Source organism: Astatotilapia calliptera, chromosome 2 (genome assembly GCF_900246225.1).
Source record: "Astatotilapia calliptera chromosome 2, fAstCal1.2, whole genome shotgun sequence".
NCBI classification, from domain to species: domain Eukaryota; kingdom Metazoa; phylum Chordata; class Actinopteri; order Cichliformes; family Cichlidae; genus Astatotilapia; species Astatotilapia calliptera.
The window spans coordinates 350,417-493,138 of record NC_039303.1 but is presented as its reverse complement, the minus strand read 5'-3'; the positions used below and the strand labels follow the sequence as shown (position 1 = coordinate 493,138).

At 38.1% G+C, this 142,722-nt stretch overlaps 12 protein-coding genes, 1 long non-coding RNA gene and 1 gene segment (V, D, J or C); 4 read left to right on the top strand and 10 right to left on the bottom strand.

Moving 5' to 3' along the window:
- Positions 1–12,009: 12,009 nt before the first annotated feature.
- Positions 12,010–13,635, top strand: LOC113009377 (uncharacterized). Its single transcript, XM_026147642.1, has 4 exons — positions 12,010–12,043; positions 12,214–12,552; positions 12,640–12,978; positions 13,541–13,635. Exons 1-4 carry the CDS (start codon positions 12,010–12,012, stop codon positions 13,627–13,629), a joined length of 801 nt encoding a protein of 266 aa, XP_026003427.1. The 3' UTR covers positions 13,630–13,635.
- A 13,807-nt stretch (positions 13,636–27,442) lies between these two features.
- On the top strand, positions 27,443–31,347 carry LOC113029865 (uncharacterized). Its single transcript, XM_026180896.1, has 6 exons — positions 27,443–27,504; positions 27,666–28,004; positions 28,092–28,430; positions 29,278–29,388; positions 30,639–30,712; positions 31,114–31,347. Exons 1-6 carry the CDS (start codon positions 27,462–27,464, stop codon positions 31,237–31,239), a joined length of 1,032 nt encoding a protein of 343 aa, XP_026036681.1. The 5' UTR covers positions 27,443–27,461; the 3' UTR covers positions 31,240–31,347.
- Positions 31,348–34,607: 3,260 nt separating this feature from the next.
- On the bottom strand, positions 34,608–36,300 carry LOC113009368 (uncharacterized). Its single transcript, XM_026147633.1, has 6 exons — positions 36,258–36,300; positions 35,799–36,119; positions 35,354–35,710; positions 35,134–35,250; positions 34,803–34,852; positions 34,608–34,706 (listed from the first exon to the last, which is right to left on the bottom strand). The coding sequence occupies exons 1-6, from the start codon at positions 36,298–36,300 to the stop codon at positions 34,608–34,610; spliced, it is 987 nt and encodes a 328-aa protein (XP_026003418.1).
- A 4,866-nt stretch (positions 36,301–41,166) lies between these two features.
- Positions 41,167–42,140, bottom strand: LOC113009360 (uncharacterized). Its single transcript, XM_026147624.1, has 3 exons — positions 42,098–42,140; positions 41,615–41,938; positions 41,167–41,540 (listed from the first exon to the last, which is right to left on the bottom strand). The coding sequence occupies exons 1-3, from the start codon at positions 42,138–42,140 to the stop codon at positions 41,167–41,169; spliced, it is 741 nt and encodes a 246-aa protein (XP_026003409.1).
- A 4,746-nt stretch (positions 42,141–46,886) lies between these two features.
- LOC113029875 (uncharacterized) lies at positions 46,887–48,781 on the bottom strand. Its single transcript, XM_026180901.1, has 6 exons — positions 48,732–48,781; positions 48,315–48,638; positions 47,790–48,128; positions 47,576–47,689; positions 47,254–47,300; positions 46,887–47,145 (listed from the first exon to the last, which is right to left on the bottom strand). Exons 1-6 carry the CDS (start codon positions 48,772–48,774, stop codon positions 47,032–47,034), a joined length of 981 nt encoding a protein of 326 aa, XP_026036686.1. The 5' UTR covers positions 48,775–48,781; the 3' UTR covers positions 46,887–47,031.
- Positions 48,782–55,407: 6,626 nt separating this feature from the next.
- LOC113009352 (uncharacterized) lies at positions 55,408–61,709 on the bottom strand. The gene is made up of 4 exons (XM_026147611.1): positions 61,667–61,709; positions 61,195–61,524; positions 60,755–61,111; positions 55,408–55,475 (listed from the first exon to the last, which is right to left on the bottom strand). Exons 1-4 carry the CDS (start codon positions 61,707–61,709, stop codon positions 55,408–55,410), a joined length of 798 nt encoding a protein of 265 aa, XP_026003396.1.
- A 4,997-nt stretch (positions 61,710–66,706) lies between these two features.
- Positions 66,707–68,346, bottom strand: LOC113009346 (uncharacterized; the record flags this gene model as incomplete). The annotated part of the gene is made up of 5 exons (XM_026147598.1): positions 66,707–66,909; positions 67,001–67,050; positions 67,370–67,486; positions 67,576–67,932; positions 68,013–68,346. Coding segments are annotated over 5 exons (975 nt in total), but the record flags the coding sequence as incomplete, so codon positions are not given.
- A 4,105-nt stretch (positions 68,347–72,451) lies between these two features.
- On the bottom strand, positions 72,452–74,837 carry LOC113028592 (signal-regulatory protein beta-2-like). Its single transcript, XM_026179006.1, has 6 exons — positions 74,779–74,837; positions 74,276–74,593; positions 73,841–74,197; positions 73,632–73,745; positions 73,346–73,395; positions 72,452–72,970 (listed from the first exon to the last, which is right to left on the bottom strand). Exons 1-6 carry the CDS (start codon positions 74,819–74,821, stop codon positions 72,851–72,853), a joined length of 1,002 nt encoding a protein of 333 aa, XP_026034791.1. The 5' UTR covers positions 74,822–74,837; the 3' UTR covers positions 72,452–72,850.
- A 12,036-nt stretch (positions 74,838–86,873) lies between these two features.
- Positions 86,874–88,848, bottom strand: LOC113029834 (signal-regulatory protein beta-2-like). The gene is made up of 6 exons (XM_026180857.1): positions 88,806–88,848; positions 87,933–88,253; positions 87,494–87,853; positions 87,236–87,364; positions 87,103–87,145; positions 86,874–87,006 (listed from the first exon to the last, which is right to left on the bottom strand). Exons 1-6 carry the CDS (start codon positions 88,846–88,848, stop codon positions 86,874–86,876), a joined length of 1,029 nt encoding a protein of 342 aa, XP_026036642.1.
- Positions 88,849–95,153: 6,305 nt separating this feature from the next.
- LOC113029846 (uncharacterized) lies at positions 95,154–99,079 on the top strand. 2 transcript variants are annotated; one of them is given in 5 exon segments: positions 95,154–95,293; positions 95,410–95,754; positions 96,142–96,222; positions 98,486–98,556; positions 98,704–99,079. In that variant, coding segments are annotated over 5 exon segments (669 nt in total).
- Positions 99,080–104,478: 5,399 nt separating this feature from the next.
- LOC113029826 (signal-regulatory protein beta-2-like) lies at positions 104,479–105,997 on the bottom strand. The gene is made up of 6 exons (XM_026180846.1): positions 105,955–105,997; positions 105,501–105,821; positions 105,073–105,423; positions 104,848–104,976; positions 104,715–104,758; positions 104,479–104,610 (listed from the first exon to the last, which is right to left on the bottom strand). The coding sequence occupies exons 1-6, from the start codon at positions 105,995–105,997 to the stop codon at positions 104,479–104,481; spliced, it is 1,020 nt and encodes a 339-aa protein (XP_026036631.1).
- A 5,101-nt stretch (positions 105,998–111,098) lies between these two features.
- LOC113029857 (uncharacterized) lies at positions 111,099–111,603 on the bottom strand. Its single transcript, XR_003273511.1, has 3 exons — positions 111,470–111,603; positions 111,325–111,380; positions 111,099–111,246 (listed from the first exon to the last, which is right to left on the bottom strand). It is a non-coding gene; the product is annotated as an uncharacterized LOC113029857 (long non-coding RNA).
- Positions 111,604–122,830: 11,227 nt separating this feature from the next.
- Positions 122,831–125,560, top strand: LOC113009340 (uncharacterized). Its single transcript, XM_026147588.1, has 6 exons — positions 122,831–122,946; positions 123,107–123,439; positions 123,548–123,892; positions 124,679–124,795; positions 125,201–125,265; positions 125,543–125,560. The coding sequence occupies exons 1-6, from the start codon at positions 122,904–122,906 to the stop codon at positions 125,558–125,560; spliced, it is 921 nt and encodes a 306-aa protein (XP_026003373.1). The 5' UTR covers positions 122,831–122,903.
- Positions 125,561–129,061: 3,501 nt separating this feature from the next.
- LOC113029817 (uncharacterized) lies at positions 129,062–130,883 on the bottom strand. The gene is made up of 6 exons (XM_026180836.1): positions 130,841–130,883; positions 130,417–130,740; positions 129,968–130,324; positions 129,754–129,870; positions 129,374–129,414; positions 129,062–129,275 (listed from the first exon to the last, which is right to left on the bottom strand). Exons 1-6 carry the CDS (start codon positions 130,881–130,883, stop codon positions 129,159–129,161), a joined length of 999 nt encoding a protein of 332 aa, XP_026036621.1. The 3' UTR covers positions 129,062–129,158.
- Positions 130,884–142,722: the final 11,839 nt, after the last annotated feature.

The window sequence follows — 142,722 nt, the reverse complement described above, 5'->3', positions numbered from 1 at the left end:
TGTACATATATTTATTAGTTTCAGATGTAGCCATTCTTGTATTTTGCTTGTTTACATTATTGTATTTGCACAACTCTGTTGCTTGTGAAGCTCGCACACAAGAATTTCACTCACATGTGCTGTACCAATGTACCTGCACATGTGATGTGACAATAAAAGTGATTTGATTTGATTTGACAAATAAGAGTATTCATCATTACTTTTATTACATTTTAATTGTAGAACCAGCTTTTGTGGTAGAAGCAGGACTAATGTTAATGAGGTAAAATCATAAACAAGTAACTAATACAAAAGTCATTTGTGGCTGATTCCTTGCTTTTTGTTTCACAAGCTGTGCGAAACAAATGATGCATGGAAAATTCAGCAGTGATGAGGCTGCCTGGTTTGAATCCACACAGGATTTTTTTCTCCTTTGATTTTTAGTGTCTGTGCATGGGGGTTATTGTTTGCAAACCTTATCAGGATTTCCAAAAACTCTAAATTTATATAAAGCATCGCTTCCTGTTTTGTACTCAGAACTGAATTGTGCCTGCCCTAATTAATGGGTTTGAGAATCTATGAGAGAGGAAGGCTAGGGTGCCATTTAATATCATATTCTGAAAGCTACTGGTGCAGACAGTTGCATACAAAGTGTCCTTGTGTGCTATGTGTGGCATGTTGCATGTGTGCTGTGACACACATTTGTTAAGGCATATGTGAGAGAGGACTGTCCACTTCTTTTGCGCTAAACTATTGTATTTGATCTTTTTGTAACCGCAACCTAGCTGTGGGTAGTGCCTGCACCCAATCAGCAAGTCGACATGAAAGACAAAGTCGTAACACTGTGAACAGGCTACACATCCTGTAGATAACAAAATACTTGTGTGTTCGGAGTAAACAGGTTTGCAGAGAAGTAGCTAGCCGCGGCCTGTATCTCACAGTTCAGCTGCCACATGTGGCTTTGCTTGTTCTTTCACAGGCACTAACGTACAAATACCGCTGCACTTTGAAATGAAAAAGGATAAGTCAATTCGGTTAAACTATCTTTGCACAGTTGTGTGTGCACTGGCCATTGTTAGCTTTTTGATGTGCTCCTAAGTGCAACATTTTTGTTTTCATATGTAAACAGTTCCTGTACATGCAGCAGTCATGTCAAAGTTTCTCTGTTTCTGCAGAAAACGTGTTACTGCCTCTTTCTAAAAAGTACTTACTGGTTTAGCTTGTAAATAAGGCTGTTATATATCAGAATTATCTGGTTGCCTCAGTGTATCCATTCATCCTTTCCTTTTCTGCCACTTATAAAGGTTTAGATCACAGGAGAAGCAGTGTAAGTACAGCTGGAAAAACAGTTCATGCATTTATTATTGGGCTACTGTAATGCCTTATTATCAGGATGTCCTAAAAAATCCCGAAAAATCTCAGTTGATTCAAAATGATGCAGCAAGATTACAAAGAGGGATTACAAAGGGCGACCGTGGCTCAGGGGGTTGGGAATCGCATCTGTAACCGGAAGGTCGCCGGTTCGATCCCTAGGCTCTCTGTCCTGGTCGTTGTGTCCTTGGGCAAGACACTTTACCCTACTTGCCTACTGGTGTTGGCCAGAGGGGCCGATGGCGCGATATGGCAGCCTCGCTTCTGTCAGTCTGCCCCAGGGCAGCTGTGGCTACAACTGTAGCTGCCTCCACCAGTGTATGAATGTGAGAGTGAATGAATAGTGGCATTGTAAAGTGCTTTGGGTGCCTTGAAAAGCGCTATATAAATCCAATCCATTATTATTATTATTAGAAAGCGAGAGCACATTTCTCCTATATTGGCTTCTCTTTATTGGCTGTTTGTTAAATCCAGAATTTTAAAATTTAAAATCCTGCTCCTCACATACAAGGTCATGAATAATCAGGCCCCTTCTTGCCTCAATGACCTTATAGTACCATATCACCCCTATCACAGTATTTAAACGTAGAATGGGAGGCAGAGCCTTCAGTTTTCAAACCCTTCTTCAAACCAGCTGCCAGTTTTGATTCGGGTGACAGACACTATCTGTACTTTCAAGATTAGGCTTAAAACGAGATAAGAAATAAATTAAGGATAGCGTTAGGGATGAATCAGGTGACCCTGAACTCTCCCTTAGTTAAGCTGCAGTGCGTCTAGGCTGCTTGAGGATTTTTTAGTCACCCTTTTCATTCACTATTTATTTTTTAAAATTATAATTTATAATAATTAATTATAATTTGTTATAGATATATTTTTTTTATTATTAATCTCTGACTCTCATCCACATCATCGGTTTGTCTTGTTTTTATATCTGGTTCTGCTGGAGGTTTCCTGCTGTTAAAAGGAAGTTTTTCCTTCCCACTGTCACCAAAGCACTTGCTCATAGGGGGTCATGTGACGTATGGTGCGCTCTGTTTTCTTTGTATTATTGTAGGGTCTTTACCTTAAAATATAAAGAGCACTGAGGCAACTGTGGTTGTGTTGTGACATTATATTAACAAATCTGAATTGAATTGAATTGAATTGAATTGAGGCTACCAGATGTCCCTCTCCTCAGCCACTGGGTTATTGAATAGTTTATTTGTGGCTTGTTATAGTGCATCCTGTGAATGCTTGAGTCTGAAGGTTGGGCAAAATGTTGCATTCCTTGAGTTGTTCAGGAGAAGTTTTGTGGCATGAGAGGGCTGTTGTTCTTCTAGGTGAGGGTGATGAAATTGGTGACTGACTTTGCCACGAGAGGTTTGCTTGGGCTACAAAAGCGTTTAGTTGGCTGATATGTATCGCTGTAATATTTACACAAATGCCAGGGCCTGGTTTCAGCGTTAGTGGTTTTAATGTTACAGTTGATGAGCGTAAAAGAAGACACCACTTGTGTGGCAGGATCTTATACCATTTCCTTTCATCATTTCTCACCTGTCAGGAAATTGCACAATAAGCTAAAGCTTCTTCTAATGCATGTACCGAACTACAATGTCACATCAGATGAAAACAAGCCAAAACTGTCAATTGTTTGTCATTCATGTTTTGAGGGTGTCAGACTAATTTCAGCCTTTTAAATCTCATATCACAGGATTGCTAACACTTCTTGCTCAACTGTAAGTTTGTTAAGAGTACTGAATTTGCTGTTAGTCTAGATGAGCCCTCTCACAACAAAAGAAGATGATCTGTGAAAACAGAGAAGTGTCTCAGAATACGTCACGGGGCGATCGTGGCTCAAGAGTTGGGAGTTCGTCTTGTAATCGGAAGGTTGCCGGTTTGAGCCCCGGTTCCGACAGTCTCGGCCATTGTGTCCTTGGGCAAGACACTTCACCCGTTGCCTACTGGTGGTGGTCAGAGGGCCCGTTGGAACCAGTGTCCGGTAGCCTCGCCTCTGTCAGTGCGCCCCAGGGCAGCTGTGGCTACAATGCTGCACACATTCACATTGTGTGTGAATGTGTGAGTAACTGAATGTAGTGTAAAGCGCTTTGGGGTCCTTAGGGACTAAGTAAAGCGCTATACAAATGCAGGCCATTTACGTTTGTCTTTGTCTGACCAAAATCAATTTAGAAAATATTCAGATCAGTTTTAAAAGTTTGAATACCACACTGTAACAAAAAGAGGGGATCTCTGATTCCGAGGACCCAAATATACATATTTGGTTTTAAATTTTTTTGATGCATTTAATTTATGAAACAGTTAAACAAAATGAGTGAGGACAAAAGAGAGATAAAAACCAAGAGGCCAAGTGGAGTAAACAGTATCCTGACATCATATATTGAATTACAATTTTCAGTATAATTACAATCTTAACTGAAATGAAACACTTTACTGCAGTTCAGCTCTGCTAAAGTGGACATGTAATATCCCTGGGGATGATGTTGGCTTATTTTACTGGTATAAAGTGAATTTTGGATATATTACTGAAACAATTACTTCAGGAAGTTTTTGCAAAATTTTATGACTGACTTAAAATATTACTAATCAGTGAAACGTATTCAGTAAATGTATTCAGAGTTTTACTTTATTATTATTATTATTATTATTATTATTATTATTATTATTATTATTATTATTATCCATCAATCCATCCATTCGCTTCCACTTACCCTTTTCAGGTTCGCTGGGGGTCATAGTGGGAGAGGCAGGGTACACCCTGGACAGGTCGCCAGTCTGTCGCAGGGCTAACACACAGGGACAGACGACCATTCACACTCACAATCACACCTATGAGCAATTTAGAATAATCAGTTAACCTATCCCCACAAACTGCATGTCTTTGGACGGTGGGAGGAAGCTGGAGTACCCGGGGAGAACATGCAAACTCCACACAGAAAGACTTTGCTGCCCTATTATTATTATTATTATTATTATTATTATTATTATTATTATTATTATTATTATTATTATTATTATCCATCAATCCATCCATTCGCTTCCACTTACCCTTTTCAGGTTCGCTGGGGGTCATAGTGGGAGAGGCAGGGTACACCCTGGACAGGTCGCCAGTCTGTCGCAGGGCTAACACACAGGGACAGACGACCATTCACACTCACAATCACACCTATGAGCAATTTAGAATAATCAGTTAACCTATCCCCACAAACTGCATGTCTTTGGACGGTGGGAGGAAGCTGGAGTACCCGGGGAGAACATGCAAACTCCACACAGAAAGACTTTGCTGCCCTATTATTATTATTATTATTATTATTATTATTATTATTATTATTATTATTATTATTGTTATTATTATTATTATCTTATTTATTATTGTCTTATTTATTATTGTCTTATTTCATGTAGACACCAAAGGTTTTTCTTTGCTTTAGAGCACCAAAGCACCAAAGTTCAATCAAGGCCTGTTATACTGAAGTTATAATAGTCATTGTCAGAATATCCTTTTATTCTAATATTGGCATGTTTCATTAATCAATAATCCACATGTCTGAGCATAACACATGCTCTGGATGACACATTTTTTGCAGAGCTCACAAGCTCTAACTCTGAGACTGACAGAAAGATATATGACTCTCTGTGTGATACATATATTTTTTTCATATACTCATTGCGTCATATTGTTAATGCATTAAGTTGTTGTATGTCATATTCTGAGCCACAAAAATAGGTATATACCTGTAAAGTCTACACAAAGTATAAAAGTCTGCCTGTTCATGTAAAACACTGTATATCTACACCCCACATATTATCAGACATTACTGTTACCTTTATATTTGTATTGATTGTTATTGTGCTTTTGCACCAGTGTCTATTATTATTGTATATAATATATTAGACAGACTATGTAGCACCACAAAACCTTTAACTTCTACACTGAATGTTATATTTTAGTTTAATTGCTTTAATAAATTTGTAAAAATTTCAAGCAGCCTTTCTTCATTTTGTCATAGCATATGAGGTAAAAAATGTATTTAATCCATTGAAATAAGGCTATAACATGACACATGTGGAACAAGTGATAACCTGTGAAAACTTCTTGAATGTTATATATACAATTATTACAACATGTAATAAAATACAGGAGCAGACAGTTATGTTATTATTTATAATAGATTAGACAAACTATGCAGTGCTACGAATCCTTGCCCTGCTGGGTGATCACTACAGGGAGACTGTGTTGCATCCCCCTCCTTCCCCCTGCCGCCCCAATTTTAACAACAACAGGTAACTAACTGAACATCCATCTGAAGCACAACTGGCCAAAAGACACCAAAAGACAATGAGCAACAATTTTTAACAATAAAACCTTCCAGAACACTGACGGGATGAAGGACCAATATGTTAAGCCAAGCAGGGCTTTGTAACCTTTTAATAAAAAAAAAGAAAAAAAGAAAAGCTGTTAAAAATGATAGCAGTGTTGGATGACGTTAAAAAGGGAATAGTCAAGTTTGGTTAACAAGTTTTAGCATACAAAGAGAAAGGAAAATCTTATGTCTCATTGATCAAGGATATGCAGTGGAACACAGATTTTCTTGCAGTAATTTTTTATTTCAACATAAACACTGATTACAGTACAAAAAGACGGTCTTTCACACAAACACCATGATAAAAACTTTACCATTCCATTAATATTTTATTATTACAGTCTCTATGCAGGTATTTTAATGTTTTTTTCAGTGGAAACAGTGGAAGACTAAATGTGTTTCAATCTCAAAATACTTTTTCTACATATTCAAATTCTGACATGTTTAACATATTTAATCAGGTTGCTCTTGATTCTTTTAACTATGTTTACACAGTTGTTTGATTTCAGAAATTTCACAGCAATTGTTATGTGCCGAAAGATGAACATTTTTTATGCAAATCAGAGATGGTCGAGCAGAAAAGGTTCCAAGAAATGTGCTGCTCTGGAATTAAGTGACCCTTGAATCAAATTTGAATCAGAATACTTTATTAATCCCTAAGGAAATTGTGTAGGCTACTGGCTACCTTTTCCTGGTACATGAATATCACCCTGAAAATATTATTTACATTAATACTTTACAACAACCTTGCAGTAATTTACAGAAATGTTAATTAAAAAGGAATGGGTTGTTAGCATGACAGGAAAGAAAGTAGGGGAATTATGTGGGCACCCATGTAATCACACCCCTGGTGCAGTAATGTCCATTTTTAACATAATTACTTTGATAACTTGGGCTTTATTAAAGACAGCACATAAGATTGTAAATAAAACAGAAAAAAAGCAACCGACAGTCATGACCAGACTACAGTAGGAATCTTGCAGCTTGGATGTGTATGCAAGTGTATATGTAAAGAACTAGAGCATAATTTCAACACATAAAAGCGCATTATCTATAAGATGAAAAAAATCCTCTACTGTAGATTGTTTCATACCAAGCAAGAGTAAGTAGATCTAATCCAGCCCAAAAGCTTTGATGGCGGTGTAGATCTGCTGCTTCTCTGCTGCCTTTGCATCCTTTTTGTTGCAAATATCAGCTTCCATCACGGCAAAGACAACAGCAGAAAACATCTGTGTGTCCTTAATCTATTCAAAAATGTAAAAATTCTTATTAACCTTTAATATTTATTTTTAATTTTCATATTTGTGAGAGTAATCGTAGCATTTAATACTTTACCTGTTGTCTTTTCTGATCACTAAGGTTTTTCTGCAGGACAGGAGCTTGATCATAGTACAGAAAGACAACAAGTTAATATCAATTTAAGAATCTTTTATTTTGTTTATAGTGAACTGTGAGTAACTTCAATTACCTTTGTGATCACTGTTGTTGGTTTTTTTTTGGTTAAGTAAATGAGATAAGCAGTAACAATGAGATTTATATCCATGACAGCACAGAGCAGAAAAACAACTGTACTGGCTGTCTGTGACAATGCTCTGCTTTCTGGAACAATATTAAAGGTGAGAAAACAGTTAGAGTTGACTAAAAGTACTATTATCGTAGCTCTGAAATAAATGTTTTATGAATTACTGGTACTTAAATATAAGTATCTGATTTTTATATATTTATTGTATGCAGTAATTTAAAAATCAGTGGCACAGATACCTTGAATATCTAGTTTAGCTCCATTTCCAAATATTATCTCTCCACATGTGTCCACAGCACAGTAGTAAGTCGCAGCATCAGAGGAGCTGACGTTCTTAGAAAACTGATAAACGCATATTTTCTGTTTGTCCAATCTTTTCTTACATTGATGAGTTCTATTGCCATCAGTGTAGATGATGTTTGGAATAGATTTTTTTTAGATCCAGCTCTGAACCAGAAAACATTATGTCTTGAACATGTGTTTTTGTCAGAATTTGTCAAAACTGAACACTGTAGAGTTGCTGTGTCTCCTGGACGGAGTGGATCTGATTCTATCGACTGCTTACAACAATATAGTTTGATGTCCTTTCAGTGTTCCCTGTGTAATAAAAAGAAATTATTCAAAACATTCTCAGAGGCATTTAATAATTTTGTAAAAGTTGGTCAGTTTATTACCTTTTACTAACAAATATGTCCCACTCCATTCAAGTTTAATCCAGGTGTCTATTCCACAGTGATACATTCCCTCATCCTCTTGGGCTACATTCCAAATGGTCAGGTTGCTAAAATATTTACTATTTTGTGCAGAAATTCTTCACTCAAGAAATTCTGAAGAAGGTTTTGTAGTTCCATAAAGTGACACTAATAATTTAAGAGTATTCCCGACTCTCTGCTTCATTACCTTCACTATCATTCCCTTCCGTACTACCCTCACTCCTCTTTTTCCTCTTCCTTTCACTAGCTCTGCGCCTCTTCCCCCCCTTTCCAACTTTTCCCCACTCATTCTCTTCCTCTTCACTTCCATCCATACTCTTCCACTCACTCCACCCGCCCTCCATCGGTGCCAACCCTGGTCTATGAGAAGAAGTCTGCAGGAGACCGTCACCGGACCTGTACAGGCCTTCGTCGGACTCTCCTACTTACCTCACTCACACACCAAACCACCAACCAAACACACCTTATACCCAAATCCACACTAATAGTGATGTGACGTTCTGTATCGAGGCTTCAAAGCGTGTGTCGAGTAATGGAGGGGGCGTTTCTGCGATGCGCGTATCGAGGCTTGCTTCATTTATGGGAGGAGCTGAAAATGATGACGTCCGAAGCCTCGCTGCCCGGCTGTACCACGTGACTGGTTCATGAAGTGGTTCGAACTTTGCCGCGAGATATGACAGCGATATAAACCCCTCAGACTTCATTCAAAATGTGGGTGTTTGATGGAGAGTTGCGGTTAGTGAGAGTTTGGAGACCGTATGGAGGTTTATGAGAGTGAGGAGAGAAAGTCAGGAGAGAATGGGGCCAGCTAAGAAGAGGAGGATGTCCTCCCATGTGAGGGAACAACAATATTATACAACTGTAATAAGTTACGTGTGTGATATTTATATTTGTGCTTTGTTTTTATTTTCTTTCCTCAGGAGAACAATCTCAAATAGATGAAGACCTGGTCAGCATGGTGATTGAGGACTCACAGCCATTTAGCATTGTGGAGGACAAAGGATTCAAAAGATTTGTTAAATCGTTAAATCTTAGCTATGTTCTCTCCACTAAAAAGGTCATAAAAGCAGTGAAAATTTAGTTTTTACAGAATAAAATGTGAACAGGCAGGACTGAGGCCTCAGTGTGTAGCTGTCCATACCTCAACGTTACAAAAGCACAACCACTGTCCACACCACAACCACACCTCACTTCACAGTAAATGATCATTTCCATTTCAAGCATTTCCAAATAATAATTTTCCACACTGCCAGTATAAATATACACAGTATACTGCATCACTACAATATACATGTTTTACACACTCCTTTTGTTGTTGACATTTACAGGCTGTGTGCAAAATGCCACACTCTTCAAATGCCAACTAATATTTTTACGTCCAGTAGGTGTCCTACTAGAGCAAATGAAGCTTCAAGACACTTTGCGCTGGAGTGAACCAATTGGATGAAAAGCTTCAGTGCTTCATGAAGCTTCATCTGCCCATCACTACACACTAACTACAACAGCCACGCTGCACACTTCCACTCTCAAACTGAGACACAGAACAACCTCTCCCTCACGCTCTCTCCACCTATTGGTCCTGACCGTCCGAACGAGCAGCTCACCTCGAGTCCATGTTTTCCCCCTCCCTTTACTGTTTATATTTTTTCCAGCACAGTTGATGTGAAGTGCCCACAATTTTTTTGTGCATGTACATTTACTAACAATGGCTATTCTATTCTATTCTATTCTATTCTATTCTATTCTATTCTATGTTTTGTTGTGAGAACTAGAGTAAAGTAAACTCTGAAAAGTTGCTATATCTCCTGAACAGACAGGATTTCATTCTGTCAGCTGTTGGATAGTGTAGTTTGATGTCCTCTGATTCTTCCCTATGTAATAGAAAACACAAAGTCATTCTTTAAAACAGGTATGCATTCCTTAGTGTCTTGGATTGCCAGACTAAAAGTCATGTAATGTAAATGTAAAGATGTAATGTAATTATCTACATTAAATCTTAAATTTGAAAATTCAGGACCATACTCAGTGCCACTATTAATTTAAGAATATCCCGGTTGCTCTGCTGGTACCACTGCTTGTACTACTACTGCTTGTAGTGTAAAAATGCATTTACATTCTGCAGAGATAGAAACACAAAAAAACCCCAGCTTTTCTCTCTTGTTTATTTATCGCCCACTTTGTGCCAGAAAGAAGAAACTAGCCGATGTCGCGGTAAACAACAGCAGCACGTTTAAGCTTGATCAGCTGTTGTTAGAATTTATTTAATATTAATTTCTAGTATCAGCTGATGTTTGCTGGAGCCACAGCTGTAAAGCTGCTGGTCATGATGTCGGTTTGGATATGTGGTGAGAGGGAAACATGAAGATGAAACCAGGAGATGTCCTTACTGAATCATCAGAGCTGAACAGGTGATGGAGAAACAGGTTTACCTTTTAGGTGACATGGATGAGTTGAAGTTATGAACTGTTTCTGAGAGACAAATAACACCAGGATCCTTTTCTAAGTAGCTGACAGCTGGCAACTGTGCAGGGGCGGGTCTAGCAAAGTTATGCCAGGGGGGCATGTAGGGCATTAACAGGGAGAGGGGGGCACAAAGACATACTTTCTTATTCTCATTTATAATGTCTCGCTGTTATTAAATAATTATCTGAAGCTTACAACCAAAGTTTTTATCTGATGTAAAATGTATAGAAATCATACATATACCAACAAGACTGTGCATCACTGTCAACAGCGTTTGTTTTCATTCAAAGGCTTTATGGCTTTAATACCTGGTGGGCCGGTCTCTATTCACAATGCCCGGGCTGATTTCTTTTCCCAGTCCAGCCCGGGCACGACACGCAGTGAATTAATCTGAGAAGGTGCATCAAAAAATAAACGGCAGTGCCAGCGGTGCACATCGCAGATTAGCTCGCATACACACATTAGTTGTGCCGCTTCTTAATGACGGTATCTTAACTAACAACCCTAACAATCAGATTCAACTTGTAATTGGCTAAAAATAACTTGGCCTACCGATGAGAGGGACGTTGCTAGCTTTCCACATTCTGAAATTTCAAAAGCTTCAGCAGCTGTCCGCTCAGCACAGCATCAGCACCACGGAAATACACGGATACATCCGTAGACTCGAGACAGAATTCACAATGCGTTTTTGGGACTTTCAGGTGTTTGGACCAATGTTTATGATCAAACCAGAAAGCTTTAATGAGCAGCTGGATTTGTCTCTCATTAACTGCCTGAGTTAATGCCAGTTAATGCGACATCGAAGCAGCTGGAATCCACAGCTGTGCGTGTTCATGGAGCTGCATTTTCACCTGCTGGACATCACTACCTGACAAGTTTAACTTTCTTCAGAACATTGCAGAGGCCTTATTGACAGTATTTGGCTCTACATGTCTGTGTGAGCAGATTCTCTCTCACATGAGTCCTCAGGCAGTCGTCTGAATGGACACTCGGAGACCTGAGTCTCTGAGTGGGAGACCAGAGATCACATTAACATGTGTATCTCTGTATTAACAAACATGCCATATTGGCCCAGTTTATTTTTCTTATCATTGTTGTGAGGAGACCATAAATAGAATGTGCATTTTCTGTTGTACAGTTCATTTGCTGTTATGGATAAAAAGTCTTTTTTTGTTTCAGAATAGCTGATAACGATTCGCTGACAGCTGCCAACATCTGCGAACAAATATAATTCTATAAAGTGGTTCTATATAGTGTGTAACTGTTAATATAACTGTTAATATAGAGCGTTAAATTTATTGCTAATCATATGGCACACTGACTTCTGAGGAAATTTTAGCTGGCACTCGTCATCAGGAAGGTTGCCTACCCCTGATATACAGTGTAGGTTTTAAAATACAGATTATGTTGGAGAATCATCATTCAAAACAAACTGTACAGCCAAGTTTCATTAAAATGGTTTGTAAAACTTTACAGGAAGTGCATTTTCTGTGTCTCAGCCAATCACTGTGATTTACACTTTGTAACCCTTGCTTATCTTGTGACCAAGTCTTCCTTTGAGTGGGAAGACATCAGTTGTGCAAGAGAAGGTTGAGGTACCACAATGATCAGAAGGCTGCTTTCTTTGATTCTTCTAAGTACATTGTGTGAGTTTACTTTTTCTGTACTGTGGGATGTAGCATTGTAAATCATATAAGACAAATTGTATAAGGCTCTGTAATATTTTAAACTGCATGATGATTATACATATTTTTAAGTATTTTGTCCTGTCATGTTCTAACTGCTACTGTTGGTTTCTTTTCTTCAGCTTTGATTGAAATGAGAGAGATTCCTCAGCAGATGTCTTTACATGAGGCTAAACTTGGAGATGATGTGAATCTGACATGTGTGAAAAATAATGCAGAGTTTTCTTACTGGTATAAGTTGAATTTTGGATACTTGCTTGAAACAGTTGCTAAAGGAACTTATGGAAGAATATCCCTCAGTGGACAATTTAACAACTCAAGATTCAGTGCCACAAAAGTAGGTCATGTGTATTCTCTTATCATAAGAAATGTAAGCAAAGAAGATGAAGCAACTTACCTCTGTCATGCAGGATCGGTATATGAACCAGAATTTATAAATGGCACAATTTTGGCAGTGAAAGGTAAAGTATATTCATTTTATTGTTTTCTTTCTATATCTGTGTCAAAATCAAACCAAATACAGACATGTATTTTTGTGAATCACACAGATCCTAAAACTCAACTTAAATCTGTAACTGTGAAACAAACTCCAGACATGGAGTCAGTCAAGCTGGGAGATACAATGACTCTGCAGTGTTCGCTCCTCTCCAAGAACGAGAATGACACAGATCAGTGTCCAGATGAAGACAAAGTGCACTGGTTCAAAGGTGGATCAGAATCCCATCCAGGCGTCATTTACCACGGCAGTCTCAGAAATAAAGAGGACGGGAGATGTGACTACAGTCTGTCCAAAACTGTAACAAACTCATCTGATGCTGGGACGTACTACTGTGCTGTTGTCACATGCAGTGAGATCCTGTTTGGTGAAGGAACAAAAGTGGAGATAGGTATGTATTTAAAGTTTTATTAAAATATTAAATATAAAATAGATATTTTTTTAATTCCTTTGCTCAATTATGTAGAGGTCTGAAATGGTCACACTTTTAAATCAAACATTTTAAATCTTTGTGCTAAAATGTTTTTGTACAAGTTATTCTCAGTAGTGGTATTGTTTTTGTGCTTCAGAGAATCATTTGACAGGACAATAAAAATAAATTACAATATCTCATTCTTATTTTATGCATTAATGTAAGTGTAATATTTAATTTGCTACTGTTACGTGTGGACTTGGAAATGGCACACAATTCTTAAACTTCAAAGCCTGAAAAAAAGGTTTAATACATTTAAAACTAAAGATTTGACCGTCCCAGAATTAATTTCTTAATTCTTTCCACATTCTTCAGTAAGTATTTCATGACTCACAGAGACGGACTTAAAATGTTATTAACAAGTGAAATGCACTTTTGGTAAAATTATTCAGTGTTTCTTTCATGACATTTGAAAATATTTGTTGTTTGCAAACTATAAATGAGAATCAAAGAATTGAGTACACTTTTTTTCTGATTTTAGGACAAAAGTGGGACCCAGTTGTCATTGTGCTCGGGATACTGTTGGCTCTCTGTGTGATTGTGATTGTAGTTCTTAGTTTCTCTCGATAAACTGAAGATTTTTCTTTCTTTGCTTTCTTAAATTTAGAACATGCAGGATTTTTGGTCCCAGAATATCAAAGAAAACATTGCAGACAACAAAGTTTAATCCAAGGGCTGTTGCATTGAATTAATAAAATTGACTGTGAAATTATTCCCACTTATTCCTCATACTAATATTGACACGCTTCATTAATGAAAGCATAAAAAAAAATTCCATGTTATAGCATAATACGTCTGGTGGACTGGTTTTTGTATACTCACAAACTATATGTAGCATAACATCTGTAACATACAACTCTAGAAAGCGCCTTGAATTAACTGTTGTTTTGATTTGGCACTATACAATTTTCAATTAGAATTGAATTGATTTCAATTAATTTGTTCATAAAAAAGTTATTCTATGCTATATTCTGTGTCATAACAATTGATACATCTCGCTTGATGAATAAAGTCTATCCAAATTCTAAAAGTCTACCTGTCTGTTCTTGTCAAACAACACTGTATTTGCACCCCGCAAAGTGAATAGCACTATTACCTTTATTTTTGTGTATTGTTATTGTACTTTTGCACCAATGTCTGTCTTTATTGTTATTATTGTATATGAAAGATCATGCAACGCTACAAATCAGTTTTCTTCTGCCATTTTGAACACCAATCCGTACTATCACTCCTTACTCACTGCTTACTCGTCTAACACGTTAAATTTTTGTATTTTATTTATAACAAGTCAGCAAAAATTTCAAGCAAACCTTTTTTTAATTTGTCATTATGGGGGTGCTGTGTGTAGAATTTTGATGTGAAAAATTGATTTAATTCATTTTGGAATGAGACGAAAATAACAAGTAAAGCACTGTGAATTCTTTCTGAATGCATTGTATACAATTATAAACAGTCAAGTCGAGTTTTATTGTCAACCCAGCTATATACACTCAAGTATACAGTGGGACAAAATATCATCCTTCTGGATCAAAGGTGCAAACTGTAAAAATAAAATAAAAAAAATCAAATATAGATATATATACAGCTACACAGAAAAAAGATCAACTAAGAATAAGCACAACAGTATTGTACTTGAATAGAAACAGAGAAAGAACAGAAAGGAATGAGAATGAAAATAAATAAATACAGCATACACAGCACATACAGGGAGCACAGTGGCGTAGTCATAAGCACTAATGTCTGTGAAGGTTCTCAGTCATCCAGGTCATCGTAGTCAAAGGAGCTTGCAAAGAAAAGCGTCTGGACTTCTTTAAGTTACTTGAAGACGTTTCACCTCTCATTCGAGAAGCTTCTTCAGTTCTAAGGTCAAATGGTGGAGAGTCCCAGATATAAACCTAGTGGGAGTTTCCCCCCACAGAGGGACAAAAGGACCCCCTGATGATCCTCTAATCGCCTGAGCCAAGGTGTAAACTGGGTGCCAGGTTTCACCATGAGCTCACCCGAAACCCTGGCTGATTGGGACTCACACCCAGTTTCAAAATCCTGTTTGATGAAAAAACTGAAATTGGAATTAATATATTTTTAAATTCTTATTTTTATCTTTGTTTATCTGTACTGATTACTGCTGTATTGATTTCTGTGAATAGAAGTCTTCACATGGTAGGTTCAGGCTTTTAAAGGTTATTTGAGTTAGGTTAAGCTTAAGCATTTCAGGCTCACAGCCTTACAAAGTAGTTCTTCAATTTACAGACTACAGTTTTTTGGTTGTTTCATATGCGCCTTTTTGCTTCCTCTGTCAGCTTTGGTCTGTTTTTTCTCTGTACTTTTCTTTGTTTGCGTTTTCTCCTCATTTCCTGTGGTGGCACATAGAGGCACCTGCTTTTTAGCTGCTTACATTGTCACAGTTTAGATGGTGATTGTTGTTGCTGTTGTTGTCACAGATAATGTGTGGTTGATTACAGTTATCAACTTTCTCTGCTAACTCAGACTTTCTATTTCAGGCTCTGTCCACATAAATAGGGGCATCTGCCACATCATTTAATTCTTGTCATTTTTAAAAGAAATTTAGTAGTATTAGAACCAAAAACGTTTATACATTTCTGCATCACCAACTGAATACAAATACATTTCAGGCTTAATGTGACACATACATAAACTTAAACTGGCTGGACACTGAAAACCATGATTTTGAATCAAAGTTGAAAAAAGCTGCTCAGTCTATAATTGAACATGTCTTCTTCTATTTTGCATGAAAAATAAAAGACTGAAAAATAAATTTTGAAGAGAATTTTATTTAACAGACAAGTAAACATGATCAGCAGGTAGTCCAGCTGAAACTCCAGGCATCTAAGTGAACATCACAGGAAGCACAATCGGCCAACAGGCGGTGTTGTCAGCACAATTAATGAGCAACAATTTTTCACAATAAAAGCCTTCAGAAAGCCTCCAATATGTTAAGACAAACACAAACAGGGGTTTGTACACCTTTCTAATCAAAAGACAAGAAGAACTGTCAATGGACAATGACGTCGTATGACGTTAAAGAGGGAAGAGTCAAATTAGCAAAAATTTTTTAGCATAACGTTTTAGCATAAAAAAAAAACCAAGATTTTCTCTCATCTTGCAAGGATATAAGTATAACACAATCAGATTTGCTTCCAACAATTTTTATTTTTTTATCCATTCATCTTCTTCTGCTTATCCGGGTCCGGGTCATGGGGGCAGCAGGCTAAGCAGAGAAGCCCAGACCTCCTTCTTCCCAGCCATAACCTCTAGCCTCTAACATCAAGGTGTTCCCAGGCCAGCCGAGAGATATAATCTCTCCAGCGTGAACATAAACACTGATTATAGTACATAAAGAATTTATGTTTGAAATCACAGAATTCATGATAAAATTCTGTGATTTCAAGCATAGTTTTATATTATTATTGTCACGGTTCTGGGTCCGTCGGACCCAGTAGTTTGAGTTTTATTATGTTTTGGTTTTAGTTTGCATCAGGGATTGTTTTCTTGTTCTCTTGTAGTGTTGATTATGATGATGTTTATTATTTGAGTTTCATGTTTCTGTGGTGTTTAGGATTTGTTCTTCAGTTGTGTCTGCTTAGTATTTGTCTAGCTCCATGTGCCATTTTCTGTCTGTCTCTCTATGTCGAGTTTGTGTCTTAGTGTGATGGTTGCTTGTTCCTGTTTTATTGTGATGGTCTGCGTCTCATGTGAGTGTGTTCAGTTTTACCTTTGTCTCGTCTTGTTGATTATTCCCAGCTGTGTCCACCACCTGTGTGTAATTCCCCTGTGATTCTCTGTGTATTTAAGTCATGTCTGCCGTCATTGTAGTTGCTGGTCCGTCTGTGTTTCCACCCTGCTTCATCTGTGTGTTTCCCTGCAGTCTACCATCATCTGTTTCCGCCCGCTCTCATTCATGTCCAGGTTCGTGTTCTATAGTTAGTTTGTTCCCAGTTTAGTTTAGTCATTGCTCCGTTCGCCGTTTGTCCATTTCCTTTTTGTGTTTAATAAACCACCCTCACACCCATACAAGTGCCTGCGTTTGGATCCTCCTTTATTTTCCACACGGCTCATCTCACTCGCCGTGACAATTATAGTCTCTATGCAGGTATTTTAATTTTTTTCAACCTTGAAAGAATAAGTATGTTTAAATACTTTTTCTACATAATATTCACATTCAGAGTCAATACAAGTTTTTAACAGATTTTTTTTCTTTAGGCTGCGCTTGGCTCTAACCAGAGATGGACAGAAAAAAACACATTTTATTTTTTGTGCTGGAATGTGCAGAAAATAGGTTTAAATGTTAAACAAATTTCTTCCAGTCAGAGAACGTTGCATATAATTTAATGTTTGCTTGATGTATAAAGTCAAAAGATGAAAACCAATAAAACAAGTTTAAAAAAAAAAAGACTTTTCCATTCGATTACATTTTGTATGATGGATTATAGAAAAAGTAGAATTGGGCTGAAAGATCTATCGCTTTATTACGTATTCAGGTTGTAAATCGTGTTTTTAAAAAGTAACTAAGTAATTAATTACTTTTGAAAATAAGTAATCAGCAAAGTAACGGGATTACTTTTTGAGGGAAGTAATCAGTAATTAGTTACTGATTACTTTTTTCAAGTAACTTGACCAACACTGGTCCTGGACACGTCTTGTTCTCAGAATCGGCGAGAACTGAACACTGTAGAGTTGCTGTGTCTCCTGGACGCAGTGGATTTGATTCTATCAGCTGCTGTACAAAAATATAGTTTGATGTCCTTTCAGTTTTTCCTGGATAATATAAAATGTATTACAAAGACATTCTTCAAAAAATTCTCAGAGATATTTCAAAAGTTTATAAACTCTGATTTGTTTATTACCTTTAACTAACAAATATGTCCCACTCCATTCAAGATCACGCCATGCTGTGGTTCCACAATAATAAATTCCCTCAACCTCTTGGATTGTCTCCAGAACAAAACTGCTTACATTCTGTGCAGAAAATCTTGATTTCAAAAATGCAGAAGACACAGGTTCTGTATCTCAATATAGTGTCATAATTAATTTAAGAGTATCCCCAAGACTCTGCCTGTACCAGTATACTTTACTGCTGATGTCTTTATGTATATCACATTTTAACCATTTTCACTGGAACCAGAGAAAACAACAGTTAAACAACAATTTTAACCTAATATATTTTATATACTACCCTTTAGGGCTAAGCCCCGGGTGTATCAGATGTCTGCCTCCGCCTCTGCTTGCAGGTTCTTTCTATCGACCTTCTGCTGCAGGTGGAAGGCAACAGAAAATCCAAACTGGCCGCACTGATGACCATTTCTCTGCAGTACATTCTCAGTGTCCAGGCTGAAAAAAGCAACATTAGAGGTCTGGAAATGCATAGACATGGGTTATGACAAAATATTTACTTTGCTTTTTTTTAATGCAGTTTTCAAATGACAGTTTTTTTTAAAGTGGAAAATAAGAATGTCTAAATTTGTGTCAGATTTATTTATTTTTTGGTTGTTTCAAAGGTCTCAGGAAGCCCCTGCAGCATCTCATATATTGAGAGATGCTGTTACATTTTATTTGAGGAGGATGGGATGGCATGGTAGAGAGGAGATGGTTGTAACCTCAAGGAAGAAACTGGGAAGTGTTTTTAAAATGTGGAGTTAAATTTGTTAGAAAATGCATTAAAAACGAGTGCAATAAAAATGGCCCACATGGAGAGAAATGGCTGGTGGTTTATTGATTTCACACTGATGTCAAGTAGGCTTCTACAACGTTTCTTTGCCATTGCCATGAAAGATGACATGAGGTAACTGCTCCATTAAAAAACAGGCAGCAACAAACATCTAGACAAAAACCTTTAATGGAATCAATTTTAGTAGCTGACCTTAGAGCAAATAAACAGTAAAAAGTTAAAAAACACTTGCTTCAAAACCTCTGTATTTCCTTTTTATTCAGTCAAAATCTCTTCTTTTATTAGTTACATTTAACTTATATTTCAGTATAGTATATTTAATAGTTTAAAATAATAGTTGTATTGATTTTTTAAATAATACTTGTACAACGTAGAAATATTTAAGTAAAATTACCAATAAGTCACCAGCAGATGGCAACAGAGCATTTGTCACAACTTAGTCAACATGTTGGGCCTGCAGTGACCTCAGCTCAGTCGTCCTTTAAGACAGCAGCAAATAAGAGCAGTCATCATTACTGTTATACACTCATTTTACTCAATAATGAGAGCTAATGTAACAACAGTTTTTATTGTAGTAACATGACTAATTATGGCCTTTTATCCCTATCAAGAAGATAGAAATAAAATATATTTCAAATTTATTTCTAAAATAATTTATACAATTGACCTTAATAACTTAAAAAATTTATAATGAAAAAAAGGCCAAACAAATTTGTGTTCAGTTGAAAAATCAACATTGCAGAGAGCTGGCCGGCTGTCTTATACATATTATGTTGTTGCTTTGAGTGAATTCTGTTGCATCATATCCATATAATACCAGCTTCCTTTTATTAACAAAAAAAAAAAAGAATACAGAGTTTTATTTTCAATCTGTTTGCATTGAGTTCATTTTATGTAAAAAACATAAACAAGTAACTTAGAATAGGTAATTTATCCACAATACTTTAGCTGATGTTTCACAGGCAGTGAGTGGAAAAATCAGCAGTAATGTGGTTGCGTGTTGTGAATCCACAGGGGGTATTTTTTTCTCTCTTGCTTTCTATTTTTAGTTCCTGTGCAGGGGCTAACTTTAAACCTGTTTCCGCAAGGCAACTAAAGTTAAAGCAAATATTTTGTGCACTAGCAACTCGTAGCATATCACGTTAGCACTTGACATGTGATATGACGACTGTTCTGTAAGAATTTCCATTGCAGCAATGTGGTTTCCTTCATAATTTGTTTAGAAAAAGCAATGCACTGCTTAGTCACGCAACATAGTTATGTTGTAAGCCATGTTATGCACAGCATCCACAAACATTAGTATATTAAATAACTGATTAGTGCCTATCTTGAAGTTTTGAGATGCCAACAGACAGGAAGCCATCAGTTCTGCAAATCGCTATCTGATATTATAGTCCCTTAATACTAGCTATATCTTATTCTTATCTCTGGGGTGCCAATTAGTATTTGTCAAAGCTACTAAAATGGCTAATTTGCATGCAAAGCGTCATGTGGCATGTGTACTGCAAGGCCCATTTGCTATGGCATATGTGAGGGAGGGCAGTTGCACGTGTTTTAACTCAAACTATAACATTTCACTAACTTTAATCTAGCTGCATATAGTGTCTATAATTTATCTGGAAGTTGAAGTGAAACACAAATTCTTAACAGAAATAACCCTAACCACCTCCCCTCCAGTTTCCTAATGAGGACGTTGCAGGTTTGGTAAATGTGGCTGTTATCAGTGGCCACGACTGGAGGGTCAGAGCACCAGTGCTAAAGAACACATTGCACACAACAGGAAAACACAGCTGGTACCTGACAACATCATACAGAGTTCAAAGGTTAAGCTATCATTTCTGAGCCATTCAGTTGGTTCCAAATTCATACTGATTATATGAGTTTCCTTTACTCAGTATGAATTGGGTTAAAGGCTTTTGCTTTTCAAAACCAAGACTCTCAAAGCATAGAGTATGTTGTACATATTATGAAGCCTGTTGTGGTAAATGAACTAAACTTGAACAGTGTTTAAAAATCAAAGGTTGTTCACTTTTAACCAAACTGTGGTTGGTGGGTCTGCAAATATTTTGATCCCCTGACCCACCTCATAAGAAACCAGACAGCAATCATTGTGGTTTCTAATATCTGTCTTCACTTTCTCCCCAATCACACCCAAGTTAACCTGGTGGTCTGCAAACCTCTTCTGACCTTTGATCGATTAAACTTTATATGTCATCACATTTTAACTCTCAAAACCTGACTGAAATTATTTTTATTTCGATCTTTAGCACAGCTGTACTTCTGTGGAGTTTGTGATTGAAAGCAGTTCTTTTTGTACTCCTCTGCATTAATGCATTAATTAAACAATGTCCAGTACAGCAGATCTGAAAACTATCAGGTTAACAGTTACAGCTAAAAATAGCTTGCCGAGGCTTGTTTTCAGTGAGCTACATATCCTGTTGATACCAAAATTCATATGCGTTCTGAGTAAACAGGTTTTGGCGGGGTGTCGGAAGCAGAGAAGTAGCCAGCCACAGCCTGCATCGCACAGTTCAGCCGCCACATGTGGCTTTGCTTGTTCTCTCACAGACGCCGACGTACCTATACCACAGTGCTTTGAAATGAAAGTACAAGAGCCTTGTTGATTTTGTCAAACTGTATCTGCACAGTTGCATGTGCATTGGTCATTGTTAACTAGTTTACATGCATCAAGCGAGAGCAATATTCTCCACACATAAAAGATTCCTGTCTATGCACCTGTCATGCAAAAATTTGTGAATTCTGCAGAGTCCTGATTAAGCAACGATAAAACATTTGCAACATCTGAATGATTCCTTTATCTGTGCAACAGGGTTCACACTCTTCAGAATTGCACCTGTACATGTCATACTGTGGGTTTTTGTTGGGTTACTTAGAGTTTTATGGTAAATGGCCTGTATAGCGCTTTGCTTAGTCCCTATTGACCCCAAAGCACTTTACACTATATTCAGTCATTCACACACACATTCACACACTGGATGTTTCTCATTGTTATCTAAAGATGATTTTTTTATTGTTTCTATGTTTTTGCATTCTGAGTTCTGTTCATATGTCTGTATTCTGCTTTCTACTAACTCATTTTCCAGTATTTATTAGATCGGCCTGCTTTGTGTTGTCTTTTTGTCAAGTCTCTCTGAGATGTTTCCAATTTGAATTACTTCTTAATTCATTTTGTAGTTAAAAGTCTCCTCTGTTTTGCATTTAATTTCACTATGTGTCTTTGTCCTTAATTAGTGTCACGTATATTTATCTGTGCATCAGAATGATTGGAGGCAAATTGTGACCTTACAGGTGACTCACCAGCCTGGTTGCTTAATTGAGTGACTGGGTTCTGTGGTTAATCTACCCACTGTACCTTTCACTTCAGTTGTCCTTCAATGCACATATTAAACAAATATATAGGACTGCTTTCTTCCATTTGCACAATATCTCTAAAATAAGAACATTTCATGTCTCAGAGTCACACTGAAAAACTAGTTCATGCAAATATTACTTCCAGGCTGGACGACTGTAATTCATTATTATCAGGAAGTCCTAAAAACTCCCTGAAAAGCCTTCAGTTAATCCAAAGTGTTGCAGCAAGAGTCCTGACAGGGACTGGAAAGAGAGCAGATTTCTCCTATATTGGCTTCCCTTCATTGGCTCCCCATTAAATCAAGAATTGAATTCAAAATCCTGCTCCTCACATACAAGGTCTTAAATAATCAGGCCCCATCTTATCTTAATGACCTTGTAGTACCATATCACCCTATTAGAGCACTTCGCACTAGAGCACTTTGTAAGTAGACCTCTATGCATTGAATCATACTTGTTATTAATCTCATGCTCTCTTCCACAGCGTGTCTTTTATCCTGTCTTCCTTCTCTTGCCCCAACCAGTCAGAGCAGACAGCCTCCCCTCCCTGAGCCCCGTTCTGCAGGAGGTTTCTTCCTACTGTCCCCAAAGTGCTTGCTCATAGGGGGTCATATTCCCAACGACAACGCATCCGTGGAGAGCTTCCCCACTGTTTGCGCGGACACCTCAATGCACGGCTTGGGCTCTGGAACCTGTCTCCTGGAGAGGGGGTGGACTCTGTCTCAGAGTCTCGGGTGGGTATCCTGGTATTCCCCCTGCTTGCTGCCTGTATGTTGGGGTTTCTCCCAGTCAACAAGTGGGTTTGTTACCTGCGCCTCCAGGTCGGGGAATGGGTCCTGACCGCCGTCTGTGCTTATGTGCCTAGTGGCGGTTCAGAGTACCCAGCCTTCTTGGAGTCCCTCAGTGGGGTACTGGAGTGTGCTCCACCTGAGGACTCTGTTGTCCTACTGTGAGAAAGCTGAAGGCCCTGCCTCCCATACTACTTTTAAATATCTTAGGAACGACAAGTACAACAGCAGTCTAAAAGCGAAGTGCTCTATTGGGGTGATATGGTACTATAAGGTTATATGATAAGATGGGGCCTGATTATTCTAGACCTTGTGTGTGAGGAGACGGATTTTTAAATTTAATTCTGGATTTAACAGGAAGCCAAGAAGAGAAGAGAAGAGAAGAGAAGAGAAGAGAAGAGAAGAGAAGAGAAGAGAAGAGAAGAGAAGAGAAGCCAGCATAGGAGAAATATGCTTCCTCTTTCTAGTCCCTGTTAGTTCTTGCTTTTCACAGAGTTTTTAGGGCATCCTGATAAAAATGAATTGCAATAGTCCAGCCTTGAAGTAATAAATGCATGAACTACTATTTCAGCATCACTCTAAGACAGGATGTGTGCTGGATGTGTCCTATATATTTGTTTATTATACACATTGAAGGACACATCCCGGTCAAAAACTACCAATAACTTCAGCTTTATCTGAATATAAAAGCAGAAAATTAGGCGTCATCAAGATCTTTATATCTTGAAGACGTTCCTGCAGTACACTGCAGTTCAACCAATTGGTGTGTGTTATCTGGCTTCATGGGTAGATTCATTTGGGTGCTATCCACGTAGCAGTGAATATATATGCTGTCACGATATGATTGGCTGGAAATTCCCGCCAGGTTCTTGAGTTTCCTTGGCAGGGCTGTCATCTCTTCAGCAGTTCCACTCACCTGAAGCTGATCTGAGGCGATCAGGCTGGAGAGATTTAAGCTCTACGCTGACGTTCCTTCACTGGCAGTTGGTAATCGGCTCTCCATGCTCCATGTTCTTGTTGCGACATGCTTTACTTACCTTGTTTTCTTGTACCATAGCTCTCCCACTGTTTCCAGCTACTGTCAAGTTCAACCAGTGCTAGATCAATAAACATTGTTAAACACTGTGCCACCTCCGCTTTGGGTTTCTGCGTTTGGGTTCAGTTCAGTTCTGCCTTTTCGGCCATTTTTCGGCCGTATGTTATGTCTTCAACTGATCCTGAGTCTATTAGATAGATGTGATTCAAACCACTGCAGTGCAGAACCTTCAATATCTACAGCATGCTATGATTGCTGAAGTAAAATATTATCGTCAACAGGATGAGCACAGAGATGAATCGACTGTCACAGGCCATAAGAAGATCATTTGTAACGTTCACAAATTCTGTTTTGTTACGGTGATGAGCTCTGAAACTTGATTGGAAATCTTCAAATAAACCATCCCTCAGCAGATGATCAGTTAGCTACCCTTTCAAGAATTTTTGAGATAAGAGGTAAGGTTTGAGATTGGCCTATAACTGACACAGTGTCAAGTAATGACATGTAAGTGAAATTTTAACTACTGCCATATTGAAGGCCTGTGGTACACAGCTGATAAATAGAGATTAACGCGTTGATCAGTGGTATGACTTCCTTTTCAGTCTTGTGGGGATGTGGTCTAAAAGACTGATGGTTTTCAGGAAGTTCACTCAGAAATTCAGAAACTCAATTGGAGAAAAAGCAAATATCCTAAAGCCTACTCTTTCAGTCCACTCTCTCTCTCTCACTCACTTCCACATTTTAATCATCATGTTTTATTTTTACATACATTCAAAATCCATGTATTACTTAAACCTGACATTTTCTCAGTACATGTTTATTTAAATAAAATAGGAATTTGTGGTCACGGTCTGCGGGAGGCAGACCGAGTAAAGAATGAGTGGAGGACCCAAGTGCGGACACTGACGAGGAGACGGAATTAACTTTAACGAAAAATGAGCCTTTTTTGGGGGCTGATACTTAAGCATACAAAAATAAAGCAAACAGGCTGAGACCAAACTGAGACAACTATGAATAAACTGTGACAAGACTAGAGAGACAATGAAAGCTATGAAGACTGATAATACTATGAAACATGAAGGGACACTATGAAGTCTAAAATGAGACATGGGGGAGGGAACACAGACGACACCACACTGAACGCAGGAAGATTGTGAGCTTAAATACACACATGAGGTGACCGGGGGAAGTGGAGACACATGAGGAAACAGCTGACTAGGATGAACATAATGATGCCACAGTGGAAGTGAAAACTAAGTACATAGAACATGGAAACAAGACTTCCAAAATAAACAGGAAACATTATGAGACATGACAGGAATTTGACCACAGAGACATGAAACATGACAGGTAGACATGAAGCAGGGAGACTTAGAACAGGGGAGAAGACACAAAAAGATCTACAAAGCAAAGGACTAACACAGCAACCTAGGCATCGTAGCACTTAATAAGGTCAATTAAACTGAAACTAGAACACAAGTGGAAAGCAAAATACAATAAAACTCAAACACTGGGGTTTCATTATTTATTTATGTAACCTGTAGTGTTTCATGTCTCATTTCCTGAGATTAGAGGATTACCATTCTGCTCTGAAGTGGTAAGGCCCACCAACCAGCATGTGTACAGTGAACTTTAACCATCAAAACATGAGTTTAGTTAATTGATCTCCTTTTGCTCCAAAGAAGAACTTTAATATCATAAGCCGCATTTATTTCTCACGCTCTATTTCAGTTTCATTCAAAGTTTCATCTTTCATTTCAGCAATAAAGCAATTGATTTGCACTATGGAAATATTTTAGTCAATATGTGGTGCAGGTTTTGAAAAATCACAAAAGTTTATAAATTAAAATCAAACTAACATCCACACATAGCTTGAAAGGGTAAAAAGGAACAAACTTTATTCATTTCACATACAAAAGCTAAGTTACAAGAATTAACAGGATTCTTGAAAATACTGAAATTATACCCTAAACCACCCGAAACCTAACAAACCCAAAGACAAACACCAGTATTTTACTTCATTACATATTTGTTTTTGAGTGGGAGTCCAGTAGCGTCAGTAACCTCAGTAGACAACTGCACTGAAAACAAAGTCGCAAAGCACTTAGTATTATACAAAATTTAATCCAATGATTCATGTTCTTGGACAAGAGTTGGCAGTTAAACTCAGTCATGTAAATAATGAATTACACCTCCATTTATACTGCTTTAATATTAAGCTTTGCTTTATTTGAGTGGGTTTAGAAAACAATGAATAAAACAAAAGCTGCTTAGAGAAAGATCAGAACATGCTGTGTATGAGAAGTTATTTCTTGAGACCGAAGTTAACGGTTAGCTTACTGAATGTATGAAACAATTACTGTCACATGGATTGCCATGAGACAACGCCAGCATAGAGGGAAATAAAATGTAGGTTTGCTATAATATTATACTTTCTTTGCACAATTGATAGCAAGATTATTAATTCACGCATATAAGGGACAAAAAACGTTGGGCTGGGCTGTGTGACTGAGACGGAGAGTTGCAGGAAGCAAACAGCTGCACTGCAGATAAAAGTTGAGATAAGTTTTGCTTACACTCATTCTGATCCCCGCAAAAACAAATGTAAGGCATTATAGATCTCTTGTACTGCTTTGGTCAATGAGGGGAGTGCTGATCTTTTTGATTACAGATAGACAACTCAGGCTTTGCTGTTGTTTCAGATGCTCAAACAAAACATAAAAAATGACTAAAACAAAGTTAATCTTTTTAGTGAACAAACCTTCTAATAGGGTATTTACATCTTACATGTGTGCAGTATTGTAGCTACATCTGAAAGCAACTATCCAGTTGAGTTTGTCAGTCACAGCAAATGCAAAGAGGATCTGCTGTTGGGCACAACCAACCTAACTTTGTTTGATTGATCATTATTTATTTAGTTGTGGCTCTCTGCATTTTTTAAGTCTGGATACTAAATTTAAAGCCAAAATCTGTAATTTGGGTATAAGGATGGTTTTGCTTGCATGGTTGGTATGTAAATTATGGAAAGTGTAAGGTCAACTTCAGGGTGTGAGATGAGATATAATAAAATAATAAAAAGTATATTATTTTAATAAAAAAAAAACTGTCAGTTGTTGTTCATTGGTGTTTGAGGGTATGAGGATAATCATAGTCTCCTAAATCTTTGTTCAAATGATTGGTAAAACTATCTGCTCAAGATTTCTGTGGTTATCTTGTGTGGATTGTTCATCATAAACAAACTAAAACACAATTTTGTTTTGAATACAACTGTATTTCCATGTATATATAATTCAGGTTTTCAAATGCAGATTATGTTACTCTTCCTGGAGAATTATCTTTGAAAACAAACAGAACAGCCTATATTCACCGTAAAGGGCTTGTAAAATATTACAGGAAGTGCATTTTCTGTGTTTCAGCCAATCACTGTGATTTCGACTTTCTAAACCTTGATCCTCTTGTGACTAAATCTTCCTTTGAGTGGGAAGACATCAGTTGTGCAAGAGAAGGTTGAGGTACCACAATGATCGGAAGACTGGTTCCTTTGATTCTTCTAAGTACATTGTGTGAGTTTACTTTTTCTGTACTGTGGGATGTAGCATTGTAAATCATATAAGACAAATTGTATAAGGCTCTGTAATATTTTAAACTGCATGATGATTATACATATTTTTAAGTATTTTGTCCTGTCATGTTCTAACTGCTACTGTTGGTTTCTTTTCTTCAGCTTTGATTGAAATGAGAGAGATTCCTCAGCAGATGTCTTTACATGAGGCTAAACTTGGAGATGATGTGAATCTGACATATGTGAAAAATAATGCAGAGTTTTCTTACTGGTATAAGTTGAATTTTGGATACTTGCTTGAAACAGTTGCTAAAGGAACTTATGGAAGAATATCCCTCAGTGGACAATTTAACAACTCAAGATTCAGTGCCACAAAAGTAGGTCATGTGTATTCTCTTATCATAAGAAATGTAAGCAAAGAAGATGAAGCAACTTACCTCTGTCATGCAGGATCGGTATATGAACCAGAATTTATAAATGGCACAATTTTGGCAGTGAAAGGTAAAGTATATTCATTTTATTGTTTTCTTTCTATATCTGTGTCAAAATCAAACCAAATACAGACATGTATTTTTGTGAATCACACAGATCCTAAAACTCAACTTAAATCTGTAACTGTGAAACAAACTCCAGACATGGAGTCAGTCAAGCTGGGTGATACAATGACTCTGCAGTGTTCGCTCCTCTCCAAGAACGAGAATGACACAGATCAGTGTCCAGATGAAGACAAAGTGCACTGGTTCAAAGGTGCATCAGAATCCCATCCAGGCAGCATTTACCACGGCAGTCTCAGAAATAAAGAGGACGGGAGATGTGACTACAGTCTGTCCAAAACTGTAACAAACTCATCTGATGCTGGGACGTACTACTGTGCTGTTGTCACATGCAGTGAGATCCTGTTTGGTGAAGGAACAAAAGTGGTGACAAGTATGTTTTTAAAGTCTTATTTAAAATATTATTATTTATAGTGATCATTGTTGCCTGTATTTCTGTGAATATATACTGGAAGTCTTCAGATGCTAGTTTCAGGCCTCTAATAAAGCAACTCTACCTAGATCAGCTTGAGGTTCTGACAATTCTAAATACATTATATAAACATATAATGTTCTCAAGGCTTACAGCCCGCAGCCTGTTTGTGTTTGTCATATTGCAGGTGCCATTTTGCTGCCTTTGTTGCCTTTGCTGTCTTTGTTCTTTTTCTGTTCTTTTATGTGAATGTTTTCTACTCATTTCCTGCAGCGTTCTGTGTCACCTAAAGGCCTCTGCATCTTAGCTGTCCATATTGTTATATGCATTTAGTTTAGATGGTTTTATTTTAAGTATGTCAAGCTAGAGGCCACAAACACTTAGGATGCAATACAATCTCAAAATACAACGCTTCATAATAAAATAAAGAATACAGACAAGTTAGTATTAGTTTTGGTTTTTTGAAAACCCCATTAAAGATCTGTGAAGCCATACTTGGAACAGCTAAATAATAACGTGTTGATGGATTGCAATACACTCTGTTGTGTAGTTAAAAAAAGTGCAGCTGAGGTTGATGAGAAAAAACATTGTCTGTAGGCAATTTTCCATAAACTACGAGGAGAGAATGATTTTATTTTTTATTGTTATTAACTTGGTAATGAGTAAAATATTAGTAATTAATATAAATCAATAAAAGCCATCTGCGTGAAATTTAATTGGGTCTAACAGTGAGTCATGTAGATGTGCGCTAGTACACAATTACATAAATGGGATGTAAAGTGTCTGCTGGGATGTTTTCTCGTTCCAGATGAGTTCCCGCTCAGTGCTGTGCTTGTGACGCTGCTGATCTTCTCTGTGCTTGTAAATTTTGGTCTGATTGTCTCCAGAAAAAAGAAGCCAACTTGTGAACAGTCCAAAGGTACAGTGGTGCATCACATTTCCATTACACCACATTTGTGTGTATACACATTAATAGTATAACATTAGTATACAGTAATAGTTACCTTGCTAGTACCGGTTGCCTTTAGAACTGCCTTAATGTTTCACATCAGAAATTCAACACAGCTTTGGACTCAACAAGGCTTTGCTACTGAACTGTAAGTTTCCTTATCTTAGCTGATAGGAGAAAATTACTAACGAATCACATGATAAAGCATTAAGAAATGCTACTAAAACCAGGACATAGCTATGTATTAAACAAAATATCTTAAAATAGAGTTGGTTCTTTGTAGGAAACTGTAACTTGGAACAAAATCTAACAGACACCATGTTGAACTGCAGTCCTGTGCTCTGCACCCAGTAATGCACGGCGTGATACATTTTGGTCAGAATTAGAATTATTATCAACTGCATGGATCGATCAGACCTGCCGTGTGAGTCCTTACATATCTATGTCACCAAACTTTAAGTGGCGACTTTCTGGATGAGTCAAAAACATAGATTACTCAAACGTTAAGCACAAGTGCTTTCAAACTGCTTTCATTAGCATGACAATGACTCCACTTGACCTAAGCAGTCATTTCAGCAGACAGATTTTAATCTAATAGTCTATTTCAGAAGTGGTAAAGCAAGAGTTTAGCAGTATGAATCTTCAGGTACAAGCTCAATAAGGAATTAAAAATGATTTATTGATATGCAGAATTCACTTAAACTATTTGGAGATTGGACTCTGATGCCCCATTGCAGCAGAATGAAACGCTGGTGGTGGAGATGAAGATGGAAAGTTGGCTGGACATGAGAGAGGCAGGGATAGGGAGGAGGTGGGTTTCACAAAGGTGTTTGCAAGGCAGGATGACAGATTAACAGTGAGATTTAATGTATGCGGAGTGGAGGCTGAATGGCCTGAAGAAGGTGGACAGAAAGATGATTGGACCAGACCAGTGATGTCAGCATTGGAACAATGGTAGTGTGGGAAAGTGGAAGTGATGTAAAGCATAAACTAACCAGCAAATACCCAGGAAGCAAACATAAGTGTGACTACAGAGCTTCCTTATAAGCTTCATTTAGGAAAGACTAAACTCTCAAATGAATGTTTCCATGAATGAAGCTGTTTTTAGAGCAAATGGATGCCCTATGCAGTATTACTATAATCTTGATAATTAGCTTCTTGTATCTGACCTAAAAGGCTTTAAAAATAAATCACTCTTAATGTTTTCTTTTTCTGAACAGGAGGAGAAACCGTCTCCACTCAGCCTCCAACCAATGACCAGGGTAGATCAACTGCAGATCAACTGAGTAATGTGGTACATATTGTAAATACTGCAAAAAACATGATCATAATGTTAGCATCCTACACTGGACAGATGCCATGGGTGGCAAAGTCAATGCAGATTCTTAGGGCTGAAACACACAGCTAGCATTTTCTATGAGAAAACCGAGACATACTGAGATACAGGCAAAACTACAGGGTAGTAATCGACTTTACCTCACATCCTTTCAAAAAGTTGCTAAAAGTAAACTGTGGGAGATTTAGTAAAGTTTAGGCATGAAAAGAGTTTGACTGGGCCTCAGTATCACACTTCACATTCAACTTCAAACTATGACTATGTTCTGTGTGTTTAATATAAATTGTAAAACTGTTTTAAAATGGTTATTAAATTCCAATTCTGTTTTCTGTCTTCTAATTTCTGTTAATAATCTGCAGGACGGTGAAGAAGTAGGAGTCAACTATGCGGCGCTGGACTTCCCCTCGAGAAAAGCTAAAAAATGGAAGAATAAGTGGGAGCTACCAGATGACAGCATATATTCTGGCATGATAGACTACCAGTAAAATGCTCTCCTCATCAAGAATGAATATTTAACAATTTTCGTGCTGATATATTATTGTTAGTAGCACTGCAAAATAGATTAGGCTAGAGATGGGACATATGTTTTGTAATGCTGGCTATTTAAATCAAAAATATATATGTTAAGATTATGTGGATCTTTATATTATGTACTATCAGATTTGAGTTGAGTAAATCAAACTGAAATAAATATCAATCATAATTTAGTGTTAGTGAATTTTATATTCTCCTTTATGTTTCATGAGACACTTTAAATATACATAAAATTGACATGAACATGACATTCCACAAGAGGATATGCTTTAGATTAAAACCAAGACTTAGCTAGATGGTGTGACAACTTGTAGGGTGTTACTTACAGGATTCTGCAGAATGATGGTGGCAAATGCTGAAGGTTCTCTTTTCAAATTTATTATTGAACCTAAACTGTACCTTGACACTGATTATGAAGTGATACTATATTTAAGTTTGACGTATCCTTAATAGGGATTGCAGCTTCGATGTAAGATGAAAACCATCCATTCGCTTCCGCTTATCCTTTTTCAGGGGCGCTGGAGCCTATCCCAGCTGTCATAGGGCGAGAGGCAGGGTACACCCTGGACAGGTCGCCAGTCTGTCGCGGGGTTAACACACAGGGACAGACAACCATTCACACTCACACCTATTGGCAATTTGGATTATCCAATTAACCTATCCCTACAAGCTGCATGTCTTTGGACGGTGGGAGGAAGCCGAAGTACCCAGAGGGAACCCACGCAAACACGGGGAGAACATGCAAACTCCACACAGAAAGACCCCGGCCTGATGGTGGAATCGAACTCAGAACCTTCTTGCTGTGCGGCAACAGTGCTAACCACCGTGCCACCGTGCTGCCTCATAAGATGAAAACATGACAGCTTATTAAGATAATGTAAAGTTTGTTGTTTCAAAACATAAACAACAATCAGATTCTGCAGACTGATGATTGCTTGGTCCTTATTTAATATTCTGGCAGACTCTGTACCTATTAACCCTTTAGAGCCGGTCGGAGCGGGCACGCTCCGTTTTGCGTAACTATTTTTAAATCCCGGTAGCTCTGCAACCATGTGAGCTAGCGCAATAATCTTTTTGCATATGAAACCAGAGGAGTTGTACTTACATCTTATGCCTTCAGCTTGTCCTAGGTCACAGTTTCCTTCCCCATATAGCTTTGCAAAAACTGCATAAAAAGCACTTGCAGCAACAAAAACATAATATTCCAGAAACACGCTTTGCCGATCCGATCAGCTGTTCATAACACTTCCTACGTTGGAATAGACGTCAGTGCGAACTTTTGCATGTCCGCCATTACCTGCCCGAAACCGGAAGTGACGTCATTTTTGCGGAAATGTAGTTTTTTTTTTTTACCATCAGGGCCTCATGAGCCTATACTGGTGTTTTTAAAAGTTATCTTTGACTTTATGACTTTCTGTGTCGTTTCTGGGATGCTTAGGACTCATATTGCACTGCTGGAAATAGTTTATTTTGATGCATATGCTGCTTTTTTGCAAATTTGCATTATAATATTTATTTTCGTTTTTCCTGCAGTATATAAAAATTGTTGTATTTCAAAAATAAAACTATGAAGTCACTCAAAATAAATTTCCTGTGGTAGGAAACTTTTTTGTATTTACAGTTTTGAGGGATAAGCCTCTTAAATTTCTCTAACTAGAAATATATGTTAAAAAAGCAAAAACGATTTTCAATTTTTTTGTAGTTTTTTTGCACTTTTTTGCAATTTATGTAATTACTATGCACTTAATGAATACATATTATTAAAATCTGGGCTATAATTGTTGTATTGATGTATAGCAACTTGAAATGCTCCCAAAAATGGCACTACAGCATGTAAAAATAGAATATAAGCTCTGACTTGGTTCTATGGTAGGTCTTAAAGGGTTAACAGATAGCTTTGTTAGCACCTAGTGCATGTTGGTTGCAAGGCAAGCAAGCAGATAGCAGTGTGCAAAATGTGCATTTTATCAAACTGTTGATGAAATAACTTACAACACATTTATAAAATGATAATATAAAGAAACACTGAAATGAAGTAACATGTGAATCCCATACACTCGGACTGGCTGAACATTGGAAACCATCATAATATCATGAGTTTAGGCTCAATGCTAAGAGAACGAGGCTACTCATCTTGTAATTGCAACTGAATATTTCTTGTGTGTTGTTGCTTTCTTCACGGAAATAAATTAATGAGACTGAATTTTAGTCTGACTGCATCAGTTGGCTGAGGTTTTCTAATAGTGGTTTTCTTTGTTTTTTCTCAGTCTGTTTCCCCAGGCATGTCTCCATCTGTTTGGTACCTCTGTGCCTTGCCTCTGTAGTCGGTTATGTCTCTGTTTATTCTCTTTTTGCCTTTGTCAAGTCTGTATGTCTCACGCTGTGTTAGTTTCCTATTTTAGTTTGAAAGTCTCTTGTCCTGCATGTGTTACATTCAGTTTTGCTTCCCCTGTCATTAGTCTGACTTTGTTTATCCGTGCTTTGCTTTTCCCAGCTATGTTCCATATTTGTAATTGCCTCATGTGTGTATTTAAGTACTCCGTTTCCCCCTGTTCTTTGTTACGTCATTCAATCAAGGGATGCTGTGTGGCAGGTAGAGAGTGGACCCAAATGCAGAACTTTGCAAACAAACATGAACTCAAAAGGTAGCACTGGCAAACATGACAAAACATAAAGTTAACTGGAGTAGGCTTACTGAAATGCTAACGCTGACTGATAGAGCATGTGCAACATGGTATGGTAAATGGTAAATGGCCTGTATTTGTATAGCGCTTTACTTAGTCCCTATGGACCCCAAAGCGCTTTACACTCCATTCAGTCATCCACCCATTCACACACACATTCACACGCACATTCACACACTGGACATGACAAAGATCTGAGGAAACTCAGGATACGTTTAACTAAGAACAAGAAAGTGCAACTCAAAACAGTTGAGTGAAGATCCAGGACAGTGACAGAAGGTGAAATAAGCACATAGATGTGTATTTATTCTGAAAGAACTCTTGTGCAAAGTAATTAAACATCCCAACACCAGCCCCAGCCCTTAAAATAAAACTGACCCCCACCCTACCCCCATAGGGACTAAATGTAATCTTCTTCTAAATGTGAAAACCAAGGCAACCATTTTTCACAGATAAAAAACTACTCATGTCACAAGTACAACAAATACTGACAGCACAAATTGCATTAGTGATGAAGCAAATTTATGACAAAGACTGAAACTAACAATACCAAAAAGTCACAAACATAGACTCTGTAAAAGGATGTCAGGCTTATTTTCAAGGACATACTCAATATGTTGATACTTCATCAACATTTAGGAGTAGACACTAGTCTCAGTAAACTCCCTCTTCCTTCTTCCTCTGGTTTTTCGTTCAGAGAAATTCAGTGCAGCGTAGTTTATATCAGCTTCAGTCTGTGTGATAATAAGAACACACAAACATAGTTTAGATTGTGATGAGGAACTCTTTAGACATATGTGAACTGAACAGCTGTAATTTCTCGTACTTACTGATTGGAACAAATTGTCGGTTTGGACTTCTGTCACAGCGCTTTCGTATCCTTAAAATATACATTGTAACAATAAATTATAATAGTGAAATGCACTAAATGTGATATTACCTTGTGAATTTATTGTCACAAAAATCTCACTCATAGACATAGATACATGCATTAAACAAATTCAGGTACACAAAGTAAAGGCAGTCATTGTGGGGAAGGAGGTGTCGTACAGATTCATTAACAATTAATTAACAAAAGTTTACCTTATGGTGTTATAGGAAAACTCATTTAAAGATTTTGTTTGTAAAAGGCATGACTCTTTACCTTCAGATAACACTTACCTTTACTTTTCTTACATACGCTTCGTCTGCAGATGAGGAAAACGTTTCCAATGACTGAAATGGCCAAACAGCTTATTAATATTGCCATTTGATTAAACACGAGTTGTGTTGTTTGCTCTACAAAAAAGAACACAAAAATTACATTCTTAAAAAGTCTTATAACTTATCTTGATATTAACATAGTTTAGTATAAATGGCAGCAAATAAAACAAAATCATACCAAGTTCAACTGTAGTTCCGTTTCCCAATAATATCTCCCCACATGTGGCCACAGCGCAGTAGTAAGTCCCAGCATCAGAGGAGCTGACGTTCTTAGAAAGCTGATAAACACATCTTTTCTGATGGTCAGATCTTTTCTCACATTGATCAGTCCTATTTCCATCAGTGTAAATGATGTTTGGATGAGATTTATTAGATCCAGCTCTGAACCAGAAAACATTATTAACTCCTGGACACGTCTTGTTCTGAGAATCAGAGAGAACTGAACACTGTAGAGTTGCTGTGTCTCCTGGATGCAGTGGATTTGATTCTATCGGCTGCTGTACAACAATATAGTTTGATGTCCTTTCAGTGTTTCCTGCATAATATAAAATGTATTACAATGACATTCTTCAAAAAATACTCTGAAAGATTAAAAAGTTTGTAAAAGTTGGTCTGTTTATTACCTTTAACTAACAAATATGTCCCACTCCATTCAAGATTATGCCATGTTGTGGTTCCACAATGATAAATTCCCTCATCCTCTTGGATTGTCTCCAGAATAGTCAGTTTGCTAAAATTGTTTGCATTCTTTGCAGAAAATCTTGATTTCAAAAACGGAGAAGCATACACAGGTTCTGTATCTCGATATAGTGTCACAATTAATTTAAGTGTATCCCCAACACTCTGCCTGTACCAGTATACTTTACTCCTGATCTCCATGGGTATATCACACTTTAAGGTTGCTGGTTCACCAAGCTGAACCATTTTCACTGGAACCAGAGAATCTGAGTTAAAACAAAATGAAGAAAAACAAAATTTTGTTTTAGACGAATATCTTAAAATTATTATTAACATAATTATTGATAAATCCTGACAAATCTATTCAACGTAAATGACAAATGACAGAAGAAATTAGCACTTACTCCCATGATGAAGAAGAAGTAATATCATCCATAACACCACCATCTTGACACTGCTCCTTCTCGGGGTTTTTCAGTAAGTTAAGTTGGTGAAAGGAGCATGTTGGGTTGGGCCATGAAAGAAATCTGATTGGTTAACACGGAAGAGACTCAAAAGTAAACTTCCTGTCACACTGGTCTCATTTTGAGCTTTTTAAAAACACATCTTCTCTTTTCATCTTCTGTTGCAAGGTTTCACATTGTTCACTTTTTATGTTTGACTGTCTCTGTTTGATTTTAATTTTAAATCTTAAGCACAGAAACAGCAAATGGCAATTCTGCTCTTGGTTGTCTTGGTTGCGATATGCACTGCAAGAAATACCTCAAATACATCAAACTCTGCACTTCAGAGGAAATTTGAAAGCAGAATGTTTCATTGCTAAGAGGTCATAATATCTTGTTTTTCAGACGACGTGAACAGCAACATGAAACGATGCTGCATGGTTTTACTTCTTCAGAAAACAGAACAAATGAGTATTTTATTTATTCATATAGGAAACTACCTAGAAGCAGATATTCCACCAAAAGTCACCCACATTAACCACATGTCCAGAATAAGAGCAACATTTTAGTTGTGACTGTCAGTGGACTGAAAGTAGTCAAAGTGCAATCAAAGTGCTTTTTTACTGCAAGCCAATTCAATCCATGCAGTCATGCAAACATTCATACAAGCTCTTTTCCCAACACCTAAGCAGCATGATGAACATTTGTGGACACATCCACATTGGGAGAAACCAGAGGGGCAGCATCTTCATGAAAAATACTTAAAATACTTCAACATTCAAAATAGATTAGCTGGGGAATGAATTTTTTCCTGAGCCGCTGCCACCCCAATCTGATGATTGTCTCATTCAAAATAAGCAGACTTTATTATTTCAAGACAGGGTAGTAATAAGGAAATGATGCACAAAAATACTAAGCATACGTCCCAGCATATATCAAGGCTGAGCACTGGGGGTCGGTGTGCATCTGTGAGCAGACTCACAAGAGACTGAGATGCTTATAAAGCTGACTCTCCTCTCACCACTGTGAAATTACTTATGCGGATCATTATTATATGCATGTGTATATTATGTGGAAACACAGGCAGCAGAAGCCAGTATAGGAGCAAATTATCCTGCAGTTGATCATCTGAGCACATAGGTTTTCTTCACTAATCACCTTAGGCAGTGTAGAAGATCCAGACTTTATTGTGAATAAAACTTTGATTAAAACATTTATGAAAAGGATTCAGATCATCAAAAGGGGACAGTCGACTCCTACGCTGTCGAGTTTGAAAATAAAACAAAATCAATGTCATCAGTGTCTTGGGACAACATTTTCACATTAGTAGATATGAGAAATCACTTGGTTGACCAGATTTTTTAAGTTGAACCAGTTATTTTATAAAATACACCCACTTGATATGAAACTGTATATTTTAATCTGGTCCAATCGTTTTTTTAAAATGTATTAAAAAGTGATTGAGCAACTTTCTCTTTGCCTCTTTGCACTTGGCTACAAACAGCCCCAGTGTGAGCTGGAGGTCACTGCTTGATGAAGGCATAAGAAGCCACATCATCTGCAAAAACAAAAACCTTCTTCCTCTTGTCTGCCTTTAGAAATTATGTCCTTAAAATTATGAAAACACTCATTGACAGAAGGGGAGCTGTGAATGATCTGGCCTGAAAACTGTCTTGATATCACACATTCTCAATGCACCCAACCCAGGCCAAGTACTATGAAGTCATGTTTAATGAAAGAGTACAGATGATAGTCAGAACCCGCACCCACACCCAAAGGTTATAGCATTTGACACAGCCGATCACATGGCAGGTAATCTCAGCTGTATTGAAATTCAGACAAAGTATCATAAAAATGATTTAAATTGCTTTGAATATGGGATGGTTATTGATGCCACATGGGCTGCACAACCATGCCTAATATCTAGTGAGAAGCAGTTCTGTGGGAAACAATGCCTTCCTGATGCCACATTGAAATAAATGGGGTACATCAACAGAATACCACGGTAGGTGCCCTTCCTGTCAGGTACGAACAAGAAAGAGTTTCACAGAATCATCAAAATCTGATGATAACAGATTCCAGAACATTGCCCAGTCAGAGTAATCTCAATTTCCACTTCAACATTCAGCTGGCAGTCTTAATTTGCTGTAAATAACACAAGAGTATTGCTCTATTCTGCCTTGTTTTAACAATCCAACCTGTTGGTAGCATGTTGATGTGGGGATATTTCCCTGGCAAACTCTAGGGCTTAGTACCAATTAAATATAGTTTAAAATGCCACAGTCCCTTTATGACAACAGTGTTTCCATTTTCTGATGACTACTTTGATTAGGAAGCACACACAATGTCACAATGTCCCTGCAGTGAAGTCAACCTGCAATTAAACCAGATCTCATTCTAATACAGCACCTTGGGATGTGGTGGAATGGGAGAGTTGCATTTAAGCGTTGCAGCTGATTTTCAGCAACTTCATGATGTTATCATGTTAATATGGACCATTAATATGCACCAAGATCACAGAGGAAAGTTTCCAGCACCTTGTTAAAGCTATGTCCAGTGTTGGGAAGGTCACTTTTAAAATGTAGATTACAGATTACAGAGTACATGGCCCAAAATGTATTTTGTATCGTATTACGTTGCGTTACTCAATGAGAGTAATGTATTATGAATACTTTGGACTACTTATATTATATATTATCATGCATTTTAAAACTACATGATGTACTATTGCTGTGTGATTTATTACTATTACTGAAAGTTACTCACCATACCAATACATATTAGATTTTTAAATCTTAATATAAAATGAGTAACAGTAGGTGGACATTAGGTAAGGCTGCACTTTTTGCAGCGACCTCGTGTAGAAAACTATATAAAACAAGTCCGCGGCTCCGAACTGTAGTAAAGGGACCTCTGGCTAATACGTCGGGTTCGTGTTGGGCTCATAGCTGAAAACTATAGTTTTTTACTTTGCTGTCAGGATCAACAGAGACAGAGAGAGGCGTCAAAAGGCTGCTCCAAATTAGTAATAGCTTAATAGCTTACTTACAACTGGGCTCGTCAGGTACTCTTTTTGGCTGCAGTGGTTATTATTATATTTACATGCTTCTCCCATTTCTGGTCAGTGACAACTCTTACTTTATGACTCTTCTTTGTCTCCCTCCCTCACGCTCACAGACACATAACATGTATGGCAGTCCATTCTCCCTGCAGCACGGACTACACTGCCCATGAGGCTACATTCTTTAGGGCTATGCCTGTAACACTCTGTCTATTGCCTTCATATTAAATCATTTTTTCAATAATAATTAAAAAAAATATTTCTTCACGTCATTATGTGGGCCGCAAGTAGAGGTGACATCGTCCGCGAGATTGAGACCCAGGCATTAGAGCAGGGGTGGGCAATTCCAGGCCCCGAGGGCTGGTGTCCCTGCAGGTTTTAGATCTCACCCTGGGTCACCACACCTGAATCACATGATTAGTTCGTTACCAGGCCTCTGGAGAACTTCAAGACATGTTGAGGAGCTAATTTAGCCATTTAAATCAGCTGTGTTGGTTCAAGGACACATCTAAAACCTGCAGGGACACCGGCCCTCGGGGCCTGGAATTACCCACCCCTGCATTAGAGCCTCTTATTGCCTGTTTTGTTTGGGTTTCCAGAGGGCATAGCCTAACATATAAAACAGGAAAAGACCACCATGTAATCCATTTACTTCAGCAAAGTAACTGTATCCTGAGTACCGCTTTTTTAAATGCTAACTGTAACGGAATACAGTCCCCAACACTGGCTATGTCATAATGAACTATTGCATTTGACCCACTATTGGTTAGGTGTATGTAATAAAGTATTTGTTGAGTGTATGCCGATATTTTCTTATGTTTTTATATTCTGTCAAATGTTTCTCAAACACAGTCTCAATTTCCACATCAGAATTTTAAATTTGCACAAAAAAGAGCTTTAACCTGTTTTGCGTTCTGTTGTTTGAAGTCACAAAATAGCAGAAACAAATAGATACCATTGACCAAACATACAAAGCATTGGAGGAATTAAAGAAACATTTATTAATTCAAAATTTAAAAAAAAAAAAGGACTACGTACAGTTTCAAATTTTGCCCTCAGATATGCAATAAATCTAAGTTACAGGCTTTGAGAGCCCAAATGGTGGAACAAACAAATTGCCAAGTCTCAAATATAAGGTCAATAACAGAATATGAGGTTCCTTTTAAAATTCAGGAAATGCTCAACATTGTCATGAAGTTCAACATTTAACTTGAGAGTAGACGCTGTCCTCAGCAAACTCTCTCTTCCGTCTTCCTTTTGTTTTTCTTTCAGAGAAATTAATTGAGGCGTAGTTTAGCTCTTCATCAGCTTCACCCTGCTTTATAATTAAAACCATGAGCAAAAACTGTAATAAATAACTGGTAAAACAATATTTTAACTAACAATATTTGTTATTACTTACAGCTTGGTGCAATTTGTCATTTTGTGCTCCTGATATAGCACTTTCTGTTCCTGTAAATATGACAGTAGGTCAAAAATGCACTTAATGTGGCATTCGTTCCTGAATTTGTCTGACATGTACATATAGAATATATGTTTATTTTCCATTTTCCAAGTGCAATGAGGTCAGTTTTGCCTTTAAGAAAGACTATAACTTCTATAACACTTACCTTTATATGGTTTCCATAATCTTTGGTAGAAGATGAGGAAAACATTTCCAATGACAGAAATGGACAAGAACACTAATAAGGTCATTTGGATAGATATTGATTGTGTTGTTTGTTCTGGAAAATAAAAACAAATAAATCTTCTTAAAAAGTCTTATGCCTCATTTTAGAATAACATGTTATTGTGTATTAATTCCAGTACTTAATTCATAATCGTACCAAGTTCCACTGAAGATCCATTTCCAAATATAATCTCTCCACATGTGGCCACAGCGCAGTAGTAAGTCCCAGCATCAAAAGCGCTGATATTTTTAGAGAAGTGATAAACACAGTTTTTCTGAGTCTCTGATCTTTTCTCACATTCGTTTTTTCTATTTCCATCAGAGTAGATGATGTTTGGGTGAGATTTTTGTGATCCTGCTCTGAACCAAAAGACATTATAATCTCCTGGACATGCCTCATTCTGAGACTCAGAGAGGACTGAACACTCAAGAGTCACTGTGTCTCCTGTACGGTCCGGTTTTGATTCTGTCGGCTGCTGGACAACAGAGTAGTTTGATGTCCTCTGAATGTTTCCTTTATAATACAAAACACAAACATTCTTCAAAGCATGCTCAGAAGATATTTGATAAATTAGGGTGCAAAATTACCTTTCACTAACAGGTATGTCCCACTCCATTCAGCATTAATCCACTCTGTGATTCCACAGTGATAGATTCCCTCATCCTCTTGGATTGTCTTCAGAATCATCAAGTTGCTAAAATTTTTATCATTATTTACATTAAATCTTGAATTTGAAAATTCAGGACCATATTCCGGTGGTGTATTTTTATACAGTGCCAATATCAATTTAAGAGTTTCTCCAATGTTCTGCTTGTACCAGTAGATTGCTTTACTGCTCAGCTCTTTCGGTAAAGCACATGTTAAGGTTGCCGCTTCACCAAGTTGAACTATGTTCACTGGCACCAGAGAGTCTGAGTTGAAACAAAACACAGAAAAACAAAATTTTGCTTGAAAATTTTTAAATTGTTATCATTTCAAAAACATTATTGTTATTATCTATAACTCTACACATATATATTTTACAATAACAACGTATATCAGATTTATGAACAGAGAAAAGTAGCCCTTACGTCCTTGATGAAGAAATAGCCATGTCATCCATAACCCCACCATCTTGATACTACTCCTTTTTAGGAACCTCATTGCTATTTCTGTGAGAGAAGGAAGTGAGATGAGTGACTGGGTAAGACCATCTATGCATATGATAGCTCTGATTGGTTAAAACATAATAGATTCAAAAGTACACTTCCTGTCACATTGATCTCAACCAGAGGTTTTTCTGTTTCATCTTCTGTTGCAGTTGTTCAGATTGTTCAGTTTTCATATTTATATTCGAGTTTGTGATTGTAATTCATCTTCTCAAGCAAAAAGCATGGATCCATGGATAATAATTATTGGTACATACAACAAGATATACCCCAGATATGTAACACTTTGTAACACTTTCGAGTAAATTTGCAATGTTTCTTTGGTGGGAAGGTCATGAAATTTCTTCCTTGGAAGAGTTGAAGAGCAGACTGAACTGATAGAATAATAAGTGCAAGATTTTATTTGTGATTTTTTTTTGATAATCACAATATGCAAGCTCTTTTTCTATTAGTTAGCTCCAGGTACACCCTTATTCAGAGATCATGGGTATTATGATTGTCGTTATGAAATCAATTTTTTTGTCAAAAGGTTTTCTTTTTCATCCCTGGCTCAAACTACCATCAGGTTCCTTACCTCCAATTTTTTTCTGGGAGAGTACTGTGGTGTATCTTTAAGACTGACTAAGACTCACCCCAGTCCATTTGTTTGTCTTCTCCACTTCCAAACAAGAGTTGCTCCACCTGAGACAGCAAGGAGGAAGTCTGTGCTACAGCCCATCAGCATCAATGGGGAGTGCGTGGAAAGGTTGTCCAGTTTCAAGTCCCTGGCTGTGCACATAGACATAGACCTCCAATGGAGCTCAAATACCTTGGCGGTTGTAAAGAACACCCAACAGCTTCTCCACTTACTGAGAATCCTCAGAAAAGTGGACCTGAAGTGGGGGCTGCTGATTGTCTTCTACTGTTGCTTCATTGAAAGTGTGCTGACATACTGCATCTGTCTATGGTTCTCCAGCTGCACCATGGCACACAAAAAGGCACTTCAGAGGGTCATTAATATGGCCCAAAATATCATCGGACATCCTCTTCCCTCCCTCAATGACCTGTACAGCACTCACAGGGCACGCAGCATCCTGCAGGATTGCACACACCCAGGACACCGGGTGTTAAGCTGCTGCCGTCTGGCACGAGATTCAGTTTGCTGAGGTGGCGGACAAACAGACTCAAGGATAGCTTTTACAGGGCAATAGCTCAAATCAATGCTAACAGACACCAAAGCGCTCCTCAAAGACAAGAGGAGGGCCTTCCGAGCAGGCAATAGAGAGGAGGTGAGAATGGGTCTATGGCGTTATTAAAGGGAAAGATCAGAGAGGCTAAAGAAAATTACAGGAGATAACTGGAGTGAAAACTCCAGCAGAAGCGCATGAGAGTGGTGTGGAGTGCCGTGACACCCCTCTCCCACTGATTACTTTTACTCACGACCAGATGCAAAGACAAATGAGAAGACTCCACTCAGGCAAGTCTGCTGGCCAGGCAGGATGAGTCCCCGTGTCCTCAAGGCCTGTGCAGCCCAGCCTTATGGATTCTTTAATAAACTGTTCATGTTGAGTCTGAGTCTGCAGAGGGTCCCATTGCGGAGGACGACATCATGCCTCGTTCCTGTACCAAAGATGCCACGTCCCAGTGGCTCCAGGGTTTCGAGCCTGTGGCACTGACTTTCCACGTCATGAAGACCCTGGAAAGAGTCATTCTTGACAAGCTTCCAACCTATTGTCAGGCCACATCAGCATCCCCTTTAGTTCTCTTACCAGCTTACCAGAGCTGAGGACGCCATTGTCTGCCTGCTCTATGCCCATCTGGACCAGCCAGCGAGCACAGTGAGGGTCATGTTTTCAATAACATCAGGCCGACCCTTCTGGGTGATAAGCCCACAGCAATGCAGGTGGATGCCTCTCTGGTGTCCTGGGTTGTTGATTACCTCACAGGAAGATCACAACATGTGTGTCTTCAACATTATGTGTCTGACAAGGTTAGCAGCAACACAGGCACACCACAAGGGACTGTCCTCTCCCCTTTCCTCTTCAACCTCTACACCACAGACTTCAGCCACTGCACAGAGACCTGCCATCCTCAGAAGTTTTCTGATGACTCTGTGGTGGTTTTATGCATCAGTGAGGGCGATGAGATGGAGTACCTGGCTGCGGTTCAAGCCTTTGTAAATGGTGTGAGCAAAATCATCTGCAACTCAACGTGACAAAGACCAAAGACTTGAAATTAGACTTTAAGAGGACCAAACCTGTGACGCCTGTTTCAATCCAGGGAGTCGATGTGGACACTGTGGTGGACTACAAATACCTCGGAGTACACATGACAATGCCCAATATTTTTTATGAGTCTGTTGTGGCGAGTTGTGGGTGGCAGATACCAACAGAGTCAATAAACTGATCTACAAGGCCAGTAATGTTGTGAGTATGGAGCTGGACTCCCCTAAGGTGGTGTAGGAGAGGCGGATGTAGTCCAAAAAAATGCTGGACAATACCTCCCACCCACTCCATTATGTGCTGGCAGGTCACAGGAACACGTTCAGTGAGAGGCTGAGATTAACCAAATGCACCACTAATCTCCCTGTACAACTCCTCCATCTAATGCACAGTTCACAGTGCAATAGTTACACATTTTTGCACATGCTCTGTAGTAAAATTAACAAAGTTTTACAGTTGTCAACCATATATATTTCACCTCTATAATATACTGGATATTTATGATTGAGCTATTCGTATATATTAGAGTTATTTCTTATATTTCTTAACTTTGTAATATATTGTGTTATTTAATTTAATCCAGTCTGTTACAGCTATTGTCTTGGAGCAACTGTAACCACATAATTTCCTTTTAGTATTCTGATTCTGATGATGATATACATTGTGAATAAACATGCTCCCTGTGGGGACACTGAAGAGAGATTAGGCTGGTAGTCAAGCTGCCTCTGGCTCTGTTTTCACTCCTCTTATATCAATTATGATATTGTTAAATTGTTATAGACATTTCCAGATGTCTGCATAAACAGAGGCAGGGAAATAGAGCAGGTAAGTTTTCCCTCACTAATCAGCTTTGCTAACATGTAGAGGAGTGCAGTGTAAATCGATCGTGGCTCAAGAGTTGGGAGTTTGTCTTGTAATCGGAAGGTTGCCGGTTCGAGCCCCGGCTCAGACAGTCTTGGTCGTTGTGTCCTTGGGCAAGACATTTCACCCGTTGCCTACTGGTGGTGGTCAGAGGGCCCGGTGGCGCCAGTGTTCGGCAGCCTCGCCTCTGTCAGTGCGCCCCAGGGTGGCTGTGGCTACAATGTAGCTGCCATCACCAGTGTGTGAATGGGTGGATGACTGGATATGTAAAGCGCTTTGGGGTCCTTAGGGACTAGTAAAGCGCTATATAAATACAGGCCATTTACCATTTAAATAAACTTTTAATAACTTTTCTAGAACATTTCTAGTATATTAACAATGAAAGCCTTAATAAAGACAGGGGCACATTTTGAAACTGGACAAAGACAACCAGAGTAAACACAAAATTTGTAATCATGATTTTATTTATTAAAGAAAAAAATCTGTCCAAACCTACCAGGCCCAAAGTAACTGCCCTCTAAACCTATAAAATGGTATGTTTAGGTCTAAACTAAAATCAAACATTTGCAATAACTGGAAATTACTTTTACGTTCTGTGTCGTGGTCCTCCAGTCCTCCTGTGCTGGCTTTGGGGGAATGAGCTGACTTGGGGACTTGGGTTTAGTGCATAATTTTTACATTTATGATTTTCTAGTTTCTCTGTTGCTATATTGTGTGCTTGCATTAATCACACAATCTGCTGCAGTGGCAGGTCCTCCTCTGGTTGCCACCCTGCAGTCCAGCACGCAATGTGTTGATTAACTCACATGTTGACAGTCATGTGATCAGCCTGTCTGTTATTTAAACATTTTTTTAAGTAACGCAATAATTACTTTTCCTAGTAATTAATTAATTTACAATTAGTGTTTTGAAGAAGTAACTAGTAACTATAACCGATTACTTTTTTAAAGTAACTTGCCCAATCATTATGTTAAATGTCCAAATAACCATGGAGAATTGGCACCTCCAAGTTTGAGGCCATGGTTCCTAGCTGGTCTGTTGTGGTGATCAGGAGTCTGAGCGCAAAGATGTCAACTTGTTCAAACTACATCCCTGCCATCACCAGTGATCATGAAAGAGTACGTGAAAGTACATGAAACTATATAAATAATGCATGTAGTCATCCATAATTGGTTTGTGGTGCTTTAAAACCTCAATCTTAGCATTTTGGCCTCTGCCATAGTCTTCTCGAGCTAAAAGCAATCATATTTGGAACACAGAGCACAAAATTACAAGCCAAAGCTTGCAAGTGACTTAGTAAGGATTTTATGAGTTCATAGCACACAATGCTTGTGTCAGTGTTGGGATTGTCATGCAAAAAAAAGTGAATGTATTACACGTGACTTACTTAGTCACTGAAGAAAGCAATTCATTACATCGAAATAGTCTCAATTTTTGCATAGCATCACAACCTTTGATCTGTACACAGATTTTCCTTTGATTTTTCGTTCTCCCTGCTGGATTAAATTCACAAATGACCTGAAACCAGATTATACGGCATTATACCTTTGATAACTAGATGTCATTAAATAAACATAAAAAGCATCAGGAGAATTAATTTTGATTTATTGCAGAAAGGATGACAAGTTCATACAGTTCAATCAGGGATGACAAAAAATGCAACAAAACTATGTTGGCTTTGAGAGTCCAGATATAAGTAAAACACAGACATTTAAGTTAAAAAGAGTAAAATCAAAGAGTTTCAAACACCGGGTCTGTAACAGGATGTCAGGCTCACTTGAAATTTCAGTTCTATCATTTAACTTGAGAGTAGACGCTCTCCTCAGGCGGCTCTCGCTTCTTTCTTCCTCGTGTTTTTCTTTCAGAGAAATTTAGTGCAGCATAGTTTAGTTCTTCATCAGCTTCGGTCTGCATTGTAAGTACAACAGACAAAACAAATGTTTCTTAATCTGGTTTAGATGGTTATACTAACTTTTCAGACATTTTAACTAAACACCAATATTTTTTATTACTTACCAGTTGGCATAAGGCGTCATTTTGTGCTTCAGTTATTACACTTTCTGCTATAAACATGAGATCATAGTAACAAATACATATTACTAAAATGCACTTAATATGCAGTTCACTTCTGAATTTTTTATAACCATAAAATTCAGTGATATAAATAAATTCTTCCAATAATTAACATAGGAATAATAACCACCATGGAGTGTATTTGCAGTGTATACAATGACTATCTCCCCCATGAATTTATTTTATATAAATGATTAGTCTTTAAATTATTTAAGTGTAATGGAATAATTTTGTTCTCATAATTTTAGATACCTGTAGCTCCTACCTTTAATTGGCGTACATATTCTTCGTTTGCAAACAAGGAAAATATTCCCAGAGACAGAAATGGCCAAACAGACTATTAAGGCTATTTGAAGAAACTCAATTTTTTTGGCTTGCTCTATAAAAAACAAACAAAATAATATGTTCTCAGAATGTCTCATCACTCATATTTTAACATATTTGAAGTATAAACACCAGTACTGAACACAAAATCATACCAAGTTCGAGTGTCGTCCCATTTCCAAATAATATCTCTCCACATGTGGCCACAGCGCAGTAGTAAGTCCCTCCATCAGAGGAGCTGACGTTCTTAGAGAAGTGATAAACACATGTCCTCTGAGTATCAGATCTTTTCTCACATTCATTATGTGTATTAGCGTAAATGACTGGATGAGATTCATGAGATCTGTCTCTGAACCAAAGAACTCTGAGACCTCCTGGACACGTCTTGTTGACAGAGTGAGAGACTGAACACTGGAAAGTCACTGTGTCTCCTGGATGGATTGGATTTGATCCTGTCAGCTGTTGAACAACTACTGATGCTTTCTGATTGTTTCCTGTGTAATAAAAATGCAAAGACATTACGCTGTCATAGTAGCTGAAAAATATTGTAAATGAGTGTTACGTTCCCCTAAAAAGGTTCAGGGGATGAGGAGGATGTAACAAAATGTGTCCAGGTCGAAAAAAGGAGACAGAGAGGCAAAATAACTTTTTTAAAGCTTATATTAAGGATGTACACTTACCTTTTACAAACAAATATGTGCCACTCCAGTTAGTCCTAATCCACTCTGTGAGCCCACAGTGATAGATTCCCTCGTCCTCTTGGACGGTCTTCAAAATAGTCACATTGCTGAAATTGTTATCATTATGTTCCTCAAATCTTGATCTAGAAAATGCAGGACCATATTGCGCTGGTGTAGATTTAAACAATGTCATAATTAACTTTAGGGTATCCCCGTGATTCTGCTTGTACCAGTGGACTTCTCCACTCTGGAGCCCTTTGGGCAAAGCACATGTTAGGGTCACTGGTTCACCAAGTTGAACTGTTTTCACTGGAACCAGAGAATCTGAAAGAAGAAAAAATATATAAAAATGGAAAAAGCTTTTTCTTGCAACAATCAATGCACGCAAATTTTTCCACATAACAAAAAAACCCTTACATCCTTGCCGAAGAACAAACAATGTCATCCATAAGACGATCATCTTGACACTGCACCTCGTTCAGGACTTCACTGGTGTTTTAGTGAGTGAAAGAGGTGGCATGATTGTATTAGGTCAGACGCTAAAATGTATCTGATTGGTTAACACTGAAAAGACTGAAAAATACACTTCCTGTCACATTGGTCTCATCCTGGGCTTTGTGAAGCATATCACCTCGCTTTCAACTGTTCAGATGTACAGAAATGCATTGCAAAAGGGGACAAAAGAACAAGCAGAGCCAATGTCCTTTTTCCAATTAATGTGGCAAAGTTTGTGGCAAACGATTCAGCAGTCGCATTAAATATCACCCAGGTTTACCCCATGGTGGAGCTAGAGGTAAAGACAGGATAATGGCAACTGCAAGATTTTAGCTGTCATTATCCTTCCTCAATTAAATTAGAAAGACTTCTTTCATATCAGCTGGATCCAGAAAAACTAAAAGCCAATGGCACTGTTGTATCATGTGTCATGATAGTAGCCATGAAATCAAATCATTATTTGTCAAGACAGTTTTTCTTAATATGGCACTGACCAAACCCTCTTTCAAATTCAAATGTGCACCATATAAACTTCCTCTGAACTGAAATACACGGATAGAGGTCAGAGGTCACAGAGAGAAATGGGAAATAGGAAAAAAAACAAAAACAGAAAGGATTTCTGAATCTTTTAATCTTTAGTTTTTAAATGTATTTAATACACTCTAAATGCCCATAATTTATTTTTAACTTGCAAACTGCTTTGAGATCTCAAATTAAAGTTAAAGTTAAAAAAAAATTAAATTAAATTCATACATCTATTTTCTACTGCTTATAAATCGTGTCAGGAATCTATCTTATATATAATGTTCCCAAAACACCTCACCGAAAAGGTGTCAAAGGTGCATCAGTGTCAGATACCCACATCTTCAGCTGTTTCCTTTGATTCTGAACTTTTTAAAAAAAATGATCAAAGTGTGTTTGAGGTTTGACAAAGTTGCTATCAGCAAAGGCTTACCAGCAAACCTCCCACAGAGCCTTTCCTCCTTGTTATCTATGCAAAGCGTAAACAACAAGAAGCACAGAAGTTAAGCTGGCTCATAACTCAAGCATAAAAGAGTCTTAAAGGGAGAATGACCACTAGTGGTGTGCGGATCGATATTGAAATATCGATTCTTCCGATACCAGTAATTTATGTTCTAGAATCGATTCTCATATTAAAATATCGATATTTTAGTACTTTGGGGTAAATTTGTAGTTTTTCATTAACAGGAACACAGTGGAAAGAAACTATCATTCAGATCGTCTAAATTGGAAGGAACTACTTCCGCTTCTGCCTTTCACAGTCATGTGCGAAATACGGCTGTATAAATGTGTCGCAGCCCCTGGCGTGCGCATTCACAACAATGGCTGAGCGTATAAACGGAGGGATGTGCGGACGTATTTTACCTCCACAAACAGCCAAGACGCGGTTTGCGATACATGTGGCAAGACAGTGAGGTGTTGTGGTAACACCACTAACTTCGTCAAACACCTCACAGTGAATCATATCGCAGAATATGACGAGGTTATGTTGAGGTGAACTGAAGAGGAGGAGAGGGGCAGGTGCTGCTAGGGCGAGACAGACGTCTCTGAGTCCTTTAGTGCTGCAGGCAGGCAACGTGTTCAAATAGCGCACAGCTTCAGGTTTTTTATTTCTAAATAATAATTCTGCATTATGAAGCGATAAGAACAAGTAGTCTGATGTCCTGTAATCATTATGAAGCTTTATTATTATATTATTATTACAATTTCATAATACAATTACATATTGTATTATAAACATTACGTTTTTGTACAAAGTATCGGTATCGGATCAGTATTGTCGATTTACCCTGAATTTTACTTGGTATCGGATCGGAAAGGAAATCAGTGGTATCACACATCACTAATGACCACAGTTTAAAGGATGCAAAGTGGCTGATTGGCTCAAAGAAGGCCAACAAGGAGATGATTGGACTAGTGTAATGATGCCACTATTGATTTTGACACTGTGGGGAAGTAGAGATGTAAAGAAGAGACTACCAACTGAATACTGAGGAAACAGGCAGATGAGTGATTACAGACTGTCCTTATTAAACTAAGAGCAAACGTAATCAATAGACTAACAAATTTTCTAATTCCATTATCTGATCTGTTGGATATTGCCTGCCTCTGCTAAATTCTTTCTATACCTGGTGGAGATAAAAATGTAGGGGAGACCGGGGATAGTTGTAACATTTTTGACATTTCTGTCTGTAAATTGAAGCTCGTTTAAGGTAGTGGATTCAAAATGTAATGCAAAGTATTTACATGTCTCTGCTATTAAATAGTGCAGCTATTTTCTCTGCAGCACAATTACCCATTGCATGGTATGGCCTCAAACACAAAGAGTGAAATGTTACAATTAACCCCATAGTCTGGGTTAGTTGTAACATATCCTGGGGTAAAATGTAACACAATGAAATAAGGGTACTAACAAAACATTAACATGTAATCTTTGTTTATTCAACACATGAATGCACTTACAGCCATTTATGTAGCTGTGTGTGTGTGTGACAGAATGCAGAAATCTAGCTTTTGAACATATTCCAACCCCCCAAAAAAGACAAATTATGGAATTTTCTGCAACTGAATATTTCATTAATTTTGGTTGGTCTCCCTTGAGTTTGGCCTCATTGGCTCAGTGGGCATTATAACCTACAACTCTTGCACCAATTTTGAACATAACAATGAAGCTGAAAAAATGTATTTGTTCACCAGCATCGCAATTCCATTACTTTTTATCATGGCTTACCTTGGTGTGGTTTGCAAAGTGCTTCAGAAAGATGAGGAAATCTGTTTCTTGCACCCATCCTGATTTATTTCCACTACCAGTACTTCCTACTGGTCCATCTCTGACACAGAGGTCTGCATAATGTATGTGTTGGAACACAAACAGTGGAGGAATTGTGTTGCCAATGGCATTAACCGCATATACAAAAGCGACCAGTGAACCTCTCTCTGCTGATGTCGTTGCCCCAACTTGTTTAATATAAGTTAAAGTAATAGTGTGGTAAGTTGTAACATCTGCATTATTGTTACAACTAACCCAGACTGTTGCTGTTACAACTGACCCAGACTCCTATAGCCATGAACTAGCTAACATTACAGCCAACGGCTAAACATTAGCACTAAAGACTTACACAGAATATATCCCCATAGACATACAAATAACATAATTTAAGTTTGATGAGTTTAACTGCAAAGCAAATAATGCTATTAAACATTGAAATAAAGTAGAAAAACTTACTTTTTGGCATACAAATTACTTTTTTTCATGTTAAATTGTCTGTGTTTGACAAAATGTGCTGATTTTTCACATGTGATAGCAGAACTGAATTGGGCATGCACAGGATGAGTCACATCATTTGAAACGTAGCCCTGATTGGAGAAATTGGAAGTGTTACAACTAACCCACGTTACAACTATCCCCGGTCTCCCCTACTTCGCCCTCTGATTTTAAGTGCTTAATCATGAGTTTACAGCACAATCAACAATGAAATCAGAAATGGACTTTCTCTTTCAACAATCACGATTCTGTTAAAGATGATATTTTATAGCGGGATGATCTGGATGCATCCTATTTCCAACATTTCATTAAGCACAACTATTTCAGTGTGAAAACAGTCAGCTAGAAATGTACGTTTTCCACCTGCCTGGTTGTTGACATTAGAATTCCCTACAAAGGTGAGAGGTCCGGCCTCTCTTTTCAGCTTGATAAAATGCAGCTGCAGACCAAGGCTGCTTTGACATTCTGCAGTTATGAAGGGCATCTCTGGAGAAATTACATGTATGCTTTTTGGCTTTGCTAGTAATAATGCACCTATGACTGGCTTACAGAGAGGAGCAACCACACCTGTGCAAAAAGATTAACCACAACTGTTATTCACAAGCTATGATTTGTTGCCCATGACGCTGTAAAACAGATTACAGACCTAGGTATTGATCAACTTTGACTCCAAAAATGTCCTGATGATCTCGGTAAATTTAACAGCGTGGCCTTATTCTCTGTTCAGAGAAATGCGTATGTGGGTAAAATAAAGCTGCAGATGACCCTTTGCAGAAAAACTCCATGACTAAAGCAGATTGCTGTCTGCTTTAATGATTCTGACGTGGAAAACTCTATTGTTACAAAATATTAATCAATTTTTAGCATTTTGCGCTGTTAAAGTTTGACATTTGTCATGGAAACTCAAAAGACACTGCAAACACCCGATGAGCTTGTTCGAAATGGTTTATTCACATGTCGCAACATGGAGAGAGCGCGCTGGTCAAATGCCAAAGTCATCTCTGAAGATGGGCCGCCACCCTATAAGACATGTATAACATATATATATAAGACATATATATAAGACACTATAGTGTCTTATGTATGAACAAAAAAAGCACAGAGACAAAGAAACTCCACAGCACATCACGCAGGTCTATACCTCCCAGTTCAGCTCATCCTTGAAACCTTCCTATATTCTTGGGAATGCTGGGATTATTACTGTTATTATTATTATTGTTATTATGTTTAAATTTGGAAATTCTTTATTTAAAGTTCATAATAAATATGTAGTTGTGGTTGTATATATATTTGAGCCTCTATGTAGATGTTTAACTTGTGTGTATTAGAAAAAAAAATCAAAAATCAATGGAAGTTTGTGCACCCAACTCTAGATTTTTTATTGTGATGTAGAATGCAAGATATACATTCATGTTTTCTATGGCTAAGTTCTTTCTAGTTGATATTTAAACATATTAACACTCCAATAAATGCATCAGAGAACAACTTAGGGCTCACCGTTTTGCCCCAAAATACACTGGCAGCAGGGGATTGAACTAAGAATCGTTCCGTTATGATGACCTCTACCTTGTGAGCTACTTTTTAAGGTGTGTTAATTTACAGTAAGATAGTTTGGGTTAATGTTAGAAATCCATTTTCCTGTGTAAATGTTTTCTGTTTTCTAAAAATTGGTGCTCACCTGATTTTGTGGGAGAGCTGGGGCTCTATCAAAACTTCAGTGGGACATGCTGATACACAATAAGACAACAAAATATTTATTAAGACAATTTATTACAAGACTGCAGCAAAATGGTGAAATGTCCTACATGGTTACATATGATGTAATAAAAGTATTATTTACAGTTCACTGTTGCAGAGTTACAAATATTAACACACTCCACTGGTATATATGAACATATTTAAATTCCCATTTGGTAGACATCCTGACTTCTTATGTGATTTTAGTAATGTCCATTTTCAATCCCGTACATAGTTTTTGATGTGCTTGTGCAATAATGTAAATGAGATAAAAGACAGAGTAAAACAACAGCCATTCATGACCAAACTGCTGCTTTATTAAACACTGACAAAAGCATGAACAGAACAACATACCAAGGAGTGATACGTAGACCTAATTCAGCCCAAAAGCCTTGGCAGCCATGTAGATTTGCTGCTTCTTTGCTGGCTTTGTGTTGTTTTTTGTACATCTGTCAGCTTTCATCATGGTAAAGACAACACCAGAAAACATCCACGTATCCATATTCTAGGATAATAGAGTAAATAAAAATATTATAAATATCAAAACACATAAAATCGCTAAAAGAAAATTCAAAATTACAATCAAATTTATAGCATTAAGAACTTTACCTGTTGTATTTTTTGATAGCTGAAGTTGTTCTGCAGGACAGCAGCTTGAATGGTAAATGGTCTGTATTTGTAAAGCGCTTTACACTACAGTCAGTCATCCACCCAGTCACACACACATTCACACACTGGTAACCAGTGTGTGAATGTGTGTGTGACCACAATTCAGAGATGGTCCTGGTGTTTCACCGGGATGTTCTCTCCACATTGCAATGTGTTTATTAAACTCACTTCAAATCAAGCTCACTGGGTGTGTTGCAGGTTATTGTTAAACTTTCCATAACAAGCTTCTGTGAAGCACTTTGGGATTTTTATCTTTATAGGTGCTATATAAATAAAATTTTACTTACTTTTTTACTTACTTATCCCAATTGAGCTCCTGATGAAGGCTCTCAGGGTCCTGTTGAACTTGTATAGTTCTAGGCATTCAGGTGTGGGGTATTGAGTCATAGGCTTCTTGTAGTCAATCCAGGCAGTCCACAGGTTGGTCAGTCTGGTCTTGCAGTCTCGGGCGACAGCTCTGTCTACCAGTAGCTGGTGTTTCACTCCTCTGGTATTCCTGCCAATTCCTTTCTGTGCCCCACTCATGTACTGATCCATGTGCCTGTTCCTCTAAGGCCCTACCCATATGGAAAAGATATATATATATAAATCTTATAAAGTTTGTATCTGTCTTGTGTGAAACTTGTATGAAAAGCATACAAGAGTGAAAACAGATATAAGATCCCTTGAAAAATTATATAATGAAACTTGTATGTTTTGGATACTTACTAAAACAATGTATGAAAGTAATGAGAAAGTGGCCACTTTCATGAGTAATCACATATAAGTTTTTACTATTTCTTTTCCATATGGGTATGATGCCTGACAGGAGCTTCCATGTGGTACTGAGGCAGGTTACTGACCAGTAGTTGGATGGGACCAGTCCCTTCTGTGGGTCCTTGGGGATCAGGAGTGTCCTGCCTTCAGCTAGCCCAGGGGTCTGCAACCCTCGGCTCCAGAGCCACACGTGGCTCTTTCATCCTTATACTGCAGCTCTGTGTGAATGGAAAAAATACATTATAAGTATTTAACTGAAGTGTTAGTTCTTTTTAGAAAGTGTAATTCTAACTTGGAAGATTATTGTGATCTTGAAATATTAAAATAAAATTATATTTTATTATTTTCATCGCTCAAAATAAGGGTCACACTCACAGAAGCCTGTATATCCACCAAAAGTCCATGCATTTATCGAGACTTTCAACCCCGGGTAGGCCAAGTATGAGGAAATGTAAGAAAAGAAAAATATCTTAAGAAAATACAACATTTAATGATGCCTGGGCAGATGGAGAAGGCTGATCTGAGTAAAAATCAATTCAAGACGTGGATGAAGTCTGCAAATTCAACTATATATGCAAATTTTGTGGCAGCTCAGGAAATAGTCAGGCATGGGAAGCTGTCCATGGACGGAGAATATATGAAGGATTCATTCATTAAGATTTCAGAACACCTAATCGCAGACTTTAAAAACAAGAGAGATGCCTCTCTCTGCGAAGACTGTCAAAGACAGAACCACAGAAATGGCGTTGCTGTTTAAGGTGGAGCACATGTACTCTGATCTCCTGCTTTGTAACAGATTCTGGTGGCTGTCCAGAGGAGAGGTGCTGAAACGCTTCGCTGCATGTCAGCGAGAGGTGAAAACTTTCACGAGCAGCTCACCTTTTCTGAGCTGGAACAGCCAGAGTGGCTGGAAAAGCTGCACTTCATGGTGGACATGACAGTGTTAGTATTTGAGTCCAAACGGAAAGTTTTAGCCAGAGATTTACAGAGAGGCACACTTTCTCACTTCCCTCTGTAAGGGAGTGCAAACAAGCTCATGAGTTGATCAATTCTGAGTATTAGCAGTCTGCAATCACCACAATGCAAGCATTGTTTGGGAAACGATTCAGTGAGTTCAGAGAGAAAAACCCACATTATGCTTCCCTGTCCCTCCTCTGACCATCGATCCATCCCTATTAAATGTGGCTGCAGGTGTAAGTCAACCTGATCTGGAGATCGAGCTGGCTGACATAGCTGACAAAGATATGTGGGTGTCCCAATTCAAACACTTGACAGGGGATGTTGCCCATAGCAGGCCAATAAGTTCAGAATCACAAACTCGTGTTTGAAACATGGAATGCCATCCCCAGCACCTACATAAACATGAAGAAATATACATTTGGAGTCCTATTGATCCGCATACGTATGTGACTAGCTATTCCACCATGAACTATGTTAAAAACAAAAACTGCTCATGCCTCACAGGTGACAGTTTACAGTTCTGCGTAAAGATGAAAGTTGCTTTGTACAGCCCAAATTTGCAGACGCTGTGCGCAGAGGTTCAGGAACAGAAGTCCCATTAACCAGTTAAAATAAATATTTATGCAAATATTTGTTTTCCATTGTTTAGTGACATATTGTTTTTTTCCAATTTATTTTTTAAATTCAGGTCAAGGCTCCAAAAGCCCAAAGGCGATATACGGATGACCCCTCACAATATTGTTTTGCCTGTTACATGGATAATTTAAGTTCAGCTTTTTAATTCATTTGAAAGACGCCTTGGACTCAGCGTGTTTCTCTTTTGTTATTATTTTTTTAAGTGTTCAAGATGATCAAAATGTGTTCATTACATAAATAAAATCTAATTTTCTCTGTAGCACTTCATGGGTTTCATAACCAACACATTATAATTGATTATACAAAGCATAAAGGTAAAAAAACAACAAAACAATATATACAGTGTTATCTGCATTTCAGATGTCACAAAGTATTTGCGGCTCCCAGTGTTTGTCTTTTTTTACATGGAAATGGCTCTTTGGGTGTGAAGGTTGCCGACCCCTGAGCTAGCCATTCTGGGTGTGTCTCATTGACCAGCAGCTGGTTCATTTGTGCTGCCAGACGCTCATGGAGTGCAGTCAGCTTCTTCAGCCAGTAGGTGTGAATCATGTCAGGGCCTGGTACAGTCCAGCTCTTTATACTGGAAAAGCTTCCTTCTTAAAAGTCTGGCACTGTGGTTACTGGTTCAGGTTCGTTGTTGTGGTCTGCTCTTAGATCCACTAGCCTTTGTGGGTTGTGTTCTTCTCGTATTGCTCTGGAAGGACACGGCCTTGGTGGTGCTGTTCATATATTGTTCCCCGGCCACTGAGAGTACACCTTTGATGATTCCATGAAGTAAAGCTGCTATATTGCTTCGAGCTGCTGGTCAATGCTCTGAGTCTTTGCTTGGATGTAGATTGACAGTAAACTGACAAACTTTACTTTTATGGTTTGCTTGATCTCTGACTGCTGGCTCACTTACCTAAAAGTCGAATGGGAATCAGCCTTTAGCTTTCATGCCCTGTTTTTGTTAAACAAGCCTCCTGATTCAAGAGACAGACTTCACTTATCCTATTTACTCACTATGTAAGTATTTAAACGACATTTTGCATTTAATCATTAGTTATTATTAAACTATCGCTCTCTTCCACAATATCTGCTTTATTCTGTCTTTAGATGAAAGTATATCTAGTTCTGCTGAAGGTTTCTTCTGTTAAAGGGAGTTTTCCCTTCCTACTGTCACCAAGTGCTTGCTCAAAAAGGGAAGATTGATTTTTGGGGTTATCTCTCTATTATTGTAGGGTCTTCATGTTACAAAACAAAGTGCCTCAGGTTGAATGTTATTGTAATTTGGTGCTAAATAAATACAAATGAATTGAATTGATTGGTCACCTATCTCTTAAACACACTCTCAGACTTGGAGGTACTAGAGCCCAGTTAACAACAAACCTTCCCAGCAGGAATCAGTGAGCACTTGTTGAAGCCAGAAAGCCCACATAAAATATAAATTAAAAAGAAAAATATTCCCATGATCTCTGAACTGGAAACCTCTGACAATTTGACTATGGCTAAAAATTATATCCTTAAAAGTTATGGATATAATTATAAACAGAACAATTAACAAAAAGCACCATTTGTGTAGCCCAAGACCTACCAGCAACTAGCATGTTCATAGTGCCATTTAGAAAGTCTATGTGATTAACAAGATATTTAGTACATTTGTACATGTAAGATATGAGTTCATTGTTTGAGAGTGTGGTAGTCGAGATTTTATCGTTTTTATATTAATTCCATATTTTATGTTTATTTAGACATTTTGCGTGACTTCATCGAAAGTAAAGACTATTTTTGTTTTATAAAACATTTAAAAAAGAAACTGAAATGTAATGAAATGACACAGACAGGGCACAAAGACACATAAAACACACAGATATTCATCCCCAGATGCAAACATAAACTGGACCCAAACGCAGACAATGGAGATGAATGTGGATCTTTAACAAAAACGAGCCTTTATTCTTGACTGCACAAAAAGCTACAAAACAAAAGGTGGCGGAGGAACTGAGAAAAAACAAACAAAAAGCTAAACTGGGAAAAGCTCAATTAAAGAACATGAGGAACATAGAAAACATTACCAAAAACCTGAAACTGGAAACGCGGAACCTAAGACATGGAAACCTTGAGGAGGAAATGCAGGATGAAACACGGGGGATGACAAACAGGAGAAAACGCAGACAATCTGACAGAGGCAAGCGCACACTATATATTACACACAGAGAAGTGAGGAAATGGCAGGCAGGCAGGGAACACAGCTCACAATAATCAGACGAGATGAGACCAGGTGGAAGCAAAACAGAATACACTGATGCACAAGACTCTCCGAAGTAAAACAGGAAAGGGGAACATAGAACCAAGAACACTAGACACAACACAAGTAACACAAGGGAGGCACAGAGAACACCTAAACACTGGAAATAATTACAAATAACGAATAAACTAACAAAATCAATGAATATTAATAAACATAAACTGGGAGTCACTAGACTCCGGACCCTCAAAGCAAGTCATATTCATCATAATACATGTCATTATTATTGTTGTTATTATTGCTGTTGTTGTGATTATTAGCAGAGATGATGCATTGCAAGGCGGTCCGTGCAGCTGTGCATGATATAACACTAACATGCAAACTAAAATGGGACTAGGTGACCTAGCATAAAAACAACGAAAGCTATAATTCACATTCAAATTTCCATTCAACTATTTAAGGCAGAAACAAACTACATTATCTAATCTTAAAAAAAAAACAAAAAGCAGCAAATATAAAGTCAAGCTCACCTAACAGGAAAGACAAACAGGCAATACAATGCTACTGCAGTAACAAACAACATGGCTGCAAGGCTCAGTTCAGATAAACTCACCAACACAGTTGATCCTGACTCTCACATTCCTGAATTTATACTGTCAGTCTGCACAAGTGTTTTCTCACACTACAGTATCTCCAACAAAAACAATTTGTTTTTACAAGAAAAGCTTCTAATTCAGCAGCACTCAACTTAATTTCTCTTACAAAGGCAGAAAGCTACCTATGGAATGAGCGGGACTCACGTCTCCTCTCCAACAGGAGTGTGAATCCACTGATTAAATCACATAGTAGTTTGAGGATTTTTTTTTGTTTTTGTTTTTCTTTTGCAAAATTTTAAGTTGATGTGTTGATTTTTCTTTTCTTTGATATTTTTTCCTAATTTTCTTTTATTTTCTGTGTTTTTGTTTTTTCAAGAAAACACACAACACTTGAAATCAGGATTTAACTTGAGAGTAGACACTGTCCTCAGCAAAGTCTCTCTTCCTTGTGCTTCTCGATTTTCTTTCACTGAAGTTCAGTGCAACATAGTTTACATGGCCATCAGTTTCAGCCTGTGTAATAAAGATATGCAATAATAACAACCAGGTGAAATAATAATAATGAGCTTTTCAGTTTTAATTGAATAACAAGCATTTTCATTACTTACTGGTTGGTGTGAGGTGTCAATTTGGTCTTCCGATATAGCATTTTCTATTCATAAAGATGAATTCAATTATTATGACAAATACAAAATAGTAACATGCATTTGATGTGGCAACTATTTCAAAATGTATTTCCTAACATATAAATATATAACACAAAACATTTAATATGTATTCATATTCATATTTAAACAATGGAAATGCTACTTGAATAACGGGGCAATCTTAGCTTTGGAAATCATCATACAACACTTACCTTTATTTTGTATTCTTTGGTTGCAGATGAGGAAAACATTTCCAGTGACAGAAATGACCAAACACACTATTATTAAGGCCAGTTGAATAAATGCCGACTGTGTTTTTTCCACTACAAAACAAACAACCAGAAAGATATATCAAAGTTTCCAAAAAAAATCACTCATATGCTGCCAACATACCTTGACTATAACTTCCAGTAGTAAACAAAAAATCATACCAGCTTTCAGATCGGTTCCATTTCCAAATAATATCTCCCCACATGTGGCCACAGCACAATAGTAAGTCCCTTCATCAGAGGAGCTGATGTTCTTAGAGAAGCGATAAACACAGCTATTCTGAAGGTCAGATGGTTTTTCACATTCATTGCTTCTCTTTCTGCCAGTGTAGATGATGCTAGGATGAGATTTGTCTGAACCAGCTCTGAACCAGAACATATCACGATCCCGTGCATATGTGTTGTTGTCAGAGTCAGAGAAAACTGAACACTGGAGAGCTGTTGTGTCTGCTGGATTGACTGGATCTGATACAGCTGGCCACTGAACGACAGTATAGTTTGATGCCCTCTGAGTGTTTCCTGTTTATTAAAAATATAAAGACAATCGTCAAAACATGCTCCAACACACTAATACATTTTTTGAAAGTATGCCAGTTTATTACCTTTTACTAACAAATATGTCCCACTCCATTCAGGATTAAGCCATTCAATGATTCCACAGTGATAGATTCCTTCATCCTCTTGGACTGTCTTCAAAATGGTCAGATTGCTAAATGTTTTTTTATTACATGCGTCATATCTTGATCTAAATATTTCTTGACCATACTGAGGTGGTGTAGTTCCATACAGTGTTGAAATCAGTTTGAGCTCATCCCCGATACTCTGCTTGTACCAGTGGACTTCCAAAGTGCTGAGCTCTTTATTGCTGGGTAAAGCACATGTTAACGTTGCTGGTTCACCAAGCTGAACGATTTTCATTGGAACCAAAGAATCTGAATTAAGAGAATACAGAAAAAAAAATGATGTGAAAATGTTCAAATGCAAAATAATTCATTTTATTTTCAACACATTTTTTTCTATTTGACATAATTTATCTTCATAGAATAGTTGTGGAGAAAATTAAAGAGCACTTACATCCTTGATGAAGAAAGAGCAAAGTAATCCACAGCACCATCATCATGACACTGCTCGTTGTTGAGAACACGGTCTTTCAGTGAGTGAAGGAGGCAAGATGATCATGTTAGGTAAGGCTGTAAAATGATTCTGATTGGTTAACACATATAGATTCAAAAGGACCCTTCACGTCACACTGGTTCCCTCCTGGGCTCTGTAAAACATTTCACCTCTCTTTGATATTCTGTTGTAATTATCCATTTGGTTAATTTTTACTTCTCTCTTGGTGGTTATTCGTTCTCTATTCCTTCCTTTTCTTTTCATCTGAAGGACATAAACAGTGGAACAGTCACCACTTCTGTTTGTGGTGTGTAGTGCAAGAAATAACACAAAAACATTACATATTGAATTTCTGATGAAATTTGACATCTTGACTTGGAGAAAAGCTGGCGCACAGGATGAAGCGAAGGCTTTTGCCCAACTAATGTGCACCTTTATTTATTTATATGTTTTTGCATTTTTCATAACAAACCAATCAGCACTTGCATTGAATGTCACCCATGTTAACCCCATGGTGGAGCTAGAGGTAAAGACAGAATAATGTTACCTCCAAGACCTTAGCTGGTATACACTGTTTTACTTTCTCAATCAAAATGGCATGTCTTCTTTGCATCAGCTGGCTGTATAAAGAATATCAAAATACCTATACAAAGATATGGTATAGACCTAAGTTATGAAATCAAATCATTATGTTCTAAGACAGTTTTCCTTTATTAGTCTGAGCAAACTCTGCACAGCATGGACTGATTTCATGTCCTTTGAGATTGCAGATTTCAAGATCAACAATTGTACACTGCTCAAAAACTTCAGAGAGGCACTTTGAAAACATATCAGACCTCAAAAGTCCTGAGGCATCTCCTCCCAGATCAGGATCAGGGCATCAGTGAGCTCCTGAGCAGTCTGAGGTGCAACCTGCTGGTGTCAGATGGACTGAAACATAATGTCCCAGAGTTGTTCTAATGAATATAGATGACTTGAACACTGGGCCCATTCAATTCCTTTATCCTCCAGGACTTGCCTGCATACTCTTGCAACATGAGGCCATGTATTCTCATAGTCTGTCAGTGGATCCAAGGACATCTAATGGCAGTAAGGGTACTGGTGCCTATCACTTTGAGGTCTGTGAATTTTTCCACGGATTTCCTTCCTCAGACCACCAGTGACCCAACAACAAACTGGTCATGCTAAATGATATTACAGGAATGTTTTACATGGATTCTACAGACGCTTTCCATCTCTTGCATGTGCTCAGGGTGAACCTGCTCTCACATGTAAGAAGCACAGGTCACCAGTGGTAGATCCTGTTCGTCCTTGCACAAAAGAGTATATACCAGTCCTGCTGATGGATAAGGACCTTCTATAACCCAGCTCTCCTAGATTAACTGCCTGTCTCCTAGAATCAATTTAATTCAATTCAGTTCAATTCAGTTTTATTTATACAACGCCAAATCACAACAGTCGTCCCAAGGCACTTTATGTTGTAAGGTAAAGACCCTACAATAATAGATACAGAGAAAAACCCAACAATCATATGGCCCCCTATGAGCAAGCACTTTGGCAACAGTGGGAAGGAAAAACTCCATTTTAAAAGGAAGAAACCCCCTGCAGAACCAGGCTCAGGGAGGGGCGGGGCCATCTGCTGCAACCGGTTAGGTTGAGAGAGGAAGACAGGATAAAGACATGCTGTGGAAGAGAGCCAGAGTTTAATAACGAGCCAGCATCAATATTCTTGAGACTGTGCTGGGAGATACAGCAATCATATGTGATGTGCTATTCTTGAGGAGTTGGACTACCTGTGTAATACCTGTAGTGTCCAGTAGTAATTGAAAAATTGTGCTATCAGTTATAATTGATTTGATGACATACGCTGATTGAAAGGTGTTTCTTTGTTGTTGTTGTTTTGTTTAATTTAAGCCCATTCTTAAATCTATTGAAAATTTGTAGACAGTGAAAAGTCATGAGGAGGAGTCACAAGGAAACCAGTCAATTTTAGTCTGCGCTACCAATTCTGCCAAGAGGAGTGATCCAGTATCCATTCAGAGTACCCAAAAGCATCTGGGGGCATAAAACCAAATATCATTGGAGGTGTATGCATATATCAAAGCCTATTTATAAACGTTTGACTTTGTGTAGATAGAAGAGAATGCAAAAAATACATTAAAACTTATAAACCCTATCATTCTAGGTATTTTTGTATTTATGCTATTTAATCATTCTACCTTGAAAGAAATCATTAAAAGCTCCAAATTGCCATGACATTCGTGCCTATGATGAGTGTAAATGCATCCAGAACAGTATATCACCTAAATAAACTGTTTCTGTCACGGTGTGGCATGGCACACCGTGGAAGGAGTGGGGAAGGAGGACCCAGGCGCGGTGCTCTACGTATAGACAGTGTTTATTTACAGAGGGTGATATCAAACAACAATAAATCCCCGTGTTTCTCCCCAGACTCCCGTGTCGTGTCCTCCAAGTGCTCTCTGCTCCCGTGTCTGCACTCCCGGTGCTCGCTGCTCCTTAAGCCCTCCACGCTCCTTCTGCGGGAAACAATAGCGGCAGCAGTCAGGACACTGAACAATGGCAGGCATACACTACACGACCAAAACCTAAACTGGGTAACTAACGTGGAGTCCCAAGCAATGATCCCGCGTCGGTGGGAGCTCCAAGACTCTCCTAAGTAGCTCCCCCGACGAGCCCTGATCAGCGGCAGGTGTGTGGCTTCGGGTGTGGCCAATCCTTCCACAGGGCCACACCCCTCAGGCCTGCAGGTGGCTGAGCTCCATCCTCCAAGCATACCCGCAGACGTACACACACACGCACACACACACACACATCTACAAGCATGGAGAAGAGCAGCAGCAACACCAAAATACATATAATAATGATAATAATAATATAATACATAACTGCTCAGGGATCCTGGGTCGCCCAGTCCCAGGACCCTGACAGTTTCTATGCAGTTCTCATTATACATCCCTATCAAAAGTTTAAGACCACTTGAAAAATAGCAAAAAATTGCATTTTGCAAGGTTAAATCTTAACAAAGTTCCAAGTAGAGCTTCAACATGCGACAAGAAGAAATGGGAGTGAGACAAAATATTTGTTTAGAGCATGCAATATATTGAGAACAATGCTTAAAATGAAACAGGCTCTTCTACAGCTGACCTAAAGTTTAGGACCAAATCTGTGCAGAAATGTGGATTCATTGTCATTTTCTGTCAGGTAGTCACATTGTCATGATGTTCTGATGGCAAAGGCAAAAAAAATGTTTCATTTTTGAACATGTTCAGGTTATTAAACTGCATAAGCAGGGTCTCTTGCAGCACACAATCAATGCTGAGGTGGGATGTAGTAAGACAGTGCTGGTCAGATTTTTTGGGGTCGGAGGATCCCATTGGCTGTCATCAAGACACTGGACGATCCTGAACCCAAATTAAGGATGTTACCGGTACTAACTGCAGCCCCATAACCATCAGATGGCATCTGAGACTGAAGGGCCTCAAAAACAAAAAACGTATTCAAAGGCCTCGTCTCTTTGAACAGCACAAAGCTCACCTTTTGGAAGTTGCAAGAGAGCACCAAACATGGGACATTGAAAGGTGAAAGAAGGTTTTATTCTCTAATGAGAAAAAAAACTTGATGTTTCTAATAGTTTCCAATGTTACTGGTATGACAAGCAGATCCCACCTGAGATGTTTTCTACAACCCACGGTGGAGGGGGTGTAATAATGGTCTCAGGTGCTTTTTCCTTCTGTGGAACAATGGAGCTTCAGGAGGTGCAGGGGCATCAAACGGCCGATGGCTATGTCCAGATGTTGCTGAGAGCATCCCTCATGACTGAGGGCCCTCGTCTGTGTGGTAACGACTGGGTTTTTCAACAGGACAACGCTACATTACACAATGCCTGCAGGATAAGGATCTTCTTCCAGAAGAATAACATCACTATTTTGGCCGGTCCTGCATGTTGCCCTGATCCAGTTGAAAACCTTTGGGGATGGATGGCAAGGAAAGTTTAAAAAAAAGATGAACAACAGTTCCAGACAGTAGATGCCCTTTGTGCGGCCATCTTCACCACTTGGAGAAATGTTCCCACTCACCTCATGGAAACGCTTGCATCAAGCTTGCTGCAACAAATTTTTGAAGTGATTTTCAGAGGAGCCTTAATGTAAGGTTAAATCAAAGGTAAATAAAGAAAAAATCAACTGAAGTTCAAAATACAAATTTATGTGTGTGTTTTTTTTAAAAAAAAAATGCCTGTCCACATTAACATTACTCTGGATTTTAATGTTCCATCAACTGTCAAATTTACCTATTCTAGTCTATTAATATGTTCTCTGAGATGAAAACCAACAGACTAATCATTCTTCTAATCTGTGTTTTTTTTTAGCTACAGTTCCATTTGTATAAAGTAAATGAAGCACAAACACACTAACATTAATAAGGTATAACTCATAAAGGTTTGCATATATATAGTATAAATTATTTACCACAGTTTACAATCAACCACTGAAAAAAATGGCTGTGCCCAGATTGCTTACATATCAAACAGATACGGGATAATAAAATAATTTCTCTACTTTAACATAAAAGAAGACACTATTAAATATTTACACTTGGGTTTTAAGGGGTATTTATTATTTTCTTCATTATTTTATTTACGGGTTGTACGGAAGCCCCAAATGCAATTTCATTGTTCTCTGACAATGACAATAAATAAATAAATACTAAATACTAAAATACTATTAGCAAAACCACCCAAATTCTAAAAAACTGACCAGTTCTTTTACCTGTAGTATCTTGCCCTAAACATAAAAAAGAATCCAAAATACTAAATGAAATAGTTTTTAATCAACGAAAGCAAGGAAACAGGTTTATACAGATAAAAAATTCAGGGATTTCAAAAATGTGACAAGACTTTGTTTTAGTTTGAGAGCCCAAACTTGTCAGCGATGAGGCAAATAAACTGCTCACAGTTAGTATTTAATCAAGGCAGCAAAATAAGAAGACCTGTCACAAATAATAGGATCTGCAATCATGTTTCAGGTTCAATTTAATTTTTAACGGGCTCTTCACCACTGATATCAGCTTCAGCTTTTAACTTGAGAGTAGACGCTGTCCTCGGTAATGTCTCTCTTCCTTCTTCCTCTTGTTTTCCTTTCAGAGAAATTCAGTGCAGCGTAGTTTAGCTGGTCATCGGCTTCAATCTGTTAATTAAATATTAGAAGAAAAATATTGATGCTGAGCTTTCCAGGTAGACAATATTTTAATTAAATAACATTTATTTTCATCACTTACTGGTTGGTTCAACTTGTCAGTTTGTGATTCTGATACAGCACTTTCTTTTCCTAAAGATAAATAAAATGTTTAAAACAAATATATAATAGTGAAGTGCACTTTTTTATTTTAGATTGCATGATCCTTAATAAAAATCCTGCTGATAGGAATGTGTTATTCAAAAAAATAAGTTGGTACACTAAGCAGTGGGGGGGACCTCATTGTAAGCAGGTTTATTAACAATGGTGTGATTGACTCCTGATGATTTTACAGAATAACTTATTATATGAATTTTTACGTTAAATCCATGAATGATTGGTCTTTCCATTATTAAAGTCTAATGAGATCATTTATGACTTTTAAACAATTGTAATGTTTTATAACACTTACCTTTAAATGGTTTACATACTCTTGAGTTGAATATGAGGAACACATTTCCAATGACCGAAATAGCCAAACAAACTATTAATATTAGCATTTGAGTGAATACTGATTGTGCCGGTTGCACTACAAAAACACAAAGAAAATGTTTTAGTACTCAAATCAGTATAAAAATATCTTGTTTGTTGTTTAGAACAGTTAATGAAAAATCATACCGAGTTTCAATGCAGTTCCATTTCCAAATAATATCTCCCCACATGTGTCCACAGCACAGTAGTAAGTCCCAGCATCAGAGGAGCTGACGTTCTTAGAGAAGCGATAAACACATCTCTTCTGAGTCTCAGATCGATTCTCACATTCATCATGTGTATTTCCATGAGTATAAATGATGTTTGGATGAGATTTATTTGATCCGGCTCTGAACCAAAAGACACTAAGATCTTCTGAACATGTTGCTTTGTCAAAGACAGAGATGATCGAACATTGCAGAGTCACTGATTCTCCTGGATGGAGTGGGTCTAATACTGGAGGCCACTGAACAACAGTATAGTTTGATGTCATCTGAGTATTTCCTGTGTATTACAAAAGATACAGAGATGCTTTAAAGCTTATAGTAGAAACTTTAAAGTTTGTAAAAGTAGCTCAGTCTTACCTTTTACTGACAAATACGTCTCACTCCACTGAATGGGATACATCCACTCAGCTATTCCACAGTGATAGATTCCCTCATCCTCTTGGACTGTCTTCAGAACGGTCAGGTTGCAAACATTATTAGCATTTTCCACATTAAATCTCTTTCTAGAAAACTCAGGACTATATTCAGGTGGTGCTGATTTTGACAATGTCACAATTAATTTAAGACCATCTCCAGCACTCTGCTTGTACCAGTGGACTGTTATACTGCCGAATTCTTTAATGGGTAAAGCACATGTTAATGTTGCTGCTTCACCGAGCTGAACGGTTTTTACTGGGACCAGAGAATCTGAAGAAAAAGAAAACACAGAAAAATAAAATGTTGTAAGATGTGGAAAATTTTTAATGCAAAATTATATTTATTTGGTTTCTGTTCCTGCAGGTCACAATATAAATCATCATGACAAGTTTTTCACTAAGAATAATTTTGGACAAAAGAAGAAAAAAGTACTTACATCCTTGATGAAGAAAGAACATTGTAATCCACATCACAATCATCTTTACACTGATCTATGTTAAGGACTTTTTTGGTATTTCAGTGAAAAGGAGGTGAGATGATTACAATAAGTCAGACTGTAATGTGCACCTGATTGGTTAACTCTGAAAAGACTCAAATCCTCACTTCCTGTCACATTTACCTCCTCCTGGGCATAGTAAAAAACGGCCACCTCTCTTTTATCTAGTGTTGAAGTAATCCTTTTTTAGCTATTGTTTTGTACAATTTCGTCTATCCCTGGATATTTATTATTTTTGTTAGTGAATCTTAAACATGTGTGCCATATAGTCTTAGAAATATATTAGTTCATCATGGTTTGCATTTCAGAGGAAATTTCCTGGTTGGCTGTTTTGCTGGCAATGACAGTTTACTCCTGAGGAGCACTGAAGAACTGACTAAACCAATATCCCCTCCTAAAGAAGATAACCTCACCTCTTCAAAATCAGAACTGCCATATTTGCAGCAAAATTCATTGTGAATCAACCAACATTACTGAAGTAGTTTAATAACGATCACACGTGTTAACCCCATGGTGGAGCTAGAGGTAAATCCAGAATGATGCTAAACTTATACTGCAGCATTTTACTGACTAAATCAAAATAGAAAGCTTTTCTTTGCATCAGCTGGATTGAGAAAACCTACAACCTCAGATAATAATTATGAAATCAAGCCTTTATTTGTAAATGTAGGCATCTTTATCTGCCTCGTTGAAAACTCATTGTTTTATGCATCATTAACCCTTTAAGACCCACCATAGAACCAAGTCCGCCAGAGCTTATATTATATTTTTACATGCTGTGGAGCCATTTTTGGGAGCATTTCAAGTTTATATACATCAATACAACCATTATAGCCCAAATCTTAATAATATGTCTGCATTAAGTGCATAGTAATTACATAAATTGCAAAAAAGTGCAATAAACTACAAAGTTAGAGAAAGTCAGAGACTCATCCCTCAAAACTGTAAATACAAAAAAGTTGCACAAAATAGTTTCCCACCACAGGAAATTTATTTTGAGTGTCTTCATAGTTTTATTTTTGAAATACACCAATTTTTTTATACTGCGGGAAAAATGAAAATAAATATTATAATGCAAATTTGCAAAATAACAGCATGTGCATCAAAATAAACTATTTCCAGCTGTGCAATATGAGTCCTAAGCATCCCAGAAACGACACAGAAAGTCATAAAGTCAAAGATAACTTTTAAAAACACCAATATAGGCTCATAAGGCCCTGATGGTAAAAAAAAACTACATTTCCGCAAAATGACGTCACTTCCGGTTTCGGGCAGGTCATGGCGCTGATGGACGTAGGAAGTGTTTTTTTGAAACGGAGTGTCCCCGCTCCAACCGGCTTTAAAGGGTTAAAAGTTTCTTCTGGGCAATATGAATCAACTAAATGCCCCCTATTCCAGTCAAGAACAGGTAATACAGATCAATGAAACACATTTCAAAAGTATTTCAACTCAAAGTAGCAAGAGAAAAATTATGAACATATTTGATGATCATGTCAATAAAATCAATTTTTAACTTGATGCCTTCTCAATACCCACTTTAAATTTTGCAATACATTTATTTTTACGATGTTTTTTATTTAAAGGGCTTTAGAAGATGTCATTTTAATCATACATTATATAGTATTTTATTCCATACACTTAAAGTACTTTGTTTGCCTCATATTCACAGTCAATTTAGAATTACCAATTCAACTAACTTGGATGTCTTTTGATTGCGGGAGGAAGTTGGAGTACTTGGAGGAAACCCATGCACACACAGAGAGATCATGGATACACCACACAGAAAGGCCTCAGCAAGGACTTGAACTATAAGCCATCTTGCTGAGAGGAAACAGTGCTAACCAATCCGTCAGTGGACCAACTATTTGCAACTTGTGTGCTCCAAAGAGCTCTTAAAGTATAAACCCTCAATGGTCATGAGAATTTGCATGATTATGATTAAGGAATTGACCTCCCAGCCCAAAGCAGTTGTTTTTTAGCCAAAACAAAGCTAAGTCAGTTATATTAATCACATATTCTCTGGAATAAATATCAATAAATGAAAATTTTTTCCAAGTTTGTGTTGTGTTATCCTTGACATGATTCTGGATCTTTGACCAATTAGCAGGTATCACCTGGTTCATGTTCCTATATTATATTCTCCGGCCTTCTTAGATTTAGTTTTGCTTCTAAAATCTGTTTATTACGGAGCCCCATAGGGGACATGGGAAAAAAAATTAAGATGGACTTTTGCGAGATCTCGCAAAACTAACTCGGGATCTCACAAAACTTTTGAGAGATCTCGCAAAACAAACTTGGGATCTCGCAAAACTTTTGCGAGATCTCGCAAAAGTTGAATTCCAACAATGGCGGCAGCTACTTAGTTGTAATATTAGGCTTCCTGGGTCACAAAATACACTTTTAAGATATTTTGAGGCGTGAATGTAGTTGTGTAAACGTCAGATATCTGCTCGGTTTACAAGACATCACATATTTGCAAAAGTGCTCCGACGTTTTTGGAGATCTGACACCCACCATCTCGAAGCTAACGGGAGGTCGAGACCTACTACAGCCGAGAGGAACACCGCTTTCCCGGCACATCGTGCCTCGACCTCCCGACCTCCGTAGAATGCGGCTAAAACTTTTGCGAGATCCCGAGTTTGTTTTGCGAGATCTCGCAAAAGTCCGTCTTAATGTTTTTTCCCTCCCATGTCCCCTGCGGTGCTCCGTAGTTTATAGTTGTAATTTGCTTGTAATCCTAATTTTACTTTACACTGTCTCTCCTGTGTTCCCTGTGACTCGTTAAGTCTCTGTCACCCTGCTAGTATTGATTCTGGTACCCATTTGTCCTTTGCCTTGTTCTTAGTTTACTCCATGCGTTGTTATTTAGATTTATTTCACCTGTGTATAGTTACCATTGTGTCTCCACTCTGCCCTCACCTCTTGTGTTTTTGTTACCTCAGTTTGTTTCAGTTCCTTATCGTGTCATTCTGAATAACAAGGCATGGAGTAACCATTTCATGTTTACTGTTTGTTTGCCCATGAGCTTCCCCCCCCTCTTTGGATCTATGGCAGGGGTGTCAAACTCCAGGTATCCTGACTCTTTTACACGTGACTCTGCTGCAACACAGTAAGTAATTAGCAAGATCCTATAGAACGTGACTGCATAACCCTACTCAAGAAAATTTAAATAAATGTAAGTGTTGGGAAAAATGTGTATTCTTCTAGTAAATAAACTCTTCAAACTTGTTTAGTGAAATCCGCCTTTTGAGTCCACTCATCTGGCATCTGATGTGACAAAACTGCATTGTAACATTGTTTCTCAAATCAATACCAACCATAGTTCTATAAGCAAAGTTATTGCTGACATAATGACTTTTTTTTGCATTAAAGGCTTTCTAAATTGTTATTTTAAAGATGTAGATGAGATTTAACAATAAATATTGTATAGAATCTGTCCAAATACAGAAAAAATAGGAAAATAAGCACTAAAATGTGTGTTTTGGATTGTTCCTTTTAGAAATAAAATATCTTGGAAGCAAAAATATAACAAAAAAAATTCTTGTACTGTATTGCATTAATTACAAAGAAAAAAACAACAACTGACACCTCAAAAATATATTTTTAATTACAAAAAGTAGGACAATCATTGAATACAGTTTAAAATCAGGGATTTGAGAAATGCGACAAAACTAAATTTCTAGCTTTGAGAGCCAGTCAGTAATGAAGCAAATAAACTGTTAACAGTTAATATTTAATGAAGAGGGAAAAAAAACATGACTAAAGGGTCACAAATATAGAATTTCAGGAGATTGTCGTGGACATTTTAAATAAACCCGCAAACACCTTGGTGAGCATGATTTAAAGTGAGTTTAATAACATATTGCAATATGGAGAGACTCTGGTCAAATACCTAAGCAGTCTCTGACGATGGCTGCCGCCCTTACATCTTATATACAAACAGACAAAGACATTCCACAACTCCTACATGTTGCCCAATCTCACAGGCCTATACCTTCCCTTCAAAGAGAGAGGGAGAGAGAGAGGTAAAGAATTACACATGTTTTTGCCGAGCCGTCACCTAGAGATTAGCAGGAGTCTCACCATCTGTTTAACGTCTCCCATGAACTAACAATGGCTCCTTTCTGTGTGTGTGTATATATGTGTGATAGAGCATAAGGCCCACTTGTGGTGCACATGCATACAACTGGTGAAAATGTAATTCTACAATTACTAAAGTTATATGGTTAAAACATGTGATCAATACAAAAAAAAGCAATCTTCCACGACATTGTTACTGGCATCAGCGTTTAACTTGAGAGTAGACACTGTGTTCAGCACCCTCTCTCTTCCTTTTTCCTCTTGTTTTTCTTTCAGAGAAATTCAGTGCAGCGTAGTTTAGTTCATCATCAGCTTCTTCAGTCTGTGCCGTAGTTAAAAACAGTTATATAAAAATAAAATTATATAATTGAGATAGAGTTAGGTAGATAGTCTAAGGAGCTTGGAAAGAAAAGCGTCTGGACTTCTTTGAGTTGCTTGAAGCCGTTTCACCTCTCATCCGAGAAGCTTCTTCAGTTCTATGAGTCACATGGTGGAGAGTCCCAGATTTAAACCCAGTGGGACTTTCCCCCACTGGGGATGAGAGATGAAATGTCTTCAAGCAACTCAAAGAAGTCCAGACGCTTTTCTTTCCAAGCTCCTTAGACTACGATGACCTGGATGACTGAGAACCTTCACAGACAGTTAGATAGAAAAACAATTGTCACATCTTTTAACACCAATAATTATTATTACTTACAAGTTGGTGCGAGGTTTCAGTTTGTATATCTGATAAAGCACCTTCATTTCCTAAGAATAAAAATAATAAATAAATAAATAGTGAAATGAACTTAACTGTGTCATTTGACTTAGAACCTAAAAATCTCATGCATAGAAATACATTGTTCTAATAAAATATATTAGATTGATTAATTACTAACCACTATAAACACCTCAATTATTGCAGATTCTATTCATCGTTCTTCTGTAGAACTTATGATATTGTATATAAAATGTATAAATGTTTTACTTTTTATAACGCTTACCTCTATGTGATTTACATACTTGTTGGTTGAAGATGAGGAACGCGTTTCCAATCACAGAAACAGCCAAACAAACTATTAATATCGTGCTCTGAATGAATACTGTCTCAGTTGATTCTACAAAAACAAACAAACAAAAAGTTCTCAAACATTTTTATCACTCGTGCTGATTTTGTAAACAGAACTTCCAGTTTTTAAATAGAAAATCATACCAAGTTCCAGTGTAATTCCCTTTCCAAATAATATCTCCCCACATGTGGCCACAGCACAGTAGTAGGTCCCAGCATCAGAGGAGCTGACGTTCTTAGAGAACTGAAAAACACATCTATCCTGAGGGTCAGAACTTTTCTCACAGTCATTACTTCTATTTGTGTCAGTGTAGATGATGTTTGGATGAGCATTATTTGATCCAGTTCTGAACCAGAGAATATTGAGACCTCCTGGACATGTCTGGTTGTCAGAGTCAGAGAAGACTGAACACTGAAGAGTCATCGTGTCTCCTGAACGAACTGGGTTTGATTCTATCTGCAGCTGACTAACTGTATAGTTTGATGTCCTCTGAGTGTTTCCTGTAATAAAAAAAGATTTTTTTTCAAAACACGTTTTAAAACAATTTCAAACTTTGTAAAAGCATGTCAGTTTATTACCTTTTACCAACAAATACGTCCCACTCCATTTAACTCCAATCCTTTCTGTGTTTGCACAGTGATAGATTCCCTCATCGTCTTGATCTGCTTTCAAAATGGTCAGGCTGGCAAAATCATCACCTATGTCAAATTTCAAACTAGTAAATTCAGGACCAAAAGTAGGTTCTGTAGATTTGAATACTGTCATTATTAACTTCAGAGTTCCCCCAAAACTCTGCTTGTACCAGTGGACTCCTCTACTGCTGAGCTCTTTGGGTATAGCACATGTTATAGTCGCTGGTTCACCAAGCTGAACAGTTTTCACTGGAACTACAGTATCTGAATTAAGAGAAAGCAGAAAAATAAAATCTTGTTTGATATATATTTAACTTGCACTACATGCAAGGTACATGTAGTGCAAGGTAACTTACAAGTGCAAAACTATTTTTACAGCAATTTATATGCATCTGTTTGACAAGTAAATTCTTAAGAACATTTTTAGACAAATTTAAAAAAGCACTTACATCCTTGGTGAATTAAAAACAATGTAATCCATAAGATGATCATCTTGACAGTGCTTCTGTTGGAGACCACACTGGTATTTCAGTGAGTGGAGGAGGCAAGATGGTTGTTTTAGGTCAGACGGTATCTGATTGGTTAACACACAATAGATTCAAAAGTACATTTCCTGTCGCAATTGCCTCATCCTGGGCTTTGCAAAACCTATCACCTCTCTTTCATCTTCTGTTGCAACTGTCCATTTTCCAAACAATAACACCGTATAGTAATGTATAATGTATAATGTGTATGTGTTAGTCCCCATAGGGAAATTACTCCTCTGCATTTAACCCATTCACCCAGTGAAGCAGTGGGCAGCCACCAATGCAGCGCCCGGGGAGCAGCGTGTGGGGACGGTGCCTTGCTCAGGGGTACCTCAGGGTAGCTGTTCAGTCGAACCCCCGACCTTCCGATCATGGGGCAACCACTCTACCTACTGAGCTATCCTGCCCCCCCCCCTTTTTTTATTTATTTATTTTTTAATGTTGCCTCTATTTGATTTTTATTCTTGTCCTTAAACCTTGAACACTCAAATAGGACTCAGTTCAGTCAGCACTGCAATTTGTGGCATGTAGTGCAAGGTACAGATATATATCATGTTTTGCATTTGAAAACAAAGTTTTAAGACTCATCATTCGCTGGGGAGAAAGAATGCTACCTCAAAATTCAAGAAGAGCTGAAGAGCAAAGCTGAACCAATGCCTCTTGCACGCATGAGATGATTTAGCCTCTTGACAAAAAGAGATAATGAGTAAGTCGTGGGTCAAATTATATAGCAACAACACTGCAGTTGTTGAGATACCCGTGTTGCAGAAAACACATAATAAAAAATGAAAAAAAAAAACTTCGCAAAGCAGCAATTCTGCAGGAATTTGTTAGAAGTCAACTATCTATCCTGTCACGTTCCTGGGTCTGACCCAGCGTTTTGAGTTTTAGTTTATTTGGATGATATGTTTGAGTTCTTTAGGGTAGCTAAGTTGTTTACTAGTTTCCCTTTGTGTTTTCTACCGCTGTATTTCAGTTTCCCTTTCCCTTTGCCCTTCATGTGTTTCATGCTGCGTGTCTTATGTTGTCAAGTTTATATTGTCTTGTCTGCGTCACATGTTTCCTGTTATATTTTGAAGGTCTGTGTCCTATGTCAGTGTAGTCAGCTTTGCTTCCTTTGTCTCGTTATGTCAGACTAGTGTCAGCTGTTTCCCCATGTGTTTCCACTTCCCCTAATCACCCTTGTGTGTATTTAGTCTGTGTGTTTCTGTTCATTCCTTGTCAGGTCGTCTGTTGTTCACGCCATGTTCTTTCCTCCAGGTTTCATGTCCAGGTTTTTTCATATTGTTGTTTAGATTTCCCAGTTTAGGTTTGTGTTAATTTTGCTTCAGTTTGCCTTGCCTTTTGTTTGTACCTTTTACCAGCCGCATTAAACGGCTCGCTTTTTGTTAACATTCAAGTTTTGTTCCCTGTTCCTTGGGGTCTGCGTTTTGGGTCCTTCTCATCAATTCATACAGTCTGCCCTCGCCAGACTGTGACATATCTTCTCTGTCCAAAATGTGAACAATGGCATCGTCGAAAGAGTGACCTTTGTCCTTTAGATGCAGAGCATTGTCCTGTTGAGGTGGCTCTTGTCTCCCATCTCTAATCCAGTGTTTGAGATCCCTTGCAGGAAGGAGGAAAAATAAAGCAAATTTTGTGGTCATTGAGTGAAATCCAATTCAGTTGTGCAGTTAGAAGACAGAAGGTGGCATTGCAGATAAAATAGCTATTATTACCTTGGAATTCCACAGTTAAACAGAAATGACTAAGAGACCACTATGAATGACTCAACTGTCAAATTCCTGCAGAGAGTAAGGTGAGTTCTGAAGATTCAGCTGAATGGGATGAACAAAATCCAGCCAATCAATACCTAAGTCCTGCCAGTCATCAAAAACCTTGTTGAGACAATAAGCTGACGGAAAAAGAAATATAAGCAACTGATCTCAAGACAAGGAAGCTCCTTAACATGCATGGAGGGTTTCACCCCTAATCCAGCACCCTAACACTCAGGATTAATGACTGTCAGAAAGAAACACTATCTGAGATGATACAAGAAAGATCCATGAGTACATAAGAAAGTTGGTCACAACTGATCGTGTGCTAAGTGATGCCTCAGGCTTCAGAAACCAACAAAAGAAGAGGCACATGAAAAAGGAACCGTTGTGGAAAGACAGAATCCTGCAAGACAGCCAGCAAGTGGAAAAAAATGGATGACAAAGAAGATCGTACCAATGGCTGGACAAAGAAACTAATCTCTTCATACAAATCACGGCAGCACAGGAACAAGTTCTAGGCAAAAGATCTAAGTACTTTAAGCACAAGATCAAGATCATTAGAGACCCGGGTTTACCAGATGCAGGCTGTTCCCATGAGATAATCCAGCACATAACAACAGGGTGCAAGATGCTTGCAGACAGGCTATAGATGGAACACCATAACCAAGGGGCCAGCATAGCATAGAGGACCATTTGTGCAGAGCATGGCCTAGAAAATGAGATACACCCCAAAGGCGTTCAGAATGACCAAGCTGTGGGACTTCCAGAAACAGACAAACTTGTGAAAGCTAACCAGTGGGACATAATAGTGGAAGCAAGCAGAGGAAAGGGCTATAGTGATCTATGTAGCAATATCAAATGATGGCAACATTAGAAAGGACCACATGAACCTCAGGAAATACCAAGAGCTTCAAATATAGTTAGAGAAATGTGGAGGTCTCCGTGTTAACTGGACCCCTCGATGCAGTGATGCTCAAACTGAGAGAGTGGCTCCAGTAGATTCCAGAAACAACATCTGAGTTCTTTTTCCAGATGAGCACAATCCTGCAAACAGCTAAGATTCTGCATAGGGGCCTCAAGCTCCTAGGGTCAAGCTTGAAGGACAAAGATCATCCAGAGGGTGAGGGATTAACTTTCTACTACCATAATCATTATGAAAGAATAAAATACTATCAATTTGGTTATTTTAATCTCACACAGAAAAAGCAAAACAAGAACATACAAAGATAATATGTTAAGACCAGTGAACACTGAAGAGTCACTGAGTCTCAAAGAGTGACAATCTTCTCCTGAACAGCAGCATAGTTTAATGTCCTGGTTTTTTCCAGTGTTGTAGAAAACTATTAACAAATGGTGTATCTTGTATTGACTCAGAACATTTTGCTGAAATCAGCTTTTTGTAAACATTTGAAAAAAAAAGGAAAAAAAGAAAGACAAAATCTACAGATCACAGATGTTTCTATCTGTACATCACCCATTAAGAGCGGCGCATATGTGTTTGCACAGCTTTTCATTGAACTGTATAACCAGAATGTCAGCGATGCAATGATTCACAATCCATCACAATTCCCAATTTGTTATAATGTGTGAAGTACAGAAAGAAAAAAAGTGATACATTACCTTGTCACTGCTTGCCCAAATTGCACAAAATACGGGCATGTCTATGCAGGATTATTATAGCTACATTATCATTAGAAACAATAGCCATGAAAAGAATAAAAATATGTTAACGTATCAGCATTTGACTTTACTGTCTTGATGCATGTTCAATCATTCAGGTAAGAAAATCCCAGAAAGTTTATTCTGTTCATCTGGATGTAGCGTTTGCAGTGATAGAAACACTTTGTCACACATCCAAGTGACTTTTTCAGACTCAGCTGAATGCAGAATTTTAACCAGTCTTAAAAACATTACCTTTGTATAATGACTGGAGCTAGCACCACTGAATGAACAATGGGCTGTGAGGTCAGGTTCATGATCGTTACAGTTTTTCTTGATTGCTTTGACCTGGATAAAGAAACTGGGATCATCATCACTATCTCAGCAGAGCAGAAGACACCTCTTGCAGATTTGTTAACCTTTTCTCAATTGACACAATTCCTGACCACCACTGATCACATCCTAAGACACAACCTTATGGCCACGAAGCAGCTCTACAGAGTTCGATTTCAAAGGAACTGTGGTGTTTTGAAGAAGGCCAGATGCCAATAGGTGGAGGTAAGGAAACTCCACTATACTGTAATAATGCCTTGTCACATCATGCAGTTAAAGTCAACTGGAGCCCCTTTCATTGTAATTTTGCTTGAAGCTGCGGGGGCACATCATGTCTTCAATCTCTGCAAAGTGAGGAGACGTGGAAGGGACCTCATTGGGTACAGGGCTACTTTCACAGTTCCAGGACAGAGGGGTGCCAACCTAACCATGTGTGCTGCCATCTCCAATGAGGTTGTCCGATTCCATATCCCCACTATTGGCCCATACAACACATAACGCCTCATGACATTCCCGAATGCACTTCATGAGAGGCCAATCACACCTGAGGAGAGAAAGCTGTTGAGGCTCTTTGTCATTATCTGGGATAATGGGGCTTTCCACCACTCTCACCTTGTCATAGAGTGGTTTGCACTATAACCTTGTTTGATGATGCAGCTCCTCCCAGCATATTCCCCATTTTTGAATCCTATAGAGGAGATCTTCAGTGCTTGGAGGTGGAAGTTTTATGATCACCATCCCTATGAGTAGATGCCCTTGCTGGATGCAATGACTGCCACTGCAGAGGTGCAGAGGAATGTCAGGGTTGAATACGGCATGCAAGAAGATTTTTTCCCTCACTGTAGTATCAATAGTAGGTATTTCTTATACTGTAATAGTTTGTTGTTGTTGTTGTTGTTTTTACAGTATTTACAGTATTTACAGTATTTAGGTTTTCAGCAACAGGTTGAAAAAGTCATGGAATCAATAAAACTTAATCAAAGCAAGATGTCCACTACCTAGCACCTTGCTACTTACCTTGCAAGTGGTGGACATCTTCTTAAGCTCCTTATGTAGGATGTGGTTGCATCTAATTAGCATGTTTTATTTATTTATAAATATTTATATTTCAAAAAATCGTATCAATCATATCAACTGGTATGTCATGAAATTCTTTTTTTAAAGTTGGGCATAGAATTTATTCTCAGTTAAAATTCATTCTCAATTAACTCAATTAGCATTGAGAAGTTGATTTATTTGTTTATTTTTCTTAAACTGAGATGTCAGTTCTGTGTGCTTAGAGTGATTTTACTACATTCTGACACAAAAAGCAGATGAAAAAGTATATAAACAAACACAGACCAGAACACTTTCTGTAATGGTCTAATTAGGATAAATGTTAGTCTGACGATGCAATTGTTGTCTCAAAACAGTGGTACTAAACTGCTTCAGCTCTTCAGTTTCAGCTAACGCTAGTGATCTTTGTTTTGCACGAAACAAAGGAAGACGAAAGGTCTCTTGAGAAGCTTTTTATCTACCTTTGCAATGTCTTCCTTATATTTCTTTGCAGAGCATTGTTTGCACACTGAGGCAAACACAAAGTCACAGTCATCACTGACAAACAACTGTGGATGGAAACTTAAGCATTTCTGTGGTTGGGCCTTCAAAGAAAGATGTGAGGGGCTTTTCTTTCTGTCTCATTCTCTAATGCAATCTAAAGAAGATGGACTTGCACCACTATTCTAAAACATTTTGAAAAGTGAGATGACAATATGTAATCGTCATGAGTATAACAAAAAAGCTTACAAAGGCAATTAAAGAGTTAAACAGGGAAGGGTAGAGATCCACCTTCTCAGTCATATGTGACCATTGTTATCACACTTTTTTGTGTTTTCTTTTTTCATAGTAGCCGGTATAAGAGGGGAGGTGCAAATCAATTGTTCCTCCAGGCCTCTGTGGCAACGGCAACTTTTAAAATGTTTGCCAAATTATTGTTTACAGGTTTGAAGCCCTGATGTGGTTTGTTTCCAACATGCCTGGCTTAGAACAGCGACGGACAGGCAGCTTGTCCAGATTATTATATAATTCATCTAAAAGTAGCTTGCTTAAGTCTGACTCTTCTCTCACTTCCTATCCAGTTCAAGTTAACAGTGAGTTCTGTTGTGAGTAAACAGCTTCAGTGGTTGGTCAAAGGATGGAGACATGGCCCACCACAACCTTTGTCTGTCAGTGTTGCTGTTGCATGTGGCTTTGCTTATTGTTCTCTTGAGAGAAATGCGGAGGGCCTTTAGAAAGTGCTGTGAGACCAGCAAGAACCTTTATTCATCCTTTTTAAAATCAAGAGATCGGCTGTTTTAGTGTAATAAAAACCCATTTGTCCATCTAAGGTCGTGGCGGACACATGTACAATTGTAATATATACAGTTCTTTAACAGAACTGCAGTCTGTCATTAAGTTCCTGTCTTTATCATCTAGCACTTTACCTTTGCTTGATACCATATCCAAATGATAGCAGAATTAGGACATGGTATGCAGCCAAAGATAAAGAGGCTAGTTTTGAAGATGTATTAAGATGTGAAATCAGAAGACTGGATTGAGCTTAACTGTCACTGTGAAAAGTACCCCACACCAGTCTGCATATAAGTAACCTAAGCAGGAAGAGACACACAAAACCAGCATACAGAGTTGGGGAGGTGGTTGAAATAACACCCTTCATTCTCTATAGTCACCTCAGAGGACTGTTTCATGGTGTCACAAACAAATAATGACTTGAAAAAGCTGAGAAGTTTCTTGCTTCTTAGGTCTGTTCTGAGGAAACCGCTTCAGAGGTTGGTCAGAGGCCTTCCACACCCTTCATTTGTGAGTGTGGCAGTTGAATGTATCTTTGAATCACTGAAATGTTAGATGAAAACACTTTCACATCAGACATTCAGACTATAAGCACGGATTGTATTTCTAACATGATTCGGTTAAACATGAGAAAGCTGTCATACACTTTGGCAACCTAATACTTGTACAGTTAGAATACAGTGATGTATATTATTGGCAGTTGACACATATAAAGCTCTGTTTCTACTGTGCCTACAAGCCTTCCCTAAAACCCATAGGTGGTGTAGCTCTCAAAATATCTCTTTTCTGTATCATTTGAAATTAAAAATGTTCCTAAATATTTATAATATTTAAAGTTAGGTCATTACTATTTTAATTGATCAACCTAATTTTCTAAACTCTGGTAAACTGGAACATTTTAGTTTATGACATAAAATAGTTTGCATCATAAGAGTGAGGTCTGTCTGATTTACAAACACGATGAAGCTAAAACAAATTCCCAGAGCTTGTGCTGGGATTATGATTGTTCTAGGATGCCCTCTGGATCCAGTGGAGGTGGTGAATGTCAGGAGATCGCTGGCTAAGCTGTCATCGCTGTTGGACCACATCTCCCACCCCATGCAGGAGATTCTGACAGCACTGAGCAGCTCCTTCAGTGGCTGCAGCACCCACGATGTGGGATGGAGGGATTCTGCAGGTTCTTTCTTCCAACTGCTGTCATCTTATCGTATCTTATCAACAAGAATTTCAGTCATACTTTAAATATTCAGAATAAATAAACTGATAATTGCTTTCACACGTCTACCAAACGCTACTAAGAAACAAATACATCTGTTACCAAATGAAAAGATAAAACATGTTTCCTAAACAGGAGCAAGGTCATTTCCTATATTTTCACTGACTTCTGCTCTGAAAATATTCATCACCTTGCGACTAAAACTTCCATTTGGGCAAGAGGAGCTCATAGTGTGCGATAAGAGCGCTGCACCACAATGACCGCACAACTGACTGCTTTGATTCTTCTTTGTACACCATGTAAGTACATTTCTTTGCTAGAGAGAAAAGCATGATAGTAAACTGTTGTTTGTACTGCACTGCACATCTTTACTAAGGCTGTTTATTAATGTTTGTAACAATAATTGCTTTGATTTGTCATTTTGTTAACTGTAATTTTTCTTTCTTTAGTCCTGATTCTGGCTGCTGACCTTCTTCCACCGATTTCTTTGACTGCTGTTGAACCTGGTGACAATGTCACTTTAGTGTGTAATGTCTCTGGGATGGAATTTAAATTTTTCTACTGGCATAAACAGCCTCTTGGACATATGGTCCAAACTGTTGCCAAAGTCATCCGTGGCCAAAGCACTATTTCTGAGGAATTCAAGGATTCACGTTTCACAGTTATAAAAAGGGCATCTCAGTATTTTTTAACTATCAGAAATGTCAGTAAAGAGGATGAAGCAACATATTTCTGTCACACTGGAACAGATTATGCTCCTAAATTCAGTGGTGGCACATTCTTGGCTGTGAATGGTAAAATGTTTTTCTTTTTCTGCCGATCTCACAGATCACACTCAAAGTTTTAATGAATTTAAAATAGTTTACATTGTGAATGTGTCTTAATTGAGGGCGACCATGGCTCAGGGGGTTGGGAAGCGTATCTGTAATCGGAAGGTCGCCGGTTCGATCCCCGGGCTCTCTGTCCTGGTCGTTGTGTCCTTGGGCAAGACACTTTACCCTGCCACCTACTGGTGTTGGCCAGAGGGGCCGATGGCGCGATATGGCAGCCTCGCTTCTGTCAGTCTGCAGCTGTGGCTACAACCGTAGCTGCCTCCACCAGTGTGTGTGAATGTGAGAGTGAATGAATAGTGGCATTGTAAAGTGCTTTGGGTGCCTTGAAAAGCGCTATATAAATCCAATCCATTATTATTAATTCACAGATCACATTCACCATTCATCTGTCTATGTGAAACAAAGTCAACAGAAGGCATCAGTTCATCTGGGAGACTCAGTAACATTAAATTGTTCTCTTTTCTCTAACAACAATGAAAAATCAGTCCAATGTTTAGATGAGCACAGAGTGTACTGGTTCAGAGTTCAGAGTTTCAACCTGTTGACAAGGCAACGTTGGATCAATCAAATAATTTGGTAAATGTGTGCCACTTTAAAATTAATCGAGCTGTGTACTATAGTTTTTTTTTAAATGCCATATTAGAGATGGTCTCAAATGATACATTTAGACAAAAACAAAAGCTCTAATCTATAAAATATAAATAACACTTAGGTATGTGAACATTTTGCAGAATGACAAAGACAGGACAACCAACTTTGCAGCACTGCGTTTCTCCACAAAAAGAAAGAACAGAAGAGTGTACACAGTGTGTACTCTGTTCTCAAAGCAGATAATTACACCTAATGCCCTTTCTAATGTATGAGCAGTCCTTGAGTACCAGACATAGTATATTTATAAGTTATTAGCATTTAATAATAGCTGCAGCCTCACAGAAATAGAAAATAATTTTGTTTTTGTTTTCTTGTGAGAGAGCGCTAGCCTTTCAGTTTGGTAATTAATCGCCCCAACTTACTTGGTACAAGTTTAACATTTATGCATGTCATTAATATTTATATTTTGTGTTTGTATTGTATTTGTAAATGTGTATTTTTGTATTACTTTCTCATATAGGAAAACTGATTGTAGGCTACTTCAGTGTGTCTGTATGTGAGTTACATTTTTGTTGAACTTCTATTGAGTTTTATGTTTCTGGATTGATTTGATTTCTAGCTTTCCACAGTGTTTCACTGACTTCTCCTCCTGTTTTGACTCTGTGTTAATGTCTTGGTACTACTGTATCCCCAAGTCTGTTAATGTCTGTTTTCTCTAAAGGTGGGTTTTGCTTTTTGCTGTGTGATTGTCCCATTATTTTCACCTGCAATTCTTCTTACCTGTATCCTGGCCCTTTTTGATAATAACATGGTGATAGCAGAGCTCAGTAACAAAGGGTTAATAATTATTGTCTTTACAACATTAATGAATCCAAGTGTTGTACAGGGCCAAAAACAAGAGCAATAATCACTAAATAGCAAATGCATTTAGAAATATAGTAATATTTTAATATAGTAACAATTTAGTTAAAAGAAGAGTAATACAACAACATTATAGCTTTATTTTTTCACATTTCAAGCTTTTTCAGCTGCTTATAATTAGCATCGTATAATGTTTTGATATGCTGAACTGAAAAGTCTTTAGGTAAGATGTGAAAAATATAGTGAAATCTCATGTTCCTGGGGAGTTTGAGGCGTAAGCAAGAAGTCTATTTTAAACTGTTCCAATGACGTTGGTTTACAGTTTCTTAGATTTATTTAATAAATGTAAGCAATCTTCTGCTCCTGAGAGCAGTCAGGAGCCAGGTCAAATGACAATATGAGAGCCGCTTATTCTGTTCCTCAGTTCAAAGTAAGGCTGCATTGGTGCCGCCCTATAAACGACAATAGTGACAAATATAGTGCTGGACTGGTGGGGCAGACAGTTTGGTCTCTTGACTCAAGAGCAGTGGTTGATACCCCAGGGAAGCCTCAAACTGGGTACAAACCAGTGGCAAAGGAGGTCAGGGAATTACGGGCATGCTCAACCCTGGCCAGGTGCAAGCTCCAGGTGCACAGATAAGTCTAGCTTCTGGTTCACCGTCTCCTCTCGGTCTGCCCTTTAGTCTACCTGTGGAAACCAGAAGTGAAGACCATCATTCCACCTCTCTTCTCAGGTGGAGAGCTGGCCTAGCTTTTCCTTACTATCCCACCTTTGGGTGGAGTTCATGCTTTCTTAAGCTTCTTGACTTTTAGACATCACACATATTCAGCATTCACTCATCAGCTTGCAATATTTAAAGACCGGCTCATGCTTCCACTTTATGGCAGATTGTTGCATTCTCTAGTGATCGGTGGGTCCTCTGATGTTTTCTTCTTGTATCCATTTATTTTAAAATATTTTGAAATACATCTTGAATACCGTTGCTGGTCTTTCTGATTCAAAACATTTCAGTGGACTTTTGTCCATAGAAACTAAATGTCAAGCTGAAATCGGGTCCTTTGTATACCATGTAAGTGGATTTGTTTTCTAGTAGAAAAATCATGATGTTCTTTGTACTGTGCTAAGATGTACTGCTATGTATTAATCCTTGTATTATTTGTCTCTTATTGGTCCTCTTATTTGTCTTTCCTCTGAAGCACTGATTCACACTGCAGAGGTTCCTTAGACGATCTTTTTGACTTGGCAAAATTATTGTATCTGATGAATTCATTCACATTTCAGAATGAGAAAAGAAGCATCTCAATATTTTTTACTATCATAAAAATCAGTAAAGAGAATAAAGCAGAATATTTCTGTCAAATGGGGGTTGGGTATTCACATGTATTTAGCAATGACACATTCTTGACTGTGAAAGTTAATATTTATCTTTTTTGAACATCTTTTTTTAATTAATTAAAAAAGAGATGTTAATACAATTATCTTAATTCACAGATCAAACAATTTCTGTGCCCAAGTTTGATTCATGTTGCCTCAGTCTGGTTTTTGCTGCACTCCTGCAACAGACCTTCATCTTTTGTTCATTCATTCTGAGTCTGTATTTGGGTCCTAACTCCACTACATTGTTCACTATGACTATTTCAATGTTAATGACATAGATTCTAAAATATCCAGCCCTGGTGATAACAAGCATTTAGAAAACTGCCAAATGAAGTTGGACAATACTGTATTTGCACTAGAAGGTGTTCTATTTATTAATTACATTTAAATTACATTTATTAATTGTGTTAATGTTGAGAAATACAATAACCATAAGAATAAGGACATTATGTTACAACAAAGTCCCAAAAATATAGCAAAGACAATGATGCCAAATGATAAATTACATCCACTGTTGATTATTGCTTTATCCTGTCTATACCAGACAGTGCAATGATCAAAATCACTTATTTTACGGATGTTGGAATCTTTAATCTTCTCTGATGTTTCCCCTGTTTGAATACATCAGTAATTTCCAGTTACTCTTTGATTGTGGTTACAATACTTTTCTTTCTTTTTTACTTATTCATGGTGATATCATCATGTAAATCATAAAATAGAAACAGAAAAATACAGTTGGGGTAGATTGCATATTCACTATATAATAACAAACAATAATAATCCCCTGATTTCATAGCTTTCTGTTTTTGACATTTTAACTTCAATGGGTATGTGCCAGTGTAGTATGCACCCTAATTACCTGAGTATCATACATTCCAGGCAAAACTAGGAATGTTGGTATTCAGGACTGATCTTGACATGTATGCAAGTACGTACATTTTCAATTTAAATACATCTAGACATTAATAATAATGCCTATGGAAAGACAATACATCAAAACCTATTAGCTCCAAATTAACAGCAAAAAAAGTTTATTTCATTCCAAAGGATGGTAAATAGACCTAATCGAGCCCAAAAGCCTTGACAGCCATGTAGATCTGCCGCTGTTTTGCTGCCTTTGGATCTGTTCTTTTACTTCTTTCAGCTTCCATCATGGCAAAGACAACAGCAGAGAAAATCCATGTGTCCTTATTTAGGGAAAATACAGCCATTAAAATATTAGATATATCATAACTTAAAAAATAAACAGAAAAAAATTATGAAAATAATTTTAGCTTTAAGTACTGTACCTGTTGCCCTTTCTGACAACTAAAGTTTTTCTGCAGGACTGCAACTTAATTATGAAACACAGAGGAAACAGTTAATAAAAATGTAAGATTTATATGCTTTTATTACACAAAGAACTACAACCAATTTAAATTACCTTTGGAATGATCACTGTTGTTTATCTTGATTGTGTATATGAGGACAGCAGTAACAATCAGACTTACAACCAAGACAGCAAAGATCAAAAAAAGAGCTCTACTGGCTTTCTGTGACCACACACTGCTTTCTGCAGTCACATTAAAATAAAAGATAAAAGGAAAATATGAGATTAGTGTGTAATAAAAAGGCTCATGGTTACTTGTAAAAGTGCAAGTTCACATATATTTTACATTTGATAGACCAATGATAACGTTACCTCGAGTATCCAGTGTAATTCCATTTCCAAATAATATCTCCCCACATGTGGCCACAGCACAGTAGTAAGTCCCAGCATCAGAGGAGCTGACGTTCTTAGAGAAGTGATAAAGACACCTCTCCTGTGAGTCAGATTTTTTCTCACATTCATTATAGCTATTTGTGTCAGTGTAGATGATGTTTGGATAAATATTATTTAATCCAGTTCTGAACCAGAGAATATTGAGACCTCCTGGACATGTCTTGTTCTCAGAGTCAGAGAAGACTGAACACTGAAGAGTCATTGTGTCTCCTGGATGGACTGGATTCGATTCTATCAGCAACTGACTGACTGCATAGTTTGATGTCCTCTGAGTGTTTCCTGTGCAATTACAAAGACATTCTTCAAAACATGCTTAGAAAAAAATGCCAAAGTTTGTCAAAATAGGTTGGCCTATTACCTTTTACTAACAAATACGTCCCACTCCATGTAGTTCCAATCCATTCTGTGTTTGCACAGTGATAGAGTCCCTCATCCTCTTGAACTGTCTTTAAAATGGTCAAGCTGGTAAAATTCTTACCATCGTATACTCCAAATCTTAAGCTCGAAAATCCAGGACCAAAATCAGCTGTAGATTTATACAGTGTAACTATTAATTTAAGAGTATCCCCGACACTCTGCTTGTACCAGTTGACTCCTCTAATGCTGAGCTCTTTGGGAATAGCACATGTTAAGGTTGCTGGTTCACCAAGCTGAACAGTTTTAACTGGAACCAGAGAATCTGAATTAAGAGAAAAGATAGAAAGATAGAAAGAATTACAAGCTTTGTAAAAGTAGGTCTTTTTTTTCCTTCTATAAACAAACTCCATTTAACTCCAATCCTTTCTGTGTCTGCACAGTGATAGATTCCCTCATCGTCTTGATCTGCTTTCAAAATGGTCAGGCTGGCAAAATCATCACCTATGTCAAATTTCAAACTAGTAAATTCAGGACCAAAAGTAGGTTCTGTAGATTTGAATACTGTCACTATTAACGTCAGTTTTCCCAAAGCTCTGCTTGTACCAGTGGACTCCTCTACTGCTGAGCTCTTTGGGTATAGCACATGTTATAGTCGCTGGTTCACCAAGCTGAACAGTTTTCACTGGAACTACAGTATCTGAATTAAGAGAAAGCAGAAAAAAAAGTAACTTGAAGAGAAAAAAAGAAAAAAACAAATATTGTTTGATGTGGTAACCTATTAGTGCAAAACTACTTTAACAACAATTTATACATACCTATTTGACAGGTAAATACTTAAGAACATTTTTGACATTTTTTTTTAAAAAGCACTTACATCCTTGGTGAAGAAAAAACAATGTAATCCATAAGATGATCATCGTGACAGTGTTTTCTCTTGGGGACCTTACCTGTATTTCAGTGAGTGGAGGAGGTAAGATGATTGTTTTAAGTCAGACAGTATCTGATTGGTTAACACACAATAGATTCAAAAGTACATTTCCTGTCACATTTGTCACCTCTCTTTCATCTTTTGTTACAACTGTCCGTTTTTGTAACAATAGCGCTGTTGCCTCTATGGGATTGTTATTCTTGTCCTTAACCCTTGGGCACTCAAACAGGACTAAGCTCAGTCACTACTGCTATTTGTGGCATGAAGTGCAAGGTACACATATACAGACCCTTTCCAAAAAATTTGAATATCATGGAAAAGTTTATTTATTTCCATACTTCTATTCAAAATGTTAAACTTTCATAAATTATAGATTCAGGGCCCACAACTTAAATGATTTCAAGTATTTAGTTGTGTATTTGTACATAATCTGGGCTTCCAGTTTATAAAACCCACAAAAACAGGAATTCAAAAAATTAGAATACTGTAGAAAACATCAGCGCAGCGCATGAATGTTTTAAATTGAGTGTCACAAACAACTCATTTACTAAACTCAAAGCACCTGCACAGGTTTTCCCAGGTGTCATTAAATTGCTTCACTTTGGTTCAGTTGTCTCAGTTAGGTTCAATATATGGGGAAGACTGCAGACTTGACAACTGTCCAGAGGAGCATCATTGATACCCTCCATAGGATGGGTAAGCTACAAAAGTTCATAGCTAAAGAGGCTGGCTGTGCACAGAGTGCTGTGTCCAAGCATATCAATGGAAAGTCTAGTGGAAGGGCAAAATGTGGCAGGAGAAGATGCACCAGAAGAAGAGATGACTGTGGCCTTCAGTGGATTTTCAAACAGAGAAGATTCAAGAATCTGGCAGAGATCCAGAAAGAGTGGAATGAGGCTGGAGTCACAGCTTCAAAAGCCACCACATTCAGACGGCTCTTGGAGATGGACTACAATTGTATTGTTCCTCAGGTCAAACCACTTCTGAGACTGAGCCAATGTTGGTAGCAACTCAACTGGGCCAAGGAGAAAGACTGGACTGTTGGCCAGTGGTCCAAGGTCCTCTTTCCTGATTAAAGTGTGCCTTTCATTTGGCAATCAAGGTCCAAGGGTTTGGAGGAAGACGGGTGAGGAACAGAAACCAAGCTGGTGGAGGTCCAGTGTGAAATATCCACAGTCAGTCATGATTTGGGGTGCAATGTATAGTGCAGGTGTTGGTAAACTCTGCTTTCTTAAATCAAAGGTAAGCCAAGGTAAGCCATACAGACTTGGTGTAGGTTCCCCTGGGTATAGCCTGCGTTATGAAGTCTGGTTAGTAGCATTGTCTTGTTCTAACTGCTTTAGACAATATATCACCCTCTTCCTGTAAACACTTCCTGGGTCTCATTTCAGGGGCTCATAAGTATTTTTGTTACTGAGCAGTGACAAAATTTTCTCATGATAGTCTTTCTGGTTTAGCAAAACTGTGCACCTATCCTTGTCTGCCAGAAGGACAGTGTTGGGGAGTAACGGAATACACGTACCGCCGTTAAGTATTTAAAATACAAAATATGAGTAACTGTATTTCGCTACAGTTACTGTTTAACAGGTGGTGTTCAGAATACAGTTAATTTGTTGAAATATAGGGATTACACAGCGGTCTTTTCCTGTTTCATATGTTAAGCTGTCCCCTCTTTTTTTTGGTAATTCCACGCCGGTGGAAACCCACAAAACACACATTAAGAGGCTCAAATGCCTGGGTCTCAATCTGGCGTCCCATGTCACCCCTACTTGCGGCCCGCATAATAAAGTGAAGAAATATCTTTAAAAGATTATTTTTCAAAAAAAATTTTAATATGAGGGCAATAGGTAGAGTGTTACAGGCATTTCCCTAAAGAATGTAGCCTAATGGGCAGTGTAGCCCAGTTGTAAGTAAGCTATTATGACTCGACTGTACACTGTGTTTGTGTTTTTCTCTAAACAATAAGTTCCGTTGGAGCAGCCTCTCAACGCCTCTCTCTGTCTCTCGCAAGAAAAGTCGACCCAAACAACAAAGTGAAGTTAGTTTTCGGCTACGAGCCGACACAAACCTGACGGATTAGCCAGAGGTCCCTTTACTACCGTTCGGAGCCGCAGACCTGTTTTATATATGCACAGAATAGTTTTCTATACGAGATCGCTGCAAAAAGTGCAGCTTTACCCAATGTCCACCTACTGTTACTCATTTTATATTAAGATTTAAAAATCTAGTTGGTATTGGTATGGCAAGTATCTTTCAGTAATATTAATAATCACTCAGCAATAGTACATTCATGTAGTGGTAAAAAATTCGATAATATATTAAGTAATCCAAAGTATTCAGAATACGTTACTCTCACTGAGTACCGCAACGGAATACGTTACAGAATACATTTTGGGGCATGCAATCTGTAATCTGTAGTGGAATACATTTTAAAAGTAACCTTCCCAACACTGGTCGTCTGGAAGATTTTTTTTGGTTGGAGGCCCTTAATTGAAGAGCTCATTTGCACACTCATACCACAAACTATACTTAGGGAATCTACGCTAAGTCACAACACCTTGGATTTTGTTGGGAAGGTGAGAGATGTCATTATATAGGCAGATCAAACAATGGTCTCGTACAATGTTACATCTCGCTTCACTTGTGTTCCAGTCACTGAAGCGTTGGAGGTAGTTCATAACCGATACAGATGACCCTAACCCAGGGGTCGGCAACCTGCGGCTCCGGAGCCGCATGCGGCTCTTTAGTCCTTATAGTGCAGCTCCGCGTGGTTTGGGAAAATAAATTAGAAGCATTTAGCTGAAGTTTATTTTATTTATGTTAGTTCTTTTTTAACTTGTAGTTCTAAATTGGAAGATTATTGTGATATTGAAATACAAAAAATAAAATTATATTCTATTATTTTTTCATCGCTCAAAGTAAGCGTCACACTCGCGGAAGCCGGTATACCTGCCGAAACGCCGTGCATTTATCGAGACTTTCAACCCCAGGTAGGTCAATTATGGATCTTCGGATCCACATTATGTCAGCAGCTGTTCTCCACCGTGAACTATGTTAGAAACAAACACCGCTCACGCCTCACAGATGACAGCTTACAGTCCAGCGTAAAGATGAAAGTGACTTCGTACAGACCCGATCTGCAGACGCTGTGCGCAGAGGTTCAGGAGCAGAAGTCCCGTTGTAAACACATCACGGCAGACCCGACGATGTTTCCATGAACACGGTTGCTGACGCATACAGCCGGCTGTAGCTTTTCAGCTCACAGCCTGACACATACCAACACAACAGCACAGACGTAAAGGCGGCGAGGCATGATTGCGGGTGCCGCTCAGGTGTGTCCCCCTCCCCTGCAGCGGCGCTGCAGACCACGCCCCGCCACACCCATTAACCAGGTAAAATACATATTTAGGCAGAATTTTGTAAATATCTATTTTTCATTTTTTAGCAGAATAGAGCTTTTTTTCAAATTTTTTTTTTTAAAAGTCAGGTCAAGGCTCCAAAAGCCCAAAGGTGATATAAGGGTGGCGGCTCACAACAGTTTTTGTTTGCTACGTGGATCATTTTAGTTCAGCTGGGTGTCTTTCCTTTTGTTATATTTCTTTAAGAGTTCAAAAAGTGTTAATTGCATAAATAAAATGTAATTTTCTCTGTAGCACTTCAAGGATTTCATAAGCAACACACCTTAGTTGTTCAAACAAAGCATAAAGGTAAAAAAAACAATATATACAGTGTTATCTTCATATTAGATGTCAAAAAGTATTTGCGGCTCCCAGTGTTTTCTTTTGCGTGGAAACCGGGTCCAAATGGTTCTTTCGATGTTAAAGGTTGCTGACCCCTGCCCTAACCCTGGATCCAACTCCATCATCAAGTTTGCAGATGACACCACGGTGATTGGTCTCATCAGTGACAATGCTGAGTCTGGCTACAGGGAAGAAGTAATGCAACTAGCTATGTGGTGTGCTGACAATGACCTGCTTCTGAATACCAGCAAAATCAAAGAGATCATTGTGGACTTGAGGAGAGAGAAGAGAGACACCCATCCCATGCCCCCATCTACGTAAATGGCACAGCTGTTGAAACGGGTCTCCAGCTTCAAGTTCTTGGGGACGCACATCTCTGAGAATCTGTCCTGGTCAACTAACACCTCCAGCCTGGTCGAGAAGGCACATCAGTGCCTGTTTTTTCTTGAGAGCACTGAAGAAGAACCACCTGTCTACTGACATACTGGGTAACGTCTACCACTGTGCGATAGACAGCATCCTGACCAGCTGTGTTGCTGACTGCAAGGCACTGCAGCGGGTGGTGAAAACATCTACAACAACCTGCATGACCTGTGGCAAATAAATAGGTCTTATAGTTTAATCAAATAGTTCGCTGTAATTTCCTAGTACAGTTCTGTGTCTGGCCTGTGGTCAGATCTTACACAAACAGCTACAAGCAAGAAAGCTAACGATTGTAAAATATCTTTTCAAACAGGACACCGATAACTTGATTATTCTTTTCACATGTTCTTCATCTTCTTTTAGTACTTCGTACATCCTTTTTGTGCACAACATTGCTTGCACCTGAAACACACAAAGACAAAAATAGCCATGGTTGATGCATGATGGAAACTTAAGCATTGCTGTGGTTGGGCTTTCAAACAGGGGTGTGAATACAAACAGGGTTTCTTCTTGTCTCTTTCAATCTCAGGTATCTGATCTTGAAACACTGTGTCATTTGTTTGTTTGTTTTGTTTGCTGTTGTTTTTAAAGGGAAATGATAATACTATAGTTTTAATGTGACTAGTTTTTATATCAGAACAAACATCTGGAGTTGTTAAAGCCTATGTGAGAAACAGACACCAACACTCAGACCTGTTCAGTCATGCTGTGACTGATTTCAGTAACACTGTGGTTTGTTTTTGTTTGTTTTCATTGGTAATTGCAAGGAAACCAGGGGAGGTGCTCATGATTCACTTGTACTACTCTGGTCTCTCTTTTTTTTCTTTTTTTCACAAGATTACAAGAGTATATTTGTTTTGACCACCTCCCCTAAGATTGTCAGAATGTGTTAACTTAGTACAATAATAGATTTTTAGCCCATTCAAATTAACGGTACATAAAACTTCATGATGTGTCCTGTTCTGAGGAAACAGCTTCAGTAGGGTTGGTCAAAGGCCCACCACAGCCTTCATCTATGAGTGTTGCAGCTGAATGTGACTTCCTTGTTGTTCTCTCTTTTTTATGTAGCCATTATTTTATATTATTATCATAAAAAGCCAATGAAAAGACACCTGTATTCCATGTTTTGATGTTATTTTTAAGAAAAAACTAAATTCTAAGTTTCAATGGTAAAAAATCTTGTATCTTGCACCTTGGTGACAAATACACAGTTAGTGTCCTCTGTCTCTCAAATACTGTACATGCTTTCTTTGTGGTTTTTCCCTAAAACCTACAGAATGTACGATGTAGCTCTCAATTTCCCCTAAATACTCAGGAAAAGTCAGCTCTACCTATATTGATACACTTCATTTTCTAAATCCTGGTTAACCAGAAAGATATTAAGCTATGATCAAATAAAAAGTTTGCATCATAAATCTGATGTGTATCTGATTTACAAAGAAACATCATGAAGCTACTACTCTAAGTAAAATACTGCTATAAAAAGATTCCCAGAGCTTGTGCTGAGAATGGCACATAAGACTTTCTGACACATTTTAAGTGGTTATCAAAGTAGTTACTCCGAAAGAAAAACCTCTTAGATCCAGTGATAATATACACAATGTTCCCTAAATGGGAGAAAGGCCATTTCCTACATTTCAGCCAATCATTGATTTCTGCTTGTCAAACCTTCGTCACCTTGTGATGGCTGTATGCCTCCTATTTGAGCAAGAGAAGATCAGTAGAGAGCAACAAGAGTGCTGCACCACAATGATCATAGCACTGGCTGCTTTGATTCTTCTTTGTACACCATGTAAGTGCAATTCATTGCTCGTGAGAAAAACATGAAGAGCATGTTTGTACTACACCGTCGTACACATTTACTGTTGCTGGATATTTATCTAACAGTATTTACATCGATTTTGTCATTTTGTTAACTGCATTTTTTTTCTTCTTCAGCTGTGACTCAAACTTCAGAGGTTCCTCAGTTGATCTCTTTGACTGTTGTTGACCTTGGTGACAATGTTACTTTTGGCTGTGAAGTCTCTGAGAAGGAGTTAAAATCCTTACACTGGTATAAACAGTCTCTGGGACACTTGCCCCAAAGTGTTGCTTCTGTTATTCTGGACAAAATAACTTCAACTGATGCATTTAAAGATTCACGTTTCACATTGAACAAAGAAATATTTACTATCAGAAATGTCAGCAAAGAGGATGAAGCAACATATTTCTGTCAAATGCGAACCACATATTCACAGATGTTCAGCAGTGGCACATTCTTGGCTGTGAAAGGTAAGATGCTACCAATGGCACTAAAACTGTTATGTTCAGTGAACAGTTAAATCACTCGCACAAAGAATAAAATCTATTATTAATTGTTTAGGTTACAAATCTGACTTAATTTACAGATTACAACCAGCAGGAATCAATCTACATGAAACAAGTTCCAAAGAAAGAGTCTGTTCTGATCGGAGACTCGTTGGCTCTCCAGTGTTCACTTCTCTCCACGAGCAAAGAAAAAGCATTCCAATGTCCAGATGAACACAGAGTGTACTGGTTGAGAGCTGGATCTGAAAGTTTTACTCCAAGCATCATTCACACTCACATGGACAGCAGGGATGAGGCTCTGAAGAGAAACTGTGTCTACAGTCTATCAAAAACGATACAGGACTACTCTGATGCTGGGACTTATTACTGTGCTGTGGTCACATGTGGAAAGATCCTGTTTGGTGAAGGAACTAAAGTAGAGATAAGTATGTATTAACATTTGTATTTAAATCCATCTCGCATTGAACCGTTTAGCCTGGCTAATGGGAAGAGCTGAAGTCAAAACAACAATGTTTTATTGAGATATTTTCTGTCTTAATCATGTTTTATGCAAACCACTGAACATAAATGACACTATGCAAAATAAATAGACTTGTTTTCCTTATATAATGATTCATTTATAATTGCGATAATTAAAATCTGACAACTTTTCATTGGCTAAAATCAATGAACTTTGACTTTTGTAGCTATTGACTACTTATAATTTATGTGTTTTAATTTATCCTATTGATCCTAAATGTACATAATGCTTTATTTTATTGTTTTTCCAGAGTCAGTATCAGGATTTGGGTTGTTTGTTCTTGTGCTTGCAGTATTCTTGACCAGCAGCATGATTTTGATCCCCATTCTTGTTTTCTACAGCAATCAAAGGAATGCTTGTCAACGCTGCACAGGTTGGAAATGTTAACAAATACTGATAAATTAGTGCTTTTTTGAATTTTTTTGAATGATTACCATATGTAGTATGTGTGACAGAGCAGCTACTTCACTGACTGTGTGCAGCAAACATAGATACTCAGATACAGTGGGGCAAAAAAGTATTTAGTCAGCCACCGATTGTGCAAGTTCCCCCACTTAAAATGATGACAGAGGTCAGTAATTTGCACCAGAGGTACACTTCAACTGTGAGAGACAGAATGTGAAAAAAAAATCCATGAATTCACATGGTAGGATTTGTAAAGAATTTATTCGTAAATCAGGGTGGAAAATAAGTATTTGGTCACCTCAAACAAGGAAAATCTCTGGCTCTCACAGACCTGTAACGTCTTCTGTAAGAAGCTTTTCTGTCCCCCACTCGTTACCTGTATGAATGGCACCTGTTTGAACTCATCATCTGTATAAAAGACACCTGTCCACAGCCTCAAACAGTCAGACTCCAAACTCCGCCATGGCCAAGACCAAAGAGCTTTCGAAGGACACCAGGAAAAGTATTGTAGACCTGCACCAGACTGGGAAGAGTGAATCTACAATAGGCAAGCAGCTTGGTGTGAAAAAATCAACTGTGGGAGCAATCATCAGAAAATGGAAGACATACAAGACCACTGATAATCTCCCTCGATCTGGGGCTCCACGCAAGATCTCATCCCGTGGGGTCAAAATGATCATGAGAACGGTGAGCAAAGATCCCAGAACCACACGGGGGGACCTGGTGAATGACCTGCAGAGAGCTGGGACCAAAGTAACAAAGGTCACCATCAGTAACACACTACAACGGCAGGGAATCAAATCCCGCAGTGCCAGACGTGTTCCGCTGCTGAAGCCAGTGCATGTCCAGGCCCGTCTGAAGTTTGCCAGAGAGCACATGGATGATACAGCAGAGGATTGGGAGAATGTCATGTGGTCAGATGATACCAAAGTAGAACTTTTTGGTATAAACTCAACTCGTCGTGTTTGGAGGAAGAAGAATACTGAGTTGCATCCCAAGAACACCATACCTACTGTGAAGCATGGGGGTGGAAACATCATGCTATGGGGCTGTTTTTCTGCCAAGGGGACAGGACGACTGATCCGTGTTAAGGACAGAATGAATGGGGCCATGTATCGTGAGATTTTGAGCCAAAACCTCCTTCCATCAGTGAGAACTTTGAAGATGAAACGAGGCTGGGTCTTCCAACATGACAATGATCCAAAACACACCGCCCGGGCAACAAAGGAGTGGCTCCGTAAGAAGCATTTGAAAGTCCTGGAGTGGCCTAGCCAGTCTCCAGACCTCAACCCCATAGAAAATCTGTGGCGGGAGTTGAAAGTCCGTGTTGCTCGGTGACAGCCCCAAAACATCACTGCTCTCGAGAAGATCTGCATGGAGGAATGGGCCAAAATACCAGCTACTGTGTGTGCAAACCTGGTAAAGACCTATAGTAAACGTTTGACCTCTGTTATTGCCAACAAAGGTTATGTTACAAAGTATTGAGTTGTATTTTTGTTATTGACCAAATACTTATTTTCCACCCTGATTTACCAATAAATTCTTTACAAATCCTACCATGTGGATTCATGGATTTTTTTTTCACATTCTGTCTCTCACAGTTGAAGTGTACCTCTGGTGCAAATTACTGACCTCTGTCATCATTTTAAGTGGGGGAACTTGCACAATCGGTGGCTGACTAAATACTTTTTTGCCCCACTGTATGTGCATATACAAGCACAAACACAGACTTTGCAACTTAATTTCCATGTGCATTAGAGTGTTTGGCATCATTATCATGCTGGAGAAAAATTATATATTCATTGCAAATCAGATTTTTTCCAGATGATATTTTATGGTTTATTCTTAATTCCTTTTAATTTTGACGAGAGCCTCAATAACACTGCCTTAAGTGTGTCAGGCCTTTTATTTATTAAGGATGTGACTTGCAGATGCTGTCAATCTGCTGTACACATGTTTTAGGCCTCTCACTTCATCTTTTGAAGTTAGTTAAACTAGATTAAGTTAAAACAATCTACAGTTCACTCCCCTTTCTCCTACGTATTTCCATACTCTACAGCTGACATCTGGACCAAACACCTTCATTTGAACATGCTTTGCATAAGTTAACCTCTTTTTTGGTTAGCTCTTTAATTTTTCTTTATATTTTCTGTCATACTGTCACAATTGCAGTACATGAATTGCAGTTATTATATGTACACATACTGAGAATGGATTTCTTTTTTTGAAAGGAAAAATGACTGGCTCCCATCATATTGGCAAGTCAACAGTGGATCAATCAAATTCCATAAATACGTTTCTGGTAAATATGTGGCACAATAAAGCAATTAACCTTTTATTTTAATAATGTCATATCATGCAGCGATAAATAATAAATAATAAAAAATGAAAAGAACATCAACTCTGACCTCCAAAATTTCAGCAACACTAACATATGAATATTTTGCAGAATGACAAAGACACTGCAACCAGCTGTGCAGAACTGGGTTTCTCCAGAAAAATAAAAATGAGAAGAGCAAACACAGAGTGTGTGTACTCTGTTCTCAAAGCAGATAATCACACCTAACACCCTCTCCAGGGCAGCGCAGGGCCGATGCAGCGACACACTCATTTCAAAGTTATCAGCATTTATTTCCTTGCTGCTTCGTTTTTTCTTAGCAACATACTTTCTTGTGGGAAATTCAGTTTGTTAAGAAATCACCGCAGCTTGCTTGTCACTATTTTTGCTATCACCATATCTCCGTTATCATAGTTATTGATTTTATTTTGCTGCCATAAAAAATATATTTTTTGTATTAGTTACATAGAACAGCTTCTGCAGGCTACTTCAGTCTGTCTGTGAAATCAGTTTTTGCTTATCGTGGTCCGAGAGTTTTCGAGTATAGTTTTAAATATATCATAGGAGTTTATGTTTTGATTTAACTTTTAGATTCCTTTTTTGAATTCTTTATAATTCCAACAGTGGCTTTGATTTCTTGTAATATTGTTGAATTGTTTTTTTCTAACTTCAAATATTACGTTTTTGTTTTGCAATTATGTTTTTTGGTTCAGATTTTCATTGTTATTCTATGGATTTTAAATTTGGGGGATATATTTGGGGAAGCTTTTATGTTTCTTTTTTTATTTGATTTATTATAATTTTCAACAGTGGATTAATTTCTCTTCCTGTCTTGTTTTTATGCCAATGTCTTGGTTCTTCTGTATCAACTAGTCTGACCTGATTAAACTGATAATCACCATCTTATAATATTCGTCTTATATTATTTCCCCTTAAGCTTGAATCATACTTGGTTAGTTCGAAGTAATGAGGATGTCTAAAGTTTCTGTATAGCAACAATATTTTCTGGCACAACTTCACCTACTTTTAAGGTGCATGGAGAAGAAAAGGACCTGATGAGAAGACTCCAGTGGAAACGCGTTGGTCACACTTTTCCGTTATACTTTAAGTGTCTCTAAAGTTTCTGTATATGCAGCTCTGACTGAGTGAATTTAATCATAGGTTGTGGTATCTAAAATTTTAATATTTTTAACAGCTGAAGAACAACTTGAAATGACAGAATGTGAATCATCTGTTAAACTTAAAAGAGGTACTGTGCATTGATCAAAAACAGTAGTTTTGCTAATACAGTGGTAAATGGCCTGTATTTATATAGCGCCTTACTAGTCCCTAAGGACCCCAAAGCGCTTTACATATCCAGTCATCCACCCATTCACGCACACATTCACACACTGGTGAATGTGTTGGGGAGTAGTGGAATACATGTACTGGCATTACCTGTATAAAATACAAAATATGAGTAACTGTATTCTGTTACAGTTACTGCTTAAATAGTTAATAACTAGAATACAGTCACTTTGTTAAAATAAATGGATTACACTGCGGTCTTTTCCTGTTTCATATGTTAGGCTATCCCATCTCTATCCCCTCTCTGATTTTGGTAATTCCACGCTTTGCTGGAAACCCAAACATCAAATCCTATGTTTTGACCCTGTGCGACACATATCCGATCATGGTGTGACAGTGTGAACGGCACAAATCCGATATTTTCAAATCCGATCTGGGTCACTTTGTATGTGGTGCTGAATCCGATACATATCCAATGTTTTAGAAAACGACTGCTGTTTGATGGTCATGTCGCATTAAATCCGTCTTTTACGTCACTGACACAAGACAGACGCCAATTATCAGCGCCGGAGAAGCGTCCGAGAAGACATCTTGAACGCTTCCTGGCCATCCAGTGAAACTGTTGGGAAGACAACGTTGGAGAAACGTGAACATTTTATTTGTACTGTATAATCTGCAGATTCTGACAGAAACCTGCAGCTATCCTTTGAAGCACCGCTCCTCTTACACAGCAATAAGGATCATTATTAGGTTATTTACATTATTATTTAAATAACAAAATAATTTAAAGCAAAAATTGGGAAACGTAAAGTCCGAAGTCTTTATATTAAGGCCATCAGTCAAACAATACTGTTGCTCTGGGTGTAAACAGAGCGCGTTGTGTGTGACGTCTTCTTTTGCGCATGCGGCCACTTTGAGCGTTCACACTAGAGCGCGTTTGCTGTCGCATTTTATTTGTAGTGTGAACGAGCAGACAAAAAAATCGGATTTGATCAAAAAATCTGAATTGAGCATTAAGACCTGCAGTGTGAACGTAGCCTAAGAGGCTCTAATGTTGGTGGTGTCAGTTACACAGTGGACCTGGAGCCAGCACAACAGAGCCAGCAGTGCACGGGCAGGAATGCATTTCTTACTTGGACATTCCGACACCACTTCACATTTAAATAAGAAAGGGATGGGTGAAGTCTGACTGTACAATGCAAACTCTGTTTGCCAACAACCAAGCTGCTCTCAGCATCAAAAGACTCCACCTCCAACCTAAAGAAACATCTGGAAGTAAGTTCTTTTTTAAAAACTAACGTTAACCTACTGCAACTACCTTGTATTAGTTGTGGTAGCTACCTGGTTATGTGCCACTTCAGTGTCTTCGATGCACTACTGCTGTGTGGTTTATTACTATTACTGAAGGCTGCATTACAAGCTACTAGCTGGGAAAGCCAATCCCAATGTCCACCCAATTGTTACTCATTTTATAGCAAGACTTAAAAATCTAGTTGGTATTGCTTTCAGAATTGCAAATGGTTAGCATGGTATTCAAAGTCAGGGAGGTGTTTGTGGTGCTTTACGCTTGGCTTATAGCACAGTATCACAAGAACCTAGAAGCAATTAAAGGTTTCTGATTCAACTGAGACAAATATGCAAATATGACAGAGAAAATGTAAATTGGAGTAAAAAGTAGTGTAGTGTAGACAAAAGAACAATTTTTTCTAAAAATATGAAGGTGATATAAAAAATACAGCTGCGGCTGAGTGAAGTCTGTTCTGAGTAAATCTAAAGTTAACATGTTATTTGTTTTTTCCTCTGATTTTCCCACTTTTTTTCCACTTTTGCAATGTAGCTCATATTGTTTGCAAAGTCTTCTTTATTTCCTCCAAAATCTTTTAATGATAATATTCTTACTCTTAATGTTCTTACTAGGCTATTCCTTGAAATCATGTTCTGAAAATTTATGTCATGGATGGCAATATGGACGTAGCTCATTGGTCTTAAAACTGAAACCAGTGGACAAAAACCTGCATTCTTTACTAACCAGGAGGGATCTGGTTATCTGGTTACTTAAGAATGAAGAATTACTCTTTTAATTTAAAAAAAATCTAGCTGTATAAAGACCAATGGGGAAATAACTCTAGTCACCTGACCTATGACCTCTGTTAAATCCTCAATGGTGAGTTCATATTGTTATTCACTGGTTTCAAACCTTCTAAAATTCTTCATGATGTTCATTTTGACTAAGAAGCAGGTTGCAATGTAGTATGTGGTGACCTTGTAATTGAAGCCACTGTGTTGTGAAGTGCAGGGTCCCTCTGTGTCTCAGCTTCCTTGCTCTTGACATACAGTTTTAAAACACTGAAATGGCGAATTCTAGTTCCAATTTCTCTTTTCAGGGGGAGAGGTTGACTGGTTTTCCTCAGCAGACCAGACAAACTGCAGACCTGTCTACAAAAGGTCTGTTTCTAGAGTTGTCATTGTCATGACTAGAGCAGGCATTTTGAGGGGCATACTGCTGCTTTAAGAGTCTCCTTAAGTCAGAGCACGCATCTACTCAGGTTTGTGTCATGCACTGCGAGCGGGAATACTGGGTTAGAGGCTTGCGTGGTTATCCATACAGCCCCGACATCATGCCAGCGCATTTTGGGGATTGCATGGGCGCTGATTGGTTTTCTATTGCCTATTTGCAGGGAGTAAAGGTGCCCTTTATTTGCAAGGTGCGCCTGCTGCTTGCCACACAGGGAGGAGAGGGGCGGGACGGCGGGAGATTCTCTGGCTGAAGCAGCAATTACTCCATCTGGAGAGCAGAATGTCGTAAAATCGCTGAAATCTCTCTCTCAACGCATTTCGGGCAGTTTGTCTGAAGTTTGTCCGTTCTGCGCTCCGGATAGGTTGATTCCGTTAAAAATTTTAATCGCATTAATCGTGATGACGCCGTTAACGCGTTAACACTGACTGCCCTAAAACAAACACAAAAACTTAAGAAATGATGATATAGACTTATAATTTGCACACATGTGTTTTCTAAATTCTATCACACACATCTATGCAAAAAGTGAGCGCGAGGGGCCCTCGGTGCGCCTGCTGCTGTGCTGAAGTCTCACACACAACCTGTCGAAAGGGGAGGGGGCGGGCTGCTTCCAAGTAGTGCACATTTCATTCATAATATTGTCACTCCAAGCCCATTTTGTATTAATTATTTTTCCTGGGTTGTGTGAAATCCCAGAAAAAAACCTTATACAAGGTATATGTCTATTAGTCTATTAGTCCATGTTGTGGGGTTGGGTGATACTAGAGTGCAAAATTACTGATGGAAAATTGACAGAGGGAGAGGGAGTGTTCGCCCAGGGTACCAAACATGCTAGGACTGTCCCTGAATGTAAGAAATGCAAATGTAAAGATTGTGAAATGTAAGTCATTACAGGTCATGATGTAATCACCGGGGATTGCTATGCAATGAGAGTTTAAAAAAAAAAGGAAAACGAGAAAATGACCACAAGATTGTATGTACGCTGCTGTTGGATGAGACTCTTATAGTGAGCAGGAAAATGTAATGATCTGTCCTTAACCTGTCCATTTTAATATTAAGGAGAGCATTACTCATGAAATGTACACAAATAATGAATACAGCAGTTAGTTAGCCCTGAGTCAGTGTGGCGACCTCTCCAGAGTGTACCACACCTCTTGCTCTGTGATAGCTGCGATAGGCTTCAGCCCCCCAGTACCCTTAATATGGATAAGAGAAAGAGAATGGACAGATAGAAATCACTGTAAGAAAAATATTATAAAACCTCATTAACTCCTATCTTTTACTTTCAAATGCTAAAGGAATTTTAGTGATGAAAAATGTTTACAAAGCTGCAAAGCGAAGTTGAACAATAACAAGATTTGATAGAAGGTGTTTTATTTAATAATGTTGACAAACACAGTAACATTGAGAATAGGATTTTAGGACAATTCATTACAACTAGACTGCAAAATGATAAAGACAATGATGTACTATGATGCTTCCCTTTTAACCCTCATTGTTCTACATTTCTTTCTTCTGAGACACAAATCAACACTATGCACTGATCACAATCACCTTTTTTCTTAGCTTGAAATCTGTAAACTTCTCTCATGTGTGGTTTCCCTGTTTGAATACATCAGCACCTTCCTGTTAGTCTTTAGTTTCAGCTACAGTACTTTTCTTATACGTATTCACCCTTTACTTATTTCTCCAAGATTTTATCATCATACATCATAAAAATGAAATTTAAAAAATGCAGTTGGTACAGATTTAATTTGCATATTTACTACATAATTACCAAGAATGATAATCCCTTTCACAGATGTCTGTTTGTTTTTATTTTAATGGGTATGTGCTTATTTGGTATGCACCCTAACTATCTGAACCTCATACACTCCAGACTAAACCAGGAACGCTGCTGTTCAGGGCGGATCTTTACATGCATACAAACATGTACATTTTAATTATTAAGTTGCGATCAATCAAAGTGCATTTAAACATGCTGATAATAATATGTACACAAAGCCACATTATAAAAAGAAACAATTAGCTCTAAGCAAACATAAAGAAGATTATTTCATACCAAGGCATCATATATAGACCTAATCCAGCCCAAGATTCTTGGCAGCCATATAGATCTGCTGCCTCGTCACTGCGTTTGCACTCTTTGTTATACTTCTGTCAACTTCTATCGTGGTAAAGACAACAGCAGAAAACATCCATGTGTCCTCATTCTGGGAAAATGCAGTGCATAAAAAATATTAGAAACATTAAAAAGAAACTTAAATAAGAAACATGTTATATTTTTTAAGAATATTCTCAGCTTTAATTGCTTTACCTGCTGTTTTTTCTCATCACTAAAGATTTTCTGCAGGTCAGCAGCTTGATTGTGGAAAATACGGATAACAATGGATAAAACTCAAGATTTATATGCTTTTATTAAAAAGAGAATTATGATTAACTTCAATTACCTTTGGGATGATCACTGTTGTTTATCTTGATTGTGTAAATGAGGACAGCAATAACAATCAGACTTATAACCACGACAGCGCAGAGCAAGAAAACAACTCTACTAGCTGTCTGTGACCACACACTGCTGTCTGCAATCATATTAAAAAGAAAAGGAAAAGATGAGATGAATGCCAAAGTGCCATTTGTGACATTTTTTCTAATTAATAGAGTAATGATAACATTACCTTGAATAACCACAGTAGTTCCACTTCCAAATAATATCTCCCCACATGTGGCCACAGCACAGTAGTAAGTCCCAGCATCAGAGGAGCTGACGTTCTTAGAGAAGCGATAAACACATGTCTTCTGATGGTCAGATCTTTTCTCACATTCATTACTTCTGTTTTTGTCAGTGTAGATGATGTTTGGAAGAGATTTATCTGATCCCTCTCTGACCCAGAGAATATTGAGATCTCCTGGACACGTCTTGTTGTCAGAGTCAGAGAAGACTGAACACTGGAGCGTCATTGTGTCTCCTGGATTTGATTCTATCAGTAACTGACTGACTGCATAGTTTGATGCCCTCTGAGCTTTTCCTGTGTAATACAAATCACATTCTCCAAAACATGCACAGAAAAATGTGAACATTTTTAAAAGTAGATTGGCTTATTACCTGTAACTAACAAATATATTCCACCCCATGTAGTTCCAATCCATTCTGTGTTTGTACAATGATAGTGACCCTCATCCTCTTGAACTGTCTCCAAAATGGTCAGGCTGCTAAAATTTGCATCATTATTTATCCGAAATCTTGAGCTCAAAAATCCAGGACTAAAATCAGCTTTAGGCTGAATCAGAGTAACTATTAATTTAAGAGTATCCCCGACGCTCTGCTTGTACCATTTGAGTCCCCTAACGCTGAGCTCTTTGGGAATAGTGCATGTCAAGGTTGCTGGTTCACCAAGCTGAACAGTTTTAACTGGAACCAGAGAATCTGAAATAAGAGAAATAACATTTTGTTTGACATTGTAACTTTCCAATGTAAAACTCTTTTATTCTGTATATGTCTATTTGACATGAAAATCCTTAACTAAGAACATTTTTAGACAAAATAAAAATGCACTTACATCCTTGGTGAAAAAAAAACAATGTAACCCAAAAGACGATCATCTTGGCTCTGCTTTTTGTTGGGGACCGTACTGGTATTTCAATGAGTGAAGGAGGTGGAATGATCGTTTTAGGTCAGTAAAATGCACCTGATTGGCTAACACAGAATAGATTCAAAAGTACATTTCCTGTTACATCTACCTCTGTGCTTTGTAAAACATATCACCTCTCTTTCATCTTCTATTGTGTTGGACTCTGGTTTTTAACACTGCCAACATGGTAACTATTTGTGTTCTTCGATCTTGAAATAGCTATAATGTGTCACACTTTCATTTCAGGGAAAATTTGTAGATTGAATATTGGCCAGGGGGACACGACATTTTACCACCTGTAGAGCTAAAGAGCAGGCTGAACAATGGAGATTTATAGTCTTCAAAAAACAGAATATTTGGCCATTTTTGTAGCAAATTTCATGAGAAACAATCCAGGATTATTCACATATTTTTACTCTGTATTCACAACGTCAATTTTTTGTTGTTGTTGTTTGTTATTAATGTATTTGAAATGATATACCACTTTTCTCAGCTTACTGACCAACACACTTTTAACCACACATTCATAAAGCACAGAATATACAGTTCTGCTCTCAGCATCACTCCTGACACTGTAGTAATCCATTTGTATGTGTGCTGCTCCACTCCTCCCCAATTTAAAAGGAAGACACAAGAAGCAACTTATCCTAAAACAGAGAATGGGCATCTTATCGTTTTCAGTGTAGAACCACCACCACTCGTAATTTTCATTCATACCCAATTACCCTTGGCTTCAATCCTAGGTGTGTAAAGATTTAAAGGCCACTAACCTTGAAACCTTCTATCATTTAGCTGTAACGTGAAATTTTGTCCTTACAGTTTATAAACAGAATAATTGACAAATAGCAGCCGAGTCCAAATCCTAACTGAAACTAGGCTGGAATTTATTTATTTCTTGTAATGAAAGCCCTGGTCTTTTACACAGACCAGGCGTTGGTTGTTTAACAAAAACCAAGCCATAATAAAATGGCTGGCATAATATGCAAGAACAATACAGTCTGGAAGTCCAGAGGTCAAAATGGGACATGCCCCTGATAATGACCAAGCTAGGATTCTGTGGGACTTCCAATTAAAGACAGACAAGCTGTTGATGGCTAACCAACTGGAACAGGAGTGGTGGACAAGCAGAGGAAGACGGCCGTAGCGATAGCTGTAGCTGCACCGAATGACAGCAACATCAGGAAAAAGGAACATGAGTAGTACCGAGAGTTGGGAGGAGAACTCCAGAAGATGTGGAGGGTAAAGGTAACAGTGGTAATCTGAGCACTTGGTGCAGTGATCCCCCAAGCTAGGCAAGTGGCTCCAGTAGATCCTACGAACACCGTCCGAAATCTCTGTCTAGAAGAGCGCAGTCGTAGGAACAGCAAAGATACTGCGCAGGACCCTCAAGCACCCAGGCCTCTGTTAGAGGAGTCAAAGGGCAAGACCGCCCACAGGAGCGAGAGGGTAATTGTTTTATATATATATGTTTGTAAGTGTGTTAATAGAGGGTTTATAAATACATGTTTCATATTGTAATTCATTTTTAATACAGTTGTTAGTATTTTATGTGACCTCACCAAAGTGATAAGATTTTTTTGCCTTATGAAGCATTTATAAATAAAATTAAAATAACTCAAGACTCAAAAAAAGCCTCAGCCATCTTCACATCAGAAAAATGACACTAAAATGACAATACAGAACAGACAAATATTTATTTCCAGATGCAAACATGACCAATCTCAGGTTTGCAAATTATTAAATGTATGTAGGACCAGAGTCGAAGTCTTTAAGAAGAGTTTAAGAGACACCGAGCAAGTGGAGCAAGTGGAGCCACAGAGTAGCTTCACTTAAATGTACGGCAGCTTCTTCATTTATAATAAAATATGAATGTTATCACAAAACAACAGTGGACATTTCAAAGATCTTCATAAATAACTGCAAATACCAAGCAGAGGTACGACATTTGTTGTCCTGCAGTGAGTTCTGTTGTCAGATGGAGCCAGTCTACAGAGCATATGGTACAACTGGTCTGTGGGCTACTCTTGTCTGTGGTTTTGCTGGTAAGTCAGCAAGCCACAGAGAAGCGCAAAATTATAACAAATACAGAGGTGAAACTGAGTGTTAAAACCTATGAAAAGTGTCCCCTCTCTGCTCTATTCCAGACCACTTGTCTGGAATATTCGGCAGTCACTTACGTAATCCGCTTCCAGTAACATTCATTCAGGATCCTGGAGGAATCACTGCACACGCACGGTGGGTGAACCCCCTGTCCGACCGGAATCACAGGATTCTGGTCAGACAGGACTATAAAACCACCATGTCAGTAACCAGTAAGGTTCAGTTCTAAAGTGCTTCTGAAATAAACTAAGTAGTCAGGCTGTGTTTTCAAATAGGTGAACTCTACTGGGTGATCTTCTCCTCCGTACAATGAAAACTCAGAGCAGTTTGTCGGGATAAGGAGGTGATCAGATTAATTAAATATTATTAAAATAAATATTATTCATATCAATCTTAATATTACTATTAATAATACAATTTTATGAAGTCATCCAGATTCACAAGGTTGAGGTGGTTCTGGCATTTGACAAGGATGCCTGCTGGGCACCTCCTGGGTGAGTTGTTCCAGGCATGTCCCATCGGGAGAGGCCCCAGGGCAGACCCAGGACACGCTGGAGAGATTATATCTCTCGGCTGGCCTGAAAATGCCTTGGTGTCCCCCCGGACAAGCTGGGGAAGGTGGCTGGGGAGATGCTGCTGCCCCTGCGACCCGGCCCCGGATAAGTGAAAGAAGACAGATGGATGGATGGATAGATGCTGATTAATCTAAAGAAATGGAAACAAATTATGTGTTTTTGAGACAGACTGCTAGTAACAAAATGTCTAAAGACACAATTTAAAATTCATTCATCAAAATAGTATTTTATTGTTTATCAGTAAGTATTGTATTTGCAAAGGTGGGGTAATGGGTGGCATTACTGGAGGCATTACATAGTTAATTAGCTTTTTGCTCTATAGAGTATAGATTGCTGAGCAGAAGTCAAAATAACCACATGCCCCAGAACCAACAAGTACCTGCATCCCAGGAAGGGGTAGAACTGTCCAGTGGAGAGTGGTGACCAGAGATGGGCAGTAACGCGTTACTTGTAACGCGTTACTGTAATCTGATTACTTTTTTCAAGTAACGAGTAAAGTAAGGGATTACTATTGCAAAAACGGTAATTAGATTACTTTCCCGTAGGAACGCTGCGTTACTGTTTTACTAAAACCATGATTTTTTGCGAGAATGTCTCATGACAGTGACGTAAGCGAGTGCGCCGTTCATGACAACAGCTGTGTGCAGATCAACAATGGATCACATATCGAGTGCAGAGAGAGTATGAGCGTGCAGCGTTTAAAGCGTGGAAGTACTGACCTTACTTTGAGTTTGATTCCATAAAAAGTGACAAAAACATTAGTGTCCGCTGTGAGTGGGAAGAAAACTTCTTTTTACAGTGAAAAAACCCCTAAACTTCCAAACAAGCACCGAGTAGCTACGACGTGATGGGAAACTCACAGAGAAACTCGCGGATTCTTCCACTGACCGCGGCACACCTGCACCAGGGTAAACCTCCGCCTGCCCCACTCCTGCTTTACAGGTGAAAATAGAGCAACAGGACCGCTGAGTCTTTGACTTTATTTATTTTCTGCTGTGTTTTACTTGCATGTATTTGAAAGACTGAGTGTAAACACAAAAAATATTTTATTTTATGTGCTGGAATGTGCAGAAAATAGGTTTAAATGTTAACCTAATTTCTTCCAGTCAGAGAATGTTGCATATAATTACATTTTTGCTTGATGCATAAAGTTAAAAGATTAAAACTGATAAAACAAGTTTTAAAAAGAGACTTTTCCATTTGATTACATTTTGTATGATGGATTATGCAGAAAAAGTAGAATTGGGCTGAAAGATCTATCACTTTATCACCTACTCAGGTTGTAAATCGTGTTTTTAAAAAGTAACTAAGTATCTAAGTAATTAATTACTTTTGAAAATAAGTAATCAGTAAAGTAACGGGATTACTTTTTTGGGGAAGTAATCCGTAATTAGTTACTGATTACTTTTTTCAAGTAACTTGACCAACACTGGTGGTGACCATCTCCCACAAGGATCAAGGTTCAACAAGCCCCAGACTGGGACTCATTCTTTCCTTTTTGTCACTATGTAACAAAACTTGGTTTATATCACTTTATGGAATTCCAGTTATTTTGACTGTTGTCGAAGTCTGATTACTGTGATTTTAAAATTGGATATAACCATAATGACTGACAGAAACTTAAATAAAACCATCAGGCCCCACCTCTGACTTAGATACTGTACTTGTAGCTGCTGCCTTTTTCCCCCAAGGTACAGCCACAGCATCCAGCACAGATGGGTCACACACTTGATTTTGCGTAGTTTTTATATTGGATACCCTTCCTGACAAAATGCTCCCATTTATCAGGGTTTAGAACAAGCAGAAAGGGTACACTAGCTTATGACCCATGAAGCGTTTTTGTTTCTTGAATTATTATACTATGAAGCCACTAGGCCTTACCTCTGGAGTAAGGAAAGTCGGCAAGTTTTTACTTATTTCAGAGTAGCCTAGACTAACTGAGTTATTGTCAAAATTTAAGTTTATTAAATTAAATTTAAGTTCATAGCTAAAAATATACACATACAAGAAAAAATGCCACACTGACTCTGTTTTAAGAAATTTAATTAAATAATTAGTGACTTTCTTGTACTGTTGATATTTTGTGTTATATTTTTGTATTAAACTTTATTTACTATCAAACAGGAAACTGTATATCCACTGTAACCACTTTTTACTTTCATTATATTCGTGAAAATAATGTATTCATGTGGATTACAGAGAAACACATCAATATACTAAATAATACTAAAGAACACAACAACACAGACTAAAACCATTCATAGATGGGATTCATACTGTTTTCATCTCTAAAATAGCTTAATAATATACTTTTTAGTCTTTGCACATAAACTGGAAATACAGTGTCAAAAATATACAAATAATTACATTTCTAACAAAAGTGAAATATATGTCCACATCCATGATGCTATAGAGCTTAATCCAGCTCAAGAGCCTTGACATCAGTGTAGATGCTCTCTTCCTCTGCAGGTTTTGTATCCTTTGTCCCCAATTTGCTCACTTTTTTAAAAGTTGGTGCCGAATAAACCAACAAGTCCTCATCTGTCTGAGGAAGCAGCACATGTTAATATTTACACAGGTAAACATGCTGGAAGCTTATGGCTCTGTTTGTCCTTATAATTACCTGCTGATTTTCCTGGTCACCACTTGAAATTACATTTGTTTGCAGGGCAACTGCATCTGTATTGTCATTAAAAAAAAAAGCAGTAAAATTAGGTTATATTTTCCTAGTATTGATTGCTTGATGTGATGGGAGTGACTTTGCTTACCATTAGAATATACATATGAACTCTTCTTTAGCTTCTTGATTGAATAAACTAGACAGGCTATAACAACCAGGCTTATTGCCAAAGCGACACACAACAGATAGAGAATTGTATTGTCCTTCTTTGAGCAGCTTTTCTTGACTGCTGACATAAAAAAAAAGAAATAATGAAAGTTAACAGTAATTAAAATTGTTACCAAAAGTATTTTTTTAGGCATTATAGAATAGATAAAAAAAACTAAAATGTAACAAAATGCACAAATCCTCTAATTGCTCCATTATATAAAAATACTACTCAATTACCTTCAGCATCGCCTGTTGTTTTATTTCGAGAAAAAGACTCCACACATGTGGCCACAGCACAGTAATACGTCTGAGAATCAGAAGAGCTGAAGTTTCTGAAGTAGCTGTAGAAACATGTTTTTGTGGAGAGTGCCTCTGAGTTCCTTTCATATTCAGCTCCACCATTCACATGAGTATAATTAGAGCCCGGGTTAGATTGATGTGGTTCTGCGCTCAAACAGAACACGTTGTCATCTACTGGACATGTTTTATTCTGGAAGTCATGGAGGACCAAACACTGAAGATTGACTGTGTGTTCCTGATGGACAGAATCAGGTGGAGGAGCTGTAGTGAAAGGAGGCTCAGGTCCTAAGTAATTATAAAGAATGTGCAAAATCACTTGTTATTTTAGCAAAATTCAATAAAAAGCTTTGCTTTTTTTATATTAACTATTTGGTGTTCGCATGGTGGTACGCCTATTCATACCTCCATGCACAAATGAGCAAACAATCAATGTAAATTTACAAATTTTACAGGAATCTACAAACATTCTTCAGGTTTTTGTCTACTTACCTTCAACTTTTAAGTAGGTTCCATTCAAAAATGTTAGTTCTCTATTTGCTGTTTTCATACAGATGTAAACTCCTGTATCACTCTGCTGTGCTTTTGTAATATACAGATCAAATATTCCAGGATCTGTTACAGTTCTAATGCGCTGATCAGCACTCTGAGAGCTAAATGATCTTCCTAAGATTTTAGGAAAGTCTCCAGAAACAAGCTTGATCCAAAACAAGGTTCCTACATCTCTACGGGGGCACGTCAGGTTAATATTCTCCCCAACGTAAACAGTCTTTGTCTCGAAAGTCTGTTCATCTGAGCAACCTGACCAAAAACAAAAAACAAAAAGGGAAAAAATCAGTCCACTCAGTCATCATTAATTTTGTTTGTCCTTTTAAATTTCTTAAATTTCATTACTTTAAATATATATTTGCAGTAAATATTATCTCTCCATATACTTACGACCAACATTGAGCATCAGGAATAAATAAAACATAACCCTCATTTCTGGTGTTTTGACTTGATACTGCTGTAATAAAAACGTAATTTAAATGATCCATCTAAATATAATCATATGAAGTGGGAGGAAACACTCTCAGTGCAGTCTGATTGGCTTCTCGTTTCGTTGGTTTTTCACTGCATTACCGTAGTGGAAACAATATGAACCATCTTTCCAACCTAAGCACATGAAACAACACCAAATGTAGGTTGTGTCATTTCATATTTAAGACTTGTTGTGGGTTTCTCAAAATGAAACTTACAGAAAGAATACATGAAAGCATAATTTTGACTCTCAGCTGGAAAGAAATGTGCAAAAACATTTTTTATAACTTTCATATTGAAATTCACATTGATATTGAAACTAAAGAGCCACAATTATATTTCCAAGTGAAACACATGAACATTTTAAGACCCAAAGACTAAAAATTAACAACATTTTAAATCATTAATAAAAGTTATTGTTTGATTATTGATTACAGGTTTTGCAGATTGAAATTGTCTGCAAAAAACATGTTTTCTAGTCTAATTAAGGTTAACAATACATGTTGATTATGCCTAGCTAAACAGCCAAATAAAGTTGTGATCCATTGGAATTTGATCAATATTGCACCTGATTGTTGTGGTAATTAACATTCACATGTTATTTAAGAAACCAACAGAAGAAAACTAATTACAGAAAACGGTTTAGTCTACTTGCTAGATTGTTTGAGAGGTGTATCCCTGCTGCATAAAGAAATTGAAATATCACACAAATAACATGGAAAATAATTTCATGATGCAGGCTCGGTCATCCAGTTAAGGAAGTGGTAGTGAAGGACATAATGTTTTCAGTGGGAGAAACGGTGAAACATTTCTCATTTAAATTTAAAATATTTTGAAAATACTGCATAAGTGTAATTTTTGATCATATGAAAAATGACACTTAAAAAGGGAAACTACAAATTCCTACAAATTCCTGAGAACTCCCAAAGAAAAGACAGATCTAATGAACATTTTAAGCACCTATTTAAAGCTTAAAAAACTACTGAAAAGAGTTCGTGATAAGCTTGTTTTAATTTTCAGAACAAAAAAAGTTCTTTCCATTGTTGTAATGGAAAAAACATTAAGAAATATAACTTTATGTTTTCAACTATCATTGAACAGCATAACCAGAATCAGTGACACAGAATCTCATCTGCATCCTGATCATCAAAGTTCATAGTTTATTGTAATGTGTGAACTACAGAAAGAACGCCCCGCCTTCCTAATGTGTGAGCCAACCAATAAGACCACACCCTCCACAATGATGACAGGATATAAGTGCAATGCAACGTGTGGTGTTACGTCTCATCTAGGGGGTTGTGCCCCATGAAAAAGCATAAATTTTTCCCAAGTTTCAGGCAGCAATAGAACCAACTTATCAACAATAAATATATGTTATATTTATTATCAACAGATTTAAAACCACAGGCATTTAGCATAATGTTAGAGTGAACTAAGGCCAAACTTACAAACAAATACTGATATAAAAAATAAGATACTTATGAGAAATGGCCTAGTGAGCCGTGCCAAGCTTGAAGTCAAAGTTTTCTTTGCAACAAAAATATCTATATTTTATGGTTATGTTATAAGTTTTGATTCACATTGGCTGGACGTACCACATTTTCATTAATTTTCCTGTTTATTTACAGCATGTTTTAAACAAGATATAGATTCTCTGTTTGGGGAATATGTTATCTCCAACTGGGGTTTTCGATCTTGGCTCCTTATGTAGGGCATGGTCTTCAGGCTACACCCTACATAAGGAGCCTTTTAATAATCTGCAAGTTGTAGATTGACCACACCTCTTCACACACCCCCGTTCTCTGTTAGCTATTGTGGTGGAGGGGCTGGGAGGAGGAGTTGGCCATCCGATTGGGGTCTGGGATGCAGGGCCTTCGTGCTACTATCTGGTCTCCACCCCAGGGAAAAGGGTAACAACTCCTCGGTCTAGGTCTGGGGGTGGCCGTGCCTGGACCTGGGGTCTAGAGTAAGTTTGGGGACTGTGATTTTGTGTACAGTGTCCATTTGTGTCTGTCTCTACGTAGGGTGAGTGCCGAGTGTTTGTTTTCTGTGTGTGCCTGCTTGTCTGTGTCTGTATGTCAGGTCAGGTCTTAGACTCCTAGATCTCCCCTCACCACACTCCCTGTGTTGGTGGTTCTTGGTGTCCGGGGCTGGGCGCTCAGGTATGTACTGGCTCACTCCCGGTGGCTGCTTGGCAGGGCCAGGCACCTGTTGCTTGGTCAGTCCACTCTGGCACAGCTGGCTGCCAGCAGAGCCTGTGGGCACATCGCTGCAGTCCGCTCAGGCTTCTGCTCCATGGCTGCTGGCTGACCCATCGTCTGGGGCTCTCCTCAGCTCTTTCCAAGAGGGTGTCACGGATGCCCCTCCGATGGTTGTCCTTGGGTTCTCGCACTCTGGGGTTCTGAATGTCTGGGGCTCCTCCATACCTGCTTCATGCCCTGGGGGACAAGGCCATTGCTCCCCACACCCTCAGACCATTACCTGAAGAAACCTTTTGAATGCAAGCACGCTCATCCACACAGGTGTGCACACAGGTGTACACATGCATGGGTGTTCACAAACACAAACTACACCTTTCTTGGCTGCTATCTCAAAGCACATTGTGCGCTGTCGGTCTTGCGTGCTGCACAAAAATGTTCAATATTTAGTATTTACTGTTATTTACACTTAGCTAGATTTTTGCAATGGTTTTGTGTTTATTATGTTGCACTCTTCTTTGCTTGTTTTCTCTTTTTTTCTTCTTCTTCTCTCAACAGTTGATCCAGGTGATTTTTTTTGGTAAGTGCTTCTCACTGTCCCTCTTTCCCTCTGTCTTTCTTTCTCCCTTTCCTATACCCTAGTCATGTCTGGCCCGTCTGTAACAACTGAAAATAAAATAAAATAAACAAATAATAATAACAAAGGTCAAACAAAAGGACCAATACGGCAAGACTGTGATGATCCACTTGGTAAAGTAAATCTGTTGGGTATCTTTGTTGGCCTACAGATAATAATTCTGACTGCTAAAGAACCAAATGGGAAGGCAAAAAAAAAAAGATTGACAACACCAATCACAGCTGGGCAGCTGCACGTTTTACTTCTCTTACTACACAGGTCTTTGCGTAAAAGAAGGGAAACACCTGTTGCACAAAATGACAAATATGACAGCTGTGGCAAAGCAATATTTCAAGACATTACATTAATTTCATTTTGTGCCTAAAACAAGCTATAAACATCAAGAACAGGTAGGGAAGAGTAAGGGTTGACTTGGCTGCTAGGGGTCAGCTAATATGAGTAATACTGAAAAATATTGAATTGAACCTTTTGTTTTTAACTGAAAATAGACTGATGTTGCACTGGCTAACAACTCTGATTAGTGAGACTTTAACACAAGTCGCTTGTGTGTTAAACCAAAAATAAAAATTGTAAGACACCTGAACCCACTGTAGTCTGTCTTACCTTCTCTTTAATGTGTCAGAGAAATGAAAGCAACAGGGTTAAAACTACCACTGAAAAGCAGTCCACTAAAAATAGCATTAAAATGACCCAAATTGTGTGTGTCAGTTTCAAGCAGAACTATTGTACACCTAGTGACAAAAAAAATGTCAAAATTGCTGCAGTCTGTGTCAGAGTAGGATATTGTGCTCAGTGTTCTGGTCTGTTAGTGGTCTAATCAGGGTCAACGTATTGTGGACCACAAGCCAATACATGTTGGTCTGACAAAGATGTTCTTAATATGGTAGCACAAAACCACAATGTCACTGGTTCAAGTTCAGCCTGGGCTAGAGATCAATGTGTTGCATGTCACAGCCCCCTCTCTGAGGCCACATTTCCTGTCTGTTGCTTCACTGTTCATGCCTGCAACGAGAGAAAAAAAACTGCACAGTGCAAGCAGCGCTGGAGTTTTGTCAAGCAATAAATGAGTAATTCCCTGAAACAATGCTGTGCCCAGCTTCTGTACATGTGATATATTCACGTGTATATACTAAAGGGTAAGGATTTGAGAAGTAAATATTACCTTTTAAAGTTAAATAGCTGTGTTTTTTTCTCTAGAAATGTTTTGTCGCTCTTTGCATAACCTGCATAACATAACCTGCCTGGTGTTTGCCTTTGTGTGCAAACACAAAGGCAAACACAAAGTCACAGTAGTTACTGACAAACAAACAAAGCATGGAAACTTGAGCATTTCTGTGGTCGGGCTTTCAAAGACAGGTGTGAATGCGAAGGGGCTTTTCTTCCTGTGTCACTCTCTTGGTTTTGCAGCACTGTTTTATCAATTTGATGTATAACAAAAGCAGCTCTTGTTGGAAGAGTTAAAGAGGAAAGGACACACACTTACCTGGTCAAACTATGACTGTTCTAATCACACTTTTGTGTTGTGTGTTTCTTAAGGCTATCAATGAAAGATGGGAGGTGATAATGAATTGTCCCTGCCCTTTATAGCAAGGGCAGGACTTTTTAAATGTTTCGCAAATCATTACCTATAGGTTGAAACCCTTGATACATCATCAGAATCAGAATAATTTATTAATCCCAGAGGAAATTATGTAAACGTGTGTAAAGTGTGTATAAAGTGTGTACTACATGCATAGATGACAGCTTGTTCAAATTAATGATGAATGAAGTTAGTTAAACATTTAAATGCAGTTGTATGAACAGTGCATATAGATTGTATTTTATGATAGATCAGTAAGGTTGCAATTGTGTGTGGTTTTAAAGCACAAACAATGTTTGCAATTTAAAAGGCAAGAAAGAAAATAAAATCAAGTCAGATGTTTAAGCTAAGAGTACCCTGCTGAAGCCTTGCAGCTCTCCTCTCACTTCACATCCTGTTGAAACTCACATTGAGGGGATTGTTCTGAGTAAACAGCTTCAGGTTGGTCAAAGGGTGGAGAAATGGCCCACCACAACCTTTATCGGTGTAGCTGTTGCGTGGAGCTTTGCTTTGCTTGCTCTTCTCATGAGAAAAACGAAGGCTTTCTATCTTTATGCTGTTAGACCAGTGAGAACAACTGGATTGCTTCAACAATGTATAATACTGTGCTTTTATTTCCAATTTTTAGAAGGTTTTGGTGGACACATACATAACATTATGACAAAATCTATGTCTCTTTTCATTTGCATATGGCAAGAAACCAAAAATAAAAAAGGTTATTTTCATATTACTGGTGAGGCAGGTGTTACAAAGACCAAGTCTTTATTTTCATTACAGTCTAACAATGGACGACACAAAAAGATCAGCACCACTTTGTAAAAAGAGAGAAGCAAGTATACACATTCTCTGACGAGGTAAAGTTAAATTGTTGGAATTTTTATGGTATTGTCAAGGTTCTGCGTCATTTTGACCCAGTGTTTTCACTTTCCTTACCCGGACCATGACAGGTATACCACAAACAGAAAGAAGTGATAGCAGGATAGGGTTGCAAGTGGAGGAGTGAGCAGAGGAAAATCTCAGTTCTTATGCAATTTTTAAAAGGTTTTGCTTTGTATGTCAAATGTCTTTTATGAATTCATAGTTGATTTCTCTAGTAAAAGAAAAGGGTGAAATAGATTCAGAGTAGCAGCCGCCAGGCTTATCAGAGGTCCTGTTGTCAAGGCACCAATCAGCTCCTGAGTCAACCAATGTCAAGCACTCCCCAGAGACGTCTTTTCCTCTGCCTGAGCCTACCTTCTTGGTTACTGCCTCTTTTGCATGAGCTAGTCACCCCTGAAACTGGCTATCTTCCAGCCTGCTAGTGGAGCTCTGTATCTGCTGGTCTCCTGTCTAACCTCCAGAGAGGCCCTGCATCATTCATTGCTGGCCACCTTCTCGTCCACAAAAGGGTTTCTGCTGCCAGCTGTCCACCTTGCTTCATCGTCGGAAACCTCTTTAACCTCTTCAGGATTTAATTTATGTTAATATAAGTAAATATACTGTCATAGGAAAAATGTGTGTAGGATAAGAAATACAGAAAGTGTTGTGTTTGCAACATTTCAGAGATGCATAAGGATAAAAGAGCCAATTCAGAAGATTAGTTCAACGTTATTGTCAAAGAACAGTTACAAACTTCATATTATCAATGATAACCCACCCAGTCTGCTTAAGCAGGAAGAAACACATGCAGCAACGTACAGAGTTGGGGAGGTGGTTGTGGTCTCCATCCACTATACTCACTTCACAACACTATTCTTAGTGTTACAAAACTAAGTTTACTGAAAGTGATGAGAACTTTTGACTCAAGTGAGGCACATGTACCAGTGTAACACATAAATGTTATATGAACTTGGGTGAAAAAAACAAACAAACCTAAAGCATAGCACCAATAATCAATTATTATTTTGTTTTGTTAGCTAAGACAAGTAGATTTTATACATGGAAACTTAAGCACTGCTGTGGCTGGGCTTTCAAACAAGGTCATGAATGCAAAGGGGCTTTCCTTCCAGCTACTTGGGTAGCTGTTTTATCTATTTTAGGAAGCTGCCATAACACTACACCATGTATAACTCATATTCATATCAAAACAGGAGCTGTCAGATGTTATGAGATAAAGGGACATGTGCACACATTCAGATCTGCTTGGTCATTCTGTGATCTTAACTGTGGTAGGGTGTTTTTCATTGGCAGTTATAAAGAAGTGAGGAGAGGCGCTCATCATTCACTGGTCCCAGAGCAGGCTTTTCAAATGATTTGATAAATTAAAAACAAAAAAGTACGTTTGACATCCTTACCATAGTACCAATGCCCATCACGTAACACAGTGATGGACGTTCAGCCTGTCTAAATTAACAGCTACTGAAACAGTTATATTACATGAATAAAATTTGTATTAAAATCATACTATATATTACTTTATTATAGATGCAGCAGGTGCTGGTTTTGATTTTGTTTAATCATTAGAAAGACAGACACAGTTTTTCAGTGTACATAGGCAAGATAACAAGTTTAAACTAACATAACATAAAATCAGCCCTGCTTAAGTGCTTTGTAGCTCTTCTCTCACTTTAGAATACAATAGAATAGAATAGAATTCAACTTTATTGTCATTGCACATGCACAGGTACAGGGCAACGAAATGCAGTTTGCATCCATCCAGAAGTGCTTTAGTGATATAGATATATTACAATATATATTAGCAATAATATAGATATGTGAGTATATTACAGAAATGGGTCTATTATGGTATGTTATAATGTACAGAGGGCAGGAGGGTGAAGAGTCCATGTGATGGGTGACTGGGGTCTCTGATGATTTTCCCAGCCCTTTTCAGACACCGCTTCCTGTAGATGTCTTTTATGGCAGGAAGTGGTGCTCCGGCGATGCGCTGGGCAGTTTTCACGACCCTCTGTAACGCCTTCCGGTCCGAGGCAGAGCAGTTCCCGTACCAGACTGTTATACAGTTGGTCAGGATGCTCTCGATGGTGCAACGATAGAAGTTCACCAGGATGTCTGAGGACAGGTGGTTCTTTATGTCTCATAGTGGCTCATAGAGAGATCTGTGCTGGGTAAACAGCTTCAGTGATTGGCCACTGAAGAAATGGCCTATCACAAGTGTTGTTTTTGTCAGTGAAGCTGTTGAATGTTACTTTGCTTTTTGTTGTCTTGACTTGTGGAGACAACTGAAGCCATAGCTGGAAAATATTGTCACAAAGAAATTCAGACTTAATACAAATTAGTCTTTAACATTAATTATAGTTAAAAGCTGAAAATGTGCCATGCTCTTGAATTTACTCACAAATTAGCAAGGGGACGTTGTTTCTCTGCATGAATTTCTTTTTTGCTGTTACCTTAAGATTTGACATGGGCATTTCAGAAAATAATGACGATATGAGAAAAAGGTTCTGATATGTACATATGACGCTCTAGCTCAGTGACTAATAACACTTTTATGTGTGCTTTTTTAATATGACAAAGAGCATTTTTTTTTCTAATAGTTAGCAGAATTAATTACAAAATTAAGAAATTAAAGAAATTACTTTGTTTAAAAGTCAGGCAAAATTACTCTATGGTTGATTTATGATTTAAGTAAATACTTATTATATTCCAAGAAAACCATAAAGCATTATTTACGCTACCGTTTAGGTGTGCAGACCTGACAACGTTTCTTGTTTGTCAGGTGTGGTTTAAAAACACCAAACTGCTGACAGCAACCCACTCCACTCATAGAATTTTAATGACACTTAAACAATCAAAACGCTAATGTTACAGTAGTTTGATCCATCTGTTGGGGTCATACTCAAAATAAAGTAATGTATTATATATTAATTGTTACTTTTATTAAAAGTAATGTAGTACTTTATTTAATATCTAATATAATATCTAAGAATGCTATTCATTACACATTACTTTTGTGTTACACCATAACATGTATATCAGGGGTCCCCAACCCCCGGCTACAGATGTGTCGTTTGGTACAGTTGAGGCTCGGGTGTGAAATTTATGGTTTTCAGGGTTTTTATCGTTAACTGGGTTTACCTGGGTCTTTTCACGTGCTGTAGTTGTGTGTCTTATTTTGAAAGAAACGTTTACGTGTTACCATGGTGACCAGAGAGCATTAAGAAACAGAGAGGAAATGCTTCTCCTGAAATGTGCCAACTCTCAATGTTGTTGGCGCAACATTTTAAAAAGGTTTTGCAGCTTGAATTCGTGTTTATTATAATATTTACAAAATACCACAGTTCTTGTCTTGGTCGTATCATTTTATTTTGTTGTATTTATCCGTGACACCTTAAAGGCCGGTCCATGAAAATACTGTCTGTCATTAAACCGGATCGGTGCCGCAAAAAGGACCGCTGATGTATATGACATGAAATACCACAGACCCACCCATTAACAGCACCAATAGGGTGAGGGATACCTCATAGGGACATGGATAGAATGTTTATTTTAGTGTTTATGTAGGAACAAGAAACTAAGAACACAAAGCAAAGTTGAAAACCAGTCCAAAAAGAAGAAAAAGAAGTGATCACCATAGTTACTCTATAATAGAAACATACAGGAGAAATGGAGGCTACAATTCTAGAAGCTTTAATGCTCACCACTGTTTCCTTTACCTGCTAGAGCGAATGACTGAGCTTAGTAATCCAAGAAGGCTCAAATCATTGATTTCAATCCAAGAAATCAGTGAAGTTTTGTTTAGAGAAGCAAGCATACTGTGAAAAAGTGGTTGCTCCTCACTTTTTCACATAGGGCCAAGTAGGTTTCGATTTTTTTCTCCACTTAAATAATGAACGCCTTCATTTAGAAACTGCATTTTGTGTTTAATATCGTTGAATATTTCAAGTTTTTTTTACTGATCTGAAACACATAAGTTTGACAAACATAAAAACAATTGGAAATCCGGAAGGGTGACAAGAACTTTTTCCACCCTACTGTATCTCAGTTTGTGGTGTCTAATAAAATTGTTTGATCACAGGTGGATATCTGGCCTAATTGAGCAAATATAGTCAGAAAGCTTCCTGTTTAGGGCTTAACACAGGTACAACAGGGTTGTGTGTACCTTAAGAAGTGAAACTAAAGTAAGAAAACTCACCGTGAACTAATTCTAATCTGTTTTTAAGTGATCATAAACAGTTTGCACGGTCAGACATGACCCTACATCAACTGCAGGTATATTCATGATTTTTATAGAAAAATCGTGAAATTAAAGAAGTGAAAATGATTTTGTGAAACTTTTGCATCTTTGTATCCTTATATTTGTGCTGGTAGACACAACAAAAATCATCATTTAAATACTAATACAAAGTGGCAAAGTAGTATCTTCTGATGTTAAAGATTTACAGAGCTTGTGACTAACAATAATCAACTAATAATTACAGAAACAATAACTTCCTTAATAAGTGCCTTAATAAAGACACTGAGAACTGATAACACACTGCTACCAGAAGGTACTAAGAAAGACATACTTTTATGTCATTTGATATAAGACGTCTTTTATCAAATGAAAATTGATCAAAGGTTTGCTGAATGGGGGAGGGGTAATTTCCTACATTTCAGCCAATCACTGATTTCTGCTTTGGAAACCTTTATAACCTTGTGACTAAACCTTCCATATGGGCAAGATGAGATCAGTAGCGTGAGACTAGAGTGCTGCACCACAATGATTGTGAGAATAACAGCTTTGGTTCTTCTTTGCGCACCAGGTAAGTGCAAAATATGATGGGAGACATCTGCTTGCACTACACTGTTCATGAAACCCATCGTGCATCTCAGTGATGGCTGTGTAACAACCTTTCTAATGTAATAGCATTGATTATGTCCATTTGTGTTGTAACTCTGTTGTTATTTGTCTTTCTTCTTCAGCTGTGATTCAAACTACAGAGGTTCCTCAGTTGATCTCTTTGACTGTTGTTGACCTTGGTGACAATGTTACTTTTGGCTGTGAAGTTTCTGAGAAGAAGTTAAGATCCTTTGATTGGTATAAACAGTCTCTGGGACACTTGCCCCAAAGTGTTGCTTCTGTTATTCTTGACAAAATAACTTTATCTGATGCATTTAAAGATTCACGTTTCACATTGAACAAAGATATATTTACTATCAGAAATGTCAGCAAAGAGGATGAAGCAACATATTTCTGTCAAACGCGGACCACATATACACAGATGTTCAGCAATGGCACGTTCTTGGCTGTGAAAGGTAATATGTTTCCCTTTTTGTACCAATGTCTGAACAGTTCAGTGATACTGACGCAAATCAGTTTAATCAATTACAAAAAGTTTATATTACATCTGCCTTAATTCACAGATCACAATCATCAGAAATCTGTCTACGTGAAACAAAATCCAGAGAAAGAGTCTGTTCGTCTGGGAGACTCTGTGACACTCGAATGTTCAGTTCTCTCCAAGAACAAAGAAAAAGCACTCCAATGTCCAGATGACCACAGAGCGTACTGGTTCAGAGCTGGATCTGAAAGTTTTGCTCCAAACATCATTTACCCTCTCGTGAACAACAGTGATGAAGCTCTTAAGAGACGATGTGTCTACAGCCTGACCAAAACGATACAGAACTCCTCTGATATCGGGACTTACTACTGTGCTGTTGTGACATGTGGGGAGATCCTGCTGGGTGAAGGAACTAAGGTGGAGACACGTATGTATCTGTATTTGTCTTTAAATCTTAAATTATCTTGCATTAAAGTATAAAACACTTACTAAGAGATCAGAAACATCAGACTAAGTACTGTAATGCAATGTTATTAATTCCATGCAGCACAATGCTTGGGATAGTCTCTAAATATCACACTTTATTCAAGTTACATAGTACAGACAAATGTAATGCACCACTGCTCGTTTCATCTAGCCTTCCAGACCTCTAATCTTTGAGTTATCTAAGATTAATGGTTTAATCTTAATAGTTATCATTTCACTTTAATTGCCACAGGTACATAAAACACAAAAACAAAGCACACTCCATGCAGTGTGCCTTCATAAACATTTGTGAAACACCAGATTGTTCTTACAAACTTGTTGAATTCAAGCATGGTACTGTAATAGGATGCCACAGTGACAACAGTTTGTGAAATTTCTTTCCTCCTACATGCTCCAGTATAAATGTTTTTATTGCAGTGGAAGTAACAAAGCCTCAAAGTGGCAAACCACATAAAGTTACAGTGTGGGGTTGTTGAGTGTTGAGAAGCATAGTGCATAGTGCATAAAAGTCACCAATGCTTTGCAGACTCAATAGATGTTCCAAACTTCCGCAAGCACTAACAGCAGCACAAATACTGTGCTATGAATACAAATACTCATCATAAGCTGTCTCTAGCTCTACAAAAATAGAATATTGTTCGTTATAAGAACGTTTCTGCAACAACTGATGAATTCCATGATCACATATTAAATTAAACAGTCTCTCTCTCTCTTTTAACTAATGTAGGACCAGGATTGGGCCCTGTTGTCCTTATTCTTGGAGTTCTGCTAGGTTGTTGCATTTCTGTGATTGTGCTTCTTCTTTTGTACCCCAGAGGGATAAATGTTTGTCAGCATTGCACAGGTGGGTTTATCATAACTGCGTGTGTGTGTGCGTGTGTGTGTGTGTGTAAAGATATATTTTTAAACTAAAATTATGTTTAAGATCCAAATATTTGTTTCACTTTATCATACCAGGACAACAACAAGAACACAGGATTACAATAAAAATAAATCACTGCATTTATATAACCTTGTTACACAATTCTTGTGTGAGTAAACACTCAGTGGAACACTTGTAGTCATCTTCTTCCCTTTGTGTTTTCCTATGTTTCACTTTGTAGAAGTAGATGTGTGTTTGAAAAGCAAAAGTTGTCATATCACAACATTGTATTGCAAAAATAAATACTAAAGATCCATCGCTTAAAACTTCTGTTTTAATGTTACCACACTATTATTCCAATCATATCCCCAAATCGTATTGCTTTAGGGGAAATACGTGGGACCAATCATGCTGGATGTGACGTGTCAAATGTGGGCCAATCAAATGATTTGGTAAATATGCTTTTACTATATATTCTGCAGCATGGTTTTGGAAAAGAGATTAGCAATTTCATACCCACAACATATAATAAAGATATCACAATGTCTTGTTAAATTTGTTACAATACAAAGTGCTGGAATAAAGTTAATTGGTGCACATACAGTTAGTTTTACAAATGAAATTGTAGAATTATTTACGGGATTAATAGAACAAACCAAACCCGTACCATTAGAGATGGAGGCTTTAGAACTGAACATCTTAACTGTGTTGACTGTATTTTTAATCTAGTGTCACCTGAAGACCTGAAAATCACCAGCCTCCAATATTGATTTTCTGACTTGTCCCTTTACATTGAGAAACATTATTTGGAAATTATTCCACAATTTGTAGACCTATTTCGTGAAACTGCCCATCTTTACTTCTGAGAGACTTTAATTAAAGCTGAAAATATGCACTTACTTGATTTAAAATCCACTTTGATAGAAGTAAAATTACTGAAAAATTTCATTGCGCAAAAACCTATCGACCCAACACATAGAAATGCTTATTAAAAATTCTTAGATATATTGCAAAATATTAGAATAATCTTGCAAGTTTTTTTAAAATAGTAGTAGATATATTGCACATATGTAATTTCTGACTATTCCAATAATCTTACTTGAGTTGAAGTTGATGACATAAATTCTAAAATACCTGTAATTTCCGATGATGACTGATGCTACAGTCCATTACTCCTCAGTGAGAGTAAACAGAGTGAACAGGAAGAGGAGAGAGTCAACACAAGACTGTGTGTATGCTGCTGTTAGACAAGATTCCCACACTCAGCGGCAACCATCAGCATAAGCCAAGAAGGGCAGGAGTTGTAGTCCTTTAATAGACGCTGTGGCCTTTCAAATATGTGTTAAAATAAACAATTCCAATAAAAGTGTTTTTTTTTTTCTAAAAAAACAAACAAACATGTTGTTCAGCTGATTCTATGGAAACACAACCTCTGGTTACTTTTATTGACTGCAACATAAGCTATGGTAGTATTTTTGGGCCCAACAAAACATGTTGTATAATTCACATTTGGTATACCCAAATAATTGTGTAAAAATATCAAACTAAATAAATTCCATTGGCACATTAAAGTGTTGAGTGGATTTCTATGATTCTGAAATCACGTTTTTTCTGATCGGGGGGCGGCCATCTGCTGCGACCGGTTGGGGTGACAGAAGGAAAACAGGATAAGACATGCTGTGGAAGAGAGACGGAGAATTATAACAGGTGTGATTCAATGCGGAGAGGTTTATTAACACATAGTGAGTGAGAAAGGTGACTGGAAGGAAAAACTCAATGCATCATGGCCAGTAGCAGCTTTTGATATGGGTGACACGGGCGGTTTCCCGGGGTGGCATCGTGGTTCGCTGCCCCGACATCAGCCAGCGCATTTTGGGAATGGCATAGGCACCGATCGGTTTTCTATCGCCCATGCTGGGAGTAAGGGCGCCCTCCGTTTGCCAAACTGGAAGCTGGTTCCACAGAAGAGGAGCCTGAAAACTGAAGGCTCTGCCTCCCATTCTACTTTTAAATACTCTACGAACAACAAGTAGGCCTGCAGTGTGAGAGCGAAGTGCTCTAATAGGGTGATATGGTACTACAAGGTCATTAAGATAAGATGGGGCCTGATTATTTAAGACCTTGTATGTGAGGAGCAGGATTTTGAATTCAATTCTAGATTAAACAGGAAGCCAATGAAGAAGAAATATGCTCTCTCTTTCTAGTCTTTATCTGAATTAAGAAGCAGAAAGTTAGCGGCCATCCAGGTCTTTATGTCTTTAAGACATTCCTGCAGTTTAACTAATTGGTGTGTGTTATCTGGCTTCATAGACAGATAGAGCTGGGTGTCATCTGCATATCAGTGAAATTATACCTATACTATCAGTGAAATTGTATATGTCTTCTAATGATACTGCCTAAGGGAAGCATGTATAATGTAAACAGAATTGGTCCTAGCACTGAACCCTGTGGAACTCCATAATTAACCTCAGTGTGTGAAGAGGACTCTCCATTTACATGTACAAATTGGAGTCTATTAGATAGATATGATACAAACCACTGCAGCGCAGTACCTGTAATACCTACAGCATGTTCTAATCGCTCTAATAGGATATTATGGTCAACAGTATCAAATGCTGCGCTAAGGTCTAGCAGGACAAGCACAGAGATGAGTCCACTGTCAGAGGCCATAAGAAGATCATTTGTAACCTTCACTAAAGCTGTTTCTGTGCTGTGATGAGCTCTGAAACCTGACTGAAACTCTTCAAATAAGCCATTCCTCTGCAGATGATCTGTTCACTGTTTGACAACTATTCTTTCAAGGATGTTTTATATGAAAGGAAGGTTGGAGATTGGCCTATAATTAGCTAAGACAGCTGGGTCTAGAGATGCTTTTTGAGTAAAGGTTTAACTACAGCCAGCTTGAAGGCCTGTGGTACATAGCTGATTATTAGAGATAGGTTGATCATATTTAAGATCGAAGAATTAATTAATGGCAGGACTTCTTTGAGCAGTTTTGTAGGAATGGGGTCTAAAAGACACGTTGATGGTTTGGAGAGTGTTTTCACATGGACAGGTGTACAAACAGATACTCACTAAGCAGATTCTTAGTGTTTCTTCTCTCTCTCCCTTTCTCTATCCCTCTCTTTCTCCTCTATTTTTCTCTCCCTCTCCTTTTGTTGACTGGCCTGCAGGATTCCCCAACCTTATAAACAATATTTTGGCATACTGACCGAAACTAGCACCATTGATTAACTGATTGACAATGAGCTATGAGATCAGTTTTAAGATTGCTGAAATGCAAACTCATTATCATCAATCAGCTGTCGTGAGTACCATTCACAGAGTGTTGGGGAATGGCTACAGTCACAGCATTGTAAGATAGTGAAAGCTGTACCCTGGGCCTCCTCCTCCTGTTTCATAGGAATGAAACAAAAATCATGTCAGGGGTAACCAAATTGTTGTGTTCAGAATTTTTGGAAGGAATCTCAGGAGAAAGGTTGGTCTTTTAAAAAAATAATTTACTTTGCTTTTGGCAGTTGAAATTACAAGTTTACACGGCACTGTGGACCTCTATGTGAACCAGCAGCATGTTTTACAAAAAGGATGACCCTCAAGTGGGCTGTACAACATTATATAGTGAGACAAAAACATAGATTATAGCAGCCATCTTCCTCCCGCACGGAGATGGCAGTCTTGGTGTCTGCTCCAAATCATCCTCGTATTTCCGTGACCTCATCTGGTATCTGCTCCCTCGTCTGTAAGAGACAGAAAAGCAAAACACCTCTCTGCCTAGCCTTGTTAATCTAATGTTAATATCCATTGTTCTTCTAGCGATTCAAAGTTGGTTTAGAATATCATGTTCGGGACTCTCTGACCCAGAGTCTTATTCTAATCATAATCTATGTGTGTAAGCATATTTGCAGTTACCTCTCCGCACTGTAAGTAATTTCCTACAATATATCAGTCCGGAAAGTCACGCCGTAGTGGCCCAACACACACACACACACACACACACACACACACACACACACACACACACACACACACACACACACACACACACACACACACACACACACACACACAAACAAAAAACACCTGCATCAATCAACATAGTATTTTAATCACAGAAAGCATGACTAGCTATTACAGTCAAAAATCACATATGCAAAGTAGAAATGAAAAAAAAAAATCTAAATTTCCGGTCTTTAAAGGCCATACATTGTCACTGATGAAACAATTCAACTGTTCACAAGGAATATTTTGTAAGAAAAAAAAATAACAACACAAAAGAATCACAAATATAGGGTCTGATGTCAGGTTCAATTTAAATTTCGGGAAATCTTAAACACTGTCATTGGCATCAGCGTTTAACTTGAGAGTAAACACTATCCTCAGCAAACTCAGTCTTCCTCTTTCCTCTTGTTTTTCTTTCAGAGAAATGCAGTGCAGCATAGTTTAGTTCTTCATCAGCTTCACTCTGTGTATTATTTTAAAAAGTAAAACAGTTATGTATATAGTGATATCAAGGTGTTTTTGACAAATATTAACTGAATAACAATAATTTTAATTACTTACACGATGATGTACTGCTCGCTTTGAGGTCTTTTTTGCAGTATCTGATATAGCAAAGCAAATTACATGTATTACATAAACAACAAAAAAATAGAGTAGTGAAGTGCACCTAATGTGGCATTTAACTCACAAATCATTGTCAATGATCACTGACAACAATTATTTATTCACATAAATTTGTTTTTATGAATGAAGTACACAAAGGAACACAAATCACAATGCTACACCTCAATCGTCATTGAAAACATGTACAGTAATTGACTCTTTATAGTTTTACAGTATAACGTCTGTTATGTTTGTATAATCCATAGATTTTGGGTCTTAAAAATATGACTGAAATAATTTTAGCCTTTTAAATAATTTCAGCTTTTTATAACACTTACCTTGAAATGGTTTACATACTCTTCGGTTGCAGATCAGGACAACATTTCCAAAGAGAGAAATGGCCAAGCAAACTATTAATATTGCCGTTAAAATGAATCCTGATTGTGTTGGCTGCACTACAGAAAACAAACCAAGAATCAATTCTCAAAAACTGTTATCAGCTTGGAATATATATTATATACAGTATAGATTAAAGTACTTAAGACCAAATACCTTCAATGTCCAGTTTAGTTCCATTTCCAAATAATATCTCCCCACATGTGGCCACAGCACAGTAGTAAGTCCCAGCATCAGAGGAGCTGACGTTCTTAGAGAAGCGATAAACACACCTCTCCTCTGAGTCTGATATTCTCTCACTTTCACTGTGTCTGTTTCCATCAGTGTAGATGATGCTTGGGTGTAATGGATCTGATCCAGCTCTGAACCAGAACACATTATAATCTCTGGGACACATCTTGTCAGAGTCAGAATAGACTGAACACTGGAGAGTCATTGAATTTCCTGAGCGCAGTGGATTTAACACTGTTGGCCATTGAACAACAGTATAATCTGATGCTGTCTCGTTATTTCCTGTGGAATACAAAACACAAAAATATTCTTTATAACATGACCAAAAACACCTTTAAAGTTTATAAAAGTAGGACAGTGTATGACTAACTTACCTTTTACTAACAAATATGTTCCAGTCCATTCAAGATTAATCCACTCTATCATTCCACAGTGATAGATTCCCTCATCGTCTTGGACTGCTTTCAAAATGGTCAGGTTGCTAAATTTCTTATCAAAATGTGCTTGAAATCTTGAATTAAATGTTTCTTGACCATACTCGGGTGTTGCAGTTTTTAACAGTGACACTATTAATTTGAGAGTATCTCCGACACTCTGCTTGTACCAGTGGACTCCTTTACTGCTGACCCCATCGGGCAAAGCACATGTTATGTTCACTGGTTCACCAAGCTGAACCATTTTCACTGGAACTAGAGTATCTGAATTAGAATATAGAAAAGTTATAGTTTTCTCTACACATCTATTTGACAATAAATTCTCAATTTTGAACATTTTTAGTAAAGTAAAATGCTCACTTACATCCTTGATGAAGAAAAAGCAATGCAATCCATAACATGACCATCGTGACACTGCTCCTTGTTGAGGACTTTGCTGGTATTTCACAGAATGAAGGAGGTGAAATCACTGTATTCGGTAAGACAGTAAGATGCTTCTGATTGGTCAGTACAGAATAGATTCAAATGTAGACTTCCTGTCACATTTGCCTCCTCCTGGGCTTTGCAAAAGCTCTCATTTTCTTTCATCTTGTATTGTAACTGCCTATTTTGTTAACTCGAACACTGTTCCCTACATGTTATAGTTATGCTTGTTAAAAACTATATTCTTGATAAAACTTAAGCCCTAAAAGAGTAATCATCACAGTCCTAACTGCTGTTTGTAGTATTTACTGCAAGAAATACCTCAGAAAAACATCACATTTTGCATTTCAAAGGAAAGTTGGTAAGTTTATTGTTCATATTGACTTATCATTGCATTTTGTACCTTTAAAGAGCCGACGAGAAGGCCTGAGCTCATGTTGCTTCACTGAAGCAAATGATTTAGCCTTTTCAAAAACCAAAACTTATGGGCATTTTTGGGAGCAAATTACATAGCAAACAGTTTTGTAGTTATTTATATACTTAAAACACACACACACACACACACACACACATCAACCCCATGGTGAAGTTAGAGGCTTTAAAACTTACAATGATTTCATGATTTCTGCATTTTCACAACAGGTATCATGTCAATAGTTATATCACATCTATACATCTATGGCAAGAAAATTTTTCCCTCTGTATAAGGCTCTGTATAAACTCTCATCAACTGGGTGTTTGAGCATCAAATGAATTTTGTTCTGCATAATACATGCTCGATCCATGGCCCCATTTCCAGTAAGAAATGAAAAAAAAAGTTAAAATTGTACAATGTGTCATTCATGAAGATTTCGCATGCACACACACACACTGTATATATATATATATATTAGGGGTGCAACGATATTCGTATCGATATTGAACTGTTCGATACAGTGCTTTCGGTTCGGTACGCATATGTATCGAACAATACAACATTTGTAATTTATTTTATCAACTTTCCTTCTGACGATGCTGTCTGTGTTGAGCGCTCAGTGAATCTGCGTTCGACTACTCCGCCCAGGCTGCACTGTCGAGCGCAGATCCACTGAGCGCTCAACACAGACAGCATGTCAGAAGGAAGAGCGCAGGGCAAGCTAGCAAGACACATGGACCTCCCCCACCCTCATTCAGATCTGGCGTTTGGAATTATCTTGGTTTTCATGTGACGTATGACCCTGAAGGTAAGCGAGTCATGGACTAAAGTAAAACAGTATGTTGGATGTGCCATGCAATGCTCAATTACATGGGTGGGAGCTAGTGTGTTAGCGCAGTTAGCTCGTTAACGTGTTGGCTGTCTAGCCCCACACACGGGGAGATCGGCAGTAGCTCGTTAACGGAGATTTGCCGTGTTGTGGCGTTAACGTCATTTCAACGAGATTAACCTGAAAGCACTAGTGGGAACACAACGAATATGACTGCACATTTACGCCGACATCATTCTAGTGCAAAGACCAAAACAACAAGCATGCTACTAACTTTAGCCGAGTCATTTAGACAGCTGTTAGCACATGATTCTCCTTATGCTGCTGAGAATATAGCCCAGAAGAAGCGGATAGTATAGCTTTTATTTTGGAAAGAGACATTTCTCTGTAATAAACTCTCTTTTCGAAAGAGGAGTGATTCCTCAATCAGATACAGGGCTCGCAATATCGCTAGCGATTTTTTTCAGTCGGGCTACCAAAATCTATCTCTGCCCTGCCCGTCGGGCTATTGTAGGAAGGAAAAATATATGTCAATGCTTTTGCATTCTTTCAGAAATGTAGCTGGGTAATTATGTCATTGGCATCTGTGAGCCACTGTCAATATGTGACATATTGAAATCGCGTTTGAATTTGCGCTTGTTTTTTTGCTTTCACTTTGCAATCGTGCGAACTGTGTATAGAGAGCGACAGCACTGATCTGTGAGTGATGATAATTTGCGCACCAATTCCTCTGACATCGTCTTATTAATCGTTAGCTTACTATGCAAACATGACAAGTGAAATCTCCCACAGCAAGCTTAAACATGTAAGAGGTTGATTGCGCAGAGAATCGCTGAGCTTATGTGAGTGCGTGTGTAAAAGCATTTCAGTTCTGCTGAGCCAAATAAGACAGGTCAGGGTGAAGAAGTGACAGCCAAAGAAAAGCTTACCACAAAACGGAGAAGTTATGACAAATCAGACTATAAGGCAAAAAGAAAGTGCAGCTTTATGGTTTCATGGACAAAAGAATTTCTGTGGCTGCAATATGACGAACTATATAACCAGGGCTGCACATAAGTGGTCTGCAGGTGCGCATTCGCTGTCAAAATAAAAAACACGCACAAGGGTTAGGGTTAAATTTAAAAACTGTACTTTTGAGTTAAAATATAAATTTATAATTTTAATAAATGAAAAATTAAAAAGGCATGAACATTTTTTTTGTATCGAAAAAATATCGAACCGTGACACCAAAGTATCGAACCGAACCGAACCGTGAATTTTGTGTATCGTTGCACCCCTAATATATATATATATATAAAATGTATATTCTGTGACTGGAGTCCACCCCGGGGTAAAACATGCATGAAACACCCCAAATAGAAGGTGTCAAACAGGCGTCCACGTCAGATACCCACACACAACCTTGTTGACTCCTTCTAATGTTGCAAAAGCAGAAATTGTACCTCTACTCTGATCCCCTATTGAATAATTCACTTCACACAGTCACTAAAACTAAGTTTAAAAGTCTTGAGATGGTTTTTTTTTATTTTTTTTATTCACTACTAGGATGTCATGGTCATAAATAAAGGAACAAGTAAAGGAACAAGAAAGGTAATTCTCAGCTGTCTCTTCAACACAACACAACGGTCCAGGTTACCCTCCATGACGTTAAGTCTTTTATGCAAATATCGACATGTGTTATATTGTAATTTGTAATTGTAACTGTTTTAAACAGTTTCCTGCAAAATTATTAGCTATTATTTCACATCTATTTAAAATTATATCCTAAGTACATTTCCTGCCGAGAACATTTTTAGACACTACACTAAAGACCATTTATATCCTAGGAGAAGAAAAGGCAATGTAATCCTTAGCTGCTTATTGATTGATGTGGTTATTTGAAATCTGTGAAATCTGTGATTATCTGAAAGCTGTGAAAGACACTTATGATTGGAACATCAAATAGTGCAAAAGTACAGTTATTTCCTATGTCAAGGTGGCTAGTTACTAGTAGTCTAGTAACTACTAGTTGTGGTATGTACTGCAAGAAATAATTAACATTCACATTACAGAGTAAACTTACAGGTTGAACCTGTTATTTGTCTGGGTGTGTGATATTTTGTCCGTCAAAGAGCAGTCTGAATGACTGCCCTTCACAAAGTGAGCTACATTAGCCCCTTCATGAGCCAGAAAAAATGTACATTTTGGTAAGCTAATTCTGTGTCTTTTAAGAACTTTTGAGATAAGTTGACAGTTTTCAGTAAAATTAGGAATACGATCTTTATATTTTTCCATTTTCAATGAAAGAAATAAGTGTTAAAAGACACACTTTTAGTTTCCAGTGCGTTCTAATTTCTTCCTTCCTCCTGTAGTTTTACTTCCTGACAAATGCAGTGCAGCATAGTTCAGCTAATGTCCACCTTCCACCTTCAGTCTATACAAAATAGTAAAAATCATACTGTTATATAAAGCTACTGGAAATCTTTTCCCTGAATTAACAAATATGATTTAGTCTTATCACTTACATGTTCATTGACAATTCTTTGCTTGACAATTTTACTTTTTTTTAGTTTAAAATGAACTTACTGACTTTCATATGTATAAATGTAATGGTGTGTACATTGAGTAGCCAGTATAAAGTGTGCAAAAGCATATAACATGCATTATTTTACATTGATCAATGGATCCATATCTCCGATAGAGTTTGCTCAAGTCTAAAACTTAAATGACCATAAGTGAAGGTTGCAAAGCGCACCTATGGGGTCGTTTGTGATTTGCGGAACATTTTTGCTGCACAGCTATTTAGTGAGCTTCCAGCAACTTCAGATAGAAGAGAATGTAAATTCTCACCCCTTCCCAGACAACAAATTCTTTTTTTTTTGTTTTCTTTTGTGCATTTGCAAACAAGGGAAAGATCATAATCCCAAAAAGTTAATTCTGTTCATCTCGACGTAGCGTTTCTGAAATAACTGAAACTAGCACCACTGGTGAAAACTGCAAACTGTCATGACCATTGTTCAACAACCACTGATCAAATAAAATTGATCAGCGTGTTTTGACAAAGTAGGCCAGTGACCCGCGTGCAGCATGTTTTGGGGTTTAAAAGCCACAGAGATGAGGTGTTTAGAGAAAATGCTTCTCGACTGCTCCAATACTCTTGACACATATGGGATCACTAAGGGTTTTCCCTTAGGCAGCAGTTATCCTTCTTGTGTCCTGGATTGCCTGGAGCTTACATTGGTTTATGGTATACATCACCTTTTATATGTCCCACATTATTGATGGAATCTCACAGTCTAAGAAGGCTAACCTGTCATTTTCATAACCTCCCTGGTGAACTTGATGTGTTTGTCCACAGAGTTAATGTGATCCCTGAATGTGGTAGTTCCTGAGATTTGAGCTTCACCCAGGTGTTATCCACATACCTGAACCAATGACTTGGTGGTTGTTGGGTCTGTCTAGCACAGGCCCACCGCTGGAACGAGTACAGTTTAACTACACAGCCAAAAGCATTGAACACCAAGTAGGCAAAGTTCTTCGTGTTACTCATGCATGAGGGAGACCTGCCTGGAGCCAAGTGTTGTTCCACCCACTTGACCTCCGTCAGACTCTCAGCCAGGTTCCCCATAGCACTCCTTTTATTGAGCTCACATGGATATACATAGGTTCATTAACATATGACATCTTACATACATGTGAACAAAGAATACCTTGTGTGTGGTCAGACTGTGACCCCATAAATGACTTCCCTAAACCTGCTGGTCTGGAAGTCCAGCAGTTCATCTAAACAAAAGGCACTTAGCCTAAAACAGATATAGATACGTTTATCCTACCATAAAACAATAAGAGAAGGTATGCCCTGTCCCAGTATGTGAGGACTCAGGGCTGTGTGTCGGACAGGGTCGTCTGCAGTACGGGGGCCCCACAGGGATCGGTTCTGGCTCCGTTCCTCTTCACCATCTACACTGCAGACTTCTCCCACAATTCCACCCAGTGCTTCCTGCAGAAGTTCTCTGATGACTCTGCAATAGTCGGCCTCATCACTGATGGGGACGACAAGGAGTACAGAGGTCTGACCCAAGACTTTGTGGACTGGTGCCAGCTGAACTACCTCCAGATCAACGCCAGTAAAACCAAGGAACTGGTGGTAGACTTCCGCAGGCACAAGCATTCTCCACTGCAACCACTGAACATCCAAGGTATGGACATTGAGGCTGTGGACAGCTACAGGTACCTTGGTGTTCATCTGAACAATAGACTGGACTGGACTCATAACTCAGACGCCCTCTACAGGAAAGGGCAGAGCAGGCTGTACCTGCTGCGGAGACTCAGGTCGTTTGGAGTGGAGGGCCCACTCCTGAAGACCTTCTATGACTCTGTTGTGGCTTCTGCTATCTTTTATGGTGTGGTCTGCTGGGGCGGCAGCATCTCTGCTGGGGACAGGAAGAGACTGAACAGGGTGATCCGAAGGGCCAGCTCTGTTCTAGGATGCCCTCTGGACCCAGTGGAGGTGGTGAGTGACAGGAGAACGGCGGCTAAGCTGTCATCCCTGATGGACAACATCTCCCACCCCATGCAGCAGACTGTGACAGCACTGAGCAGCTCCTTCAGTGGGAGACTGCGGCACCCACGGTGTGGGATGGAGAGATTTCGCAGGTCTTTCCTCCCCACTGCTGTCAGACTCCATAATAAAGACTTTAACTGATCAAGCACACACATCCATACATATGCAATAATACTAAGTGCAATAATCCTTTCTGTCATCGTTGTATTTTTACTCAGTTGTATATAGTATTTGTATTTGTATTCTATTTTTATCTTATTGTATATTTATTTTATTTTATTCTACTGTATATAGTATTTTATTTTATTCTATTCTGTACAGTTGTGTACTGTATTTATTCTTATTGTATTCTAATTTTTGCCTCATAACTTTTGCACTGTCCACTTCCTGCTGTGACAAAACAAATTTCCCACGTGTGGGACTAATAAAGGTTATCTTATCTTATCTTATCTTATCTTATCTTATCTTATCTTATCTTATCTTATCGTATGCTCCCAGAATGTGGGTGTGAATGCCAGAACACTCCGGAATGCACACCAAGCCTTTGCAGATTATTAAGCATCACACATCCTATCACTACACAATCGATTATACACCTCTAAGCATATATGGTTAAATATTTCTAAGCATAAATGACAATAAACAATACAAATCTAACAGTGGTGTTCCATGGTAGGATAACAAAGCCCTCTTTTCCATGTACAAGTTTTCCACACTGGGTGAAAAAGAGCAACCCATAGCCCACCCATGTTTCCACCTGTAGTACTCATCCTTGTATATGAAATTTATAGAATGAAGACACAGATCAAACACACTTGGTTGATGCTGAGAGTGGTCCTGTTGTTGAGGTTTGGGTCATCCTGTTATCTCTTACTACCTCCACTGCTCCAATGAGTGGAAGACAAGTGAAGAGAGATGTGACATCATACAAGACCATTGTTTCATCTCCCTTCATAATGTCAGCGCTCATCTTCTCAACAACATTCAAGGTCTTCTGGATGTGGTGTTTAGAGCTGCCTGTAAACGGGTTGAGGATCGATGTCAGAAACTTGCTGTAGGTAAATGAGCTGATCATACAGACACTTACTTTGAAGGTACACTCTGTTTATATATCTTCGGTAAACCATACAGACTAGGTGTAGCTTCTCCTGGGTATAGCGTATAGGATGAGGTCCATTCAGTAACATTGTCTTGCTCTAACTGCTTCAGAGAGGGGCTCATAAGTACTTTTGTACCTGAGCAGTAACACGATTTTCTCATGACAGTCTTTCTGGTTCAGCAAAGCTTTGTATCTACCCTTGTCTGCCAAAAGGATAATAATGTTGTTGTCATTACTAAGTGATGTGAGTGCCTTTCTCTCCTCCATGCTGATGTTGGATCTGGGGGCTTTGCATTGCTAAGACAGGCCAACTTTTGTCCGCAGTTGCTCTGTTTATATGTCTGCAATGTTGTTGTTTTGAATTGCTTGCTCTGTGGCTGTGATCAGTTCCACTACTGGGACTTTAATGTAGCTTTAAACAGTCAACACTTTCACCATACTTTACCACTTTAGAAATATTTTCCTGTTGTCAGAAATTGGAATAATTATTGTCTATTACTAATATATATAAACAAAAACACTTTGCCGTAGCTCAAAATACACTGTTAACAAAAAAAAAAAATGTATACAGTATCCAAAATTAATTTACTTCTTCACTTCTGATCATTGTGTTTAGATGCCATTGTGACCAGGCTATTTCAGCTAGCTTCACATTATGTTTCACTCTACATCACATACTTCTAGTCTTTAGCACTGCATAACACAATAATAAAATACTGTACTGTGTAAAATGTTGTGCCACTACTCATTTTCTTATATTTTAGTACCAAGATGGGAAATAGCAGACTGACTGACTGCATGAAATGAAATGAAAATACAGTATATAAGACACAAATTGAGCTTATACCTTGAAAGTAAATATTTGGTGTGTAGTTTTCTAAGCCAACCACTTTTTAAACTATCCTGTGTTACTCCAATTTCCTTGAATTTCCAATACACCATGCAACGAAGTTTTTGGGAAACGCCTTGCTTCCTGTAAAACTGTGACGGGCTGTTTGTAACAAAATGCTTAAAAATGTTTAAAAATACATTTCAAAGTTGGGTCTTTGTTAAGTCATGTGTCAGTGGTCCATACCCTGAGTGAAGTCAGTGCTAAGTGACTGAGCAAACAAAAGAAAGATCTTCAGAAAGTCTGGGAAACAGCAGCTCAAGAGTAGTGATGGTGGTTTGGTATCGATTCGATACAAAGTAAATACGGGCCAGTTTCGCTGACACCGATAAATAAGGTTGATACATCATTTTTTTGTGATGTTTCCTTTTTTATTATTAAACATATAAAACCCAGGACATAAATAGGACAAAGTTTATAATTAAATAGAAAATGCTTTATTATTGTGGCAGGGTGTGGTCTGCGATGCTGCTGCAAGTGAGATGGACTCACCTGCAAGGCATCTACAATCACGCCTCGCTGGCTTAAAACCTGTGCTCTGCTTGTGTTGTTGTTGGTGGTGATGTGTACGGCTGGCAGCGGGATAGCTGCAGCCGTTGAATGTACTGTTACAGCAACTGTGTGATTACTGTAAGAATAAATGATGCTGCGAAGCATGAAAATGCCATCGGGTCTGCCGTGGTGGTTTACAGTGGTGCCGAAACCCAGGAAGGAGGACACTGCATGCCCAGGACTGGGCCAGCAGAAGGAGGAGCTGGCGCAAATGGTGGCTGAGCTGGCGACCACACAGCGGGAGCAGGCATTGGAGTCGCGCCGCTGCAGGATGAGCTGCAGGACCAGACTGACCGTGACCTGCAGAGGATGAAGAATCTCACGGCTTTGATCCGGTGTTCTGACTAAACGTCGTACTTTGTCAAAACATCCTACCGTAGCGTAAATTTATAGTCATGTCTATCAATCTGTGCTACCTTATCAGAATATACTACCTTACGTGGTTTATGCCTCCATTGTACATATCTATGGGTAGGACGTTCTGATGGTCAAGTTTCAGAGGTGTGGACTCGAGTCACATGACTTGGACTCGAGTCAGACTCGAGTCATTAATTTTATGACTTTAGACTTGACTTGAAAAAATGTTCTAAGACTTGTGACTTGACTTGGACTTTTACACCAATGACTTGGGACTTGAATTGGACTTGAACCGGTTTACTTGAAAAGACTTGATATTTCACCCCAAATATAAAATTTAACACGCATATTATATAGAGATTGAAAATGTGACGTCATTCACGGGTAAAACCGCAAAGGATTCTGGGAACTCGTGGCAAGAAGTACTAGCGCACGCAGGCTTTCAATTAAAATCAGTTACACAGAGATAAAAAGAAACACAAAAATGTCAAGAAGCTGTTGTATTATTAACTGCAATAGCCGGTCGCATGACAGCCACGGGAAGCCGACGGGTAAAGAGATTGGTTGTTATCGGATTACGACGTTTAAGAGAAATTGTTCAGCCATGTTTCCGAAGTGACAAAGACGCGACTGGATTGCAGCCATTCAAAGATCAAATATAACGTCCCAGAACCCTCCAGCTCACAGGTTAGTCTGCTCCAAGCATTTCCACAAAGGTCAGTCTGCTGTTGTAGTTAATACGTCATTTTCACAACATAATTAGTGATATAGGTTACAAGCAAGTCTGGCGCTGAACAGAAATTGTCGCGCTATGCTCCTTTATTTATTGTGCATAAATAGTGAATTGTCCAGACACAATATTGCGTTTCGCTTCTGTTATTATGGTACATTGACAAAAACATATACTTTTATTCACAGGATAAAACAGGTTTTTTGTATCACTAATTGCCCAGTACGATTACAGCATACAGTATTATTGTCACTGCTACATTTCTGTGATGCGTACCAGAAATTATTTCCACTACTAATTAATTACCGTTGAGCTCAAAGGTCCTATTAATAAAAGGTTAACGAATGTGTATTTATGAAGACGATTTGTGAGACTGGTAAACTTATGATACGTACGATGGTCTTTCGTTCTACACGGTGCGTTTCAAGGTCCTGTACCCATCCGGCGGTAAACTGTACCTGGGCTTGTTGCAGTGACCTGAAGTTACTAAACTTCATGAGTGTATGCACTCACTCCAAGAGCCGTATGCTTATAAATATGCATATAAATATGAGATAGCTGACTTCATCTAACTAGCAAATGTTTTCCAGGCTACGTTGGTGATGCAGTTTTTTTTTAATGTGTATGATATTTTTGTCATGCGATTTTAAAGCCGGTCCTACAACCGCATCCAAGAATAACATGCAGCTTATCTCAGAACTGTCGGTGAAAATTATTCTTGGAGCTAGGTTTAATTGAGCTGCATTTTAAAGAGGTGCAATTTCACAATTTGTGTATATTTTCTAAGTTCACTATTTTGTCATGTGTTGAGAAAAACACAGATTTAAAAATTACATGGTCTAATATTTACATTTAGCATAACTGCAAAATGCTTTTTTTCGTTTTTTTTAATGACTCGAAAGGACTTGAAATTCTAAATTTCCGACTTGTGACTTGACTCGGACTTTTACACCAGTGACTTGAGACTCGACTCTGACTTGCCTGACATTACTTGAGACTTGACTTGAGACTTGAGGATAAAGACTTGAGACTTACTTGAGACTTGCAAAACAATGACTTGGTCCCACCTCTGTCAAGTTTACAGAAGCTTAAAAGTAATAAATCAAGACCTGAAATATGACTTCAATTGAGACTCCACAGCGTTTTTGCACAAAAAACAAAATGCATGTTGGCTTGAAAAGTTAACAAATTGACAACAGCTTAAGGAAAACAACTATCAACTGTAATAAAGAGCAAGGGGGCCGGCTCCACCCCAGCTGGACAGTGCACAGGAAGGACAGGCTTGTGTTGAGCCAGAGGCTGGCGCGCCAGTGGAACCTGCCAAGCTGGAGACGGAGGTCGAGGTGCGCAAGGTTTCTGCCACGCCCGAAGGTGGCGTGCTGTCGGGTCCAGCCTCTCTTCCAACAGAGGCCGGCATGCTGCGTGGTCCTGCATGCTGGCCGGAAGACATGCAGGATCAGACCAGCACCGGTGCTGCCACTGGAGGCGAACTTAAAGTAAAGAATGGATCTCACCAGGCTAGTATTGATCTGATACTGATGCCGTATTGATATCGATACAATGGATATTTGGATCGATTTGCCCACCACTACTCAAGAGCACTTAAAAAAAAAACGTACAAGAAAGTTGCACTTTGTGAAACTTAAAATTTTGTTTAAAGTCCCTTTTTGTCAAGCTCGCTCCAACTCCCACAAAATATGTTAAGCCCCCACCTTAACATATGCTTGCTTACAAAAAGGTAAAAGTGTATCTGCACAGAAGAATTTGCTTCAGTACTACTGATTTTTTTAAAGACGTGAGATAAGTCTGAAGATGAATAAGTGTCACAATCGCCCAATAAAGTTATTTTACTTTGATTTTTAAATTCATTCTTGATGCGCCCAATAATTAATGACAGAGGCCAAAAAATGTTAGGCCTACTTCTGACATAAAGAATGCAATTTGATGTCCTTCTAGTTTATTTGTGTTATTTAACTATTGTATGACTGAGTCCATTAAATGAACAAGACATAAGTCAGTAACTTTTTATTCATTTCAAATCAACATATACTGACTGAGATATTTTCAAAACATGAAGGTCATAATTGAATAAAATGAACACAAAATAAAAAAAATGCATAAACATATTAAAAAATGGCCACAATGAATACATAAAGAAATTGTAGAAAATAGATTTTTTCATTTCATGTAATAAATCCACTGTTTCTAACTTTTCTTTTTTATACATTACAGTCAGAATTAGAAACTGATCCGGGACATGGAGAAACAAATCCAGATACAAGAATATCTAGAAACATGTCAAAAGATAGTAAAAGAAAAGCTCCACAATTAAAAAAAAACACATTCATAGATGGTATTCAAAGCATTTACATCTATTGGGAAAACTTAACAGAGAAAATTATCAAGGTA

What these genes read in the sequence shown, in the direction of transcription:
- LOC113009377 (XM_026147642.1), top strand. Translation starts at nt 12,010, where the DNA reads ATGATCAGAAGGCTGCTTTCTTTGATTCTTCTAA. An exon ending in GCTTTCTTTGATTCTTCTAA is followed by an intron (nt 12,044 to 12,213) that starts GTACATTGTGTG and finishes TCTTTTCTTCAG; the next exon opens with CTTTGATTGAAATGAGAGAG. An exon ending in CACAATTTTGGCAGTGAAAG is followed by an intron (nt 12,553 to 12,639) that starts GTAAAGTATATT and finishes TGAATCACACAG; the next exon opens with ATCCTAAAACTCAACTTAAA.
- LOC113029865 (XM_026180896.1), top strand. Translation starts at nt 27,462, where the DNA reads ATGATCGGAAGACTGGTTCCTTTGATTCTTCTAAGTACATTGT. An exon ending in GATTCTTCTAAGTACATTGT is followed by an intron (nt 27,505 to 27,665) that starts GTGAGTTTACTT and finishes TCTTTTCTTCAG; the next exon opens with CTTTGATTGAAATGAGAGAG. An exon ending in CAGATCAACTGAGTAATGTG is followed by an intron (nt 30,713 to 31,113) that starts GTACATATTGTA and finishes AATAATCTGCAG; the next exon opens with GACGGTGAAGAAGTAGGAGT.
- LOC113009368 (XM_026147633.1), bottom strand. Translation starts at nt 36,300, where the DNA reads ATGGTGGTGTTATGGATGATATTACTTCTTCTTCATCATGGGA. An exon ending in CGGAACTACAGTTGAACTTG is followed by an intron (nt 35,251 to 35,353) that starts GTATGATTTTGT and finishes TCTTTTTTGTAG; the next exon opens with AGCAAACAACACAACTCGTG. An exon ending in CCGACAATTTGTTCCAATCA is followed by an intron (nt 34,707 to 34,802) that starts GTAAGTACGAGA and finishes ATTATCACACAG; the next exon opens with ACTGAAGCTGATATAAACTA.
- LOC113009360 (XM_026147624.1), bottom strand. Translation starts at nt 42,140, where the DNA reads ATGGTGGGGTTATGGATGACATGGCTATTTCTTCATCAAGGAC. An exon ending in GCTATTTCTTCATCAAGGAC is followed by an intron (nt 41,939 to 42,097) that starts GTAAGGGCTACT and finishes GTTTCAACTCAG; the next exon opens with ACTCTCTGGTGCCAGTGAAC. An exon ending in GACATACCTGTTAGTGAAAG is followed by an intron (nt 41,541 to 41,614) that starts GTAATTTTGCAC and finishes TGTATTATAAAG; the next exon opens with GAAACATTCAGAGGACATCA.
- LOC113029875 (XM_026180901.1), bottom strand. Translation starts at nt 48,774, where the DNA reads ATGATCGTCTTATGGATGACATTGTTTGTTCTTCGGCAAGGAT. An exon ending in GTTTGTTCTTCGGCAAGGAT is followed by an intron (nt 48,639 to 48,731) that starts GTAAGGGTTTTT and finishes TTCTTCTTTCAG; the next exon opens with ATTCTCTGGTTCCAGTGAAA. An exon ending in TGGGACGACACTCGAACTTG is followed by an intron (nt 47,690 to 47,789) that starts GTATGATTTTGT and finishes TGTTTTTTATAG; the next exon opens with AGCAAGCCAAAAAAATTGAG.
- LOC113009352 (XM_026147611.1), bottom strand. Translation starts at nt 61,709, where the DNA reads ATGATGGTGCTGTGGATTACTTTGCTCTTTCTTCATCAAGGAT. An exon ending in GCTCTTTCTTCATCAAGGAT is followed by an intron (nt 61,525 to 61,666) that starts GTAAGTGCTCTT and finishes CTCTTAATTCAG; the next exon opens with ATTCTTTGGTTCCAATGAAA. An exon ending in GACATATTTGTTAGTAAAAG is followed by an intron (nt 61,112 to 61,194) that starts GTAATAAACTGG and finishes TTTAATAAACAG; the next exon opens with GAAACACTCAGAGGGCATCA.
- LOC113028592 (XM_026179006.1), bottom strand. Translation starts at nt 74,821, where the DNA reads ATGATCATCTTATGGATTACATTGTTTTTAATTCACCAAGGAT. An exon ending in AGTATGTAAATCACATAGAG is followed by an intron (nt 73,396 to 73,631) that starts GTAAGCGTTATA and finishes TTTTATTCTTAG; the next exon opens with GAAATGAAGGTGCTTTATCA. An exon ending in CTGAAACCTCGCACCAACTT is followed by an intron (nt 72,971 to 73,345) that starts GTAAGTAATAAT and finishes ACTACGGCACAG; the next exon opens with ACTGAAGAAGCTGATGATGA.
- LOC113029834 (XM_026180857.1), bottom strand. Translation starts at nt 88,848, where the DNA reads ATGATCATCTTATGGATTACATTGTTTTTTCTTCACCAAGGAT. An exon ending in CAACAGTGATCATTCCAAAG is followed by an intron (nt 87,146 to 87,235) that starts GTAATTTAAATT and finishes TTCATAATTAAG; the next exon opens with TTGCAGTCCTGCAGAAAAAC. An exon ending in AGTTGTCAGAAAGGGCAACA is followed by an intron (nt 87,007 to 87,102) that starts GGTACAGTACTT and finishes TGTATTTTCCCT; the next exon opens with AAATAAGGACACATGGATTT.
- LOC113029826 (XM_026180846.1), bottom strand. Translation starts at nt 105,997, where the DNA reads ATGATCGTCTTTTGGGTTACATTGTTTTTTTTTCACCAAGGAT. An exon ending in AACTACTGTGGTTATTCAAG is followed by an intron (nt 104,977 to 105,072) that starts GTAATGTTATCA and finishes ATATGATTGCAG; the next exon opens with ACAGCAGTGTGTGGTCACAG. An exon ending in CAACAGTGATCATCCCAAAG is followed by an intron (nt 104,759 to 104,847) that starts GTAATTGAAGTT and finishes TCCACAATCAAG; the next exon opens with CTGCTGACCTGCAGAAAATC.
- LOC113009340 (XM_026147588.1), top strand. Translation starts at nt 122,904, where the DNA reads ATGATTGTGAGAATAACAGCTTTGGTTCTTCTTTGCGCACCAG. An exon ending in CACGTTCTTGGCTGTGAAAG is followed by an intron (nt 123,440 to 123,547) that starts GTAATATGTTTC and finishes CTTAATTCACAG; the next exon opens with ATCACAATCATCAGAAATCT. An exon ending in AGGAACTAAGGTGGAGACAC is followed by an intron (nt 123,893 to 124,678) that starts GTATGTATCTGT and finishes TAACTAATGTAG; the next exon opens with GACCAGGATTGGGCCCTGTT.
- LOC113029817 (XM_026180836.1), bottom strand. Translation starts at nt 130,883, where the DNA reads ATGGTCATGTTATGGATTGCATTGCTTTTTCTTCATCAAGGAT. An exon ending in AGTATGTAAACCATTTCAAG is followed by an intron (nt 129,415 to 129,753) that starts GTAAGTGTTATA and finishes TTGCTATATCAG; the next exon opens with ATACTGCAAAAAAGACCTCA. An exon ending in AGCGAGCAGTACATCATCGT is followed by an intron (nt 129,276 to 129,373) that starts GTAAGTAATTAA and finishes AATAATACACAG; the next exon opens with AGTGAAGCTGATGAAGAACT.